The sequence below is a fragment of the Vigna angularis genome, chromosome 1, assembly GCF_016808095.1.
Source record: "Vigna angularis cultivar LongXiaoDou No.4 chromosome 1, ASM1680809v1, whole genome shotgun sequence".
NCBI lineage: Eukaryota > Viridiplantae > Streptophyta > Magnoliopsida > Fabales > Fabaceae > Vigna > Vigna angularis.
In genome coordinates, this window is record NC_068970.1 from 23,563,237 (window position 1) to 23,707,415 (window position 144,179).

The following is a 144,179-nucleotide window of genomic DNA, read 5'->3' on the forward strand; positions in this document are numbered from 1 at the left end:
AACATAAAGTTCCATCATGATTTTGTTCTTAAAAGACATCTCAAAAGGTTGAAGAGGAAAGTGCATTTAAATTGTCCTTGGTCTCTTATGAAAACCAAGAGGAAGGACCATTTTGATATTCAATTTCGGGAAGGATATTGACCTACACTCAAGAAAGATGAAAAAAATGAGTGATAAGTTAGGAAATAATTGTCACAAGTTACCCAAATAAGATCATCAAAATTGGGTTCTTATAATTGAGGACTTGAAAAGGTTCTCATAAAAAGAAATACCATTCTCTCTTAAATTAATATCTATCTAATTATATTACAAAGTACATCATTATGGAGAATGAATTAGGAAAAACCCTCTTAATTCTACATTATTACATTTAATTTCTATTATATGAATCTTTATTTTCTATATTTAATTAAAAGATGAAATCTATAAAGAAAGCTTAAAAGATTCCTTAAGATCATATCATTCTCGACTTCTAAGCAAGTGGAACTTATTAGAACAAACCCCTTAGTCGAGGGCCAAGGGAACGAGGGTTTTGTGTTTGGAACCTCGTTTTCATTCTTAGTGACAACGCTAGTATCTCAACCTCATGACCATTAATACAAAAAGATGTATTACTGACCACCAAAATCCATTGAAACCATAAAAGTCTATGATAATTAATTTTTTCTAATGGAATTCTGACAGACCGAAATTTGTCGGTAAAAGTACAATTGGTAACATTTGATGACAAAAATTGATATTTGTCGATAATGAGCAAAGGAAAAATTCATCAGTAATTATCGAAGAAAAAATCCGTCGATAAATACTACGATCTGTTCATCTTTTTCTTCTTTCCCCATTTCTCTTCTTCCACCAATTTTCATATTCATCATTCATACATCCTTTAGGAATTTCTTTAGCAAGGCTAACTCTGCCTCCAAGTTTTTTATTCTTCCCATGCCTTGCGCTAGTTCTAGGTCCTTAATCGTAAGGGAAAACTTGAACTTGTGATTGTCCTTCATAATCTCGACCAACTCAGAAGCTCATCCAACTCGGCAATGACAACAACTTGGCCAAGAAATTTGTTGTTGAAAACCCTCTCCACCTCTCTCCTAAAATCATGGAAAAAGATGTGGGTCTTGCTGACCTTCACACTTCAGGTTGGTGATGAATGTTAATGAGGATCGTTGATGGCGAGCTTGCGTTCTGAGAACAAGAGATCCTAGATGGGTCGATAGTTAGGTTGGGACTCGGCACGAGCCTGGGAGAGAAGTTTGGAGAAGTTAGAGACTTTGGTGGTGAGATGGATGTCGTAGGCTTCAATGCCAGGAGAGGATTGCTCAAACTTAGAGATGGCGTATTCATTCTCATAAAGGAAGATAATGCGCCCCTACTTGTTGAGTGCTGCCCAGAGGAGGGACTTGTAGGAGAGACCAGAGGCTTTGAATGTGAGGGCGTAACATAAAGATGAGGGCTTTTGAGAGGGTGGTGAGCTTTGCAGAGGACATAGGCTTGGTTGATAATTTCAAGAGTTTTTGTAATGTAAATAACGTCATTAAGATTAATCATCATATCCACTATATTGCTCATTTTGGAACTCAGACTTTTATCACAATTTTGTCTTAAAAAAACATTTCAAAATTAAAGAAAGAATATGTATTTAAATTGTTGCTTTATCTCAACTTCTAAGCATGCTAGATGATTAGACATACTGGAACAAACCTCTTAAACCGGGGTTAACAAAACGAAGCTTTCAATTTTTATGTAAAATAAAAAAATTTATGTTTAAAATCTCATTTTCATTTTTACAAACAATACTAATATTTTGATCTCATATCTAATAAAATAATATTGTTAGGTCACCCACCAATACTCTTATTTCAAATTCATTTAAATAATATCATTATAATTAATATCGTATCCAATATATTGTTCACTTTCATTAGAATTAATATCGTATCCAATTGTTAACTTTAAATTGAAAAAATCTTGTTCTTCATAGTAAACCTTTTTCAAATTAAACCCATTTTATATCTTCATAAATAAGACTGACCTGTTTCAATGTTTTTTCTTCCTCACCTTGTATTACTTCAAAAGTCTCGTTTTTAGGGTAAAATAGGTTGAAAGCCTACTAATATAACAAGCATGAGTAGTCTCTCATTACAAAAACAAAAGGACTAAATTTGTTTTACTTTCAACAAAGGAATTACTTTTCTTTTTCTTTCTCTCTTTGTTATGGCCTTTTTTTTTTTCACTTTGGTACGTACTTATGAGGTGGGGGTTGATGCAACCGGTTACACACAACTTAATATATTGTTGTGTTAGTGTTATTTTTCTTAACTTATTGCACTTGGCCTAGTGCAACAATGATTGTTTAGTATGATCAACCAACAAGCAATTAATACAATTCTTTGAGAGAGACCAGTTGTAAAAAGATTATTTTTTTTAAAAAAAGTTCAATATATTATTAGTTTTAATTGATTTTACGTAGCTTAATTTCCTTTTCCTCTGTATTTTACAACGTCAAATTCATTCCTAGTTAATCTCCACTCCATCTTTCTGTTCTTCCGCATAAATCAAGTTAGATGAAGGGCGTAGTTTCAGTTCCCATACAACCCTCAATCATCACCAATCACATCATTTTATTTTCTATACCAAATCAGATTCAATTTCAATTCTAACTTCTCAACTCTCTGCACCTAAATCTTGAAACCAAACAAGATTCTCATTGTATAAGACAACACACACCCAACCCAAAACCAAAACCAACACAAAACTTTCTTCCCTTCATCATAACCCATCTTCTCTTCTCTCTCTTGTTCGAGAGAGAGAGAGAGAGAGAGAGAGAGAGAGAGAGAGAGAGAGAGAGAGAGAGAGCACGTGCATAACATAACACAGCAATGGCAATGGCAATGACAAGCAAAGAGAGAGAGAAAAAACTCTTCTTTGTTGGATCACTAGTGAACTACGCTGCAGAACTGAAGCTGCTTCTCACAACCGTCCTTCTCCTTTGCGGCGTCGCCACTCTCCTTCAGTTCCTCCCTTCACGTTTCACCATCTCATCCTCCGATCTCCGCCTCTGCATCTCAAGGGTCTCCCTACAATCCCCACCACCCTCTACACCACTTTCTTCACCCCCACCACCACTTCCCACACCCCCTCCACCACCCTCTTCCACCGCTCTCCTTCCCAACGCCACCATTAAGCGTGTCTTCAACACTTATGGCTCCGCAGCCTACAACTTCATCACCATGGGAGGATACCGAGGAGGACTCAACACCTTCGCCATCGTTGGCCTTTCTTCCAAGCCACTTCATGTTTATGGAAAACCCACCTACGAGTGTGAGTGGATCCCTCTACAAAACACCACCTCTTCTCCAAAACCCATCTCCACGAAGGGCTTAAAGTACCTCCCTGACTGGGGCTATGGTCATGTCTACACCGTAGTGGTTGTTAACTGCACCTTCAATGGCACAACCATCAATGCCGCCAACACTGGTGGCAAGTTGGTGCTCCATGCTTCCACCTCGGGAGCTGGTGACACCAACTTCAATGTCACTGACACAATAGAGGTTCTGGAAGAAGCGCCAGGGAGTTTTAATGCTTCACTCTTTTTGTCAAAGCCTAAGTACGACTACTTCTACTGTGGCTCTTCTCTCTACGGGAACTTGAACCCTCAGAGGGTGAGGGAGTGGATTGCTTACCACGTGAAGTTTTTTGGGCCAAGGTCGCATTTTGTTATTCATGATGCTGGTGGGGTGCACGAGGACGTGCTGGAGGTGCTGAAGCCGTGGATGGAACTGGGTTATGTGACGGTGCAGGATATTAGGGACCAAGAGAGGTTTGATGGGTATTATCATAACCAGTTCATGGTGGTGAATGATTGCTTGCATAGGTACAAGTTCATGGCCAAGTGGATGTTCTTTTTCGATGTCGATGAGTACATTTATGTTCCACCTAAGAGTACTATCAAGACAGTCCTCGACTCGCTCTCAGAATACGATCAATTCACCATTGAACAGATGCCCATGAGCGGCAAGATTTGCCTCTCTCAGGATTACGGCAAAACTCACAGGTACACTTTTGCATGCCATCATTCACAATTTTCTTTCTTCCTTTTGCTTCAATTAACTTAAACACTTCAGTCTTGCTTGATAAACTTGTACGCAACACAGGAGAAGAAAAAAAAATGGTAAAATGAATTGAGTTGTCCCGTAAGTGAAAATTAACTTAACTTTTATAAAAGTTCAATCATTTAGTGAATCTTTGCGTATTTTTCATATAAAGTAGCTGGTTGCTTTGTTAAATCTATGTTCCTTTACTGATATGGCTCAAACAATTGGGAGACTGAATTGGGTGGATCAATAAGTTTTGCTAACTATGAATTTGACTTTTGCTGTTCACCTGAAGTCATCGATTTGATGTCATTGTCCTTTCTTCTTTTGTTTTGATTCTCGTAATCATAGAGGATATTGAGTGGTTGGACACTGTTTATTTGTTATGTGGATGGAGGATAGGAGTTGCATTATTGTGGCCTGGATGCGTTTGGAAACATTTGCCCATCCCTTTAGCATTGATTCTGTTCTCTTTAGTGTAACAGGACAGGTGGAATAGTGGGGCTTGTTTGAACCTTGTTCTAGAGTATGATTTCTGCTTTATATAGGATGTCGTCTAATTGAACTTATCAACACTGTTTATTACCAAAATGTGGCCTTAATCATGGTTGTGTAATATGTGGTGTTTGACATGGTGTGATATGAACTTAACAGGAAATGGGGTTTTGAGAAGCTTGTGTATAGAGATTCAATCACAGGCATTCGTAGAGATCGAAAATATGCAGTGCAACCACGCAACCTGTATGCAACAGGGGTGCACATGTCACAGGATCTATCAGGAAAAACAACACACAAAACTGAAGGTAGAATCATGTACTTCCACTATCATGGAACGATATCAGAAAGAAGAGAATCATGTAAAATACTGGTAAACACGACACAAGTCACAAATGAAAAGATCCCTTATGTGTTGGACACCACATTGAGGGACATTGCTGGGGTAATCAAGAAATTTGAGCACAAGATGATTGGATCAAGTTTGAACAAGACAAAGCAATGACATACTTCAAATCTTCCTTTCTTTTTCTCTTCGTGGGGCTCTCCTAAAGAAATATGTCATTTAACTTGTGTCAGGATAGAAGAAGATTCACCCATTTCTTTTTCTAATATCTGTATTATAAATATAATTTTTTTAATTATTTGGTACACGGGTATACGATCTTGTAAGATTATTCTGGGTCCTTCGTTTGGTTATTTGAGTTTTTTCTATATGCTGTATTTTGTAAAAATTAATGAATAAAGATGAATGATTTAATAATGCTGTCGGTGAGGGGACCAGAGCATCCCCCAACTTAGGCGCCATCATATGAAAGTGTGACCAATGTGTTGTGTTGCTTTCTCATACTGCATCTTTCCCTTTTATTCTTCATCATTATTTTGGACCTTGCTTCTTCTTCAATCCTTGTTCCTCAGTAAATTTTGTTCAAAGAATACCTTTTATTTCTGGGAAAATGGGAATTTTTATGATGTTGTTTTAAGGATGTCTAGTTCCAAATATAGGTTTGAGTTTAAGGACTACTGAAAAAGTTAAACACTATGTAATATTATTCTAGAATTTTAAATTAGAAGTAGTGTAATTTTTTATAGACTATATGGTGGTAACAAATTTTTTTACTTGTTACATATGATTGATGAAAGAAAGACAAAAAGGACGAGTAGGTGGATGTCAATGAGATGAGTTCTCTTAATTTATATAGACATCAAAGAAAGTGGTCCCAGGACATGCCGAATCATTAGTTTGAAAACTGGTTTTGTTTTACACGATCGTTGTTTTTACTATTTGATAACTAAAAGAAATGTACCAAGAGAATCTCTAATTATCTAATCGTGTACCAAGAGCATCTATCACTATAAACTATGGTTTTGGGGTTGATTAAATATATTTAAAGCTATAACTTGTTAAAATATTTCTTTTAAAAAAATAAATAGGTATAACAAACACTCATTTAATTATTTAAGTATATTATTTTGATCCTGTGTCAACAGCAGCTTCGTCACGCTAATAAGAAAAAATTTTGGTTTTATAATTATTTAAAAGAATAAAAAAAAAGTATTTAAACTGTTTTAAATGTTAATTTTTTTAAATTATAAAACTATTAAACATGATAAAATAGTATATTAATATATTAAACATATGATAACAACATATATAATATTGTTTTAGGTACGAGGTTAAGTAGAGCTGTCAAATAAGCCCCATGATAGGGCTTGGCCCTAGCCCATATGGGTTGGGGCCAAAAAAGCCCACAAGGTAAAAAAAGTCCTTTATTTAAAAAGCCCACAGGGCTAAATAGCTCCAAAGCCCTATGGGTCAGGGCCAGCCTATGGGCCTTCCTTTTTACAAAATTTTATGTACAAAATTTTATGAAGAGAAAAAATGCTGGAATCAACAGGAATCTAGAAAGCACTGCAATGAGTAAAATAAGATTGCAAGTTTGTGCAGAATACACATCACGAAGAAGAAATAAATCAGCATTAGAAAAATAGAAACACAAAACAATTCTGCTAACCCATCATATCAATTCAAACACAGCAGATAATAACCACCTAGCTGTGACAAATGTTCTTGAATAGCCAAAGAAAATTTTTAAATGCTGAATCATTAAGTTGCTGTAACTACAGGTTGAGTAAACGCAGTAAGAACTGAAAAATTACATAAAGAACTTCGCCAAAAACGTTCCTGATCCATTGCATTTTCAGAAACCAGAAAAATGCAGGTAAACTGACAACAGAGTTCAGAACATCACGATATTTTTCTTTAAAAGATCAGGAATACCATTTGTAGTTGACTGTAAAACAACATCAGTGAACTCAAATTTCATACACAAATATATCCAAAAATAAATAAAAAAGATCAAACATTTGATAAATAAAACCATCAGTATTAGCTTTAACTATGAAATCTAGTGTTGATTTTGGACAGAGTCTGCCTATGCATATTCACATGACTTGCCATGTTTTTAAAATAAGTAAAAAGATCAAACACAATAAGCTTTTCACTTACATCAGATATTCATACTAGTTAATCATCACAACATTTAGTAACTAGAAAAAAATATTCAGCTCACAAGTAGATTATCAATGGTCTAATGATATCATAAACATCAAATTGCAATTAAACAAAAAAAAAAATATAAACCTTGCATATTTCTTTCCAAACAAGTTCCAATCTTCAGTAACTCCGGGCCCTTTGTTATGAAAAGCCTGAATTACATAGCGCTTAATTACTTGGTGAAAAAGCATTCCCTTAATGAAATTTGACATTACAAATCATATTGAAATCTAAACGACTAGCATTCTACAAAAATGATAAACAATAATTAAAATAATTAATAATTAGAAAGTAAATTAAAGTTATGGTGTCACCGAGTCTACCTGTGATCACTTTCACTCCCCACAATGTTGAAGACTTTCAACATCTTCTAAAAGTTTAGACTCATCAATTCCCTCATGATCAAAAATATCTTCAACAATTTCATCTATCACAAGCAATTGAAATACAATCAAACAACTAGTTTAGAATCAATAATTTAATGTAAAGTAATTTTTAAAATAATAACATATACACTTACCACTAGGATTTTCAGAAAATCCATATAGCCAATTTTGAGTACAAATCAACATTTGCACATGCTCAGGAAGAATGGAGCTTCTATATTTCGAAAGTACACGTCCACCTTTACTAAAAGCTGACTTTGATGCCACTGTAGTAATAGGAATACTAAACACATCTCGAGCCATTATAGACAATATGGCAAACTTTTTCTCATTAGTCTTCCAATATTTGAGCACATCAAAATCTTCACTGTCTTCATCATCATCTATTGTTGGTTCATCTAAATAAACATCTATCTCGTTCTTTCCAATGATAGATTTTGACTCATTCTGATACATTTTAAAATCCTACAATGCATTACATATTAATTATCAAAACAAAACTAGAAAAATTGGAAAAAAAATTGAACACTAGATATAAAACGCTTACCGAAATAATCCTTGATCTCTTAAACTTTTTCCCTTCAGTATTGGACTGAGACATCAAGATGGATTCAGTAGGTGATTGAGAAAGAGAAACACTAGAGGTAGAAAAGTTCTTTACATATTCTTTAAATAACCTCTTGAACTTCTCTAACACTTTCTTTGTTTTCTCTGCATAGGTTAGAGGATCCAATTTTTTATAACAATATGTTATAAAATCAACCTTTAGTCGTGGATCAAGAATAGCTCCAAAAGCTAACCCAATACTATACTCCTTCCAATACTTTTGAAACTTTTCTTTCATATTACAAGCCATGTCCTTCAAGATGACATCTTCATTCACCAAATTTTCTTCAATGATGAGCTGAATTTTCCAAATTTGCATAAAATACAAGTTTGAAGTGGGATAAGATGAACCAAACATCATGTTTGTAATCTCATAAAATGGTTCTAAGAATTGACATATTTTCTCTCCCCTATCCCATTCCTCAGAAGATGGAAAATTTTTATAATTTCTATCAACCACTTTGAGAATTTCAAAAGCTTCCTTATATTTGATTGCACTTTCAAGCATTAAATAGGTTGAATTCCACCTTGTAGTCACATCTAATCTCAAACCCATGCTCATATTTTTGCCAGCATCACTAACACATTCTTTGAATTTGAGAGTTCTTCCATCTGATGATTTAACATACTTAATACTCTCTCTAATACTATGGAGTGCTTTGTCAATCACCTTTAAACCATCTTGAACTATCAAATTAAGAGTATGAGCACAACATCGTACATGGAAAAACTCACCATCACATAATAAATTTCTATGAACACAAAGATGGCTTTTCAGAATGTCTTGCAAATTAGTATTGGCAGAAGCATTGTCTAGGGTAATTGAGAAAATTTTCTTATCAATACCCCATTGCTTTAGGCAACCAAACACAACACTTTCTAGTTCAACACCTGTATGTGGTGGTTTCATTCGACAGAAGTTAAGAATCTTACTTGTCAATTTCCAGTTTTCATCAACAAAGTGTGCAGTTAGGCAAATATATCCCTCAGAAGTAATTGCAGTCCAAACATCAGAGGTTAAACAAATTCTATTAGGAATCCTAGACATGATTTGTTTAACTTTATCCTTTTGTTCAATGTATTCCTTTTCCACATTTGATACAGTAGTGTTCCTACATTTCATGTCAACATTAGTATTAATGTATTTTATCCACTCTCTGATCCCTTCATATTCAACAAAATTATAAGGAAGGCTATGTTTAATTATGGCTCTCGCAAGTAACTTCCGATGAATCTTTTGATTGATTTTTCGTGTCCCAAACTTTCCTTCTTGATTCAGATCCACACCTAAGTTTGCAATACTTCTACATACATGGACATGTCGACTTAAATGTGATGTTCCATAATTGTTTTTAGTAACTGGGTTTTTTCCAACTTTGTAGCTATTACCACAATACTTACATGCAGCCTTTTCAATGCCATCCTCATCTTTTCCTATTTTTGTGAAAAAATTCCAAACATTTGAAATTTCCTTTTTATTGGTGGTAGCACTCTCAGATGGAGCAGGAGTTTCAGATGCAAGATCATCAACCAAAATCAAAGGGTTACTCTTATGGTGGTCCATATTTAAAAGCTATTGCACACAACTGCATAGATAAATGAAGAAATATTTTTAATAGGTTTTGGGCAAGTTCATTTCATTGCATCTTCTTTTTAAGGGATAAATGAACTAAAAGAGACAAAAAAGAGGCATCAATTGGGTCCAAGACTCTTGAAGCAACTATTGAAAAGACCTTATGCATCAATGACGGGAAGAGGGAGTGTACCCTCTGATATAACAATTGATGGAGATATGTATAATGTGTATAATTTTTATAAAGCTATCTATCTATCTATATAACACTTTTCTAACTAACTACATTTCTTCCCATTTTGTCAAAACTATCTTAATCTCCCTTATCACACCCATCTTAATCACACTTACCATATATACATACAAAACATAAACGAAAGAAAAATCATATAAGCATGCCAGAAAAAAAAAACAGTTGTGGAATTGATGCTGTCATCTTATTTAAAGGTCAAGAAAATGTTCATATATTCACAAAATCCACGTCTAATGTAACAAAAATATCTCTCTTTCACTTTCTTTTACATTTATCTATTCATCTTTTACAGCTTTTATTACAAAATATATATAAATGAAATAATATATGAAAGAACTGAAAAATCTTATTTTTGTTACTTAGTACGGTAGTCAATGAATTTGGCAAGGCATTCAAAATGGGAAAAGGGATGTAAAAGGGAAAAGGCATCCTTTGATGTCCTAAGTTTAGCCTTATCATGACGTACACAATAATTAGTAATATTTATTCTTTTTCTCCTTTTCCAACATTTATTCCACCAGACAAACCTTTTCCAACATCAATCTTTATCTATTTTCACTCACAGCTTGTACTTGCCAATTCATGTATAAGAAAACAAAATAAAAATAATTACATCACAAATACCATTTAAATTGAAACTGAATGCAAATAATATGTTTTTCCTAGATAAAGATATGAAGAGTCACTGAAACTGAAGCCAAGGGTGAGAACTTTGTATTTAAAAAATTATCAACTAAAGAATGGCTGAGAAAAACTAGTGACATGCAAAGTTTAATCCATCATTCATTCTAATAAACAGACTTGTAATTAGTGTTCAGACAAGTAAAGAAATTTAGCATATTTAAAACGCATAAAACAGAATACATAAACATATATTCCACCCATTTACTTACCTTTAAATTGAAATCAGATATTGGAGAAGTACCAATGTCGTTTGATAAAGCTGATTTGAAGTCTTCAAACGTCCAGGTTGAGACTAAGGTGATCTGAGATACATGATAAATCATATCCATCAGAAAATATTTGATTAGCAAAAACCACTAAAGAATAATGCATTACTTTCCCTCAAAAGCTCGAGTAGTGAAAAATTCATTACATATAATGATTGAATCCATTACTTTCCCCCAAAAGGGGCGTGAGAAATGAATTTTGGCTACCAATCAAGTGGAAAACCAAAAATCGACAAAAATAAAATAGAAAAAAAAAGAAGATTTACCGGAAGTGAAATCTGGAGGCGGTGATGTTGCGGTGATGAGATTCGGCGAGGTCTCAGCGGAAGAGAGCGTATATGTTCCAGTGATGAGATTCGTGAAGTTTTGGATCTTACTTGGTAGGGTGAGAAGAAGAATGTCGAACTGTTTCAGTGAAAACTTTCAATGAGAACGATGAAAGAAAGAGTACTTTGATTGGAAAAGGGGGCTCAACCCACCCTGAAGACGTCCCAACCCATTTTAGTCAGGGCTTTTGGGGGCTGGGGCTTTCAGAAAGCCCCCTGTTAAGTGGGCCACTAAAATGGGGCTTAATTCTAAATAGGGCCAGGGCTGACCCATGGGTGGTGGACTAAAATGACACCTCTATGGTTAAGGTTTCTTACTCAAAACATTTCAAGTTGTTCTAAAGGTTGGATGAATTCTTTAGTGGTCTTTCATCATTATTCGCTCTTTCTCCTTCTTGTTGAAGTTGTGTGGATGAGACGTTCAAGTCAGTAATATAACCTACTGGTTAGCACAACAAATGGTACTTATAATGTGGATAATTATCCTAAAGTTATATTTGGGATATTTATTTATAATAGATGTGATGAACCTTTATCTTTTATTGACTTAACGATGACCCAATCATATCTTAATATGCATTAGATACTTAATGAGTCATTACCACTAATAATATGACCATACTATTAGGTCATACTGCGCACAACCTAGGCCTAGCGGGATGATTTGGAAGGACGGTCTGGGTTGACGGCCTGGGAGGACAGTCTGGAAGGATGGCTTTGGTGAACGACCTGGAAGGACGATTTGAGTAGATGACCTAGAAGGACAGTCTGAATGGACGACTTAAAAGGATGACCAGAATAGACAACTTACATGGTGCTTAATTTTAAGGTAAAAAGTATTGTACACATAGGGATAACAGACCATATGATACAAATAACAACTCACCATCAAAAGTTAATCATTTTTATATTAGTACAAAATATTTACTCATTTTATTAATGAAAAAAGTTCATCAGAAGATCTCTCTAATCAGTTTAGCTGCCAAAGAATAAAAATACCATAGTTTCATTTTTGCTGTGTATGTGAAGAGGTTGTTGATAGCTAATATGTTAGTATTTGTAGAAATGTTCTTTAAATTTTGAAATCCGTCTAGTTTTAAATATGTAAGTATTCTTAATCTAATTATTTTGTTTAATCCACAATAATATATTAATCGTTATACATTTATGTTATTTTGAGATACTTTAAAACTATATTGATGTAAAGCATTTATTTTAAACATTTTTATACTTAAAAAAGAAAGGTTGATGAAACCCAGTTTTTTAATAGTAACTTATTAGAGTTAGTAGTTATACCTTATTTTTATAAAAAAAATTGTAAATTGATCATTATTGATGAAGACAAACACGGTGACTTAAATCTTTAAATTAGTAAAATATCACATTTTCTATAGGAGAAACCCGAATTATTTGTCATTAAAAAAAATGAAAGTTGTGGCTTAATTATATTAAATAAACCAAATTTGATTCGATAAATAAACTTTCTTACTTTTTTCTTCTTAATTTTCTTTTTGATTTTTTGTCGTGTATAAATGTGAAGTAAAATATATGATTTATGTGTCGAGGTTTAATGCTCTAGGAAGAGTTTTTAGATGATTTTTTTTTTCGTGGACCGTGCATGATGACCGACACATGCTGGTCGTTTTGATGGTGTTAAATGTTTTATTTTCTTTTATGTTATAATAGTAGAGAGAAAAGTGCATGTAATTAACTAGATTTACTTTGAAGATGATCCTAAATTACTTTATCTCTGACATCACTCTCAAAATTTGAGATGAATTAGCCATTATACAAACTGAATCTATGTTGTAAGCTTTAGGCATGACAGAACTTGTTGAATCCAAAATTAATGAGTCCAAACGCAGGTTTTCCCACTCACCTACCTTAAGCTTCCCAAAACCTAACCTTCCGACTTACCCCATAAAGAAACTCATTTTTACTCAACATGCATTTCCAGTTATTTTCTTTTATTGTTGGCTGAATATATCTCTAATGGGTTGATCTCGTTTCCTCGTTTTCTTGTTTTTATTTTACCCGTTGATTTTTTTCTTACACTACCATGGGGTTGTGTATGCATGAATGGCAATGAGATAAGTGGAGACGGGTTTCATTGTTCTATACTTATCCTTAAAAAAAATAAAATTCTATTTTTATATTTATACTCAATGGATATAACATTTTTATTTCATGCTTATTCTTATTGAGTAATAGATATATTTATATTTTCTTTTTTACTGTGTTTCAATATCAATTAATCAATTCTCATAAAAAAAAATAAAAGATCATGAAAAAAAAATGATTTTATCAAATACTCAATATAATAAAGATGTATTCTCATTTCTTTAATATCAAATATCTAGAAAGAAATTATAATTGCATGCATTTAAATATAAAATACCAAATAATATTTCATAAGAACCAATAAAGTCGATAAAATTAAAAAAATATTTTCAAAAAGTTATAAAAAAGAAACAAGTTCTCTTCCATGTTTAAAAGTATTTTAAAAAGAAATCTAAAAAAAAGTTTAAACTAAAAATAATTAAAATTTAAGTCATTTTTTGAACTTAAATGTATATTGGATGGTGATAAAATTACACTTTCCTTTTGGTTTACCAAGATTTTAATCATTTCACATGTTTACTTTGATTAAGAATTCAAAAGAAAAGGATTAGTATTTTGTAATAGGTCCCTTTAACTAACCTAACTATGGGATCAATCCTATGAGTTTATTTCCTAGTTCTTATTGAAAGAAAATATTTGTGAGATCGATAAAGACAATGATATCAGAGAAAAGAAGTCATTCTTTTTAAGAGAATGAGAATACAAAATGGACCGACAAATTGAGACAAAAGAGCGATTACAATATTGGCAAATTCCTTCTCTACCCTCTTCTGCTCCTTCGATGAACTTAATTATTGCTAAAAGTTCACTTCAATAAATAAGATTGTCAAAGACTTTTCGATTCACTAGCACATTGCTTCTTCTACATTTTTCTGACCTCAAGTTGAAAAAATTGACTAGAACAATAAATATAAAGATTTTCTATTAAAACGGGACGAGTTTGTACAATACTCACATGAAGGTTTTATTTGCCATCATTTGTAACGATAGAAAGAAACTTCCATGTTGATTTTTGATCAAAATTCCAAATTCATTCAGTCTCCAGTTGGGAATATCTTCTGATAATGCCACTTGAAGACTATGAACATTCAAAGACATATTATTTTAAAACGGAAGGTAGCATTCAAGTAAAATTAGCGCAAACCTATTATTTAAAATTAACCCTTTTACTTGAAACTAAATAGTTTCGATTGCATGAAAATCTCAATGTTATAATGTTTTAGAGAAAATACTCTTTACTTAGGAGACATAACTTGTTTTTAATATTAAATATGATTTTGGTCTGTGTACTAATCATCAAACTTAGTTTTTATTTTTTACTCTAAGAATTGATTTATTAATTATCTAACTTTAAAGTAAGGGATCTTTTTATAAACTTTGTGATAATAGAAAAATATCACTAAATGCTCAATTTAAATATAAATAATAACTAAAATCAAATAGTATGTGAACTTAGTCGTTTTATTAACTATCATAGTAAAAAATGTCACCAGATGTTATTTAAACATGAAGGACTAAAATCGCATATTTTCAAAATCGAGATAACTGAATTCATCAATTTGAAAGATTAATGAGCACAAAAACAAGTTTAAAAAAAGTACGGGACCAAAACATACTTTTCCTTGTTTTTTAATTAAAATAACATATATTGGTTATTCAGCCCAAACATGAGCATGTGTGATTGCACATACTATTTTCCATGACATGCTTTTATCTAAAACCCTGTGAGCTCGTTTTTGCATCATATTGTTGTTTTGATGTGAATTTGAAGGATAACATGGATCAAAACGACATCGAAACACACTCATTTCAAGAGATTATATGCCTCAAGTGACATATTAGAATATACATTTCGCATGATGAGAAGATTTTCTGAAAATTTTCCATTGAAAATCACCCATCAATATTCCACGCACGCTAAACACTAGTGATAGAAGTGACAGAACCAACTTGAAATAGAGTGAGAAGTTTCGTTATTTTTGTTAGCAACACTTTCCGCAGTAGAGACTCCATCTTCATGCACTTTGAGCTTCTAAGAAGGCTGTAAAATCCTCTCTGGCTTTGCTTAAAGGAGGAGTAATGCAGGATGCTGGAGAGGCGGGCTTTGATGTAGAAGATGATGTTGAAAACCGAAAATGTTGAGGTTTTGTAGAAGATCCAGTCTTAGGAAGCCCTTTAAGGTCCTTCTCAAAGACAAAAGCTGAGGCAACTGGGGCATGCACATCACTAGCACTGCATTTGATCAACTCCAATGGCAGATCAAAGTACGAGGAATTCATGGGGTCTGCTTCAATCTCATGAAACAGCGCAGAAGAAGCCCAAGAACCACACTCAAACTTTTCCAAAGAAACCGTCCTAGATATTACAGCACCTTCCATCACTGATCCTTCTTTTCTCATTTTAACAGGTTTTCCTTTCCCAAAGCCAGGAAGATACAGGCAAAGAGCACTGCACTTAAACCCCTCCTCTTCATATGCTTCCATATCCTTCCCACTCACAAGAATATCTCTGGTGGTTTCAGTTTTGGAGAAGCTGTTCTGATGAACACATTCAACTGCAATTGGTGTAGCCCACCAGAGATCAAATTCATCTGATGGTGCACGAGCTCTTCCCTCGCCACATGACTTGCTCCTCCTCAAGTGCATTTCTTGTAATTGGTTATGCTGATGCATGAGTGTTCTACCTTGGCATGGTGATTCTATGATCCTTTGTTTCAGTTTCTTCTTCATCAGATTTGAAGGTGTTGAGTTGGTTGAATTTGGAAGACTAAGGCTCGGAAATCTTGGCTTTGGGGATTGTAAAGATAGACTGTGCAAATCAGTGGCTGCCAACGTTGTACTAACATCATAATATTCTTTGTGAGACCCTACATCCACCACAATTTTTTCTTTATGGGCCGTCTCAGTGTTTGAGGTTTTGGCTTTCATGATCTTTGTTACTGGGAAATCACCTTCAGCTATCAGTGCAACGTCTGCTTCATCTTAAATTCATGTACTTTTGGAAGCCACGCGTTTTGATATTAGGTACTTTTGTATCAGGATCAAGAACTGGGATTGTCATGGACTTGTGGAGTGGGAGAACGTAGCGGAATTCAGTATTTGAATATAAAAAAAATGCACAGGACGTGAAGAGTGTGCAACATGTCCATCCATGTCTTAGTCGTGATGATCATGTTCTCTCTCTAATCAACATTAATTACATATTTTATAAAAATATGTTGATAAAACATGAGTCAGACATCCCAGAAAATCAGAATCTTAACATGCTGGCCTCTCTCAAATAGAAAGAAAGAAACCATGGGTGAGTGATGCACACAAAAGAACCTAGGTCAACAACCACAGGGAATAATTAATATCAACGTGCATTTACTAAGTAGGATAAGTAAATTTGCTTTTCAATATAATTATGCTAACAAACAGTGAACATTGAGATTTACTTGCTCATTTCATTACAGTGTAACATTATACACTGAATTTGAGTGGAATAACAATTCCTACTGTAGGGAATTGTAAAACAAAATCAGAACTACTGAAATACCTATAATAATAGGGAAAGCCGAAACCAAATATAGTGCTCCATAACCCTGCAGGAGGAAGAACATTTTCAGTTGAAAGCGCCTAGAGTTAACCGTCAATAATAACAACAGTAATAGATATCTAAAAACAGGTTTATACTAAAAGAAAAGGAGCAAAAACTATCTTAGACATTATTATAAGAACTCCTTGGTTTGTTCCAAACTCGTAGCAAATAAATAACTCGTGTCACAGATCGAAAATATAAGGCATATGTTATTGGCTTCTCTGACCCAAGTTTGACTTTCAAACCCATTTGGGTGAATCACTAAACAACTAATATAATATAGAATTAGAGGAGACTTTGGTGTAAAACAAGAAGTGTAATCTAATCAGCCTACACAACTAAATATTTATACTAACTACATTATTACAAGAGAAATCAGTTAATGAATGAGTAATAAATTGCAGGCTCTTTAAATCTAACCAACCATATGTGATTTTAAATCATGTAATTCCAACACAAACAATGGCATGGTGCTCAAATCAGTTTGGGTCGGATTTGAATACAAATACATTGCTTGGGAATGGGTCCAATTTGCATGATTTCCTATCAAATTCAGACCAAGCCAAATTAACCAATAATGGATTAGGTCAGGTCAAGTTTATTGGTCGAAAAGGTATAAAAAAAAACTTCTTTTGAAATTGTAAATTATTATTAAATAAATAAATAAAAATTATAATTTAAAAAATAAACTGCCTTGTAATTGAGTTCGCAAATTTAGAATTAAAAACCTATTGCCCGAACCAAGGGATATCAGTGGGCTAGATTATACTTGAACAACAAACTTTGGATCAAGGTGTTTTTGGGTTGATTCAGGTCATGGGTTACCCGAACCGTAAACACCTTAAAAATAAATTGTTTTTATAGAAAAATTGTGGAGGTACACATTCATATAAGTTTAGATTACAATTTTTATCCAGTCTAACTAAATTTAAGTTGTCAACCAATCAGAAACCATACTAGGTATCACCTTTAAGATACTTATTACAAAGCATAACATGTTTACAAAACTTAGGTGCCTTATATAAGAAACAAAAATAACTAATTCATCAAAACCAACAAAAGTAGGTAAGCTAGGTAACTTAAATAATAATGTCAAAATTTAAATTTTATTTAAAAAATACCAATAAAATTAAAAATTTGAAGTTGTGGCAATATGTAATGACACTGCACACAATTCAAAATAAATATTTTTTCCACCGCTAAGTATTGTTAATAGGTCAATAAAATCATCACTTCCAAAAAAAACAATGAGTGTGCATCTCATTAATAAATTTCACAACAAATTAGGTATAAAAGAGAATTGATAATTAATACATACTAAAGTCAGTTCATGTTTTTAGTAATTAAGACCAAAATAAGGACTCGTTTGTTTCTTATATTTGTATTGGATGACAGTGAAGATACTCTATATTTTTTGGACATACACTGTTGACTATAAGTATATGGTTGCCCCAAATTCCTTAATTATAAATTATTATTATTATTATTATTATTATTATTATTGGCATCCTAATTCAAAGAGAAAGAAACATTGTTGCTTAACCAAACCAAACAAGAAAAATAAGAGAATCTCTAAGGCCGGTTAGAAACTGACCACTGCTGGAGGCACTTGTGTGTCATCGTCGACATTCACCTCTTCAATTTCAGCAGCAGCTGAATCCCAATCAAGGTTCAGTTTCTTTGCGGCCACTTCAGGATCAATTCCAGTATCAGTGGCTTTGGCATAGAGAGATTTGCCGCGCTTTTTCTTTGGTGCTTCATCCTTTACATTTTAAAAATAGAAATAATTGTAAAATTGATCAGCTTCAATGAAATAGTTCATCACAATCAGTAAATGCATATATCTGAAGGTTTGAATATAGTAAATTTTATCAGAGGAGATGAATACATGGTACTAAACAATTAATTCAGGAAAAAGTGACAAACTTAGAAGTTTCAATTAGGCATTACATAAGTGTATGACCTTTAAGTAATTCAACCTCAAAAATCAAATATATCAAACATATATAAGAGAAGCAGCAAGGTAGCCAGAAAGCATTTGTTTACTATATCAATAATTTATGAGAATTTCATGGCTATTAACATGTACTTGACATTCACCATTACACTAGGAACATAGCCCAAAAAAGATCACAGACACTCTCACCATTCCCTTGGCTGAGGATAGTGTAAGCATGCATTGATATTCAACACTTGGCCAGGAACAGAGTAAAATGAAATCACAAACACTCAACCTTTGCAAAGGATGGTTCAAGAATGCTTCGATATTCAACACTAGGACAGGAAAAGAGTAATATGAAGAAATCACGAACATGCTGACCCTTTGCAAAGGATAGTGCAAGCATACAGATTAAAACTTCATAAAGAATGGTCCAGCGAAACAAATTCTTGGCATGAAAATCTCCAGGGATAGATATGAAGATATTATCAACTTATGTCACGAGAAATATATAAAAAAATTGCTTAGCATATTTAGTGATGGAAGTGCTAAAATCTAGAATACACCTTTGGGAACTCACATTTTCAAAAGGGCAATTTTCACAGACAATTGAAGAAGAAAGTTACATGTCTAAAGTGTCATATGCATCTATAGGGAGCTTGATGTATGTTATGGTTTGCACCAAACCTGACACATCACATGTAGTGGGAGTTGTGAGTAAGTTTCTATCAAATCCCAAAAAGGAGCATTGGGAATATGTGAAGTGGATATTGAGATATCTGCATAGCACTTCAAAGATGCATTTTTCTTTTAGAAGAAGTAATCTCACTTTACAAGAGTTTTCTGATGTAGACTTAGGAGGAGATCTGGATGGTAGAAAAAGCACAACAATTTAACATTTTTAGGTTGGGTGGTACAACTATCAATTAGAAGTCTAAACTTCAAGGAAGAGTCTCCCTCTCAACCACTAAAGCTAAGTATGTAGCTATCTCAGAAGCAAAGATGATATGGTTGAAAAACCTTCTAAAAGAATTAGGAAAGAGCAAGATGGCTCTCCATGGTTCAATGACAATCAGTGTAATATATCTTGCTAAAAATCCAATTCTTCATTCTAGATGCTAGCACATTGAATTGAAGTATCATTTTATCAAAAACTTGATAAATGATGGAGACTTTTCTTTGTCGAACATTACAGATGTAGAGAATTCAGTTGATATATTGTCCAAGACGGTCACAACAAATAAGTTGAAGTTTTATATTGTCTCAACTAGCCTTCAAGAATAATTGATGATGAAGGCAACTACACTAGTGATAATGTAAATTAATCTCCAAGTGGAAGAATAGTTAGTATTATGGAGCTTGATTTAGTCCCACATCGTTTAGTATTGTGAGATGTTCTCTATTTTGCTATATAAGTAATCCTATGTAAAGCTTGAAACACACTAAAATAAAAATATTTCCTAGTACAGTCGTGGACATAGACATACACATTATATGTTGAACCATATTAAATTTTTGTGTCATTTATTTTTCTTTTCTTTTATCGTCTCGTTCCTAACAACTTCTTCTAAAACAGGTAGTTCTCTATCTGCATCTTCCAGAACCCGAAGTCACTACCATCTAGAACCTAGAGTCAAACCTCATCCAAAACCTAGAGTCAAACCTCACCTTATAAGCCGGTTTTAACATGGTATTAGAGTCATGGTTCAAAGCTTATCTTAGTGAGATTTTTTGTTTGGTTGGCCTATTGTGCCACCTGCTAAAAGGATATTTGTTTAGACAAACCTCCAAGTATGTACCCTCATTGACTCCACTTAGTTTGTAACTCTCAATTTCTAAATTCTTTATTTGCATCTTGAATTTCCCATTTCTTAGTACCTATGTGATTTGTGCATTACCAAGAAGGACTGACAAAATTTCCCTAAAACAACCAAGACTCCCAAGTAAGGTAAGTACTAAAATTGATATGAAGCAATATAGAACCAAAGGTTGTATATGAAGAGCCTTTTCCCATTATATTAGAGTTCAATCTATCTTAAAATCCAACAAATTCCACCTGTCAATAAAAATATATAAAAAAAAAACCATCAAACAAACAACACAAGGAATGGACACGTAAAGATCAAACTCTATGAAGTACAAACAAAAAGCAATCAAATATTCAAATTCAATCATATTCAAGACATGTGCAAGATGAAACAAATATTATCAAATGATCAAATTCAATCATACCTCTATATTAGGCCATGAAGCCAATTCCTCAGCAAGCATCTGGAGAGCAGCTCTATTCTTTGGAATCTTTCCTTCATTGACCTAGTAAATGCAAAGGCGTTATTTTTTTCCTGAAATCAGTTATTCGCTTAGATAATTACACAAGATATCATCGCAGAAAATAAATGCTGGTTACTCTCTCATCCTTAACATTTTGGGTTTAGAAACATATAACAGGCTGCTAAAAATTAGCAAAAGACATGAACAGTTAATGACTCTGGCAATACTTTATTTTATTACAAAATAGTAAAAGGTTGATAACCAATGTACATGACACTCAGCCCAGTTTGCATTAGAATATCCTATTCAAAAAGAATCCCATGACATGGGGTTCCTTTCAAATACTTTAAAATGTACAGCACTGCATCCCAGAGAACTTCACGGAGATGACATGAACGGACCAACTATAATTGTTGGCAGAAACGTCCAGACATGTCACCGTAATATAATTAATAATCCATGAAAACCACACACACGTACCACTCCACAAACCAGAAAATAACTAAAATGACCACATCAAATAAGAGCATTACCTAGGTCATGTGTTTGCAAGGGTTTATTCGTGTGTGTGCTTAAATGCTGAAAAGGTAAAGAAATAGGGGACAATTGAGGGAATATTTCTTTGGATAATTATAGTATTTACATTTATTAAATAAGGCTAGATATACAATATGATATAGTACCCTCCATCTATCCCATGTGTAGTACATTATACTTAATTCTAAAGAGGTTGGATCAGTTTTGAAAAGCCAGATATCAGTACCCTATAAAAAAACTAGATGTTCAGTCCAAACAAGATTTGAAGAATTTCTATAGCTTTAAGCATTTCAAGCACAGTTCTAAAAATCAAAATTATAGAAGAAAAACTCACTTCTTCCAAAGCCTCAACTAGATCCTCTCTTGCTGGGCCTTCAGAATATTCAATACCAAGTAATCTTCTTCTCTCAACTTCTCTGGGGTCCTCAATCATTACGGTTAATTTGACCTGGAAACAGGATAGAAAAAGACTCACAGGGTCTTCATAGGCAAAGACTGTCATAGGGAAACGCAATGGCATAGCAAGAAAAAATAGGGTATAAAAAGCAAAAGAAATAAGTTCATTTTTTAAATCTTTGGATAATTTCTGGCCTTTCCACCACCCACCAAAGAAACGCACATGCTTCATATTTCTGCTCCTCCATCACATCTGAAATCTAGAGACAGAAATGGTCGTACAACAATTTTAAATCACCACCTTTCACTTTTCAATATCCCTTTAAGAATGAAGCTTAAATAAAAAATTTGAGGATAAGGAAATCCTCAGTACCTGCCTTAACAAGCACTAAGTGTTATTTCCACTCCAACATTTTACACATGGCAATTATCTCTCTCCCTCTACACTACCAGTATCCCCTCTATCTCACAAGAATCGATATCTTATCATAAGACACCATGATTACCCTTATCATAAAACACAGTATTGATTAGTAAAGCAAAATGAAATTAATAAAAGAGAAGGTACCTCACCGAAGATCATGTCCCGGTTTTTCTTGAGAAGCTCCAAAACCTTGAGGTGAGCAGGAAGATACAATAAGAAACCGGACAGAAAACAAGTAAACGAACATACAAAATTTACGAAAAATAGAGATACCCTTTTGATTTGGGCAATGTATTGAAGGTCCTGAGGGGTTGGCTCTTCTTCGTTGTCGTCGTCGTCGTCATCGCGTTGCTGATCCTGAAGAGAAGAGACACGCAGGTCGGTGTCTTTGTTCCCAGCAGAGGGAACAAGAGAAAGGATTGGGCGGTGGCGGAGCCTGGTGAAGGGTACTCGATGGCAAAAAAGAAAGTGGGTGGTGTGGTGGTGGAAGGTGGGAAGGGAAGGAGGTGGTGGCAGTGTGAGTGACCATGCCATTATCCTATTATCATGTGTAGTGTTCTGTTGTGTTCTGTTGTTGTTCCCTTCGATTTTGTTTTTCTGGCTGTGGTGACGCTGCAGCAAATTCCTTTGAGATATACCTTGGATCAGACCGTAATTAAATATTACAACACTTTCTAAACTTTTACTTTTGATAATATGCTTGTAGTTTTATATGGGATAAATACTTATTTTGTGAAGGTTATAGCAATGAATATTTTTAATATTTAAATATTATATTTATGATAATCATTAACATTTTGATGGTAAGTGTTACTATTTCTTTCATAAACCTCACCATCTCTCTCACTCTAGCAGCTAATTCTTTAGGAACACACTTTCCTCCATAACACTCTTCACACTGAAGCTCAATATTAGATATCTAATTTCATTACAAATTAGGATATTTATTTATAACGCTTCATCACAATCGATATGTTATATTAACTCAACAAAAACCTAACTAAGAAAATAGTTATAAACAAAACCCTAACTATGAAAATAGTTTTTTACAAATTAAGTCTTTTTATCCTATTGTGGGAATGCAATTAGTAATTGTGAGGTGTAGGAAGCAATAGCCTTTAAGGCAATGTAGACGGTGTAAGAAAGAGTGTTGCTCTATCCACTACCAGTGCTCCTTATACTTCTCTAAATTTCTTTTAATTCCAAAATTACCTCTTTTTTACTTTTATGTCAAAATCTTAATTATTCTACACATTTTTCTTATTTTCACTCATAATTAGCTGCAGCTCCACCCCTCAATCTCACTTTCTCTCTTTCTCTCCATATCTATTTCTTTCCCGGCCATTCTCCATTACTCAATGCATATATCAAATGTAACCTCTCTCATACTTTTCTATTTTTTTTTTTTTTCTCTTTACCAAAAACTCATCTTATCCTTCCCTCATTTACTACCAACCAGAAGAAAACTCCTTGTCATTAATTTCCAAACACTTCACACACTTCTCTCTGTATCCTTGCTCATTCTCAAACCATCAACTCTTTTATCTTCATTAAATCACTCACCTTTTCCCAACAATTCTCAACACTATTTTTCTATCTTCCTTTCTCCTCACCAACAACGTTCAAAACAGCACTCACTCTCCTCTTATCGTTCAAAACAACACTCACTCTCCTCTTATCAAAAACCATCTTCCTTTTTAACTTGAAACCCCACAATTGTACTGTTACGATTTTTTTCTCTTCCTTTTACAAAAACTCATGGTACCGCACTCACTACTCTCTTCTCCCTTTTTCTATTTTCTTCTTTTCTCCTTTCTCTTCCTTTTTAATTTGTTACGTAATTATATCTAAATTAATTTTATTTTATTTAATCAAATAATTATTATTAATTTAATTACAGTTAATTAATTTTGTTTTCAAAAATCACAACAAAGAAGAATCATAGTAGAGGAGAAGAAAATAAGGAACAATTTGATCTATGTGAAAGTGGTGGAGTGTGGGGATGCATTGATACAATGGTGGGGACCATTAATGAAATTTAATGAAATAGTTGGATATTGGTGAAAGTAAAAATAGAAATTAAAAATTTACATAAGGGCAAAAAAAGAATAAGGAGATGCAGAGAGCACTGTGTGGTGGTGAAGGAAGCAACTCTCTATAAGAAAAGGTGGTAGGTTCGAAAAAACGATGGGTTAAATGAGAATGATCAGTCCATAAAAAATGGTGATTGTTTTGGCTATTTTTTCTCTCTCTCTCTAGATAGTTAGTTAGTTTTAAATATAAAAATCAAATACACATCATTTGTAATATTAGGGAAGAGAATAATAAGTTCAAATTTAGCTTGAAGTCTCCTTTCTCTTTCTTTGAACCCTTTTATTCATAAGAGAAATTTGTCCACAAATTTTAACTGTTTTATTCTTGCATAAAAGAAAACAAGTATTAGTTTTATATGAAATAAGAAGAAAGCTTGCTTCTATAAAAACAATATAGTAGTAATATATTAGTAGAATAAACATTTCATTATTTATGTTTATTTGTTCGTCCTCCCAAATCCAAATACAAATATAAAGAATCACTTAGCAACATATGTTTATTTGTTTAACTGAGTTCTATTTTAAAAAAAAATACTCAATCGAACCCTTTTTTATTTTAAAAAATACATAATGTACTCTTTTGCGTTAAACTAACATTGACATCGTTTGAAATATATTATTGTCAAAATCTTTTGGATTTGTCAAATGTTTGTCATCTTTAAAAATTATTTTGATTTTTGTACGTGACACCATTTAGAACAGAAAATGATCCAAATTTTGACAACTTTCTGACTAACATTAAGAACAATTTAATAGAATGAACCACATTGACTTTATTTAACAAATATTATAACTCAATTGAATAAAAAATAATAATAAAACTTAATTAAAAAAAAATATAAAAACTAAAGTGAATCATAAATTTAAAAATAGAAACTAAATTTCTAATTAAGCTTAATGAAAAACATATATTTCTTATTCTACAATGTAGAAAAGAAAATTAAAATATTTTTTATATTTTTCTTTTCACTTTTTCACCTTTTCAATTTAAAAAACAAAAACTCTTTTTTTTTTCTTTTCTTTTTATGTTATATAAGAATTTTAAAAAATAAACACAAACTTATTATTTATACTGATTTTTCACCTGTTAAATCTTTACAAAGAAAAAGATACTTATCTCTTGATCCACTTAAAATGAAATATTAGTTCAAAATAGAATATCTCTTATGCGTAAACTTTTACTTATTTTTTTTATCTAAAGAATATTTGGAATATAAGAAATTATACCTTGTTTTCTTTTCAAGAAGTCATGACATTTTAATTAATTTAACTATTCTTATTTTCTTAAAATATTTTTGTAATTTTTTTAGAAACACAAATTGAAATGTTATATTATATATATTTTTTATAACTAGTTTTTAGATGTGATTTATTTATAGTACATTTTTCTTTTGATAATTAAGTTTCACATCATTTATTCTAATTTAATTATTGATGAATTTAAAATTTGAAAAATGAAGAACAATTATTTAAATGAGAGATCTTTTTCAACAGTTATAATTAATTAAATCATATATTCATTTTTATTATATTAATGAAATTATACATACATGTATTATATTTCAAAAAATTATAGATCAAAATCTACTAGAGAAGTATATGGATGAGTGTGATGGGTTTGGGTATGGGAAGAATTTGCAACATGAGAAACGGTAAATGTCTTATGACAAGAATGTAGAGATTGAGAATGGCGCATTGACACAGTTGACATGGCCGTTATTTGGTTCGATTCTATAGTTAATGATTTCCATTCAAACATAATAATCCAAGCATTTTGTATCAACACATGGTAAACATAAACTAATGATTTATATGACTAGATGCACAATTAAATTTTCAAAAAAGAATTAAGAAATATATCTACGTCAAGGAATTATCCTTAAACATTCAACCATACATCTGTTGGGAAACAGCGGTACTTGTTCCCTCCTCTGTGAACCCCAAAATGGGCACTATGCGGAAGCGTAAAATGAAAGCGTAGAGAAAAATAACACCTGAAATTTTAACGTGGAAAATCCTCTCGGAAAAAACCACGGGACCTAGTCCAGAAAAATATCTCCACTATGAAAGTAGGATTACAGTGTTTCTCTCACTCTCTGAGGATCTCTCAATAAATATCTCACCCTCTCGGATGGTACACAAAACTCTCAGTTTTTCACACTCACAAAACAAACTCTCTCTGTTTTTCACTCACACCACCGTGGCTTCACTTCTCTCTCACTTCACCGAATTTTCTTCTTGGTGGATGTCTTACCTCTGCTACACACATTGGCTTCATTTTATAATAAATGAAGGAAGTAAACGTTAACAAAAATGAGTGGTTGTGCTGAAAGTCTGGAAAGTTGCGTGCATTATTTTTGGCATGGGAACAAGGCTCCTGCATTTCAGCTTATCATTGGGACCCATAATTTTGTTTTATTCCAACAAAACTCCCCCATAAAACAAAAATGGGTCTTCCTTCCCTTCTTGACTTAATTTGAAGGTACCAAGATACCAGCACCTTGGCAACAGTCTTCAACCTTCTTGGTTGGAACTGACTTAGTCATCATATCGGACCAATTCAAGTCTGTATGGATTTTCTCTATCTTCAATTTCTTCTCATCCAGCGCTTCTCGTATCCAATGATACCGCACGTCGATATGCTTCGAGCGTGAATGGAACATGGGGTTCTTGGTTAGATGAATGGTGCTTTGATTATCACAATTCACCACATAATCATCTTGATCATGTCCTAATTCACTTAGGAAATTCTTCATCCATAGCATCTCTTTAGAGGCTTCAGTCACCGCTACATACTCTGCTTCAGCAGTAGACAATGTCACACATTTTTGTAGTTTTGACTGCCAAGAAACAGCCCCCCCTGCAAAAGTAATCAGATAACCTGATGTTGACTTCCTTGAATCGACATCTCCAGCCATGTCTGAGTCTGAATATCCGATTAGCTTTAGATCTCCATTGCCAAAACACAAGCTTCTTTTGGCAGATCCTCTTAGATACCTTAGTATCCATTTAACAGCTTCCCAATGCTCTTTTCCTGGATTAGACAGGAATCTGCTCACAACTCCTACAGCATAGCCAATATCTGGCCTTGTACAAACCATTGCATACATAAGGCTACCCACAGCAGAAGAGTAGGGTACCTTGTTCATTTCTTCCTTTTCTTCTTCATTCTTTGGACATTGAGACTTGCTGAGTTTGAAATGTCCAGCAGTTGGAACACGAGCAGATTTGGCATTGTGCATGTTGAACCTTTTTAGAATCTTCTCGATGTAATCTTCTTGAGATACCCATAACATTCTTCTAGAACGATCTCTGGAGATTTTCATTCCAAGTATCTTCTTTACTGCACCCAGGTCTTTCATGGCAAAAGACTTGCTCAATGCTTTCTTGAGAGCAGCTATTTTAATTTTGTCCTTTCCTACAATCAACATATCATCAACATACAAGAGAAGTATGATGGACTCACCATTTTCATAATGCTTCACAAACACGCAATGGTCTGCGGAGGTCTTCTTGAAATTATGTTGGATCATGAAGGAATCAAATTTCTTGTACCATTGTCTTGGAGCTTGCTTCAGACCATAGAGACTTTTCTTCAGACGACACACCAAGTGTTCTTTGCCTGGTTCTTCAAAACCCTCTGGTTGCTTCATGTAAATTTCTTCTTCTAGGTCTCCATGTAAGAATGCTGTTTTGACGTCCAGTTGTTCAATCTCCAGGTCTAGTGTTGTTGCCAGACCAAGAATTGCTCTAATGGATGTCATCTTCACCACTGGTGAGAAAATTTCATCAAAGTCTATTCCTTTCTTCTGGTTGCATCCCTTCACGACAATTCGTGCTTTGTACCTTGGGCTTGGGTTGTTCTCTTCATTCTTGAGCTTGAACACCCATTTGTTCTGCAATGCTCTCCTTTCTTTTGGTAGTTCTACCAAATCATAAGTCTCATTTTCCTTTAAGGATTGCATCTCTTCTTCCATGGCTTGCAACCATTTGCCTTTGTCTTCCGTCTCCATTGCTTCTACAAAGCTTTGAGGTTCACCTTCATCAGTAAAATTAACATATTCATCTGAAAAATACCTTCTTGACGGTTGCTTCTGTCTTGTTGATCGTCTCAATTGGGGTTCTTGTTGCGGAGCATCCTCAATTGGTTGATCTTCTTCCGTCAGATTAGGTTGATCTGTTTCTTCAACGATTTCATCAAGTTGTAACTCTGGTTCGGCTTGATGAGTCTCTCCCCCTGAGTTGTTTATCACAATAGGGTTTTGATCACTTATCAGCTTAAGTGTTGGTTTCTCCACTTTCTTGATGTCTTGGATTGTCTGATCTTCAAAGAACACCACATCTCTGCTTCGAACAATCTTTCTGTTTGCAGGATCCCATAATCTGAAACCAAATTCATCTCTTGGAGAACCAAGGTATATGCACTCTTTCGCTTTAGCATCGAGCTTTGCTCTTTCATCTTTCGGAATGTGAACTGATGCCTTACATCCGAAGACTCTCAAGTTGCGATATGAGGCCTTTTTACCGGACCATACTTCTTCTGGTATCTTACCGTTTAATGGTCTGGACGGTGATAAGTTGATCAAATCAGCTGCTGTCACCACTGCCTCCCCCCAGAATGACTTGGGAAGTTTTGCGTGAGACAACATGCTCCTGACCTTCTCGGCAATCGTTCTATTGAATCTTTCAGCTACACCATTCATCTGAGGTGTCTTGGGAGGTACTTTCTCATGTTTGATCCCATGAGTCTTGCAATAGTGCTCGAATGGACCTCTATACTCTCCACCATTATCACTTCTCAGACATTTCAACTTTCTACCAGTTTCACGTTCAACTGATGCGTGAAACTCCTTGAAGATTCGTAGAACTTCATCTTTTCTCTTCAATGGATAGACCCACAATTTTCTGGAGTGGTCATCAATGAAGGTAACAAAATATTGAGCACCACCAAGGGACTTTTCAGATGTTGAACAAACATCTGAGTGTACAAGATCCAAAATATGCTCTTTTCTTCTTCCATTTTCAGATCTACGGAAGGACACTCTACGTTGCTTACCTGCTAGGCAGTCTTCACATAATTCAAGTGGTTGTCCTTTTATACTTTGGAGATGATCTTTTGCGAGGATCTCTAATCCCTTCTCGCTCATGTGGCCTAATCTTTTATGCCACAACTCCTTACTTTCTTCTTGAGCAACATTCGTCTCTCCTTTGTATATTTTTCCTTGCATGCAGTACAAGGAGCCTTCCTTCTTGCCTCGAGCAACAATCATGCTTCCTCGGCTAAGTTTCCATTTTTCATCTCCAAACTGGTTGTTCATTCCAGCATCATCTAGCTTGCCAACTGAGATAAGGTTTAGACGCATTTCTGGTACATGTCTTACCTCTTTCAGCACAAGTTTGTTTCCATTTTCTGTTGTCAAAGTCACTTCTCCTATGCCCACAATTTTGCTTGTGACATGATTTCCCATCTTCATTGTTCCAAAATCTCCTTTTTGATAGGATGAGAAGAATCCCTCATGAGGAGTAACATGGAAAGATGCTCCGGTATCTACTATCCAAGTGCAATCATCAAAAGCAATATTTAGATAGTTTACCTTAGTGATAAGGAACACATTCTCATCATTTGATACCACCGCTGTTGTAGTCTTTTCCTCCAACTTCTTTTTGGGATCTACCACATCAGGGTGTACAGTTCCATTCTTCTGATCTCTTTTCAGGAATCTACATTCTTGCTTCTTGTGACCATCTTTTCCACAATAGAAGCATGTCAGACCTTTGGAACGAGACTTGAATCTTCCTCGTGACTTTTCACGTTTTCCTTTGCTTCTGTTTTCACTCCTTCCTCTATTCTCAACAACATTGGCTTCTGAGTGACTACTCGATCCCCTTTCTTTCCTTCTGGATTCTTCATTCAGTAAACTGTCTGTGATGTTATCCAGACTGAGCTTTCCATCTGGTGCTGAGTTACTGAGAGTGACCACCAACGTGTCCCAACTCTCCGGTAGAGAACTAAGGAGTAAAAGAGCTTGTAACTCGTCATCAATCTTCATATCCGCCTTCATTAGTTGGTTCACAATACCTTTGAAGGTGTTGAGATGCTCGATCATATTCTGGTCGTCAGTGTACTCCAACTTTACGAGTCGTCTGACTAGGTGAGCTTTGTTCCTGGGAGTCTTCTTTTGAATCATTGATTCAAGCTTTGTCCATAACTCATACGCATTGGTATAAGTCGATACATGCTCAAAGAGACTTCTGTCGATGTATTTCCGAATCATAGCCACTGTTTTACGATTCAGAATCTCCCAGTCTTTTTCGGCCTTCCCTTCTGGAATTTCCGGATTTGTGATCGGTTCATACAAATCCTTGCAGTATAGATGGTCTTCCATCATCGGCTTCCAGTAGGAGTAATTATCCGCAGTTAACTTGAACATGTCTCCTTCCATCTTGAGTTTCACAGGACCGTGACTTTTCGAACCGGTAGCTCTGATACCACTGTTGGGAAACAGCGGTACTTGTTCCCTCCTCTGTGAACCCCAAAATGGGCACTATGCGGAAGCGTAAAATGAAAGCGTAGAGAAAAATAACACCTGAAATTTTAACGTGGAAAATCCTCTCGGAAAAAACCACGGGACCTAGTCCAGAAAAATATCTCCACTATGAAAGTAGGATTACAGTGTTTCTCTCACTCTCTGAGGATCTCTCAATAAATATCTCACCCTCTCGGATGGTACACAAAACTCTCAGTTTTTCACACTCACAAAACAGACTCTCTCTGTTTTTCACTCACACCACCGTGGCTTCACTTCTCTCTCACTTCACCGAATTTTCTTCTTGGTGGATGTCTTACCTCTGCTACACACATTGGCTTCATTTTATAATAAATGAAGGAAGTAAACGTTAACAAAAATGAGTGGTTGTGCTGAAAGTCTGGAAAGTTGCGTGCATTATTTTTGGCATGGGAACAAGGCTCCTGCATTTCAGCTTATCATTGGGACCCATAATTTTGTTTTATTCCAACAACATCACACAAATCAATAATACGTTATTATCTTGACTTTTTTGGCACATCACTTAGTAAAAAACTTTTCTTCGTCCATCAAATTATCTCAAATAATGGTTCCAGCGGAGAATGTCACATGTGAAAAGCGAAATTGCTTGATGAAGAATTGTAAATCTCAACTAAATCACCTTCGCAGACTACGAAACTCCAATTTCAAACATCTGTTGATTGCTCTTTTGACCATAACAAGATACAACATGTGAGACATCCCTGTTGAAAAATGTATAAGAGTACTTAAAATATAAAATAATATATAATTACAATTGGATAAATCCAAAACAAAATCACATTAATTAAACATTAGAATAAAAAATTATAAATTATCATCGTAAATATTTGACAATGTATCCAGAACATCGGATACAAATAGGAGTTGATTGCTTATCAGTGTCCACACCACCTTTTGGGTTGCTTGCTCCATGATGTCCGCCGTACCATCTCTCTCGCAATACAGGTTCTCCACATGCACCCACTAAAATAACTAAATTTATATTTCACTAAAATGATAAAAATTCATATTTCAATAAAATTGAACTCGCGACAGGTTTCAACTACCAATACGCTACACCATTCAAGTTTATGATATTATTGGTGCAAAAATTCCATTTATTCATAAATCCAAGTGACTCTACTAAATAAGTGAATCTGTGATCCACTGACCCATTATGCTATCAGGTCAATCATCCAAGGCTTTAAAACATTACTAATTCCGGCCTTTTGCCACACTTCATATTAGAATCAAGTCCAGTTATAAGACAACCAGTAAAACCTATGTGCAACGAAATGAAATTTACAAAAATAGTTCAAACTTCAAACTAACAGGAAGAAGAGAGAACTTTAGAAGCATTTAATAGTGGCTCCAATAGCCACTGCAAAAGACGGGACTGAATATTAATTTTTTTTCACACGCGACGAACTCAGATTTCAGCAAGCACAACCTTTCCAGAAGGTAAATCGGCGCATATATATAGTACCTTCGAATTACTGAATACTAATACCCCAATAAATGATCAATGGCATGCAAACTATAACACAAATTAATTTTAAGCGCAAGCACAATAACTGATCAAACATAGAAGGGTTTGCCAACGAACCATTGGGTACTGGCCTATTTTTCTTTTCCTTTTTTTCTCACTTTTGCCCCTTCACTCCCCTCCCCTTTTCTCCCCGTGCTTCTACACAGACTACCCTGTCATGACCCACGATCCCCCACCTCCCTCTCCTCAGATAAAAAAATTAAAAATAAGCTGAACCATTAATCGGAGTGCTAGTCTATCCTTGCATAATCTTTTCTTGAGCGGGAAGTCGGAGGCATGCTTGATACCTGAGGATCCATTCTGCGCCCTACAATATATACCAGTCAAGTTAAATTGATATGCATCATAATGGTTTTCTTTTTTATTTTTTTTTTGTAAATTAATAGTTAATTTTGATAAAAACCAGAAAACAAAAGTGGTGGTGGATGAAGATCATCACACGAGCTTCCGTGTTACCACGAGTTTCATTTTATTTATAGCAGTATCACATTACGTTCACATTTTTATTCATTGTTGATTCTCACAATAACCATTCGATGCTCACCAAGAAAAAAAGTAATAAAGTTTATCCACTAATCAGGATATAGGTACCACAAAAAAAAAAAAAAAAACTCAAGTATTTGAGTGATCCCTTGTGTCCGGAGTAATGTCATTTAGTAGTTATGTCTGGATGAAAGATTTTTAGAAGGAAATTCATATTTATAGAGAATTTGATATACTTCATGACAAAATATGTCAATTGGATAAAGAATTTTTAAAAGAAATTAATAATCCTAATAACATGAAAAAGAGAGAAAAATGGTAAAATTAGGCAAAGATTACATACCCCATGTCATACTGTTGGTGAATGAGTTACTCCTCGGAGAACGAGGACCCACACTGCCGAAACCAGAAGGAGCCTGAATTTTAATTTGATTCCAATCAGCACCCTGGGGAGGTCTACCATGTGTATATCTTTGAACAGATTGGTGTCCAAAACGGCTTGGAGAATTATGTAAAATATGAGGCATGAGATGAAACTGCTTAGACAGAGAGGGTACATATGCTGCTTGAAGATCATGCGTTGGAAGGCTACCCATCTCGACGTTAGTAAAAGATTGATTTGGTCCATTTAGTCTGAAGGACAAGTTAATGAGTGGAAAGGGATCAATAATACTAAAACAAGGATATTCAAATTATAAAGGAACAAAAATATTCCACGGATTTTGATTCCTCATTAAGTTAAACAAAGAAAAAGTACATAAATTGCACTACTGTCAACGTTCCCACAATTTTACAGCCATAAGAGTTCACCAACATAATTTTTTGCTCAAAATCACATTTACATTCTTTGTTATGCTGATAAAGGCAAATAGATTCCCCCCTATTTTAAAAGCAAGGCATATGGAGTTACATCAGCCAATCTTAATCTAATGAGAAAATGAATCAACCCAAGCTGCAGCTAAGGAAGGCACAAATATAAAAGCACTTCAACCATGGAAAACGTAAAGCAAAATGATAACAAATTAACAGAAAACAAACCACCTTTGCATGGTCATTGGAGTATTAGAGCTGGACACATGGTTGAACCTTCCAAATCCAGCCCATGTTTCAGTAGATCCAAGATTCATACTTCTGCCAAACTCATTTGCCAAAGAGCTTTCATCTGAACCATCCTCTTGAAGAAGTAATTCATCACTGGAATGAAATTAAATTTAGTGATGAGAACATAAATATCATCAAATATCCGGTTACTAATTAACTTCAGCGAATGACTACTAGAGTGAATCCCATAACTATCAAAGCATCATCGTGCATCTTATCCCATATATGGTAAAAAGAGTAATTTTCCATTTGACTCTATCCACTCTGATGTTTAGAGACATGTTTTAGAATCTATTTTGGAGCAAAATGATTTATTATTTTTATTGATGATTGTACTTGAGCCATGGAGAGACGTTATGAAAAGTAAATGAGGTCTTCAATTTTTTGTTAAATTTTTCCATCTTGTCCAAAATCAATTTGGATACCGGTTCATGACCACAACTTTGGTCTAAACCAACCATGCAATGTTCGATGTAGACTTCAAGCATCTCCTTCATAATGTTTACAACATAATATTTAGGTTTGGGAATATATTTCAGTATATTATAGGTAATTTAGTATTATGTTTACATTGAGCAAACTTTTTACAAGTTTAGGAATCCAATTTACATGGCCTTGGATACCACTTTAAACGAGACAAAAGAGATCACGTAATTAGAGGAATAATAAGGTGAAAACAGTGTCAAAAGGCACAACAAATGTAGGTATAGATGGCCCATTGCATTATCACAAATCATTAGATATTCTGTATCCACTAAATAATAGATTTTATTGCCTAGAAAAATCAATACACTAAATGTAAATATTCTATCACGATTTTCAAAACATCTATCATGGTGAAAGGTTGTGAAGTTATAGTTCAATTTTTCTTGCCCCTCCCCTAATCCAGATTCCTCTTTATTGTGTCTCCACTACCATTAACTATTCACATAGCGCCTTTGTTAAATGCTCCTTGCTGACCCTCTACTCTTTAATTTTTTGCATGTTGTAAAAAAAATATTCAACTCGTCGGCATGATAGTTATATGTAGAAAAAAAAATGTTGCATGAGATACACAAGAATAATCCAAGATATTAATTTTAATTAAAAAATTAATGAATGACAATTAAGCTGTTTGGGAGCCAATAATGTACCTGTAATTAGGGTCCCAATCGCCAGGATCAGGCAATGAAATGCCTGTCTCAGCATTGTCATGAACCAATTCTGTTTGTGAGTTCAAATTAGCACCGGGCTTAATCAAACACGAAATGTTGTGGTTCGCAGATAACCCTCCACTTCCTCGCTGTTTCCGGTTTACAGGAATACAAGTTGACTGTAGATATGATGGTGAATTGCCGAGAGGTTGTGTTGTTCCCTCAGTATGGCTTGTGCTGTCAGGATATGGACTTTGCCAATGTGAAGAAAACGTTGTTTCTTGAGCTTGAGGACTTCCAGAATGTCCCCAATTTTTTCTTCTATTAAACTGGCTAACTGCAGCTGTCTTGCCTAAAGGTGATCCGTGAGAAGTTCCTCTTGCAGGAGATGTTGGTCCAAAGTGTCCTGGAGAAACAACTGAAACCTGACTGTAGGAACTAGGTGGAGTAAATTGAGACGGGCTCGCACCAAGGGGCAGGGGAGCAAAATTTCCAGCTGATGGACTTATGCCCAAGCCATTCCCAGGCTGGTATTTAACTCTTCTCCTAGCATCGGGACTATTCCCAAGCATTGACATACCTCCCTGATTGTGCATGTTCATACCAGATGGACCAATAGGTGAATAGTAAGCAAACATGTTAGTGCTTTCTCCATAACTTCCGTAGCTGCTTCCAAGCCCAATACTATCATTATAGCTCCCATGGCTTCCTACACTCCCATAACTATTAGCGGGCTGATGTTGAACCATCTGAAAATGTGGACTGCTATAGAGTGAAGCTCTGCTTTTGCCCTGAACCTGTCGGAACAAAATGTACTCAGCTAGGACGAATTTGATATAATTATTTCAGAATAGAATATCACAAGCTATATCAGAATGGAAAGAAGGATAGATTTCAAATTACAAATTTCAGATTTGAAGGATGGGCATTGTTCAGAAAGGTGAGTTTAGTATTAGGAACTGGAAAATTATTAAGGAGATAATTGTGGGTTGAATAACTTACTCAGGAAAATATATATGTTGATACATTAAGAAACATAATAGTTGGTGGATTTTAAACATAAAGATTGTCTTACAAAGTGTATTTAAACAACCCTACAAAACCAACTTGCAAGATGAAGTTTCCACCCACTATAGTTTGGTCATGCTTCTATTCAATGTGTGATCTCCAACACACCTTTTCATGTCAAGGATAGACTAGATAATGAGTGGTCAGATAACAGGTAGCACAATAGACCCAACAAGATAATGAGTGGTAGGATAACTCTAATACCATCTTAAAAAGTAAATTTAGGCTTAACTCTATCCCACAAAATTGGCTTGTCTCTCTAGTTGATGTAGGATCTTCAACAAAATGAAATATACTTTTGTTATGAATACCTCTATATTCTTATCTGATATTATGGCCACAATATGCCCATCAGGATTCTTAATCCTATAATACTTCGAAGGTCAAGTCAGTCACTCAATAACCCTCAATAAAATGAATACTAACAAGTAGGAAGAAGTTTAAGATTTACATTTCCAACAAGATTATCATCAGATGTATGTATGTATGATGTGCATTTTCATTTAGGAAATATAACAATTAATTCTACCCTAGAAAGCTGCTGCCTGATAGTAAATATTAGGGAGAATTTATTGATTATTGAGTCAACAATTTCCATGAACTCGTCACGAGGAACTTTAATTTTATTATGTTCAACAATTTCCATGAAGTCTTTGTAATGCAATCAGGCTTAGTATGCTATCAAATATTGGTTTTGAGGGTTTTGGTTTGGTCCCCGTGAATTTTGTTATTTCATCATTTATTGTTATTATTTTTTAATACTATTTTCATGTGATGGCAAATGATAGATGTATCTTGGAATGTCAGCTTAGCTTAGCTCAGATATCAAGATACACAGTGATACTTCCCATGAGCTATTTTTTTTAAGAAAAAAAAAATCCTAAAAGTTGGCAAAGGCATACAACAAACTATGCCCCTTCAAGTACACGTCAACAATCCATACCTCTTTGCAAATTAAATTCAGTCCTTGCTTTAATAAGACTTGTTGGATTAAGCACACAGCGCTAGACCAAAAATTACAATAAGGATGCAACCTTCTCAACTTAAGCACATCAGTGTCACACTTGTCGTTCCTCAATTTGTTATTAGATCTACTGACAATAATTATAAGTGAAAATATAAAGTAGTTAAGAAAAATTAATACAATGAATATATATAATTTTGGTGTAAGTTCAATGGAAATTTCCAATAAAAATTGAGGTGTTATAAACTAACAGCACAAGATCATACAGTGAAAACAAGAAAAATAATTTATGGACTTGTTATAATCAAGTTTATGTTATATTTTAATTAATTACATCACCATTGATTAAAATAATGTTATACTTGAAATGATTAATATAAAAGAAAGAAGATATTTATTCAAATTGATTAATCTGAAATACATCAACGTCTAGATATAGAGAATTCTAACCCTAAAGTAATAACTACAAAAAGTCTATAACCTTCTAACAGCTTCTAACAACTTCTAGTAGAACATTTAATATCTTACTAAAAACACTCCCCCTCAACCTGATGAATGGATATCTATCATTCCAACTTGCATGCTAGATCAAGAAACCACTTAGTGGGAAGACCTTTTGTTAACATATCTGCTAATTGATTCTCACAGATTTCTAATTTTGCACACCACTTGAGATGTCAAGTTCTCAAAAACAAGGGAGCGTGTTAGAGATACCACAATCTGCAAGTTTAACCTTTTGGGAGGAGCTTCCTCTTCCATTTTCCTTCTACTACATAGAAACCTTCCATAGGAAGCCCTATATCAAAGATAAAGCAATTTGCTTCCATTTCATGTCCCCCATGTTTGGTTGTGTATGTTTTGTTCATGATTTGCTTCCAAGATCGGATAAACTTTATACCCGTGTTGTTAAATGTGCCTTCTTGGCTTATTCTCGACATCATAAAGGGTATCTTGTTACTATCATGAAACCAAGAAGTATTGCATATTAGCTACTGTTACCTTTGAACAAACTCATTTTTTCTCTTCGTTTGTCCAAGATATTCCTTCCATCCAGCAGGTCCTCCTATACAATTTGTTGAGATTGGTGTTCCTTGTGTTCCTCAATCCAAATTATGTTCAAACTCCTCTTGTACCATCGTCACCTCCTCTTATTAACTGCCGACACAGGATCCAAATGACTAGTCCAATTCTCCAAGGTCTTCATCAAATTCTTCTCAATTGTTACTCAAACACCATAACTCCTAGTAATCAAGGTTATCCAACTCATGAGTTTACATAAACTCGACTCGTAGACTTGTAAGAGTTTACTTCCCATGAAAAAAAGTATAAATAACATATTAATTCAAATATTACGATAAAATAATTAAGCAAAATAGTTAAAGAAAATAAGTTTATACAAATAAGTTTAATCCAAAAAGTACTCTAAATATCAAACCACTTCAGGAGCACTTTTACATTTGATTCATTCCGAGACATACTTTAAATTGATTCCTAATTTTAGTTCTGAACTACAACATTAAAGAAACATATTATACAATTATTAAATAACTAAAAATAATCCCTAATTCTTAATTAAAAATGAAATTAAAAATCCTAATTAATTAAAAAACCTAATTTCATATATATATATATATATATATATATATATATATATATATAATATTACCTTTCCTAAAAGTTGTAGCACACCACCAAACAATAAAAATTCGATAATCCCTTCCTCCAAAACGGTGCGATGCACCAGTTGACCAACAAAAAGACCCACCTTTTTGGAATAAAGAAGAGGACCCACAACACTTAGTTAGCGAAGACTGAAATGGAGACAACCTCGACAACATGAACGACAACCAAACAGCTATGCAACGAGCAAACAATGGCATAGTGAGCGAGCGGTGGCGCCACAAGTGGTGAGCAAGCAGTGGAGCCACAAGTGGTGAGCGACACAATGAGGACACAATCATGCAATGAAACCCCAATCTATTCACGACGAGTTTTTTTTCAATTTCGCACACCAAATTACTATGGTTGTTGTCGTTTTAGGTTTAGTTGAATATAGTGAAAACTATATATGAGATTAATCTCCCTTGTGTTGAATATACACATAGGGTCCTCTATTTATAATAGAAGAAATATGGGCTAAGCCAAAAATACAAATAAGAAATGATAACAAACTAACTAAAGATAAAAGATAATATAAAATAAAAATAATATAAAATAAACTCAATTTGAAATATATGATCTGTCTTCAAGACTGTGCGGCAAAAAGATATGCAATCACATGTCGACGAACAACTATGAAACTTCAACTAGCACCATGAAACTTCAAGTAGAATGACTTTGACAAAAGAGGACAATGACAAACTGCAAGGACTGGATTGCCATCAAGTAGGTATGGTGCAGTGGTTGAAAGCGACAAAATTGCAAAAATTGTCATCTCTGACTAGTGGGGCCTGCAGTGGCTGGAAACATACTCCCCCTCATGGCAAACGGTGGAAATGACGGCGCGTCGATGACAAATCGTGAAAGTGGAAGATCATAATAGTCTCCTTTATTCATCAAAGGACTCAAAAACAAATCTAAAAAGGGTTGGTGAAATTGTTGACTAAGATTTTGAATCTTGCCAGAAATAGACTCCCTGAGCAACCTTCAACCCATGAATTTGGTGTTGAAATTCCTTGGTGTTAACCACCAACTGTCCTTGGAGACTTGTAAATAAATGACACCCAATAGGAGCATCACAGCTGCTACAACATACAAAGCTAAACACACATCATTGAAGGAGACTAAGGTGATTAGAGCGAGCTAGTTACCATCAACAAAGAGCTAGAACAAATCAAACAAAAATAATCAAGGAACAATGCTGAAGAGTCACTTTTTTTTTTCTTTTAATAATTGTGGCACATAAGAAAAGAGAAGAAAGAACGTGGTGATGGCAGAAACCAAAACACCACTAGGAACCGAGCTTTGTAAAGATGACAGATTCGAGGGACAAAGATTGGGACTTATGATGACATTAAAATGCAAAAGACAAGTCCAAAGGTTCTCCTAAATGGTGATACTTAGTACCGTATCACAAGAAGTACAAGCTAAACAAACTAGACTCGAGCCCAAGAAGAAAGCAACCAACAATGATCAAGGATTGAAGCAAGAAGTGACGTAGTGACGTCAAGAGCGGTCTGCTGAACATCACTGTTGAGAACAAAAAAATGGCTTTCCAGAGTCATCTATCAACTTATCCCTTGCTTGCAAAGGTTCACTTTCTTGTGAACAATTTTTATCCGAACAAGAAGAAAAGGACTTTAGATCCAAGCCCTAGGTTTGAGTTATAGCCACCGAAACCATTGGTGGTGCAGAAAGTCCTTCAGAAGAGGCACGAACAACAACACGGCTTGCTTGGCCTATGTGATGAAGTGGAAATGCAAGGTGCGAAGGCTGGAATGTGTACTGGCACGCCTAGAGGAGAATCTGGGGTCGAGTTGGATCATCATCGACCTGAGGCAGAAGCTTGCAGCGAATCTAGTGAGAAGGAAAGAAAACGAAGATGCTACTATGGAGGGAGAAAAGGAGGTCCAACGCGAAACAACGTGATTCAAGAAGGCGGCGCTTGACAAACACGCGTCCGAGCGCAGCTGGAAAAAGGCGTCACGTTGAGAGGAATGTGGTCCTGACACCAGCGAGGATGGTCGTCGTTTGAGGAGGCGATCTAGATCTGCTGGTCGCCGAACTAAACTGTGCTGATGAAACGGTAGCCCAGCGAGGAACGGCGGCGGCCGCCAAGGACGGGCAGCGGCAGACGGCAACGGACGGCGGCACCGGACAGATCATATGAGACAGAAGAAAGTTGTTGTCAAAAATACTGAAGAAGGGCCAGGTCAAGCACTACAAGCCTGATCTTGAGGCTGAGAAAGACAGGATTACTCATTGAGGTATTTCAAAAAAGATTAGATTTTTTATGCCGCCGGTGGCAGTGGCCACCGACCACTGGCAACAACAAAGACAAAGTAGGAAGAGACTCTGACAAATTGCTCTGATACCAGGTTGAATATAGTGAAAATTATATATGAGATTAATCTTCCTTGTGTTGAATATACACATAGGGTCCTCTATTTATAATAGAAGAAATATGGGCTAAGCCCAAAATACAAATAAAAAATAATAACAAACTAACTAAAGATAAAAGATAAATATAAAATAAAGATGATATATCTAACAGGTTTAAAAAATTTCTCCTTTGAACTTGCCAACTCGATTACAAACTCTCGAGTTTGGGCAAGTTGAACGAGTTTGCTTCCAATTTTACCAAGTTTACACCAAAAGTAAGTTTGCGTCTGAGTTAACTCGGATGCTAACGAGTTAACTTGCGAGTTTGATAACCATGCTAGTTATGATGATTCAAATTCACCCATTGCCCTCCAAAACGGTACTTGTTTTAACCATAATCCACATCGAATTTATAATTTTCATAACTATCACAGGTTGTCTCCTTTCTATTGTTCTTTTCTATCATTTGTATCTTCTATTATCACTCCCAAAAATGTGAATGAAGCATTTGATTATTCTAGATAGTGACAAGCCATGATTATAGAGACAGTTGGATCTCAATGGGTTCATGCCATGTGTTGGCCCCAATGGTGAAGTCGATCAGTCAAAGCATGCTTAATTGTCAAAGGATGCACTTAGATCTATGGCCTTGATTATAGTGATACTTTTTCTCCTATGACCAAAATGACATTGCTGGTCTTTTCTTTGACATGGAAATTATTCATCATTGGGCACTTCAACAACTGGTCATTAAAAACTCTTTTCTCCACTAAGATCTAGAAGAGGAAATCTACATGGAGAAATTTTTTGGGTTTGTGGCTTTATGGAGTCTGGTTTGGTTTGTGAGTTCTGCTGCTCTCTCTATGGTCTCAAACAATCACTATGTGTAAGCACATCATTCAGTGTATGTTGATATAATCATTCTAGGGAATGATGTTGCTTGAATATCTCAACTAAAGCAGCATTTGTGTAAGCATTTTTCAAACCAAAGGTTTTGGAAGCCTCAACTACTTCTTGTGTATTGAAGTAGCTCATTCAAAAGGTATTGTAATATGTCAAAGGAAATATGCTCTTCATATCCTAAAAGAGATAGGTATGATTGATTGTAGGCCACTGGAAAGTCCTATGGACTAGATCAAAAGTTAATGATAGAACCAGGTGAATCTTTCTTTGATTCAAAAACATAATTGGAAAACTTATTTATCTTACTATTACTAGACTTGACCTGATTTAGCAATTTGTGTTAATCAGTTCATGCAAGCTTCTTGTATTTACTATTGGAATGTTGTCATTCGTATCCTAAGTTACCTCAAAAAGGTTGTAGGACAAGGCTGTTTTAAGAAGACAGAAAATATCCAAATCTTTGCAATTGTAATGCTGACTGGATCTCCTATTGACGACACCCCACAACATGATATTGTGCTTTCCTTGGAGGAAACACTATTTCTTGAAGAAGTAAGAAAAAAAATGTAGTTACTCAATCAACCATTGAAGTTGAAAATAGGACAATGACGTCTCTTATTTGTGAACTTGTATGGGTGAAACAATTTCCTTAAGAACTTAACTTATGCGAGATTTAGCAAATTAAATTTAATTGTGATAACTAGGCTACTCTGCACCTTGCTTCCAGTCCAATGTTTCAAAAGAGGATTAAACACATAAAAATTGACTGTCACTTTATTTGAAAAAAGTTGTTGTTCAAGGAAAGTTGTACTGAGTTGGTTGGATCCAATGATCAACTTGCAATATGCTAACAAAATCCTTAAGGGGGCCTTGAGTTGAATCATTTGTTCCAAGCTTGATACATTCAATTTATATGCTCCAGCTTCAAGGAGAGTGTTATAATAGGTATTAAATATAAGACAGAAATATTTGTATTGGAAAATTGTCATATGTTGTACTTATCTTTGTACTTAAGAATCTAGGTTGATATTTGCTCTTCCCTACACTCATTGTATCAGAACTCTATCAAAATAAATGAGAACATGAGAGTGTTCAAGATCTCAAACTCTCTCAAATATAGCCTCTTTTATTTCTCAACTAACAACCTAAATCTTCTAGAACTCTATTTTGGTATTTAAATTTAAAATAAAAGTGCACCCCACTGTCAACAGTTAAATGTATCCAACTATACATGAGAACATAAAGACAGCAATGTTTAGCGAAGTAGCATGCTCACATTAGGTGATAGACCGGCAGCAAACCAGTGTCCTCCTCCTGGATGGTTATCCACCTTGATATTCTGAACTACTGGCTGTAAAGTAACCATAAATAAGACGAATTTTAAATGATGAAGATTTTGGAATTTATGTAATGATCTGATCAGATAACTAACTACAACATACAACAGCAACATCCAAATAAAAGACTGATTAAATGATGGGAGTATACCAATAAATAACATGAGAACTATTCAACATAGTAAAACTAGGCATAGGATTATTCTCCTTTGTGTCCAAAACACAGATAGGGTAATATATTTAAATGAAGAATTATACAAGTATATATGGCAACTAAACATAAATATGGTAAATAAAAGATATTGTTAAAAACAATATCAATAGTATCTACCAATACCAAACAATATCAAAAGTCTATGCTTCCCTTATTAACATAAAACGTAATATATCTAGCAAGAACAAAACTAAATGAATGAACTATGCAAAACATTAATTAAATACCATTTGAAAGAAAATAGGTGTTAAGATAGAGAAGAATAGCATATGCATAGTATGTCTTTAACAAATTGGATATTTTCAAAGAATATGGATACAATTTTCCTCCAAACTATATTTACATGACAAAATTGAGCCTAGACACATTAATACACGATTCTAACATGAGATACCAACGTTATTCAACTGCAGATTGGGCACTGGGCAGGATCACTGACAGACCACAAAACCACAGCAGGAATTACTCTCACAATTACTACACTTGGCGGTCTTTGCAGATTTAGTGGTTCGTTAATTCATGCAATCTCCTCATGTTGTTCATTGAAATGACGTGATTCCTATTTCAAGATACCTCAAAAAAGCTACATACAGGACACCGACTGCTGTATGAAAATAAAGTACCAAAAATTTTGGGTATTGCAATGCTGACAAGGTAGGAATCCCCTCTAGACAGGTGTTCAACCACTAGATATTGAGTATTCATTGAAGGTAATATTATTTCTTGTAAGAGCAAGAAACAGACTGTAGCCATTAATTCTAGTTCTGAAGCATAATATAGGGAAATTACTTGAAAAACTCTTTCCCAAGTCATCCTTTTGTGCCGATACCATAGGGCTAGGCAAGTGATCTTTGCAATGGATCTAGAATAAGCACTCATTCAGTGTAGACCTTATTCAACCCCACAAAACATGCTTGTGGAGTGAGGATTTCCCCTCACCATCTTTTCAGACTCTATCTCTATTCAGCATAAGACTTGAATTTTTCCCAATAGTGATAGAGATATGATTCCACTATTGTCATTCTAATATCTTCTTTTTTTGTCACAGGAAAAACAAAGAAACGATTTGGATAAAAGAAGAGAAATAGATTCTATACAATGAATTGGAGTTTTATATACATGGAGCTTAGTCAACATAAACAAGAACAGGTCCAGCTCTGGCATATTCCCCAAATGGAACAATCCTAGAACTAGCTGTGAAGCTTTTATTTTTTGAATTAGAGGATGGTGTATGGACTTTAGTTTCAATTGAAGCTTCATGAAACTGGAGAACACAGGACGCCGGAAAGCTACCTGTAGTAGGGTCAGTGAAAAGAGACGGCTTGTTTGATTCAATAGTAAAGATAGCTGACAGTCTACTCCTTGTAATATATCCCATTCCACTGGAGAAGGATATAATGGATTCCACTGGAGAATATAATGGATTCCACTGGAGAAGGATATAATGGGGACGGAAAAGATACTCAGAGAAGTAGAGCAAAAGCAGTAAAATGCTGTTATCACTCCAAAGCAACAAGTTCTTCTTGAACATCACTCTACGTGTGGCCACCCCACTTATACCAGCCAAGGGAAGCCTGTTCTGCCCTGATAAATTTGGAAATTTGACTAAAATAGTCCATTTCAAGATATTTCAATGCTTGTAGCCAGTTCAAAATAATTGAAATCAAGACACGGTTTGCTGGATGACATGAAGATGGACTATGGGAACTCACTAAGATCTACAGGAATCCTATTTTCACAATTTCAATTTTCAAACTGCATATATCACTACAAGAATGCATATCCTAATCGACAGCCATTGCAGTGCATCCTTAATTCTCAAATTTAGGATAGAATTCTTTCTTATTATTTCTTATGAGGTTGTTAACCTCTATTTGTATACATAAGTCAGCAGCATATTTTAGGAAATATGGGCTGCTAATTCTACTGGACAAATCCCTAACGGGATCAATCAAACATAAATAGCCTATTAACGGCAGCACCCAGCAGTTACAGAAATACAACACTTTTAAATAAAAGACTTCCTAAAATACACTATGCCAATTAATACCACTCCAATCACGGTTTTGACACTCCCCCTCAAGCTGGTGAATAGGTATTTTCCATTCCCAGCTTGGAGACAATTCCTTCAAAGTTAATGCAATTCAGTCCCTTGGTGAGTATGTCTGCAAGTTGGTTCTGAGTAGATACATATGGTGTGCAAATCATGCCACTGTCTAGCTTTTCCTTTATAAAGTGTCTATCAACTTCAATATGTTTGGTTCTATCATGCTGCACCGGGTTATGGGCTATGCTAATTGCAGATTTATTGTCACAATATAGCCTCATAGGTTCATCCCACTTTATCTTCAAGTCTTCCAATATAATCTTCAGCCATAAAAGTTCACATATTCCGTGGGCCATTGCTCGAAATTCGGCTTCAGCACTTGATCTAGCCACTACACTCTGTTTTATACTCTTCCAAGTCACCAAGTTTCCACCAAGGAAGGTGCAGTATCCTGTGGTTGATCTCCTATCTACCACTGACCCAGCATAGTCTGCATCCGTATATGCTTCAAGGCTTACACTCTTGTTCCGTTTGAACAAAATCCCTCTTCCAGCGGTCCCTTTCAAGTACTGGACAATTCTAAGCGCAGCTTGTAGATGTGCTTCCTTTGGTTGGTGCATAAACTGGCTGACCAGACTTACAGCAAACGCAATGTTTGGTCTAGTGTGCGATAAGTAAATAAGTCTGCCCACAAGCAATATCATCCTCCATACTTCCCAATTTTATATTTGGATCAACTGGAGTACTTGCTGGTCTACAGCCTGTCTTCCCTGTTTCTCTAAGCAAGTCTGTAATATATTTTTGTTGAGATATGAAGATTCCTTTCTTAGAATGAGCCACTTCAATTCCCAAAAAGTATTTAAGCCTTCCTAGTGTCTTGATTTCGAATTCCTTGGCAAGACATTCGCTTAACACTTGTTGTTCCCTTTTGTCGTCCCCACTCACTATAATATCATCTACATACACTAATAGAATTGTTACTCCCCCTGAAGCTGAATGTTTGATAAATAATGTGTGATCCCCTTGGCTCTGTTTGTAGCCTAGACCTGTCATTACTTTGGTAAATCTTCCAAACCATGCTCTTGGAGATTGTTTCAGCCCATATAGAGCCTTTCTTAATTTGCAAACAGTTCCAGCAGCAACCTGTTCCTTGTAACCAGGGGGCAACTCCATGTATATTTCTTCTTCAAGGTCTCCATGTAAAAATGCATTCTTCACATCAAATTGTTGCAGATCCCAATCATTATTTGTTGCTAGTGATAATAATACTCTGATCGTGTTCATCTTAGCAACTGGGGCAAATGTCTCCAAGTAATCAACTCCATAGGTTTGAGTGAAGCCTTTGGCCACCAACCTTGCCTTGTACCGTTCAATTGTCCCATCAGCCCTATACTTTATTGCATATACCCACTTACATCCCACTGGTTTTTTTCCAGGAGGTAGGGTGACAAGTTCCCAGGTCCTATTCTTGTTTAACGCCTCCATTTCCACATCCATGGCATTTTTCCATTTCCTGTCAGACAATGCTTCAGATACAGAGGAAGGTGTGTGTGTGGAGTTGAGGTTAGTGAGAAAGGTTTTATGGGTAGGTGAGAATTTTCCAAAGGATACGAAATTTGATAGTGGGTAAAGTGGCTGTTGGGTGCAAGTTCTAGTTCCCTTTCTAAGGGCAATGGGTAGATCAAGGGTTTGGTCCACCTGTGCTTCTAGATTTTCAGAAACAAATTCATTAGAATTATCAAAATTTATAGGATTTGAAGGTGTTACCTCATGTAGTGATGGTGGTTTGGATTCTTGGACATTGCTAGATTCCAGAATGGCCTTTTCTCTCCTTGAGTATACCTTTCCAAATTTGCCACCATCAGGTGCAGATCTCACGGGTTCAGCAACAATGCTGCCATTTGTCCCAGTTTCAGGCCCAAACGTCACGTTTGGGAACATGAGAGTCTCATCTTCCTCTCTAACATTCTCCCCCTGAAGATGAGGCTGTTTGAAATAGCTCTCTTGTTCATTGAAGGTGACATCTCTGGACACATAGAATCGTTTTGAACCGGGTTGAAAACATTTGTACCCTTTTTGAGTGGTAGAGTATCCTAAGAAAACACATTTGACAGCTCTAGGATCCAATTTCCCCCTTTCATTACTATGAACATGTACAAAGGATACACACCCAAATATTCTAGGTTGGAGTTTATTTGTAGGGTCAAGGTGTGGGTAGAATGAGGATAGAACTTCCATGGGACTTTTTGAGTTTAAAACCCTAGTAGGTAGTCTATTGATTAGATAAGTGGCGGTAAGAAGGGCTTCCCCCCAAAATCTTTTAGGAACATGATTTTGAAAAAGTAAAGCTCTAGTTTGATCTAAAAGGTGACCATTTTTCCTTTCTACAATCCCATTCTGTTGAGGTGTGTTCACACATGAGGACTCATGGATTATCCCTTCCTTTTGGCAAAAAGAGTTTAGTACAAGATTAAAGTAGTCCTTGGCATTATCAGACCTCATTCTTTTGATACTGACCCCAAATTGATTTTTAATCATAGAGACAAACTGGACAAACACAGAACTAACTTCAGATTTTTGTTTCAATAAAAAAACCCAAGTCACCCGGGTACAATCATCAATGAATGTTAAAAACCATTTAGCACCGGAAATATTAGGAACATAAGCAGGACCCCATACATCAGTATGAACAAGAGAAAATGGGAAAGGACTCATCTTATTGCTCATGGGAAACGGTACACGTTTATGTTTTGCTAACTCACACACCTCACAATGAAGACTCTCCACACTTAAATTTTTAAACAAAGAAGGAAAGAGTACTTTCACAACTCGAAATGACGGATGTCCTAAACGGCAATGATAAAGTTGAACCTTCTCTTTATTGGTCATGGTGGATTTAGAGATGAGACTCTTGGTAGGCAGATTAGGATCCTCCATGTAGTATAGGCCATTCCATTCTCTAGCATGTCCAATCGTCCTCCCCGAGTTCTTGTCCTGCAATATACAAGTGTTGCTATAAAAAACAACATTACATGCAAGATCTTTAGTGAGTTTTTGTATAGAAATAAGGTTGGTGGATAATTTAGGGACATGAAGGACATTTTTTAAGGTTATGGATGGGCTTATTTGGACTTCTCCTTGTCCGGCTGCAGTTATGAGGGTTCCATCTGTTGTGGAAATTTTCTTGTTACTAGGACATGGGGAATATGTGGAGAAGTATTTAGGTAGTGGGGTCATATGGTCAGTGGCTCCAGAGTCTAATATCCAGTAATGTGTAAATGGTGTATCTGAAACATTAAGTCCAAACTGTAATGGAACCTTACCAGAATATGTCAAGGAGCACGTACCTGTAGGCTTCTCCAATTTACTGAGGATGGATCTTACCCGTTCTATCTCTTCATGATTCAACTGGACAGATTCTGCACCTTGTCCATTAGCAATATATGCTTGCCCTCCTCCTTTTTTCTGTGGGCCTCCCTTCCATCCCCATTCTCTGCCTGAGGTTTTCCCATCTTCTCCTTTCGGCCCCCATTCTTTGCTTGAGGTCCTCCCATCTTTCATCCCCCATTCTCGGCTTGGGGGCTTTCCATGTAATTTCCAGCACTTTTTCTTTGTGTGGCGTGGCTTGTTACAATGGGTACACCAAATCTCCTCATGTCTCTTCTCCATACTAGGACCCCAGTTTTTCTTCTGGTTGGCAACCATACTTGTTCCTCCTTCAGAGCTTTCGGTGGTTGAGGTTTCCAGCATCAGCCCTCTTCTGCTTTCTTCACTCCGAATAATGGCTACCACTTCATTTAGCCCTGGGACTTTCTCCTTTCCCAAGATTTGAATTCGGACCTGGTCATATTCAGGATTTAAACCCACCAAAAAGTCATAGACCATATCTTGTTCAATAAACTCTTTTAGAATTGTTGAGTCTTCTGAACACTTTGCTTTTATAACCCGATAGTGATCCAATTCCATCCATGGGGACTTAAGTTGATTGGCATATTCCGTTACAGATTTACCTCCCTGTTTGGCAGCCACGGTTTTCACCTTTACATCATAAATTTGAGCAGCATCCTTGGCCTTAGAGTAAGTTTGTTCTACTGCCTCCCAGATTTCCCTTGCTGATTTTAGAAACATGCAGGTATCACTGATTTTTGGAAACATTGAATTCCACAGCCACACCATGATCATGGAGTCTTCTTCATCCCATGACTTGAATTTGGGATCCATCTCATCCGGTGCATTACCAGTCAGGTGACTGATCTTCCCTTTCCCTTTCAGTATGGTCCTAATAATTTGAGACCATTTGAGGTAGTTTTTTCCATCTAACCTATAAGCGGAATGGATATTTTGCAGTTCTCCAGCCGTCTGGATTATGTCCCCAGTTTCCAGGTTCACCACTTCAGCCATGACTAGGTGCACTCACGATAAGCAATGAAGGCTTGACGGTGGCACAGCAATAAAGGCTGGTGCAGTTTTAGGTTAAAGGTCAAGCAGCAATAAAGGCTGCAATTTAGAATAAATAACACGGTCAGAGACTCCCAAGAATCGGGAGCTCTGATACCATCTCAAATTTAGGATAGAATTCTTTCTTATTATTTCTTATGAGGTTGTTAACCTCTATTTGTATACATAAGTCAGCAGCATATTTTAGGAAATATGGGCTGCTAATTCTACTGGACAAATCCCTAACATTACGGGATCAATCAAACATAAATAGCTTATTAACGGCAGCACCCAGCAGTTACAGAAATACAGCACATTTAAATAAAAGACTTCCTAAAATACACTATGCCAATTAATACCACTCCAATCACGGTTTTGACATTAATAAATCAAAACCATTTCAGTTATCTTAGTTTAGTCATCTAGATACATTTGGCACAAAATTCATCAGTTAAACAACTAAAACAGGGGTAGGCTTGAAACAAAGTATTCAGAGAATGATTTAAAGGATAGTCAGTACTAATAAACATTATGTTATGTTTCTTTATTCAAGAAACCAGATCTATAACACTCTCTTCACCACAATACTCAAACAGCCAAAGTGAATGTATATGTATACGTAGTATTAACTCTGTAAAGTATGGAAAAATACAAGTATGCATCCCCAAGGGAGCCTTCCTCCCTCCACTGGACAATGTTCCAGTCTAACAATTCACAAATCCAAAAACTACCCTCTACCAGACCCCCCTTGCCTTCTTATAAAGGCCACCCACTTCCAACTACCCAACAACAATTAATTCCTAAAATTCTTTTCTCTGTCCTGCCCCTATTACCCATTAAAACCTATCTTATTATATCCTATCATTACACCCTGATGCAAAACAACCTTGTCCTCAAGGTTGGTACAGTAATGCTTGTTCCCCTGGCTCATCTTCATCATAGGAAGGGAACTCACTGGCTGCTGCCCTCCAATTCAAGTCTGGAGGCTTGGGTGGTGGTCTATATGAAAGAGTTGTTGCCTCCTTTAAGAGTTTCTTCTTTTCCAGAATTCCCATGGACCATATGATTGTTCTATACTGCCTTCTGACCTGGTGACCACTTACATGGGCCTGGATTTTAACTATTTTCTGATGAATGATCAAGAATTCTTTTCTCTTCTTCCAACCCCAAAACCTTTTTTGTATTTTTATAGCAGCAACACTGGCTAAGCCCTCTCTTTGCCCAGATTTGTTCATTCTAGAAGCTAAAAAGGAAAGAACTTGTTGATATGACCATCCAATTTCTTCATCATCATCATGTTGAGCTAATTGTTTCCTCTGAATATTAAATTGCAGCCCTGCAAAGAAATATCTCAGCCATTGGTCTTCTGGTGTTTTATATGTTTGTGACAACCATATCTTTTCCCCACTCAAAACAGCTGCATCTTTTACTTTATTTCCAACCATAATAGTCACCCTGTTTCCACCATATTCTGCTTTCTTTCCTCTGTCTTCACCCTTCTTCACTGTTGTGACATACACATCACAACCTCCCCCACTATCTCCCCTAGAAACAGCAGCTTTTGCCACTTCCTAGGCAGCAACGCTAACAACTTTCCCAGCAGCAGCTTCTATGACTTCTGCAGTTTGGGCTAACTTCTCAAAAACAGAACCTCTATCTCTTTCTCCGAACCTCCTTATCAACGCCTTTGTCAACTCTTTCCAAGAAGGGTTCTTGATCTTATTTTTCCAGACCCCGAGCCAATAGATTGCGCCGGCCCCTATGCTAGTGTATGCCAATCTTAATTTTTCCCTTGCTGCCACGTTTTGGATATCAAAAACTTTCTCTGCTCTGGATATCCATCCCTCTGGATCAATCCCCTCAAAAGTAGGCAATTCTACCTGCTTCCTCCACTTCCGCTGCCCTTTGCCCCTATCTTCATCCAGCTCTTCCTTTGAACCATCTTTCTTTCCTTTCATGATAGCTTTGTCACTTACTCCCAATACTTGCGCCACCGAAATTTCAAACTCCTAGATGTACTCGTCGAGGCTCCCCTTCTGTCGCACCGCCGCCAGCTTCTCAAGAACGGTGCCCCGATTTATTCCGCCAAACCTCCGTGTCAGAGCATCGGTGAACGTCTTCAAGTCGGGTGCCTGGTTTTCTTCCACTAGAAGCGAAACCAATAGCCCACGCCTTCCTTCATACATATATATACAAGCTTCATCTTCTCCTTCTCCGTCATGTTCTGGAGATCGAGGAATTTTTCGGCCTTTGCGATCCAGCCCATGGGATCCGTTCCTTCGAACGTTGGTAGTTCAACGCGCTTCATCCAACTATGTTGCACTTCTCCTCTGTCGTCTTCCTCTTCATCCTCCGAACTCTCTGGTGGTCATTGCTCGCGTTCGGCGTTGACAGAATTGCGACTTCCTTTGGAGCTCCGATCCTGGTTCCTAGAGCATCGTCCGTGAGCGCGGTTAAACATCTGGAGCTCGTCAGTCATCGCTCGCATCTTTGCCTTCAGTTCTTTCACCGTCAACTCAATCGCCGTCAATCGTCTCTCCATTTTTCTTCTTCACACGCACTCCGTTTGCTCCTCCAATACAGATCCGGCAGGTCGGACCAAACTGTTAGGTTTCTTTATTCAAGAAACCATATCTATAACACTCTCCTCACCACAATACTCAAAAAGCCAAAGTGAATGTATATGTATACGTAGTATTAACTCTGTAAAGTATGGAAAAATACAAGTATGCATCCCCAAGGGAGCCTTCCTCCCTCCACTGGACAATGTTCCAGTCTAACAATTCACAAATCCAAAAACTACCCTCTACCAGACCCCCCTTGCCTTCTTATAAAGGCCACCCACTTCTAACTACCCAACAACAATTAATTCCTAAATTCTTTTCTCTGTCCTGCCCCTATTACCCATTAAAACCTATCTTATTATATCCTATCACATTAAACCTAAACATAAAAATATAGGTGCTTAAAATGGAGATTTACTTACCATTTGAGGAGTCTCAGGGGGAGGCTTGTAAGGATGTGTAAAAGGTTCCCCAGTTACAAAAGGGTGTTTTGAAGCCTGTAAGAAATCAAACAAGCATTTTAAGTAATTACAACTTAAATTTTGCATTAGCCCCAGACAAATATAATTTCAAAGAGGGGTTAATGTAGAAAATAAGACTTTCAATTATTACCTGAACAGGTGACCAGCGCTTTGAAGGATCCAATTCAACAAGCCCTTTCAAAAAATCAATAAGAGCCAGTCGTATTTGACTTTCTATTACAAGTTGAGTATATACAGCATTCATTAGTTCAATCAAGCCGAGTAAGGGAACTAAAACATGCACAGATCGTAGAAAAGAAATAAGTTGATGCCTTCTTTGGAACCTAACCTTTGACAATATCTTCTTTAGCTAGATTTTTTCGGTAGGGATAGTTTGTAACAATTGCCTCTAGATTCATATGATTAAAATACTCTTTTCCAATTGCCGGCTTCTTCAATTCTCTCTGAACAAGAACCAGAAACATGATGGTTGATAGTCATGTAATATTCAAAAAAGGAATCAAAAAGAGAAAACAAAAATTGAAGAGATGCCGATTTGTTCATTTTGGACAAAGAGCCAACAGCAGAAACAGTAACGTACAAGACTTACAGCTTCATATTCTTCCACTGTCAATACTTGATAAAGACTTCTTCCATTTTTGGAACTCTCACTGCTCTCTATGTTCTGGAGACTCCCAACACACTTAAAGAATTTACTTGAGTTTTTAGCATCCCTAAGTACATAATCAGGTGGTTGTCCTCTACAATATATTTGCAACATGATAATATTAATCAGAAATAGTGAAAGAAAATAAAAGAAACCAACTAATGTGCAGACACAAACTAAATCTAATATGATTATTTCATATTCAAAATCTAAAAGCTATTCTTCATTTGTTCAGAAGTGAGACAGAAGAATGTAAGGTGTTAAAAGATTTCTAGGGTGGAGAAAGCGAGAAAAACTTATTGATGATCCAATTCATCAGTTCAAAACAGTCTTGCAGTGACTAATTCGGGACTTATTTTCAGCACAGAAACAATGGTCTGAAACTCACCTCAGACCAGGCAGTTCAACTGGTGGACTGAAAAACCAGTCAAACCAACTAATCCAAGCAACATAATGCGTATGTGCACAAGAGAATACACAAATAACTAGTCAGAAACAATGTAAATAAGGAATATCATACATAGTTTAATTTTATTAATTATGGTAAATAAAAATCCTTGTATTTAGGAACCATGGCTGGAATTCCCCTTCTAATGGTTCTAATGAAAAGCTAAGTCAACTGACAAGTTGGATAATAACAACTGTTATATTTGGGCCTCAAATATTAAGTTTTGGCTTACCTGGTAGGATTACAGCGCTCACCTAACTGCCAAAGTTGACAGTGGCTGCAGTAGAGCACTCTTATACCCAAGGAAATCATGTCCATCTCTGCAATATCACCAAATCCACTGTTCAGCCACTATGAATAAGCTCTTTTCATGCCCGTATCACTTGTTATTCAGGGCTGGAATGTCGCCTTATTTGCAATCACTCCTAACCCACCTTAATTGCAACATATTTGTGCCACCTTCATTGCAACCTTTAGCACCTTCATTTCAGTGTCCAGGAGTGTGTTTAGTCCCATGACAAGATTTTGTTTCTTTTTCACTAAACATAGCTTATATTGGTTCTCAAATCCGCCAGGGCATGGCCAATATTTTCAGACTTTTCTCTATATTGAAAAAATTGGATGTTTCAAACTATCTCACTTTGGCTTTACCATATAGGTTAGTGATTTTAGGAATTGTCATCATCTCACTACTTCTACCGATTCTGTGGCAGCAGATGATTGTGCAACCTGGGAGAAGACTGACACTTCACCCTCTATCAAACAAACATTTCAGTCCCCATGGCATGTTTGAAAGGGTTTTGCAGTAAGGCAAATGCTTTGCACACTAATGATACTTATCGGATATATGGAGTGTGCTATGACATGAAGACTTTTGTACCCCTCAGCAATTTCATGGCCTTAAGTCTGCATATCTTGAGAGTGTTCATGCAGCAGCCTTACATGATTTTAATGAGTTATAACCTCCCACTACCCCTATTCCAGCTGAGGTCAAGAAAGAACTGGAGAACCATATCACTTTCTTGAAAGTTCTTGTACTTTACGGTCTGCCACCAGAGTATATTGCTACACATGACCAAATTCTTGGGTCACTCAAGGTCCCTGCAAGGACATTCACTTTCTGGCCTTTTTTCAGATTCCACCACAGGTTAGTACGAAGTTTCCTACAACTATGATGGGGGATGAATCCAAATGCTCTCAAATAGGGACATTTCACACCATGATTTCGTAAGTGTAAGCATTGTCTTTCTCATGGTCATACCAAGCTTCATGGTAACCTCGCTCAAGATGAAAATATGGTCCACACACTTGTAACAAAAACCCCAAAGCCTATAGACTATACTTGAGACACTATCGCTACTAATTATTTCATGCAATGGTTTAAGAACTGCCAAACCCTTGGCATTACCATTTTACTTGGGTGCAGATACCAATAAATCTATTATGGGCACTTCTCAATCTCCTTCGCTAGGTTAGAGAGCTTGACTTTGGTACATCTAACCATTCATCTAGTATTTGTACTTGTTAAGAGTAAATTTTAAGCCTAACTAAACCTTAAAAATGATAACATACCACCTAGCCATGGTCAAACACTTTTAAGGAGAGTTGAAGTCATTTGGAAAAAATGGGCCTAAACTCCTTCTCTTGGGTCATCTTGGGCCATCATGGAGATTCTAGAGTATGAATAATTTTTGGGCCTGGTATTTTAGGCCAAGTAGTCTAGGATTTATTTGGACTTTGTATTATGGGCCAAGTAGTGTAGATTTTATTTTGGACCTTGTATTTTGAGCCAAGTAGTGTAGGGTTTTTAGACCACTTGGGTCAACAAAGGTCAAGGTCCAACGTTGACCCAAAGTGGATGTCCATGAGCTTAGGTTGACCATGTGGTCAAAGTTTTAACCTAGCTTGGTGGACAAGGGTGTGTGGGGTGTCCCATGTGAGAGTGGTCATGTGTCGTGCTCACATTAGAGAGGTTTTTTCATAGTTAGTTGTTACATGTCACTCTAGGAATGGAGAGGATTCTCCATAGGTAGTGGCCACATGTCCTCCTCCTATTAGAGAGGATTTTTGCCTTTGTCTCCAAGTTAGGTCAAGGTAGTGTTTTTAGGGTTTTGCTTCTACATTTTGGAGATACCCTTAGCCTATAAATAGAGGTTTCTCCCCATCTTCTATTCACCTTTGAATTTGAGTAATGTTATGTTGCCATTTTTGTGCTATGCTACTCATCTTAGGTCACCCAAGGCTAGAGAATCCCAAGTGGTCTCCTCTAACCACCTTCCTCAAGAGTTGGCCTAATCTCGCTTAGAGTAACATCAAAGAACACCCCTTCTACTACACAACACCATGGTCGAGAGCCTCACCTCATTTTCCCACAAGCTTCCGAACCATATCTCCATTCCTATCATCACCACATATCTTCTAGTTTTGGCCCAACCTAGCTAGGAGGAGTGCTACCACAAAACTAGCTTGTAAGGTGAGATTTGCACCCAAATATATTGTAAATTGATCATATCTCTAGTCGATGTGGGACTCCTAACAATACTTTTTTTTCTCCCATTCTACATTTAGTTGTATACCCATTATTACTTCTATCAATAGTCCTCAAACACAATTGCAAGGCATTGACACCAACATCCCCTTTCTTCTCTCACCATCCATGAGTTCTATGCATACAAAATTGTCCTTTTAACTTCTTGGCTATCATCTTACCCAATCCTACCACTTCGACATTATGTTCACTAAAGATTTGTTTACCTTGAAGGAACATATGATCGACATTAAATCCAAGTCTCATGACCTATCTTATATCTCTATATAGTCACAAGGTTCTCCAACACTATTTCTCCATTGACAATACTAGCTCAATTGTGACATCCTAGTTTGGTGAAGCTTTAGAAGTTGATTCCAAGTCTCTCTAATTGTCTAATCTACACTAGAATCATAACGTATTGTCATATTTCTTGAATTAAATATTTCGTCAAATTTTTCAATGATTATTTTATTTTGTTCGTGATTATGGGTAATTGTTGACAAAATTATGTTAGAACTCTTGCACACAGGATAGAAGAGTCTATTTGTTTAAGATAAATTCATAACAATGAGCCTAGGCTTGCCTGTTTTTAGATAAGACTATTCAATTACAATACTAAGAAGCCTATGGGCTCAACTAAGGCCCAATCAAATTAAGAAGCCTATACTACAGCAAATGAGCTCAAATTAAAAGAGAAGTAACACTCCTTGTTAATTCTACTAGGATTAAATATGTTTTTCATCCTCAAACTATTCTAAAAAGTTGTATTACATCCCCTGCACTCTATGAAAGTTATGTAAGAAATTCTTCCCAACAATCGGCACATGGAGTGGAGTGTTTTTCATGTGACACAAAGTTCCACAATGGACTAAAACATAACCTCCACGTGTCGTTTATAAAGTGCAAGACAAAATAGGTACATAGTCTAATTTAGGGACAAATGCAACTTTTTATAATCGTTTGAGGACGAAAACATATTTAACCCAATTCTACTATTCTCTTTTAATTGAAAACAAGTCCAAAATGTTTTCCTTCATTGAGAAGCTCCATCATAAAATAAAATTGTAGTATATCATCCCTATATGCTGTTTTAGCAATGGTAATTCATGAGAATATTTATCTAATCGGTTTCAATAAAATATGGAGTAGAAGGGCATTCTTCATCAAAGACCTAGGAAATCTTTAGAATTTCAAGGTAAAAGAGTTGCTCAATCCAAAGATTCTTTTTTTAAATCCAAGGAAAGATTATTATAGTAATATCTCATAAGATATATGCTCTTGACATCCTAAAAGAAACTGGTATATTTCACCCACTTATATACCATAATTTGATCATATCTTTAGTTGATATTCAACACATTCATCACACCGAGACCTAAACACCTTGAGCATAAAATGAGATAATTGTGGACAGTTCAATAATAGCAAGTAGCACAATAGGCCTAACATCTTAGAAAGTTGACTTTAAATTTAACTTAATCTTACAAAACCAACTTGTAAAGTGAAGTTTGCACTCACTTATATACTTTTGTTGCAAGCCATACAAGCCCAAGGCCATAGAGAACATATTTTTATTCTCGAGTTCCTTGTTCACCTCACATCTACATATGGTGGAAGAAGCCTTTTAAAATCATGTAAGGCAACATGAAGCTGCCAAGAGACACCAAACACTCATAATGTTGCGGAGCAAGAAGTGTTAAGAGATATTAGCACATGCCATATAGACATTTTGTGTCCTTAGTATAAAGGGCACATGCCTCAATCCAAATTGATGCACATGTCCCATAGGGACGGAAAATAGTAGAGTGAGGTGTGAATAGTGGATTTAATAACACTACAAAGTTGAGCATCAATCTTTATACATTGTTCACGATTTTTTGTAGGAACAAATTCAACCAGGGTAGTGAGATGGGATTTGTAGCCTGACCCACTTAATCATAACCAGATTTCAGAAGCCCAAGTGGAATAGTTACAGATGTCCATCTTCTTGATACTAAAAATATGGTTAGAAAAGATAGGAGAATTTGTTCTAGAGGCTGAGGTGGTGTGTTAGAAGGAATGTTATTTTCAAAAAGCAAGAAAAAATAATAAAATAACCTAAGGAGAGTGAAAAGCATATCAAACCATCAAAAAAGAATGGGGGGCTCATGTCAACAGTGGACACATGATCCCAACCCTGTTTTCGCTGGAGAAAAGGAAGATCACCGAAAACTTTGTCAAGAAACTCACCAATGATGACACTAGAACAGTGAAAGCAAACTTCGGAGGAAGGTTCATAAAAGAAAACTCCTTTAGAGATAGTGGGTCTACCAAGTCAACATGGTTTTGAAAAAAGCATAGATATCATGTTAAAGTCTAGGCACGAGAGAAATATTGAGCTGAAACTGTGTTTCAGAGACAATATGAACGAGTGCTTTATTCATATTGAGAAAAAAGAATTAATACAATAAATAGAGGAGATTTGATATATACAATCTAAATATTCTTGATTATACTAGATCAGTTCCTTATTTCTATAATAATAAGAGGAAACTTTATACCCTGGAAAAGTGAGACACATGTTGTAGCAAGATCAAATGTTGAAACGAGATACGGGGTCATGGATTTAATAACATGTGAAGACCTAGTTCAAATTGCTTCTTCGCGAACACAAATTCAAACAATCGACAAAATGAACCTCATTTGTGATAACCAGTGGCTTTGCATATTGCATCTAATCCGATCTTCTATGAGAAGACCAAACATGTGGAGGCTAGCTACCAAACATGACTCTGGCAACTTTACTACAAGTTCGCCAAATCTAGTGATTAGTTAATAGATGTCTTCACTGAGTCTTTTAAGGTGCTCATGAATTGGTTAGGTTGGTATCATGCTAGGTTCATATTTATAACCTGGATTTAGGTATAATTAATGAAATAAGCCTATATAAACCAACAACTGTTGTGTATTAAAATACAGTTTCAGCAAAATATCTTTGTTTTTTCTCACATTTTAACAAATCCTATTATGCATTGGAATCCACCAAAATTTCTTCAGAATAAGTTTTTCAAATTTGTTATTAAGAATTGGATCTGCCCTAACGACCTGCACCAGTTTCTCCCCAGGCAGTGCTATGTCTTTGTTGTGTTCTAGCGTCTTTGTTAAAGAATGCTACAATTTTGAAGTGAACTTCATCTCAAGTCAACATTTAAAGGAATGGTTATTTATTCAGCCCTGGTGTTTAACCCATTGATGTTTTACAAGTGTTTCTTTGTTAAACAGATTACATGTCATGATTTTAGAGGAAGGAAAACATACGCTTAGTTGGAGGATAAATGGTAACAAATTATGAAGTTACTAAAAGCTCAATCATAAGTTTTTTAATCAACTGTTATAACTGCATTTTACCCTTGAAAGTGCCCCCTTGTTATACAATTTGTATAGCTATTTAATTAAAATGCTCCCTTGAGAGAAAGTGGCATACCCAAGTATTTCAATCATCCGTTTCAAAAGATCAAATTCTGAAGCTCCAGGGAATAATGGTAATCCAAGAAACAATTCCGCCACTATGCATCCAAAGGACCACATATCAATAGCTGTTGTGTATCTGATAAGAGTTAAGGACAAAACTGAAGCTAGAAGTGCAACAAAATAAGCTGAAAAATTAAAGAAAGAGAAATTTCTGAAGAGTATACAATAAAATGTGAGACACCCCAAAGATCTTTAGTGTCCTTAAGTATATTTGAAAGCATGAGGATGGTGAAAACCACGTTCAAATTAGTATAACAAACATGTCATAAAATGTTTACAAGATTGATGTATTAAAAGAAGTACTAAAGAAAGACAACGCATCACAGAATCATCCATTGCCTCACATCCCAAAAAATTAAAGGAAAATATGAAACAGATTTATGGATAGTAGTTCCAGTGGATCTGTAATTTAAAACTTTCTTCATTAATTTTCCCCAAATAAGCCATACAAGTAAAATAAACAAGTAACAAGTAAATGTAGAAGCCATAAGCTTTTTAAAAACAAAGCCATAAGGCAACTCAAACTATAGCTCCACCTGCTGCAGCACATTTTTACATTAAAAGCAATTAAGAATACCAGGCTATTTGTTCAAGTATTGCAATGTAGAAAGATGATGAAGTAATAGAAAGGAAAATCAATAAAACAACAAAAAGAGAAACCCCAAAAGTAAAAAGGCTTGAAAAGAAAGGCATCAACTACTGATTCCATCAGTTAGGATACTGATATCCAAGAAGAACCTCAGGAGATCTATAATATCGACTCTGCAACAAAAAGAGGACAAGGGTAGGTACCAGAACAAATATAATTACAATAGGAATCATAAAGTCCTACTTTCTACAGTAAATATAAACCTGAATGTAAGAGTAAACAGTGCGGTTTTCCATGCATGCTGATCCAAAGTCAATAATTTTTATTTCTGCTGGCTTCACAGTGCTACATATGAAACATAAATACATAAAAATATCACAATAAAATAGCTGCAGCATACACAGAAAATCTAAGGAAAGGATTTATTCCTATGAACTGACAGACTCGCCTTAGAGAATAAAGAGAAGAGTTATAACCAATGACTACAAAAGTAACCCTCAGATTGTGATTAAAAGCATGCTGATTTATATGATAAATTTAGTTCTTTAAAACTCAACTGGTAATTTTTTAAACGATAGTTATAACTCTTCATTTTACTCCCTCAAACAAATCTGTCCTTTTATAGGTGTTAAATCCTTAACAAAATAGCTGCAGCATACAGTTGTTTATGAGCACCTTGATGCAAGAAACCAACCTCGTACATAAAAGAATGTTTTCTGGCTTCAGATCACAATGAATAACTCCAGCCTCTTTTAGCAGAGCAAGTCCGCATAAAATCTTAAAACAAATTTAAGAAAATTGATTATGAAATATCAAAACTGGAAAAAGGACCAAGTAAGAAAGGCCATACATCAAATTGTAGTACCTGCTTAGAGAATAGCTGAACAATACCAAGGGACAATCCCCTAAAATGATTCATCTTGATAAGCTCATACCTGTACACTACACAATGTCAACACTAAAATATACGGGAGAAAAAGAAAATCTAGGATAGCCATGCAAAACCAATAAAATATGAATTGTGAAGTAGAATGTGAACACCCTTCAAGCTTTGAATTCACTCCTGACTCTCAATGATTATAAACTCTGAAAGAAAAACAGAGGTCTGGAACTCACAAGTTTGTGTCCAACAATTCAAAGCAAATGCACAAATGTCGTTGATGTACAAAATAATCATATATACGAACAATGTGATGCTTATCCTCATGATCATACTTCTTATTTAACTGCATGAAAAAAAAAAGAGCATACATGAGTAACAAAACTGTTGATAATAACGAGCACCTTGATAATAACAAGTCACATCAGGAGGTTACCGTTGATAAGATAGTTACTTCAACCAGTGCTTGTTGATAGTATGCAGGTTGGTTTTTAATGATCTTCACCGCAACAAAACTGTTGGTATCTGAATCCCAGCATTTAGCCACTTGTCCAAATGTCCCATGGCCAAGGAGATCTTTGACAATATAGCTGTACCACATCAAAATGCAAAGTTTATAAAGACATCCCGAGGTTGCAAGAAGACTAAGGTGGCATCATCCGAAAATCAACATTTAGCTTTCGATATTTAAAAAGAATTATATATAATGACAACATAAAAACAAAGGATATATGGACAACAAACCTTTTATTTTTGTCTAAATGGTTCAAGACAAAATTCACTGTCAAAATAAGATCTGAGTTTACATTATCATAGCCATCATTAAGCACTCCCACTGACGGGCTGGTCAAAAATCTTTTTGGATTTAGATCTTCAGAATATTTAAACTGTGGATTGCATATTTTGTATGTTTGAACTATTTCCTTGGTCAATCTAGCCACCAACTGTAAATTTGAAGGTGAGCATCAGTTCAATATTTTAGGTATCATAAGCTCCAGCAGCCAGATATAAACGACAAGAAAATAATGTATAAAATTTCCATCTTATATAAAATTATGCTACTGCAATATATGTAATTAGAAATGAATAAGAGAGAAAAGCAATAGCCTATAAAACAATTCCCAGACAACAATAGATAGGTACATCTATAGGGGAGAATTATATAGGCAGACGGGTGAGTATTGTATAAGAGCATTTACTCAATTGTCTGTTGGCTAGTTAGTTGTTTGCAAATGGTTAAGTCTGTTACACGGCTGTACTATAGGTAGTTAGCTAGCTGTCACCATGATAACTGTACCTATAAATACCTCAATGTAAGACTTTGATCATTAAGCAATAACATCTGATATTTTCTTCTTCATAATTATCTCTATCCATTAGCCCGATACCAAGAGTCTCAAAAGGTAGACTTTTTAAACCTACCTTAACTCTACCAAACTAACTTGTAAGATGAGGTTTTCCAACTCATATACTATAACTTCACCATATCTCTACTCGATGTGGGATCTCCAAGAAAAAGCTTGAAGGTCCACAATGGAAAAAACTACTAGTGTGCTTCCCTCCTCTTCTTCCCCTATCACCTTCAGACTCTTGATTATGAGAAATTAGATGACAATAACTCCCCCCTCTACCACGAACATGCTAAAGCTATCATCAAGACACATTGTCCTTAACATTTCATTGTTTGTTTATGAGCTCCACTTTGATTCTGAACTGAATCAGACTGAGATGCAGGGAAAGTCAATCCTCAATACACCGTCTACAATCAGTAAGATCAAATGCTTCTATATTGGCTACAATCATCTTCCTTGAGTTCCTAGCAATGCACATACATATCATGTTCGGGACAAGATCCATGACTAAATCCATAAGCAGACTCATGCTAAAACTCATCAAATGTGAACTGAGTCACACTAGAAAGTCCTTGACAACATATCCATATCTAAATTTCTTCTTTGAATTAAAGCTTAAGTCAATTCTCTCACTCCAGTTGGAGGTCTAGTTTCACCTCAATAACACTGTATTTATTGTCAACAGTTTCAACAAACCCTATAATTATTTGTATTATTGTAATCAGTTTATATAAAATGGACTACTCCGTTACACAATTTTAGCATCTCTTTCATCTATCTTTCTCTCTTTCCCATCATGGTATCAAAGCAGTACCATCCTTCATAACCTATTTTGTTAACATCTTGCAGCTAGGTACCCCAAAACAAAAACAAAAAGTGGAACAATCAGTCACCTCTTCCGTTTTCTATGAGTGTCACTTTTCCACAATGTCTTAACTTGTATTCCACTCTGATTCATGGTTATCATTCATCATCGCCAACTTCATCATTCACCAATCTTATGTTTGGCAACTTTATCTAATGTTTGGCAACTTTTAGATGCACTAGCCTCATTGATATCCTAGATGCACTAATCTGGCGTCATCTTCACCTTATATGTACTGACCTTATCTCTAATCCCAAAAGCCATTATCGAACCTAGTTTCAAGTTTAAAAATTTGTGGGCCTCCAATAATATTAGTTAAAATCTTTCAAATTTGATTTTGAGAAGGACGGACCTGCTTTGATTGTCATGAATTTTCTCTCAAGTTGATGACCATTCCAATTATCTAGCTAAGCTATCTTTCTCTCCAGTATCATTGAGTTGCTATTCCAACTATTATCTTTAGTGTACTTCAAATTTTATGTTTTCTTAATTTTTACTTGGAAGAAAGTGAGCTATTTTCTTTTAACAAGCTAAATCTTAGTAATCTTCAACTTGAGGGGAGTGTTACAAACGAAAAATATCCAAGGGTACTATACTAGAATATTCTTAGTATCTTAGATGATCTCTGAGAATTTATTCTTGTTTTATATTTTAACTTATTTACTTATTTAATTAGGATAGGATCTTTATAATAATAACTATAGGAAGAAATCGCAATTTGGGTTTCAACAATCCTTTCATAAGAATGCCATTTGCCATGATGTCAGAATAAATGTCATACAAATAAGGTCTCCATTCACATTCACTTTTATAAAATGTCTACTAATTTCTACATGCTTCATCCAGTCATAGAACTGCATTCTAGAAAATATTAATAACATTTGTGTTTTGACAGTAGAACTTCATGGAGAGAGCTTCATGGAGAGAGCCAGAGGAAGGTGTAACGTAACTATTCAAGAATTCTTTTAAAACATAGAATTCCACAAACTCCTTTTATCATTGCTCTATATTTTATCCATTATACTACTACATAACATTCTTTTTTACTTCTCCGAGTACAGTAGCTAGATGTTAAGTTCCTGTCAATAATAGATCCAATCCACATTGTAAGCATTTCCATGCCTTTCGGGCAGTTTTCCTAACAAATAGTCCTCTGCCCAAAGCACATTTTAAATACCTCAATCCTGAAAATTGCATTAACTTGTTCTCTATGTGCTAAGTGAATGAAATGGGTAACTAAATTTCCAAGACTATGCCTGGTCAGGTTTGAGGTAAATGAATCAATTATCCCACTAATATTTACCATGTTGTGTCTATTCACTTCGAAGTTTTCTACTAGGATCTAGGAATTATAGTCGGTTTGCAACTCATCATCAAGTTTTTTTTGAAAATCTAGAATATATAATAAGAGGGGGACAACCCTCACCTCACAGACTAGTTTTAAGGGGTTGGATTACATCCAACTGCATCGTCTAAAAGTCTTCCATCACCATTCTAGCACAAGATGTTTCAACTAGGTTGTTTATTTTAAAAACTTTGTTATTACATAATCAACATGGCATCACCCAATTATAGCAACATGTGCCGCCATTTTCAAACACAAGATCTTAATAAACTTCATGAGTTATTGTAGATAAAGCTAGCACAAGCTATGAGTGATATAGTGATATTGTCATTTCACAAAGGAAGTATGCAATAGATATTTTCAAGAAAACAAATCTGGTCATGCTAAGCTTCTTGACACACCTATGAATCTCAATTACAAACATCTCTACCAGATTAGGGTCCCCTTTCAGATCCAAAAGGGTAGAAAAGATTGGTTGGCTAGCAGATTTGACACACTGCCATCCAACTAGATATTTCCATTGCAAATGGTATAGTGATTCAATTTCTTAACTCTCATCGTGAATGACACTGAGATGTTGTCATTCATAATCTGAAATACGTCAAATGAGCTCCAGGAAAAGGTCCTCTGCATGAAGACAAAGATCACACTCACATGGTGGGATATTTGGATACAAATTGGACAGATTCTCCCAGTTCTAGAAGATTCGCCTCAAGATATTGCTTCTTATTGGTGGTAACTTAATTTCCTAGAAAATTAAAAAGCAAGTCCAGTGCAGAAGGGAAGTATTGAGCCAAGGCTTCAATGACTTGTAATTTGACTTATACAGTTGCTCAAAGAATGAAGTCTGGGGGTTGTTGCTTAGATGAAACTCATTGGTGATTATCAAGTTGCCTTGCACATTGCTTCAAACCAATAACATTGAGGTAGATTACCACTTCCTCAAGGCGAATTTCTTGTTGGGTGACATCATCACTAGTTCTGTTAATTGTAACAATCAATTTGCAAATGTCTTCACTAAATCTTTAAGGAATCCTCAAAGTGATTATATTTGAAACAAGCTTGGTGCACATGATTTTTATGCTTCAACATGAGGGGAAGTGTTTCATATTACAGATATCCTTAACTGTGGTAATAGGGAAATTATAGGATTTACACAGTTATGCCAATTAGGCAATTATTTCCTCCATCATTATTACCCACGCTGTACAATAATACATTAGCTGTTTACATAGACACATACATTTAGTTAAGTCATTTTTTTTCTTCTTGACAGCCCTTATGAAGGCCATGTTTTACATTAAATAGAATGCAATCACTCAATCTTATCAGAAATCAACTTCCAAGCTAAATGGAACTATAGGCTCCAACCAAATGCACTACCAATAGTAGAATAAGTTCTACTTTGTCATACAAATTTTCTATGTTAAAAGCCTTAAACCAATGCAAATAGAGATTTATCCTCCATATACCAAACCACTAAAGATAGTCCACAGATATTATTCCAAGGTTATATGATAGGCATCAATCAAACAGGTGTATTCAATGAAGAATCAGTAGCAAAAGGAGTTAGGAAGAGATGATGAGCAGATTCTGAACATGCACCATACATAAAATAACATAACATGCATATTAGACAAAAGTAACCACAGACCTGGAACATATATCAGTAGCTCAATTCAACAAAAGTCATCAATTGGAAAAGGAATTTGCATAAAAACAGTCTAAATGAGACAAGGAATCAAAACATTTAATCCAAAACTGAAGACAAATGAATATAATAAAAAAGATCCAGTTCCTAGTACCATTAAGGAATTTTGCTGTCATTTACAAAAAAATAATACGATAGTTCAAGAAAAATATAATTTCAACACGATCAAAATTGCGGGTAGCATAGTTACTTAAGGAGCTAAGAACCTCTATGGTATGCCATGGATCCAATACAAATGGATAGCATGGTATGCCATCATTCAATCTAAAACCCCCTTCTTCCCTTTCATGTTTTCAACTGTTGCTGCGATCAACAGTGGTGAATACTAAGAGGGCGACAATCTACACGGAACAAAACAAAAGTATACCTATAGAATGCACAAAGTCCACCATACCCAGAAATCATACTTAACATACCGACAATGTGGACTAACTACAACTAGCGAGTATGTCAATCGAGGTTTTGTTTCACTTGACTATTTTCAAAGTCTCCGCCTCCGGCATCCCTAAATCCCAACACCCCATACTACTTTTCAGTCCAAAACTCTCACTGCACAGTTCTGATCACAAAAACACACAAATAAGTTCAACCCATACTCGTTTTCAGACAAAACCATAAAAAAGAACACAAGAAACTCACGGGCTTCCTCACAACCACGCGAGACGGTTGCGGCTTCTCAGCAGCAGCAGCAGCAGAAGCTTCTTCTCCAGGCTTTGGCACACAAGGGACGAACGCAGAACCGCGGGGACGCCACTCCGAGACCAAGTCCGTGGACGGAGCCTTGTCCGCACGTGCGACCCCATCCATGACCCACACAGAAAGTTAATAGAAAAAGAGAAATAGAGGAGCCAAATTCAAGTCAGAGAAAGATTGAGTTTCCCCAATTTCACTTCCATTGTATCCCTTCCCTTCTTCTCATTACCCTCTCTCCACTGCGCAAGTGCTTGCTACCCTCCAATCCAACGGATTTCAATCCCATCACGGGCCCAACCTCCAGAACCGTCCTACAATCACATCGAACCCGAGATCCATCGATTGCCGGGTTTTCCTTTCTGCTTGGAATTGAATCCGATTGCGGCAAAGGGCAATAAATCAAAAGGGGAAATTTATTCAGAGAAGGGAGAAAACAGATCGATCGAAGTGGGGTTTTGTTTCGTTGACAGGGGATTGGGTTATAATTTAGCTTCGTATTTCACGAAGAGAGAGAAAGAAAGAGAAAGAAAGAAACAGAGCGATGCAATGGAATGAGCGTTTCGTTGGTCTCCGAGAGAGGCAGGGCGGGCAGGACACAACACGCCGTCTTGGTTCGGTCGAAGCAGTGATGAGGAATTATTTGGTGTTGCTTCTTTCTTTCTTTCTTTCTTCTTCTTTTTTATTTTTTTTTTAACAAAAATCCTCTTTTTAATGTTTGTTTGATCACTGCGACACAATCAATCACACTACTTGGTCATCCAACACTGCCTTCCTTTGCTTTTTAACCTTTTAATTATTGTAAATTAATAATTAATAACTATGCCTATAGGATTTTCCCGATATTTTCTACTAACTGTTAGGATTTAAATGTTAATTTTTTTTTAATTATAAAATTTAAATAAAAGGTATGGTCAGAAAAAATATTAAGTTTACAAATTTTAAAATATTGGAGTATGCAATGAATAAATTAAGTAATATTGACAATGTAAAGTTTGTGTGTATAGTTATTTAATTATGAATTTTTTGTATTATAAAATTGTTAATTCCATAGTAATTGTTTTAAAAAGTATTTTAACTATATTTTAACCCGTTGACTGCATAAAAATACATCACACACTGTATAATTATAAATATTAGTGAAAATATAGACTTACGTCTCCACCTTTACTTTATATATATTAGTGAAAAAATAAAATAAAAATTATTAAAATAGAAAATGTTATTATATTAAAATATATTTTTTTAAAAGATAATTAAAAAATTTAAAAACTAAAATAATTTATATCGATAAAGATAAAATGACACCAAAATGTCTACATTAAAAAGTTCTTACAAAGAGTTAATAAAAAGAATAGTCTTTACAAGTAAAAATAAATGTGTTGAACATGAATTTTTTCTATTCTTATATTATGATATCAGAAAATTTCTAAATAATTACCTATTTTAATTAACAAAAGTATGTTTAGAAACCAAGACAAATTTAGAGACTAGTTTTTGTTATAACCAAAACTTTAATAGTTAATATAATAATTCATGATAAAAATTATTTAGTTACTAATTTAAAAATTAATTATAACTTTTTATGTATAATAGAAATTATTTTAAGTATTAATAATTTTTAATTTATAAATTGATATCAAGTTTGTCAGTATAATAACTAATTATGTTCAACTACTAAAATTGATTATTATTTAAAATATTTTTAATAGTGTATAAATAAAAAATAATTCAAATAATTATTAATAAAATAACAAATGTTATTAAAATTACAAAAAAAAATATTCTCAAAAAATAATTATAAAAGATAGCTATAAAATTTAAATGATAAAATAACTAAAACAAATTAGTTTATATTTGAAAACACCAAAACATTATAGGGATGAATATCGTTTTTAAAATTCTTATGGTAAAAGATTTATAATTTAAATAAGATGTTTAGAAGATGGTTTTTATGAGATGCGTAAATGGAAAACGTTTTAAAGAGCAAAGCAATAAAACATAAATTTTATATTGGTTCACACAACTTGAGCCACCTCAAGTTCTCCCTTAATAACTCTTAAAAGGTTCCACTAATCTTCAAGAAGATTACACAAGTTTTACCTCTCCATGTTTACAACGAGTATTCTTACTACTCCTAGTTTACCTAGTCAACTCGACTAGTCTGAGTTTAATCAGTCATGGTATATAAGTATTATAACCACTTCTAGTCTCAACCCTAAACAACACGTCTAGACGGTTTAACTCAACTAAGCTAAACACCAAATGTTTTAATTCTCTTCAAAATGTACAACATAGTAAGTGTTAAGAGCAAATACAAATTGATAACTCTCAAAGAGAATAATACAAAGAAATATGAGATTTTGCTAAGGTTCTTTTCTAGAAAAATATTTAGCTTCAAATTATATGATCAGAGTAAGCTTGTTTGAGAGTTTGCGATTTCATAAATTGATTCTTCTTATCTTTTCTTCAAACTTTCGTCTATTTATATCTTTTCTTGAAAGATGACCGTTAGACAAAGAGATTGACTTCATGTAAAGCAAATAACCTTTAAGTGAGAAGTCAAACTTAAGTCTATTTTACAGAGGTACAATGCTTTGTCATAGCCTTTAGAAAAATGTAGCTTGTATGATGTGTCAAAGCATAAGTCTTCAAGGGAAACATTCCGAGAATGTTCTTCATATCTCTTAATGTCTTTTTCTTGGGTGTAGTTATTCTAATAAATTTTTTCTACTTTTTTGACATACACAAATATCAAGAACAAGGTATACAAGTATCAAAACACTTTATGTACATCCATTAAATATTTTGAACGTTGATAAGTGTTAGTTCGTATTTCGTGTTCAAAACATTTTATCATTTGTCATTTCATTAATAAATGCATCATTTGGTAAAGCATTCAACATATATGATCATTAGATGGTGTAAAACATTATATGCTTTAGCAAACACTTTTTGAGATATGTAGCGTTTAGCAGTCTTCTGGTAGACAATATATTTCATAAGATGCTTGTTTCAACTTAACACTATTTTTTAATAAAACATATTTTAAATTTTAATGTTCTTCTATTCATAAGACACTTACTTGTAAGACGCTATTTGCATAGACGTTTAGATGTTATTTTAAAAATGTTGTTTGTTACCCACACGTCTTATTAGATGATTCATTAAGAAATATGTTTTCTTTTATTAGATGATGCTTATAAAGCTTTATCCATCAAACAATATAGTCTAGAAAATATTTTTATCATATTGATTTCGCCTATAAAGTTGTAGCTACTTTATGTCTTACATTGTAGTGCTTATGCACATGTCTCAGTTGCTTATTACAAAAGTGACTGCCTTCATCATTGTTGTAGCCTACAAAAAAAATGTTATTTTTAAGGAAGTTAATCATTATTCTTGAGTCATCTTGTTGAATTACAATTGTTTCCACCCATTTGAACACATAATCTACAACCACTAGAATATACTCTTTTGAATTACACTTAGGTAAAGGGTTAACGAAATCTATGCACCAATAGTCGAATAGTTCAACTTCAATTATGTTTTTGTAGAGGCATCTCATACCTCCTTGAGATGTTAGTGGATCTTTGGAAATTGTCTTAACTTCTACAATAATCAAAAGCATCTTTAAACAATGAAAGCCAAAAGAAATCAGCTTGAAGGACCTTTGCAGCAGTCCTTTCTCCACTGAAACGACCTCTACATGGTGAGTTGTGGCAATGCCATAAGGTATCTTGATGACTGCATATTTATGCCCTCATTTAGCCTTTAATATTAGATTCTTAATTGGTTTTTGTACTTTAATAGAATATTTTAATTATAATTTGTTATAATTGGGTTTGTTGAGCATGAGATACAAAAACATGATAAAAATAGTTTTTTAGTTGCATAAATGTTCTTTGGATATTTTGAGGTGTGCTACGAATAAAGTTTGACCCATTAGTTGTCTTAAACCCTAGGTCCTAATGCGGGTTGACTTGTTGAGTGATTAAGGGATTGGTGCTTAGCTAGAAAACATAGGCTTTCTCACCTAAGGGATTAGGGTTTAAGTGTTTAAGAGGGTTGACATTAGTATTTAATGTAGATGAGATGATTTTGTGTGTTCAAGAGAGTGAAGTCGGTGAAATCTACCCCTAGCATTGCCATTCCATACGATTTCTACCCTTTTTTTCACTCCCAAGTGTCTCCAATTACCAAAGTCCACCCTTCTTCATAAATCTTTATTTACTTGCATATAGTTGTAAATTCATGAACTACTCGTTAGTCTAGATGAGTTAATAATCGTACAATTAACTAGTATTACATGAGACTCTTAGGAAAATGATATTTGGTCATACCATGGTTTTATTACTTGAATGATTTTGTATGCTTGCCAATAAGTTAACAATCATACAACATGGATGAACAACTTTTCAGCACAAGTTTTATGCGGAAACAGTGTTGAAACTCAATGCAACAGTAACCAATAAAACAGTAAAATGAAAATAGAAAAACAATGAGTTAGCTCTTTTTATAACTAATTATAGATTTGTACAATGATCAATCTGGTTTAAACAAATATTTCTTGACTCAAAACATCGGCAACAGTGCCAAAAACTTGTTCGCGATGGAATTGCAACACCCGAAATATACCAACAAGTATAATGAGTTGTTGTAGTAAACAAGTGTCGTATCCATATTGATTTGACATAAATAACAGTGTTTTGACTAGCTTGATCTGTTGTAAAACCGTTTTGTGTAGAAAGTGTGAGTGTGAGAGTTGATAGTGTTGTAAAACCAACTTAGAATTCAGTTTAAGTGATCAAAAGAGTAATTTTTGTGATTAAACTGTGTTGAAGCTTGACTTCATAGATTTCTTCTCTCTTGTATCATATCCATCTCCAAATATGAAGCCTCAGATGACCAAGTCCTTGGAGTACTCTTCATGGTACTCTAGGTCCATTCCTAGCACCTAAAGACTAATATGTTGTTGTCTTGTATGAAACCTGTCATTTATCGTGTATGACTAACTTGCATTACGATTAAAACTTTATCCCAATTACACACCCCATATTTATTCCTAACATCCAGAAGCATACAGGAAAACTGATTGGATCACTACTTAAGACTAGATTTCACTCAATTTTAAGCCAATTAGAGAGTATAAACTTCATCAAACAATAAACATAAACCAATTAACCTCTTTAAATCAAATGAAAATATTCATAAATGAAAAGTTTTACCGAATACAAAAAAGTTTAAATCTTTTATATCATGCCTCAAGACAAGGGAGATTTAGCTCCTCGTGAATGATGAAGAAGTGCAAAAAAAGAGAAAAAAAACATCTTCTAATTCTCTAAAGATACGTCTTCGAATTACAGAGGATATATGTGAGAAGACTCACAATAGTATCTCCCTAAAATCACTCTAAAAAAAGTTTAAAATCACTCTACTTTGATTAAAAGTACATTATGTTATTAAATATTTGAAAAAATATAGAAAAAAATATTTATTCAAAAAAGTTTTCAAAATCAGTTCATCCATCTTAGTTTAACAAAATCAACCTTATTATTCTAATACTTTTGTCTAAATCTAAGCCTTAATATGTATTGAGTCTTTTAAAATACGATAATTTCAAAACTTGAAATGAAGAATTATATGACTTGATATAACAGTACATTTTGAAATGGGTAGAAAGATAGTTATTTTTAAGTATCATGTCATGCTTTGGAGTAAGAGGTTTTCTTTACGTAGTAAACTAAGGCATAATTCCAGTCGCTTGACAATTGTTTAAAAATATAAATTTTACTTACTCTTGTTCTTCTTTACGTACTCTCTTGTGTTTAGGAATGTAAAGTATACTTATCTTTTTTGCTTCTGTCATCTCTTTTTTTCTTTAAGTTCACTAGTAGTTAAAGACTCTTTAATAATTGCATAGTTTGGATTCAACTATTTTTTTTTTCACTTCGTAATTTGATTTGTTTTGTTCCAATTGTATATATACATACATCTAAGTATGGGTATACGAGAGGGATAATACTTCCCCCAAATAATTGTCTCGTTTCTATTTAAGTTTTATATTATTTTACGAAAACAATAAAATATTCATATAATTCATACATAATATAAAATATATTGTCTTTGAAAAATATTACTTTGTATATCTTTATATGTCACAAAATTTAATTTATTATAACTAAAACAAAATTATTCAAAAACTTAAAATAAAACATATTAAAAATATTCTTAATAATAAAATCATATATGGGTAAACATACATTAATAATTATTTTATTACTTTTGATTGTAAAAGAGCAACTAAAATAATTTTTATTTACCTCCCTTTCAGCTTGTGTTTAGACCAAATAAAGGATTTGTGGAATAAAAATGAATGAATTTGAAGAAAAATACAGGTAAAAAGCAAAGTTGTTTGGATTACATAATATTATTGAATGATTTCATTGTTGTACATGATAAAAAAAGTTAAAATTAAATTAAATATAAAATACATTTTAAAAAAATTAAATATATATTTTTTAATGTGAACTCAAGTTAAAATACATTAAAATAAATTATGAAAAAAATGAAATAAACTAATTTTATTTTACATAATATTTTAGTATTAATTATTTAATTGTTCTAATTGATTAAAATTATTATATAACTGAATGAGGTGAAAGACTGACACTTTCTTCGCAAATCTTTGTGGTGAAAATTAAAAAAAAATAAAAGAAAATTGCATTGGTGTTATGTGGCATTAAAAATATTTCCACGTTGTCTTTCATCTCTGGAAATCTTAACACTATGTTAATTTTAAGGTATATTACTGTTAACGTTAGTTTATGAAGATGGATTTAGAGTTTATTTCATGTTCGTTTTGAAACAATCACGAGCCATTAAAAGGGATGATTTGCGGGATCAAGTATTTTTATAGGTCTTATGAGTGAATTTGAGATAATTTATAATCATATGTCCGTTTAGCCCTTGCATTTATGATAATGTAAATACATTCTATTACCACTGTAATGTATTTCATCTTCAACCAAAGGAAATAAAAATAATAATTAATAATAGTAGTAATAATAATAATATTTTTTTCTCTTTTTATTATAATAATAACAATAATAATAATAATAATAATAATTTTTATTTTAATTTACTATATTACTATTTTTTATATTTTAAAAATTAATTTTTTTCTCTTTATAAATATTTTTATAATTATATATAACATTAATAATTATCATTTATGAGTATTTTGATTATTTTCAATTTTTACCTATTAAACAGATAAAAAAGTATTTTCTTTTTAAAAAAAATGCGAGAAAATATTATAATAGCACAATTAACTTGAGTAAATGAAGTAAAAAACAGTTATAATTTACTTATATTTAATTAAAAAGATTGTGTATTCTCTATAACTTATATTAAATATAAAAAAATCTATGAATAAAAAGAGCAAACTTCAATTAAATGATATATATAGTAAATACGGATTTACTTTATTTAAAAATATGATAAAATGAAAATGTTTCCGGCTTCTTCATATAATGTAAAATATGGTAAAAATCATAAAGAAAGGTGTACAGGAAAAGAAAAGGGCAAAGAGTGAGAATAGTAGTTTGTACATGGCCATGGATTGAAGAAGAAAGGGAAATTTGAATTTGTAGATGACATGATGAAAGAGAGAAAACAATATTCCCCTCCCACATGTCTCCCATTTCTGACCATCCTAGGACCACAAAATCTCATTACATGCACTAAAGCCAAAACAAGTCACCCACAAATCAACTCCAAAACTTTTGGCAAATCCAAAGGGGGAAGAAAAGAAGCAAGTCATGCACATGCTGCATTAAATGCATATGCATATGGACTAAACCTTGCAATACATTTTTTTTTAAAATCAAGATAATAAAAAACATTGCAATACATTTTTTTTATTATGTGCTATTGGAAAGAAATAACTAAAATAATACAATAGGTAATTTGTGTATAATTTCAGTGAAAATAAAAGTAAATAAATACTTTTTAGCCTTACTGTGTTAAAGATGCAGGGAGAATAATTTTACATTACCTAAAGTGCGTTACAAAATACAGATTGTACAATATGTATTCAAAAAAATACAAACATACATAATTACAGTAAACACAAATTTATCACTCTAAACTTTAATTTTAATATTTCTTAAATTATTTTTAAACCAATTCTAACTATATATTATTAAAATAAATTATTAATGTTGGTTTAAAAATTATTTTAAAAATATTAACTAATAAAAATGTCAGTTTTAATAAAAATATCAATATAATATTTATATAAAAATTAAATTTAGTCTCAATTTAAAAAAAATCCATTTTAAACAAAATTGAGAATAAATTAAAAAAATAATAAATATAAAAATTGAATTAAAAAATTGATAAATTAAATTAAAAAAATAAAAAATATTTAAGAAGTAAAAAATATAGAAAAAAAAAACGGACCGTCACAAGACATACCCTATTCAATACACTATTATGATATCATTAACTATTTAAATGGCTTATAAAAAATTACTTAATTGAAAAAATTAACAAAAAATATAACTTAATTAAAAAAAATAGAACCACGTTGAAAAACCTAACAAAAACATGACTAAAATAGTATTTAAGTTTAATATTTTTAAATTAATGACATAAAATAAATAAATAATTTAAAATTTTGTTTACATATTGTCAATCAAATATGTTATAGTAAGGAATGACAACATATCGGAATGAGCACAAATAGAGTCTACCTGTTATCTGACCAAAAAAAAAATTCACATGTTACCTACTTTTTTATTCGTTGTATACCTGCAATTATTTTAAAATCAAAATCTACAAATATCCACAAATATTTAAAAAATATATTTTATAATTTTTTTAAAATAAAATATAAATAAAATATATATAAATATAATATAATATAAATTAAAATTAAAATTAACTTAATAATATAAATTAAATTATTGTGAATAATAGATATTCACGTGTATGATTAAGTATCGACCATATATTGAAATATCACTATCTATAACTAATAAATATTTATAAATACTAATGATCTGTCACATATTTTATTCACGTATATTTATTCATAGAGATATTTTGATCAACTAATTAAAGTGTTAAGTGCGATTTTAATTGACAGTAATTAATAAGGTTTAATTATTTTTCACCTTTAAGTTAACATTGGTATTTTATTTGAACTTTTTTTGAAAAAATATTTTTAAATAAAATAATAATTTATTATCCATTTTTATTTGTTTAGGTAAATTTACTTAAAAAAATAAATAAGAGCTCCTTTTCAATTCTCATTAATAACTCCTGCAAATTTAGACCGATGGTTGTTTGTTTAGGTAAACCCCAACTGCTTATTTCGAATGACTTAATTTATCATATTTAAAGAATTGTGGGCATAAATTATGAATATTGGCCACTTACCCAATTTTTTTGTGATTTTATTATTTCTAATTTTGTGCAGTGATTTCAGGAGCTTCGAATTTCACTATGTTCTAAAACCTTGTTTTTTCAGATGTGTTTTAGTTGGTGGTTTATTTATGGTTGAATTTTACTTTGACTAATGTTTGGTTGTTTGTGTGTGTACAATATGCTTTGCGCCAGCATGTTGCCGTCCACGCTATCATAATTTAACACATACTACTATTAGGCTTGTTAAAATAGACTTATTCAAACAAGTTATTCTAAATATTTCGCAAAAAATATTGGATTAGATTCGATACAAAATTATGTCTTAGATTGAATCAAACTATTTTTGGCTGATATATTATCATGTGAGTTAAATTAATTTATATTTAATTGATTATTTAAGTTCGAAAATATCTGTTTTATAAAATAATAATTATATTTTTTAAAATAAAAAAATAGTATTATTATTTTTAAATATATATTATGATTTATATTTGTTTATATATAAAATAATTATACTCAAAATTAAAATTAAAGTACTTAAATTTTTTAAAAAATATATATATATATATACAAAAATTTTATTTATTTTTTGTTTAATATTTTTAACGTGAACTAGAATAACCTAGTGATAGAATAAGTCAAGAAATTACAGAACAATTTAAAAAATGAATGGAGCTGATGTTATATAAAAAAAATTGAGTGTTAGGTTGGACTGAACCGTTTGAAAACTATAGCTACCAGTTTCTCTAAAAGAAAAAAAAAATGAATGTATTAGTTATGATTTAAGGATAATAACTTGTTTTAAATAATCTATCAAGCCACAACATTATCATTTTCAAGTAGCAATTAAGATTTTCTTTTTTCAATTTTATATAATATTTGAGATATCATTATCTTAAAATAATGACAATGAATCACACTATCAATTAATATTTTCATTTAGTTTGTGATATGTATGCAAAGCATAAAGGATTGAACATCATTCACAAGAATCAGTGTCACTAATTGAATGTCTTAACTTTGTTTTGGATCAAACGCCCAACCAAACCTCTGTTCTAGATATCATTATATGTTTGGCTTTTACTCTTAACATATTGTGATACTTTGTTACCATACATGGACCTCATAAATGCTTTTTGAATAAAATTTAATGCAATTGTTGAAGATTAATTTACATTAGTGTTCTCACCGAAATGTGAACTTAGACAACATAGGCCTAGACGAATATATTGTGAAAAACATTTTGACATGTAATGAATAACTATCGAGTTAAGAGAGAAGTGATTTAAATTAATTCATTGAATAAGATAATTATTTTATGTGTTTATTTGATTTAATGATATTAAGGTTTATATTTTTTTCAAATGAAATACATAATTTAAATAAACCACACAAAGAAAAAAAATATAATTAAAATTGTAATAAGAAAAAAGGTATTTTAAAGATATTAGTAAACTTTGTAAATATTGAACAAAAGCAATAATTAAGAAAAAAAAACAAGGTTTATTAAATAAAATGAAGATGAAGATAGAACGATGTGCATTGCTTAAAAAATTATGATTTTTTTAATAATTTAAAATAAGAGGAGTATAAACGTGAACAAAGATGAATGCAAAATAGATATTTACATATTTATTTCCATCTTCATTTCTAATTTAAAAATTTAATATTATTCATATAATATAGATATTTTTCATCAAAAGTAAATTTATTTGTCATTTTTATTTGGAAGTTTCTCTCTCGAAGAATAAGGTTTATGTTCAAGAACAGGGAACATTACTTAAACAACTGATAATTACTTAAAAGAGTAAGGATTTAAGAACAATTTTAACTCAAAAGTTAACCATATGCTAATATAATTTCTTATTCGAGCAACATCACATGATTTGAATGAGAAAACTTCAATAATAATAATTTTATGGTATTTAATTATAAGTCACTCTAATGACATTTTTAGAACTTAAGCCTTTATTTAGTTTAAGTATTCAATGTCAATAAAAAAAATATTATGATTGAATTGTGATAATGTATTGATTAAGATTCTTGTTATACATTTATGACATGATTTCAAATGAGGCCACAAATTTGGAATAGTATTTAGGTCATTAATTTGAACGTATGTAATAAGTATATACACATGTGTAAAGATGTTCCAACTTTACTAAATATTTAAACCATGTAAGTTAAGTGAGAAATTAAGGGAGAATTTATAGCACATACAAAACACATGCATATGTTTAAATATTAGATTCCTTAAACTTACCTTAGTCTATATAAAGTTGAGATTTATATACTAAGGTGTTTATAACGATTCAGGTGCTAGTTTTCGAAACGATAACAAAAATTACTTATTAAATATCTTTTTTGTTATATAGATCCATATGTTAATTTATAATTAAAAAATATTAAGAGCTTTAGTAATTTATATTCATATGCATATTAGTTTATATATGATTTGAATAGTAAATGTTATTATCTTTATTTGGGTATTATCCTCTTCTTTTGTGCTATTAGGAAACAGTTGGGGTTATATATGGTAGTTAAGTAAATGGTGTTGCAGGTTTAGGAGCTGTACCGAACCATTGGTTTTATATTTATAATATATATATTTAAGTATATGTAAATTTATTTTTAGTGAAAAGAGAGATAAATGCGGTGGGACTTGGCATAGATGACCAAACAGTAAGTACATAGTTCAAGAAAACAAACCTCAGCTATCAAAAGCAAGTGTCATTATTCCAACCAACGATAATAATTGAAGCCCCAAAACCTTCTCCACTTGTCACGCTTTCAAATTTCAAAACATTAATTTACTGTATTTTTTAAACAAATTCATTATTGCTTTTTGATTTATTTTAATTCAATCTTAATTTTCGGCTTTCTAACTTTGTTCTAGCTGTTTACGTTTTATTAGATATTTTCTTAACTTAGTTTTAAGCGTTTCTATTTTCTTCAGTCTAGCTTTCTCTTTATTTAGAAAAGAAACTCACCAAAAGTGATTGAAAATAAAAATCATGAAACTTGCATTAAGATTTAAATAAAATTTTTATACTAAATGTGATTCAAAAGAATTATTTTATATTCCTATTTTAATAAGATTATATTAATGATTTATTTTATCATAATAAATAAAATAAAAAATATTAAAAAGTTGATAAGTTATGTTGAAGACATAATATAACTAACAAAAAAATTATTTATATTATTAACATTACGTACACAGACATAATTTATGTCATGGAAAACTTTCTTTATGACAAAATTTTAACAATTGTCTAAGTGGTAGTTTTTTATTGGTACATTTAAAATATTTTTTTAAAAAATATATAAAATGAACTAATAAATTTTTGACATGTAATTATTGTGAAAATGTTGTTAACTTTTAGTTGTTAAAATATGATCGTATGTTATATGCTCGTTATCATGCGATGATGAAGATTTTATCTCTCTCGAGATTTACGGTTTTTGAATAGTTATAATGTTGATCTTTTATTTTTTCTTTCTCTTTTTACGTGTTTCTTCGAATCTATTAAATTAAAACTACCATAACCCTAACCAATTCTCTTATATAACATAAATAAAATCATATTATTCATTGCGTAAATCATTTATACATATATATATATATATATATATGTAATATGAAACTTTCCTTTACATACACAAATTAGAAACTTTCACGTAAATTAAAAAATAGCAATTAAATTTATTTTATGTAACATAAATTGGATACTATATAATAAATAATATACTTACTTATCTTATTTTTTATACAATAAATAAAATTATATAAAATAATATGTGTCAACTAATATTAACATATATTATATATATATATATATATATAACATAATTATAAAAAGAAATCAGAGGATAGGAACATAAAACAAATCAATGAGTGGGGTCCACCAATAATTGGTGCAAAAGAATCAGATTTAAAATGCAAAATCAAAGAGTACGCGGGATTTTCGTTTGTCATTCATTGCCCCCACTCAAATTAGATTCCATTTTTTAACAATCAATTAACAAATCTATTTCTTTATTTATTTTAATTTCTATTCTTTTTTAAATGGATAAAGTTAATTTTCCAAATTTTAAAAATAAAGAATTTGGGTTCGTCACGGTAGGTAGAAAACTGAAACTAAATATGAAATTTTACTATGAAAAAGACACATTCGCATATTTTCAGGAAACTCAAACTATTGATTTGATATGTACAAAGTAAAACTAAAATTGATTTGAGAGGCTCAGAAAAAAAAAAACACTACAATTTATGTTTACTGAAATGCATTTGTTAATATACTGGTTTGACTCGGATGAGTCAAATTCCATGGAATTTCTAAATACCAAAACAAATATGAATGTAAAAAACAAAATTACATCGGTATTGATATACTTGAAAAGACACTAATTTATGTTGAATAAATTAAATTAATATTTTTTATTTTCACAAATTTCCCTGTTTATTAGATTATAGAGTAATCTGCTTAGAATATTTTATTTTATATTTAAAGTAACATGATCAAAATTAGAATTATGGGATCGGTTGATACTGTTGTGAACACTAAAAATATAATCTATATATATTAAACTCTAAAAAAATCAATGATATAATATGAGAGATTTGTAAGATGAAATAAAAAAGATTGAATGTTTTGTACTAAATTAAATTGTTCCTAATACACCATTAATACAGCATTAGACATTTAATTAGGCAGCTGTTGGAGGTAACCATGGCTGGCTGACTTGTTAATTCTTTCTTCCTTGCATTTGCCGTTCTTTCTCTCTCTACAATGCCTTTGACCTTTTGCCATATCGCACCCTCTCTCTCACCAACACGCTTCTTCCTCTGCAGCCACGACCACCGTCACGATTGCACCTTCGCCACGTTACCCTTTTCTCCTGACACCCTTTTCCACCCAACTCAAGAAAAACACCGCCACTCACCTCTCAATTTCCACCACCTTCACTTATCTCTTCACATTTCCCACATCTCTAGACACTTCTCGTGATTCCCGTTTTTCTGGGTACCTTTTTTTACAACGCTTTTTATTCTGTTTCAAACTCGTGCGGTCCTTTTCGTTTGGGTTCTTGTTCTCTGACAATTCTGTTCCGGGAAATGTCAGACATACGTAAAATGTGATCAAGAGATTTGAACCGTGTTTTCGTCACGTTGTAAGGACTAATCTCTTATTTGTGAGTCAACTTCACGAGTTTTTGGGAATTGCGTTGTCGGGTTTCATGTTTTCTTTTTCTCGGTGGTTTTTGGATCATGGGTTTTTGAGGTTTGTCACCTTCTGATCCCTTTTTCAATACCAACCCCTTACACTTGAGTTTCTTGAAGTTTGGAATTTCCCAAGATCTAAATGACTTGAAAGTGTTATCTTTCAAGGACCACTGTGATGGAACCGGGAACCCCATTAGAGAGTTCTTCCAATTTTGACTCTTTAATGTTTAATTCATCATCACACAGAAGTACCGGGTCCATTCAGTCCAGGAGTTCTGGTGTTAACAACTCCACCAGGGAAGTGAGTTTTGGCCACTTAGGATCCAAGCCAGCGAGATATGGGTCAACGGGTGCTGATTCCGAGTTTCTCAGTATGTCTCAGAAGGAAATACGTGATGAGGATGCAAGGTTGGTCTATGTTGATGATCCTGAGAAGACAAATGAAAAGCTTGAATTTGCAGGGAATTCGATTCTTACTGGAAAGTACTCCATCCTCACCTTTCTCCCAAGGAATTTGTTTGAACAGTTTCATAGAGTTGCTTATATTTACTTCCTTGCAATTGCCATTCTTAATCAGCTCCCTCAGTTAGCTGTTTTTGGAAGGGGTGTTTCCATTATGCCATTGGCCATTGTGCTTCTGGTTACTGCTGTGAAGGATGCATTTGAGGACTGGAGGAGGCACAAGTCTGACAAAATTGAGAACAACAGGTTCGGATTGGTTTTGGTTAATGATCAGTTTGTGGAGAAGAAGTGGAAGCACATTAGAGTTGGGGAAGTTATTAAAATTAGAGCAAATGAAACCATTCCTTCTGATGTTGTGCTGCTCTCGACTAGTGACCCCACTGGGGTTGCGTATGTGCAGACTCTTAATCTGGATGGAGAGTCTAATTTGAAGACTAGGTATGCAAAGCAAGAGACTCAATCTAAGTTGCCAGAAAAGGAGAAGTTAAATCTGTTGATTAAGTGTGAGAAACCCAATAGGAATATATATGGGTTTCAGGGTAATATTGAAGTTGATGGAAAAAGGTTGTCTCTTGGATCCTCTAACATTGTTCTTAGAGGCTGTGAGCTCAAGAATACCAATTGGGCATTGGGAGTTGCCGTGTATTGCGGCCCTGAGACCAAAGCGATGCTCAACAGCTCAGGAGCTCCATCCAAAAGGAGTCTTCTTGAGACTCGCATGAACTCTGAGATCATTATGCTTTCTTTCTTTCTTATAGCTTTATGTGCAGTGACCTCAGTTTGTGCTGCTGTTTGGTTAAAGCGCCACAAGGATGAGTTGAATCTCTCACCTTATTATAGGAAGCTGGATTTTTCAAAGGGGGAAGAGGACAACTATAAATATTATGGATGGGGACCGGAAATTGTTTTCACTTTCCTCATGTCAGTCATAGTGTACCAGGTTATGATTCCCATATCCTTGTACATTTCGATGGAGCTTGTCCGTGTTGGTCAGGCATACTTCATGATCGGAGATTCGAGAATGTATGATAAGGCAACAGAGTCAAGATTTCAGTGCAGAGCTTTGAATATTAACGAAGATTTAGGCCAAATTAAATATGTCTTTTCTGATAAAACTGGCACACTGACTGAGAACAAGATGGAGTTTAAATGCGCAAGCATCTTGGGGTTTGATTACAGTTCAACGGCTGCCAATCTTGAGAATGAGCAAGTTGAATACTCTGTTCAAGGTGCATTTCCATTTTCAAATGTTTGTCTGTTCAAGTACAATATTACATTAGTGCATTTATTTTCCTTTAAATAATTTGTAGGATATTTTATGTCATTTTTACTGCAGCGGATGGGACGGTCTTTAAGCCAAAGATGATGGTGAAAGTTAATCAAGAGCTTTTGCAATTATCAAAGAGTGGATTTACAAATGAAGAGGGGAAACAGATTTATGATTTCTTTCTAGCATTGGCAGCCTGCAATACCATTGTGCCTCTTGTTGTTGACACATCCGATCCTATGGTCAAGCTGATAGATTACCAAGGGGAATCACCGGATGAGCAGGCATTGACTTATGCTGCCGCTGCGTATGGTTTTATGCTAATTGAACGAACCTCAGGTCACATAGTGCTTGATATTCGAGGAGAAAGGAAAAAGTAAATTTAATTGCCTTTTCTTTTATAATAATTACCATCTGCTTCTTTTTCTTCTGCAGACAAACATACTTTACATTGACAATCTGAAATAATTTGGAGTTAATGGTTTAGTATTAATGTTGTTTCTGCACACAGAAAGATATTCTGAAACCTTTATATCGTTGGAGTCTCTTATGTCTGTCACTATATCATCTAAATAGTTGTCTTCTTTCATGTCTTCTTAGTGTTCCTTCTTCCCTGGATATGTAGTGATTTAGTGTACAATGTTTTCCTTAGTTAGGTTCCATACCTATCTACTTTTAATGAATATTTCTTTTATTGGTCATGCAGGTTCAATGTCTTAGGTTTGCATGAATTTGATAGTGATCGAAAAAGGATGTCAGTTATACTGGGGTACAGTGACAATTGTGTGAAACTTTTTGTTAAAGGGGCAGATACATCCATGCTTAGATTGATTGACAAATCATTGAACACAGACATACTACAAGCAACCGAAACCCATCTTCGTTCTTATTCCTCTGTGGGTTTGAGGACACTTGTTGTTGGGATCCGGGACTTAGATGCTTCAGAATTTGAGCAATGGCACACTGCCTTTGAGGTAGCAAGTACTGCTTTGATGGGTAGGGCAGCTTTGCTTCGCAAGGTCGCTATCAATATAGAGAAGAATCTCTGCATATTGGGTGCAACTGCCATTGAAGATAAACTGCAGCAAGGTGTGCCAGAATCTATTGAGTCTCTAAGGACTGCAGGTATTAAAGTATGGGTCTTGACTGGGGACAAACAGGAAACTGCCATATCTATTGGATACTCCTCTAAGCTCCTAACGAGCAGCATGATTCAAATTATAATTAATACCAACAATAGAGAATCATGTAGAAGACGTTTACAAGATGCCCTTGTCATGTCTAGGCAAAACATGACTGTGCCTAGGGTTACTCACAATTCAGGAGGAAGTTCAGGATCTGTTTTAACTCTAGCCTTGATTATTGATGGTACCAGCCTTGTTTATATTCTTGACAGCGAGCTTGAAGATGAAGTAAGTGCCATTAATTTGTAATGTATTTAGAATGTATTCCTTGCTTATAAGTGCTGACTTAGCTCAATGCTTTTGACTCCAGTTCTTTCAACTTGCAATTAGATGTTCTGTTGTTCTCTGTTGTCGAGTGGCTCCACTACAGAAAGCTGGGATTGTTGCCCTTGTGAAGAAGAGGACAGATGACATGACTCTAGCCATTGGAGATGGTATGAAATCTTCCATATACTTGTTTCAAATTGTCATTTCCCTTCAAAAGAAAGAAAATGAAATAGGATAACCAAGAAAAAGAAAAGGCATATATTGAAATGGAGACTAAATTTGCTTGGGGTGTTTTTCTTGTTTATGTAAAACGATGTGAATTTGTTGTAGGTGCTAATGATGTATCGATGATCCAAATGGCTGATATTGGAGTTGGAATCAGTGGACAGGAAGGTCGGCAAGCTGTAATGGCTTCAGATTTTGCAATGGGGCAGTTTAGGTTTTTAGTTCCTCTCTTGTTGGTACATGGACATTGGAATTACCAACGACTGGGTTACATGATAATATACAACTTTTACAGAAATGCTATCTTTGTTCTTGTCTTATTTTGGTAAGTTAAAATACAGAAAATGAATATAATTAATTACTTGATTTCATCAAATTACTTTATATTTGTGTATGCCACCAGTCACTTCCATTTTTTTTTCTCTCTATAAAATGAATTAGTATTTTGGGATCTTAATTTTGCTGTGTCTATTTTCCAGGTATGTGCTCTTTACTGCCTTCACATTGACAACAGCTATAAATGAATGGAGCAGCATGCTATACTCAATAATCTACACTGCATTGCCAACTATTGTTGTTGGTATTCTCGACAAGGATCTTAGTAAAAGGACTCTCCTAAAGAATCCTCAGCTTTATGGGGCCGGGCTGAGAAATGAGGCCTACAACAAAAAGCTGTTTTGGTTGACAATGGCCGATACTTTGTGGCAAAGCATTGCTGTCTTCTTTGCTCCCCTTATTGCATATTGGGGAACCACTGTAGACGTAGCAAGCATAGGTGACCTTTGGACTCTTGCAGTAGTTATTTTGGTTAATTTGCATCTGGCCATGGATGTCATCAGGTGGAATTGGATTACTCATGCAGCCATTTGGGGCTCTATTGTTGCAACTTTCATATCTGTCATGGTTATTGATGCTATACCAGCCTTTCCTGGTTACTGGTATGTGCTATCTTTTCCTGATCTCTCCCTTTGAATTTTTATACAAATAAATCTATGCAGTGACATCATATTATCATAACATGCATGGAAAGGATAGACAGATTTACTAATGTCAGATGTTCAATAAAATGTGTTTATTCTGCTGTATACATTATTAGTTTTTTTTTTTTTTTTCATTTGTGGTGTCACTTGCTTTTCTTTGGTCTTTCTGTACTGGATCTCCATTTTTCATGACTTATAGTCCATCTTAGAACCAAACCATTGTATGACTGCAGAGTGGAATGAAAAATGGAAACAAAAACATGTTTGCCTCTAGAGGAGAAGAAGTTTTCCTCAACGTAATTTCACTTTTACCTTAGTAAGAACATATTTAAGTAGTGTTTGGGAATTGGGTTGGGTTATATTTCTGGTTAGATGTAAGGTATTGTGGAAAATAGCTTAAAAAACTAAAATGACAATTATTTTGGAACTGAAACAGAAAGACTATTATTTTAGAATTCAGGGAGTTTGTTTTAAGATGCAACACAGATTGCCATTAATTAAATTTATTAAAAATCCCAAAATTTTGTGAGTCTGACTTCTTATTTAATGAGTGTCATTTATGATTTTCTAGTTTTATAGTATTTGAGAATGTGTTTTTAGCTGTTCATGTTACCTTGGGGACAACACAAAGTTTTCCTCTGGATGAATTCTTTGTTGCCCTTCAACCATATGATCCAGAAGCCTTTGCAACATCATTTCTATATATACAATCTGACATTTAGGTGTGTTCAAAAACTTCTGCAGGGCTATCTTTGATGTTGGAGGCACTGCATTGTTCTGGTTATGTTTGGTTGGAATTGTAATAGCCGCATTACTTCCCAGATTAGTTGTAAAATACGTTCACCAGTATTATTTTCCCAGTGATATTCAGATTTCAAGAGAAACTGAGAAGTTTGGGAATCCAAGAGACAATGGAGGAAGACAGATAGAAATGCTTCCTGTTTCAGATGGTCCAGTAAGATAGCACATGTTAGCTTGTTCCCTTTACACGATATCTTTTCTTTTGCAAAGTTACATATTCTTTAGGCTAAGTCACAGTGTTGCAGTTGGTTGCCAGATTTCATTGTTTCTATCCGAAGGATGGAGTTTTTGTTCACTTCAGAAGCTTCTTTTGTTGCTATTATTGTGTTGATATATTAGCTTGTTGTAAATTAAAAATATTATAGCAGATAAAGTACAAAGGTTGATTACATGTGATAGTTTAAATTTATACATCAAGAGTTTTATTCATTTCTTGCTTGATGATGTTTGTTTTTGCTTGGTTCAATTTTTATGCAAGGCTTCATGTTTTCTTAAATTATTATACAAGTTCATCTTTTATAAATTTCTAAAATGCACAACTTTACAGTCTGAATTACCCTTTTATGAAAAAAGGGTAACTTTATTTTTTATGTGAAAAAAAAAAGATTATCTAGAACTTGAGCTTCTAATCAAGAAATACTTTGTATGCTTTTTATTTTAGTTAAATGTAGTAACATTTTCATATATTAAAACGAAGTTATACAAAATTATTATGAATTTAATTTTTTGAAAAATATAATTTTATTTAATTTTTCTAATACTACAAGTTTATTCAAAAATATCATTGATCCTTGAAAAAGATGCATCATTTTATTTTATGCAAGTATAATGATACTGATCATGTTTTTATGTTTGTTGAGAAGGACTAGTTTGACATTTGGTCTTGTACCTAAAAGATAAAAGGGAAAAAACAAGAAAGACCACCAAAGTCACAAGTAGGTCCAAATCTATGGTTACACCAAAAATGGGGCAAAGGGTTGTTCTAAAGAAACAGAAAGAAGCACTTGTCTTTTCTACCTTTTGTGGGGACCTTATTAGTTATTTAGGTGACCTTTTCAAACAGACTTTTTCCAGTTTTCTTATGAGTTAAACAATCTTCATTGTCCAGATAAAGTAAGTGGAATTGTATCAAACTTTCATTCATTTATTATTCATAGTTATCCCAACTCTTTTATATTTTTAATAAAATGACACTTTTGCTCCATTTGTATTGTAATGAGAGAAAATATGTCTTGACATCACTGTATTTGTATTTTAATAAGAGAAAAATATGTATTGATATCATACTTGTTTTACATTCTTATAACAACTTTAAAAAATAACAAAATATATTAAATTAAGTTATTTAATTAAAATATAAATTAAATTATTGAATATAAAATTAATAAAATGAGATGCTGGTGAGAGTGAAAATTCATCAGGGTTCTTTTAATAAAATGAATTTTATCTTTTCTATTTTATTTAAAAATAACACACTCGCCAAAATCTAAAGAAAAGTTTGAAATTTATAACTTTAAAAATTACAAATTTTTTTAATGATAATTTAATGGTTTAATTATTATATACATTGAAAGTCATTTAAAAAGACCTCAACAACGAAATAATTTCCAAATAATTAAATCATTTGACTTCTTATTCGAAAAATATATATTATTATTTATAAATTAAGAATTAAATTTTTAATTTTCATAATTTTCCTTTTAAATTTTAGTGAATATATTATTTTTAAATAAAACAAAAGAGGTACGGTGTCCTACATTAAAATATAAAGAAAATAAATGTTCTTTATTAACAATATTCAAGAATAAAACATGACTGATTTTGTTTTACTAAAACCACATGGGAAAAGTTTATTTATTTTTAAAATAGAATGATTAAAAGAACGAGTGCACTAATATAAGATTACTTTGTAGTAAATTATATAAATTTATTTATTTTATTATGTTAAATAGTGTGGAATACAAGATTGAATTCGTTTATATCATGTTTGAGTTATTTTATTTTAGTGTAACAACTTAATTGATTTTGATTTTCAAATCAAAATAAAAGTTAATTTACTTTAGAATAAAAACTTTTTTATTGAAAATATTGTAAAATAAGTATAATAAGTATTTCTCTCAACCTTTTATTAAACTTGAATATGAAAGAAAGAAATCATACGTAATGAGTTTCCATTTTTTTAAACCTTCTTTAGGGAAACACATCTATGAAATTTATGATAAATTAGGTTTAATATGTTAAGTATTTTTAATAATATTTATGATTAAATTAGATTTTTAATAATATTATTTAGTCATAAATAATATTTATGACTAAACTAAATTAATAATAAAACTCCAGTGATAAATATTGTTCATTAGCTCAATTTTTTTTAACAGAGTTAAACTTTACCACCAAGACTATTATTATGGGTATGTATTATAATATCAAATTAAAATCATTTTACTTAGTCTTTCTATTTTTGTGTGATTAGCTTCAATTCAAATTGGTTAAATATACGACTTTTAGAAATATACGTGTGGTCCTCAATGTTACACATTCATTTCTTTTATTTTTCTGACGACCTAATTATAGGTGTAAAACTATATAATGTAATCATTTCAATACTAATATTTAACGGTCAAATAACCAGATAAATATATATATATATATATATATATATATATATATATATATATATATATATATATAATATTAAATTATGCCATTTAATCACAAATGACTTTCACTAACACATAAATATTTTTTAGATTTTATTTTTGAATAAACATGCATTGAATTAAATGTTGAAGTCTTGTATATATCATGTAATTTTATAGTATAATTCTTGACATGAATTTATTTGGTCTAAAATTTTCATAATAAGATTAATTTTTTTTACTTTTTAAGTCACAACATTATTTCATATCGATAGTTCAAATCAAAATTTTCCTCCAACTTTCACTACATAAATTTCATGAGTTTGTGGATTAGTAGAGTTATAATGAGTTTACTCTTTGGATCCTTATTTAATGCATACATTAAATTATACCAAATGACACTTCTTCTTAGAAATTACCACATTTATACAATTCCAACAATTTCAATATCATTCATTCTCATGTTCCATTATATATAAACATTAAAATCATATTCCATCTTAATTAACATCATAACCACCATTAAAACCTCAAACTTCCAATTATAATATCTCAATCAGGCAACATAAACTTGCTCAATGAATCATCTTTTCGCTTAGCAAAACACTCTTAGAGGTATACTCGCCCAACGAAGTGTTGGTTCACCCAACAACTCAAGTCTTATAATCGTTTTCGCCTAGCAACCATTCTACTTACTTAACACAACTAGGGCACTACGAGCTTGTTGTATCAAGCTTGCCCAACGAGCTCTAACTTATCCAATGAGTGGAATAATTTAGAGCTATGTAACTTTGTTTAGCTCGAGCATATCAGTCAATTTGGCCCTTCTAAGTATCCCTTCATGTTTCTTAGTTCATAAAAGTATGATTACAAGTTCAAAATGCCTTAGATGGACTAATTTGATCAATATGTTGCATCATTACCTCACAATATACAAACACAACCAAAATTACAAACCAACTCAACCAAAAACACAATTTCATGCATATCATAAATTTAAATCTCAATTAACCAAAATCACATACCAATAAAGCATAAATTGCTTAAAAACACTATCATATTCCCTTACATATAGCAAAAAAAACCTTTGATTAAAAGAGAATTTTAAAGCTCTATTCCTTACATAATGTTTTAACTACCTACACAAATAAAACTAAGCATATCACTACCATCACAACTAGACATAAATTTATTTTGAACTGTTTTGAGACATATACCAAACTAGAGTCACATGCACTAAAAAAAATGCTAAAATGGAAAAAAAGTGAGCTTATCCTGATTTCAATTTTGTTTGACAAATATGTAAAATTATCTATTATGACTCTAGTGGTGATTTCTGATTGTCGAATTAATGACCGGTGAAATCAGAAAACTTAGGTTGTGTTCCTTTGAAGGGATTTTACTGTTTACGGAGATTGGCGAGGATGGATTTGCAAAAGTAGGTTTGTTCTCTTCGCATGATTTGCGCCGATTTGCAACGACGAAAGAGCGAGGATTTGCGAATAAACAATGTTGAATTCATCTCGCCAAAACTGTGACGATTTACGCTGATTTAGGGGACAAAGACTTTTATGCCCCTGATAACTTGAAGTATGAACATTGTTCTTCCATACATCTTTCGAAATATATTAACGGGGTTATTTTGTCGCAGGTAGAAGCTGTGTCATTTACTTGAAGAGGAAGAGAGTTGGAGGAGCAAGAAGGTTGTTGTTGATGATGAGGAAGTCGATGAAGATGATAAATGAAGGAAGGAGCAGTGGTTGAAGAAGTAATGGAAGAAGCCAGGTATTCGGTTCGAAGAAGAGGGTATCCGGTTAAGAGTGTTGTTGAGTCGCACGTAATTGGTTACAACGTTGGCGTAACCAGTTACACATTGTAGAAGACGGAGGCGTAAGGCGTATTCGGTTACACATGCCGTAACCGGTTAACTCTGTGTTTGCTTTGAAGTATGCACTGTTCAGAGAGATAGAAAAGTGATATCTCCCGTTACGATTTTTAAAATTTTTAAAATGACCTCTAATAAGAGAAACACATTTTACCAACTTTCTTATCCTGCAATGCAAACTCAACTTTGCTTTTATTTTATTTTCATTAATATTGGTTTGTTTACAGTAAAAAAAGAGTACTTACTGTCTTGAACATTTCTTAGGCGATCACACATGCATCATTAGCAAAAGAAAGAATTTTTTTTGAAGCACAAAGAGTACAATCCAATCCAACTAACAACATCATTTTACATATGCTCTTAAAATGAATATTGTAGGCAATGTTTTTACATTATTAGCAGCTGCTGCAGTGAGACGTTGCTCAGTTTTTGTGTGGAGTAAGGAGATTAAGTAAGAGAGTCTGTGCTTCAAGGAGTCCTACCCTCAGTCCATTCAAGTATATTGCACCCATCACATCTTCAAACTCTTCTGATCTCTTGAACCCTTCAACCCCAGCTTCGTACAGCCTCTCTATTTCTTCACCTCTTCCTCTCAAAACACCACCAATCTCTTCATATTTTCCCACACCATCACGCTTCTCTTCTCTCTTCTCAACTACCTCTTCCTCTCTTCATATTTACTACATTAATTTTCTCTTTATAAACATTTTCACAAATAAATATATCATTAATAAATAACATTTTATATTACTTTTATAACTAGGGACATTTTGGTAATCTTTAATTTCTACCAATTAAACTAATTTTTAAAATCCATCACATCAATCAAATCCTACACTAATTCTCACAAACTTTACTTCCAAATCCACTCTCAATTACTCACAAATCCACTCAAAAAAACAACTAAAAAATTACCCTCAAATCCACTCAAATCCATTCAAATCATCTCCCCCAAATCATCTCCCCCAAATACACCCAAAAGAACACACCCTTAGAGAAAAGATAGTAAAAAGTTTTAAATTTTTTATTTTAGAAAAATAATGTTTTTTTATAAAATAAAATTTGATTAATTGAAATTTTATTTATAATTTTAGTTTTTGCTAATAAAATAATTAGGTGTTATTTACAAATCACTTGTAAAAAAATTAAAATAATTACAATTTAACGTAATATCATTATTTATGATCCAACTATAGTGTTTTTTTTTAATGAAATTGATCTTAAATTATTACAAATGATTGTATGTTCAAATTAATTCTCATTAACAGTGAATTATACTTATAGCTCTTAAGTTTCATAAAATTTTACAAATTCTTTACTTATTTTTTCAACAACTTTTTTCATAGAGAGACACCATATACATTTTAAAAATAGTTAAGAATGGTTACAATACTCAACTTATCATAGTTTTTAAACACTTAAATGAATATGAATGTACAGGTAGAATAAAAAAAACTGGAGAGTTTCCCAATCACACGAGACGTTATAGGGAGGTTGAATGAAGAGAGATTAACTTTTCTTGACGATTTTTTTAAATTGGATTTTGATGATAATTAAAGTCTCAGCTTAACGTGAAAAAGATCTTATGACATTCAAGTTACTAAAAATGTGACATTGTTAAAATTTACATAAAGATAATCTCTTACATGAAACCACATGTAAAAATAAAAGTGTAATATAAATTTAATTTGGTTTGATATCTCAAACACAAATATTATTATTTAGCATACAAGATAAACCTTCTAAAAAATTTTCTAGATAAAATTATAAACAGTGACCTGCAACTAATTAAATCTTCTATAGACTCTAATCAGAAAATTATGATGACAACTCTCAATACAACCCTTATCTTTTTTGTATAAAACTTTTATATTTCTATTTTTATATTATTCGAAGTAGAATTTTTGTAAAACTTTTATATCTTGCACCGACATATTTTCCTACACCAAAAGTCTTGCATATAATGAGATTTACAATAAAATTTCAAGATGGTTCTCCAAAACAAATACCAAACATATCCTACAACAAATTTATTTGAAAGTGATTTGTATGGATTCATCCAAAACACTTTTTAAGTCAAATTTTTATATTACTTTCATATTTATATAACTCAATGTAAAATTTTAGGGAATTTTCATTGGAGAACCAAAATGTTGAGAAATGGGTATATTTCAGACCTTCCCATATGCCTATATTGTTGAACCAAAATGCCATTCTTTTTCATCTGCTTCCTCATTTTAATATCACCATCGATACGACTGCGAAACTCATTTTCTCTTGTTTTACGTTTTCTTTAAACATACAGTTAGTCGGACGTAATCAATTAAGAATAAATCATGCTTTTATGAAAAACATGTGAAAGTAGTTAATTTTAAAGTTGTTCCTTTGTTGAGGAAAATTTTGCAGTAAACATAATAATTGAAAAAAAGAAGTTTATATGAGTCTTGTAATTGTCCAAGTAAAACAGCGAAGGAATGATAGTTATTAGTGCCTTTAGGTGTGAAAACAATTTGTAAAAGTAGTCAAACTTCAATGAATGAAGTGTAATTTACTAAAGATACTATTAATGAAAACAAGTCACAATAACTCTAATTAAGAAATAGAAAAGAGAAGTTTTCTTAAATATTATATAAAAATATGTTAAAATTATTAAAAATATACACTTTTGCGCATGAATAAGAAAAAAAAAAATCAATTTTCGTTCTGTGGGCAGGTTAGGATATGTCTTTAAAAAACTACTCTATGGCGGCATAAGGCATAAGCATAGGCTAGAATCTTAAAAGGGTTAATTCCAATATCCATTGAGTACTTATTTTGGCAAGTAAAACAGATTGGTTCCTATGGTTGTAGATTATGTTGTTCCATCATAAGACACTTTTTGGGTCCTAAGGGAATGGGTTTCATAGGAGGGAGGCATGTCCCAAGTTAGAGATTCTGCAATAAAGCTTTTTGGAGCAGATATTCATACTACACATACTCCCATTAAGCCAACCACACCCTTCCCAGATTTACACTCATTGACTCGGATTCAGCCTCTGCTTCAACCCATCATCGTCATGGTCATGCCATTCAACCCTTCTTCTCTACTCTTTCATTTTCCATCTCCTCATTCTTCTCACGTGCTGCTCTTTTCTTGTGAAAAATTTCAGTAAGGTTCATGCTAAAGTTTGCATTTTTAAACTCACAAAAAGCCTGGAGCTTTATTTGCCTTACTGAAATGGGTATATGAAAGCTGTACCTGATTTATTTTTTGTTTGTTTAAGTGGTAGAAAACTTTTTTTCTTCCACCTAGATGTATTCTGCATATGCGAGCTTAGATTTGCATAATGAGTATTTGGATGTGGTCCGCATGTCCATTACCCCCAAAATATTGTGAGCCCGATTTCTGAAGATTTTTTGCTTTCTTAATTTCTTTTTTAAAAAGAAGGTATTTAGTGAGATTAGTGGATTGCATTGTTTTTAAAGGGTAGGGGGAAACCAAGAAAGACACTGAAGAAAATTTCTGAAAGGGATGGATGGTGAATAATATTCCTGAGACTTTGGTCTTTAATTGAATCTACTAATACTGTGGGATCTCTGAATCTGACTCCGGAATAAGACTTTTGTTGATTTTATAAAAGTGGTGAATGAAGTTGAAATTTTGTTAAAAGGGAGCAACAAAGTAAATTAAAGAAAATCAGGTTGTAGTTTTCTGGTGCTAAGTAAATGTAAGTGGTGGAATTTGATTTGAATTTTGTATTGGATTCAATTCTAACTTGGACTTCATGATTAACAAGTAATTAACATGATACTGTTTAAATGAGGCCAAAGGTTGTGTTATAACAACTGTAGCAATGAAAATTCTTATTCTCGTGTTGTTTTAGAAGTTGAAGGTTGATGGCATTTTGAAATACCTATATCCCATTTTCATCTACTGTTTATGGCATTGCAGGAGCTTAACCATGAAATAAATACTGAGATGTTGTATTATTTTCTGTATTGGAATGAATATTTTGTGCCAGCCCTTACATTCTGTAACAGAGTTAGTAGTAGTACTTTGGTCTTAACTCTTAATGCAAGTTGCTTGTTTCATGTATTCCTAATTGACACAAAATGTTCCTCCATTGCAGAATGGACTTGAAGAATCAGTTAATGATGAAGTGGATGTTCCTTTGAAAGAAGAAGTTTCTAGCAAACAGATTGATCCTCAAGAAGATGGTAATGATACTCCAAGAGACATATGTAAAAATCCTACACTGAAACTGGTGGGAAAAGTAGTTCATAGGACTAATGAGCACAGGAATGCTAAAAGAAATATTGATCAGGAAAAGGTTTTCAAGAAGCCAGACAAGGTCCTGCAATGTCCTCGCTGCAATAGTTTGGAAACAAAGTTTTGCTACTTCAACAATTACAATGTTAACCAACCTAGACATTTCTGTAAAAATTGCCAAAGGTATTGGACAGCTGGAGGGGCGATTAGAAATGTTCCTGTTGGGGCTGGTAAGCGTAAGAATAAGCACTCAGCTCTGCAGTATTATCAGAAACCTGTGACTCCTGATGGTGAATCTGCGATCCAGACACATTCCAGTGGTTCTAGTGATGATATGATTCTCTCATCTAATGAACTTTCTGTGACTTCAAGACCTATCAGAGAAAGGGAGGAAAATCCTCTTAGTGAATCCGTAGAAACTGTGTTGAGTCTCAATGGCCAAAGAAAATTTGATGTGGACTTTTCCACTGTCAAAGATGATGGTGAGGACCCTTCCAGCTCCTCTATGAGATCTAATGAAATGGAGCAGGTTGGTTTGGCACAACACTTTAATGGTTTAATTCCCTTACATTCATTTCATTATCATCCTGTCCCTTCATGGTCTTATCAATGGAATCCATGTTGGAATGTCAAGGAGTTTAGGTCCAGTAGTACTAGTTACACAGGTTCTCCAACCATGATGGCAGTTTCTGGCTTCTCCATACCAACAGTAATGCCACCTGCAGCACCTTATTCGTATTCAGGTTTCATGTCAAACTTAGCTGGCCAAGAGGAAGAGTCTTCATTGATTGGATCTGCATTTAGTGGCATCTCATTGTCTTCATCTTCTGTCAGCAATAGTACTAGTTCTGGTAATACATCCCCAGCCTTGGGAAAACATTCCAGAGATGGAAGCACACCGAAGGAAGGTGCAATGAAACAGAACCTTTGGGTGCCTAAGACTGTTAGAATTAACGGTCCAGAAGAGGCTGCAAACAGTTCAATATGGACAACTTTGGGAACAAAATCTGAACAGAACAAAATCATTATAAAAGGAAGTGTCTTTAAATCATTTGAGTCTAAGACAAGTGCTGATGATAATCAAATTCGAAGGACAAACCCTGCTGCTTTCTCACGCTCTGAATCTTTTCAGGAAAGCATGTGAAGTGATGTATTTTTGTTCTAGTTGTGTGTTGTGATCAGCTCAACCATGTCAATTTGGCATTTCTTGTTAGATGAGGCATAGAAGGTTTCTAAAAAATCCTTTTCTCTACCTGGGATGGTTTCATGTATTGATGTTCAAGAAGACAGCCATGACAATAACCTTAAAGTTTAAGCTATGTGTTCAGCAGCAGTAATTAGTCAATAAGAATCTGTCTCAAGCTTGTGTCACCATTTGCTTCATGGCAAAATAAGAGTCATGAACATGAAACCTGACTGAGGTATGATATTTAGGCTTCAAAATAGATGCAATCAAGACATTAGTCCTGTGAATTGATTCTTCATCTTTTTATCATTGTCTAGTCAATATTCAGTTAGAAAATTTTGGTGTCATTGACGTCTGTGTACTGTTTTTCACACTTTTGAGGAATTTATTTTACTGTTTCTTTCCTATTTCCAACAGATTAGCCCTGTATTCTAACTTGAGAGTTATATTATATATATATATATATATATATATAAGCACACATGCACACATTTAGATAAAGTCAAAATCATGCAATTCATGGAAATCTCAATTGCACAAGGTAAACACTGACAGTGGCTTCAAGACATCAATGCATATTTAATAGCACAATACTTTTAATTTTTCACTTTACTTCTTATTTTTGGTTTTTGTAAGAAGTTTATTTGTGTATGTTTCCTAATTTTGTATGCGTTGGTCAATGATATAGCTATTGTCATCACCTTTATCATATCTTAGTTATTGTTTGTGATGAGATGACTATGATAAAGCATGATATGCTGCAAAAACATTTTGGTTATTTTATTTTTGCCTGGCATTGCAATGGATTTGTCCACACAATAATGTATGCTTAGTGAATAGTTGCTGAACCATGCGTTTTAGTAAAAGACATTGCTTACATAATGCAAAATTACAACTTTTCTCTTTCTCTGGTTTCTTTCGACATCTGCTTTAATAACTTCATTTTTTAATCATTCGACATTTACTTTCTTAATCTAAATTAATGTTTGGTTCAAGGTATTATTGCCGAAATATAAGTTTCTCAGAAATCAAATAGTAACTTTATATTTTTACCTAAAACTTTAATTAATTGTTGCGTTAGCAAAACTAGTACTAGTTTGTAGCGTAAATTAAAACCAACAACCTTCCATAAGTAAATTATTTCAACCTTAATCTTTCCTTCAATCCGACACATCAAGACGTCAACAATAATTGTCATATTCAATATCATTCTACATTAAAAGTTATATGATCGAATCATATAAAATATAATACAAAGCAGCAAAATGAATTAACATAATGATATATCCTAAAGTAAGAAGAAATCTTAGGAATTGCACTACGATTAATCACTTGTATTGTGAGGATCAACCTTAATTTCAATATCTCTTAAAAATTTAATCATGAATCAAATTGTATCCCTAATATTATTAGTTTATTGAATGATGGAAGTTTTTTTTTGTCTTTCTAGGTATAACGACGATGTTTGACTTTGTTGACAAAGAGATAATTTATTTATTTATTTATCCGCCTCTAACTTGTTTTACGAGTGGATTAACTGATGAGTTTGAAGAGATTAAAATAAGTTAAAAACATAAAAATACAACTAATGGTCATATTATCCCAAATCATAAAATAAAACAACACATTACTCAAACAAAAATAAATTTTTTGATATAGTTTTTTTAATAAAATGAATTAGGTAAAACTTAATTGAGTTAATACTATTTAATATCTTGAAATTGACTTTTTTTTCAAAACTCATTATAAATTTAAAATTCTTTTTATTTATAGCATATATATAATTTTATATTAATCTAAAATTATTTTATGTTCCATTTAAATTATGTAATATATATTCTACAAAATATACTATGAATATGTTGATAATCTTATTTGTAACATTTCATTTAAAATGTATAAACTACTAAATAAAACATCATATGTTCTAATGGTGCACAACAAATAGATAAGCAAAACATATAAAATATTGTTACAATTATCCAAGTAATAATTATATCAACAAAATTATGTACTAAACTTCCTAATTATTGAGTCTCATAAAAGAGTAAAGCTACTATACAAAACATTTATACATATACATAGTACTAAAATCCAGCATATCACTAAACTACAGCATCGAACTCCAACAAAGGCAAATAACATCTTTGCTCACACCAACACGTGATCATTGCAAAAGAAAAGAGAAAACACACATAAAAATGAAGTAGGGTAAGCTACTCTACAAAAAAATTAGCATAGCTCAAAATAACATATCAAGTTTTAATTCAACCTTCACGACATTCTATCAAACACATAATCATACAAACAATTGACTCTAGATTCAAGTATTCGGATACGATGTTTTGACATAAACTTCAATGAAGACTTGCACCCATAGTAGTATTTATACTCTGCAGAGTTATAAACAAGGGTAACTCGACCTACTACTCATGAGGTTAATCTTTCACTTCTAAGACTCAAAAGTCTAGGGTAAAGACCTTATACTATTCTCTCCATCATCCTATTTATATCTAAATAAGTTGAATGATTGGTAGAATATTAGAATATTCCCTTTCAAAAATCTTCATGTCAAGCATTCATAACAATGATCTCAAACACAGAACCTTTCACTAAGATTTGTCTCACATTACATATCATTCATACTCATTATCACATTTATATCATTCAATGAGCATCAATAAACATCAAATCATGTATAGTGTAACTCAAAATTAAACAACATAACTTAGAGAAACCAAGAAAAAAAAATTGTAGACAACAGGCGCCCAACGCCAAGTCTGGCACCCAACAATCCAAACTTATAGTGGAAAGTGGCACTCAGTGCCACAAACCATCGCGTAGTGCCCATAACTTAGAGAGTTCTCGGGTTTTATGTCGTTCAACGACCCAATTGGGCGTTCAACGCCCTGGAGCCCAGTGGCTCTCAAGCTTGGTAGCGCTCAATGCCACACAAGGTCGCTTAGCACTATACCAGATGATAACAACTATAAATCTTGATCCTAATGCACTCAAGACTTATCCAAATGACCAAATCGATATTCTTAGCACTATAACTAATTAGAAAACATGTTTATACTTCAAGTTTAATACAAACTTTCTCATTTGGACAAGAATTCAATTCATTAGATAAAGCTAACTACCCAAAAACACTAACATCATATTTCACATAATGCAGACCGGGTTTTAGCAAACTCCGGGGCTAACCTAGTCCTAATTTACACAAAAATAAGCTTTAAACACTAAACTGACTTTAATGACTATTTCTCTAACATCTCACCTCTCAAACCCCCAAATTGTAACCCAAAACCAACTATCCTATGAACATATTATTAAACCAAGATCCAACAACCAAACTAGTTAATCAACATAACAATTCCAACATCCATTCATCAAAACTCAAATGAAATTCAATGACTTGTCTACAAACAAAAATTCATCAAATTCAACTTAACAAACCAAATTTCATCAAACAACTCAACATACCAAATGTCATCCAACAATTTTGTTACTCAAATTAATTGTCATAACATCATACAAACATCAATTCGTACCTGTCTATTTGTTAAAAGCATCAATAAAACTAGCTTTCCTTACCTGTTTGATGATCAGATGGCTCTAAAGGCTCTAAAATCTCTCCCACAACTCCAAGAACTCTATTTGCTCCTACAAACCACAATAACTTGATCAACGCATACCTTTAATATCACTGATCAACAAAGAGTTTTAGAGAAAACTCAAACCTTAAATTAGAGAGGAAACATAGATACATGCAAAACGCCTAAATCAAGAAAAAGAGTAAAAATCAACTCTTTAATAAAAATTGATCAATTAGAAATGAAAATCTCACCTTAAGGGTTTTTCAAACAGTATTTGATTTTCAGACATATGAATAGAGGAGTTAGATATTTTAGAGGACAGGTTGAGAAATCTTTGAAAGAAAAAGTTTTAGAGAGATAAAACTTTTTATATAATGAAACTTCTTAATAAAAAATTTTATTTATAATTTTGTATTTTTAAATTAAAATAATGGAATATCATTATTTAAAACATTTTAATACATCTAATATTTAATTTTTTAGAGTCTTACCTTATTATCGATATTTAATTTCAACAAAATTTAACAAAAATTATTATATTGAAGTGAAATATAATTTACGCTTAAATTTACGAAATCCAAATTTTATGGATAACACAATATTTAGTAAAAGTTACATAATATAATTTAATTTTTCTTCTAATCTATTTATTTATCAATTTATCTATATCCATATATAAATGGAATTTTTCTATTTTTTATGTACATATTCTTTTTTTCTAATTTTACCTTTTAAAAAACCATTATTTTAAACTAAAATAATTATTTTTTCATTTTTTCCTAAAATCATTAATTTAAAATTAATTATTTTTTAAAATTACTATTTATTTAAATTCAGATATTTTCTTAATAAAATTAATTATCTAAAAAAGACAACATAGTCATGCGTGTCCACTGTTTTTATTTAACTAATATATATATATATATATATATATATATATATATATATATATATATATATATATATATATATATATATATATATATATATATATATATATATATATATATATATATATATATATATATATATATATATATATATATATATAAGTAAAGTAATAATAAAATCCAAAAAAGAAACAAAAAACCTAATGAAACTGAAATTATCTAACTTCGGCGAGAAAGTCCAGTATTAAAATCACGTAATAGAAAAAGAAACATTGATGCTAACGTTCTTTTATTCCTGATCGTCTTCTTCGTATCAGTTATAATAATAATAATAATAATAATAATAATAATAATAATAATAATAATAATAATAATAATAATAATAATAATAATATTTATGTAGTTATCAATTAATACAACTAAAAAAAATTGAATTTACCTTTTTGAGTAATTAGTGATGGGTACAAAACAATTATTTAAAGATGAATTTAATATTTACGATGTTGTGTAATTTATTCCATATTGCATGTAATGACCGAAAAGAGTAAAAAGGAAATTTATTAAATATATTTTGTTACCAGATTTATTATTTGATATTATAGGCAAAACTCTTACATGTGTTGAAATGAACATAAAATCAAACCAGTCCTCTGCACATCAAAATGTAGAGCAACCCAGAAAGAAGCAAAGGAAGAGAAACATGAGCAGCTCTGCACAGTGAAATAGATTCTTGCATTTCCTCTTCCACAATAGTTTCTAATTTCATAAACCTTGAATGTCTTCGATAATGAGAGTTTAAAATGGTTGGTGCAACTTCACCAAAACATGCCAATGATTTTGGCTTTCTCATTATCATTAGAAAACAATGGTTGTACAAAATAAGATAGTCAAATGATATTCAAGAGACAACGATTGAATATGCTTTTCAATTACCAATATTCAAATATATTTATAGGTTACACTGTTAACTCCACAGAATCTAAATATAGCTTTTACACTAAAAAAAAGGGACATTGTTAAGGTTCAACCACAAAGGAACTAACTTCCACATAATCTATTTTTTTCCTATGATAACTAGATATTTGGTCGCATTTCTGAAAATAAGATTCTTTCTCAAAAAGGATTCCTTAATTAGTGTGCTGTTTTAAGGAAAAAATAAATAAAATATGGTAAAAAAAGCTGCCACGAAACTTTACTTAAAGGATGAAAATAAAAGATAAAAAAAGGCTTGAAATTCAAATTAATTTTAGAAAATGAAATTATAAATTTCGTCAATAAATTTATTTAATTCAATTGTTTACTTTAGAACTTGGTTTCATACTCAAAAGTATGAAAATATTAAAAAAAAAATAGTATTGTAGAAACGTTAAAAGACTAGTATTGTAAAGAATATGTGCCTATAACGTTAAAAGACTAGTATTGTAGATTTTTTTTTTACTTTGTTTGTTTTTTTTATTTAACTTTTTTCATTTTTTTTATTTTTCTCAAATAAATTAAATATCTAATTTTAATTAATTTTTAGAAATAAACGATTAAAATTCAAAATATCCTCACTTTCAAAATTGTAATTAAGATATACTAAGGGTTTATTTTAAAACTGTTAAAAACATAGTAAAAATCACTAATGTAAGAAAAAAACAACTCAAAGAATGAATTAGTTTGACTTTTTTTCTCAACTAATAAGAAACAAGAGAGAAAAAAAAGAGAGAATCAAAATAAGAAAAAAAAAGTAAAAGTAAAAATTAGACCTAAAATAATAAATATTAATGAAAAAATATTAATCATGAAAAGTTTATTTAGAATTTAATTTTATATATTTTTATTTTATAATTTAGACATATGAATTGGATTTATTTTTGAAAAAATTAATTTTTTAAAATTTATATTTGAAATAACTTATTTAAGTTTATATTTTATAAAGATTATATTAATTTGAACTAATATTCTAATGTGTAATTTTATTTTAAAATTATTTTATTTTATATTTTAAAAACTTATTTTTAAATAGTTTTATTTAAAATTTATATATATATATATATATATATATATATATATATATATATATATATATATATATATATATATATATATATATATATATATATTGGCAAATATTTTTCCATCAAATAAAAAGATGTTTGTTTTTAGACGGACGGTAGAAGATATCAGTACGGTACACGACACGACCGTTGCCTGTGTTACCTTTTCGTCTTTCGCTATTCTTGGTCTGTTGCTTCTGTTTCCCCTTCCACAGTTAACTTCATCCTCTCTCTCTGAATCTGCACTGGAAGCTTCTCGCAACGATGAACGCACAAATCATTGGTTTGTTTTCTTCTTCCAATTTCTTTCTCTTACGCCCCTTTCCTTTGTTTCAGCAACCCAACATAATCTTTTTAAACCTTTTGTTTTTGTTTATGTCCGTAACACTCAATTAGTTAACCTTTGACAAGTTTAAAAGGCGTACTCACTAAAATAACCAAAAAGAAGTTACTTTTACTTCCATTAATGGGTACCAACTGACATTGTTGTTATTTTGTGCAATATTGAAGACCCCTTGCAGGGAGATTTTCCTGAAGTGATAGAAGAGTATTTGGAACATGGGTGTATGAAATGTATTGCTTTCAATCGTCGTGGTACACTTCTTGCCGGTAATTCTCTCACTCTCCCTTTTAACATTTTTTTTTCAGTTATTTTAATAGTTTTACTTTCAATTTTGTGTCATCATTCTTTGTCCTGAGACATATTCTTCACCCACCATACTCTGTGAACACCAGTTTTTGAAATCTTTTTGATACAATAATTTTGAAAATTTGAAAAAGGAAAACACAATTAAATACAACCTAGGTCTGTCCGTTTTGATTTGCTGATCTTTCTGGCAAATGATGATTCTTGGTGACATGAAGTATGATTGCTTTACCAATTTATAATCGCTCGTGTACTGGAACAACGTGGTATGATATGGATGACGTGGTTTGGTTTGTTTATGGTTTTTAGAATGTGTTGATTATTGTATATATGTATGTGTTAGGTTGCTGTGCTAAGTTGGTATGTGCTTTAAGCAGTGTGTGATTTGGTTGAGTGGGGGGAATAGTCGTTTTTTATTTCATTGAAACCAGTATATTGAGTGATATAATCACATGAGTTGAATTAGTCCTTGTGAATGTACTAAAATGGCTTGCATATTTGTTATTGAAACTTATCCTGTGTAAAGCCAAATGTTTGGCCTTGTTGGTTGATGGAAAACATAGATAATGCAAAGTTACCTTGTGCAAACAGTCAATCCTTTGACAACAAGGCAGACGAGGTTCAGGATGGAGTTGTTGTAAACTTGAAGATATGTCATGTGTGAGTTGATGATTTATGGATTATGTTGACAGTTATCATATGTATCCGGTCATTATGGTCTATGAAGGAAGATATCTTGTTTTTGGTAGTGCTAATTATTTGAAGAATTTTGGTCTGTGGGCATGCAGAATGTTGTTTTGACTAATCTATATAGATATGCTGAGTGCGTGGGGAGATTGTCTCAGCAGTATTGGCCCCCAATGGGGTCTAGTGGAACCATGGAAGGTTGCACAATAAGATCATCGCCACATTCACACTGAGTATCACTTTCGGATCTATGCTGTAGTTTCTTGTTTTGATGCATAAACTCATAGCATGTCTATTTTTATTTTGAATGTTTTGTATATAAATTTAATAAAAAAGATTAGTTTTATGAATTATTAATTGGAGCTGTTATACACTATCAGGTTTCTGACTCTTGCTTTTACTAACTAAATCAGTTGGGTGCAATGACGGAAGTTGTGTTATCTGGGATTTTGAAACGCGGGGCATTGCTAAAGAGCTCCGAGATAATGATTGTTCATCTCCAATAACCAGTGTCTGTTGGTCAAAGTGTGGTAACCGGATTCTTATATCTGCTGCTGATAAGTCACTTTTACTGTGGGATGTTATGAGTGGTAAGAGAATAACAAGAATAGTTTTACAACAAACGCCTCTGCATGCTCGTCTTCATCCGGGTTCCTCTAAACCTTCTCTTTGCCTGGCATGCCCTCTCTCATGTGCTCCTATGATTGTTGACTTGAACACAGGAAATACAACTTCTCTTAAGGTTTCTGTTTTGGAGGTATCTAATAATGGAGCAACCCCTGCCTCACGTAATAAGTGTGCTGATGGAATTACCTCCTTCTCACCAACTGCTGCGTGTTTTAGTAAGAACGGAAACCTGGTTTATGTGGGAAACTCAAAGGGGGAAATTCTTATAATTAACCATATAGATAATGAGGTGCGTGCCATGGTTCCTATTCCTGGTGGTTCTGTAGTGAAGAACATTGTGTTCAGCAGGAATGGAAAATATCTTTTAACAAACTCAAATGATCGAATAATCAGGATCTTTGAAAATCTTCTACCTCTGAAAGATGAAGTTAGAGCACTTGATGATCTGAATGAGAACCGCAATGATCTAGAAGGTGTTGAGAAGTTGAAGGCTGTAGGGTCAAAATGTTTAACTTTGTTCCGGGAGCTTCAAGATTTAATCACGAAGGTTCACTGGAAAGCACCTTGCTTCAGTGGGGATGGTGAGTGGGTTGTTGGTGGTTCTGCCAGTAAAGGAGAGCACAAGATTTACATATGGGATAGAGTTGGCCGTCTAGTCAAAATCCTTGAAGGACCTAAGGAAGCCATTATTGATTTAGCATGGCATCCTGTACGTCCTATTGTTGTATCTGTTTCTTTGAACGGCATAGTTTATATCTGGGCTAAAGATTACACAGAGAACTGGAGTGCCTTTGCTCCCGATTTTAAGGAGCTTGAGGAAAATGAGGAGTATGTGGAGCGAGAAGATGAATTTGATTTGATTCCTGAGACTGGGAAGGTAAGGTAGTGTTAGATAGTCATGCTGGTTTTCTTTTTATTTCCCTGTTAAATTTTAGTCTTAAGTTCACATTCTTTCAGGTAAAAGAATCGGATGTTAATGAAGACGACGAAGTTGACATTGTAACCGTGGAGAAAGATCCCGGTTTCAGTGACTCTGATATGTCTGAAGAAGAGTTATGTTTCCTGCCAGCAACTCCCACTTGTGATGTTCCTGAACAAATGGACAAGTTCATAGAAAGTTCTTCTAAGTTGGTGGACAGCAATAACTCAGGATCCCCACTTTCGGAAGAGGCTGGACCAAATGAACATACCACAAATCATAACTCAAGTCCACTTGAAGGTAATGTCAAGCCTTACACTATACGCTAGAAGCTAAGTATTTGGATTCTTAAGAAATCTTGTTTTTCAAAAGAAATGAACTATTGAACCCCGAATATATGTAACTCATGCAGCAAAATTATTGCAAGGAACCTTTTAGTTTTGGTTTCTTCCTTGTGTTTCAAACAAATTTACTGAAGTTCACCTGTCCACTATACGTAGGGCATAATTGGTTTTCAATGTAAATTATAAAATTGTTTGGTTTTCAATTGCATTTTAGACCGAGTTGTCTCAAATTTGCATTGCAAGTTAGTTTGAAATGGACTAAAATGAATAGTTACTTTTGCAAAGTGAAGTAATTCAACCTTAAGTGTACGAACTTTTAGTTCAAACATTTACATAGACTCTGATTGTCTGTTACTAAAGAAGGTTATGTTGTGTGTGCAATTGTTACATAGTCTTTAAAATTGCTTTGCAGATGATGCTTGGGGAACACGAGCTAAAAGAAAGCGGAAACCTTCAGAGAAGGTGTTGGAGTTGCAGGCTGAAAAATTAAAGAAACCCTCAAAATCTAGCAAAGCATCAAAATTCAAAACTAAACCTGTGGTTGATGAGGATGGTAGTAATGGTTTTTATGGTGATGAGTTTTCTGATGAATAATAGCCTATTGCAAATTCTCATGCCTGTAAAAGCATATTTTACTATAATTTCTTGTCTTTTACTTTTGATATGAAAAATTATGCCTGGACACCTGTTGTTACTGCTGAACATCTAGAGAGAGATAGAAGTGTATATATGGTATGGAGACAAGTGAAACTTGATATGTTCGTTGGATTAGATGCATCTGAAGGTTAAAATTAAAACCTTATAAAAGCAGCATTTTGAATCCTAATGAACTGAGCCTTTCTCAAGTTCTGCAGGATGTAAAACTTTTCTTTTTCTTTTTTATTTTTTATAAAAGAATGGTAAGTTAGCCAGTTTATGAGTTTATTAGGAGATAAAAACTAAAATGATCATGTGTAAATTAGTATTGTTCTTTATTTCATGTAATTTGTCAGGAGTGATTTTTTTAATTAAAATTCATAATAAATATTTTTTAAGTATATATTTTATCTCAATTAAAATTAACTAGTAAAAACATGTGTACATGGGCATGTATATCCACTCTTTTGTTTTATTATAATGAAAAACAAATCATTTTTATCATAATTATTTTAAAAAATAAGATATAAAACATAATTTTTATAATTTTATTATATGGAGATAATTAGATTTTAAAAAAAATAACTATAAAATTTAGAGAGTAAAATAATAAAATGATTTATAATATGAATAAAGGTAAAATTGATAATAAAATGTGTATACTATAAATACATTTATGAGATGGTTACAACAATTAATCCTACTTTTTAATAAGTATAGATAATTTATGTTTGTAATTATTATAAATAATTTTTATCGTTATATAGAATTGTTTTAAATAATAATTTTGACTCAAAATGAATAAAATTTATTTTAGAAATAAGATGAAAATGATAGGTTAGAAGACACTCCAAGCAACTAAAATTAAGATAAAGACAATCATAAAGACAAATGAAGAGAGTGAGTTTTGATGATTGAGAAATAAATGAAAAATATTTTTATAGAATATAAAAATATGACCACTTTTAAATGTTAATTTTTTTATATATGTTTAATTTATTATGAAGTATATTAATGAAATATTGATATTTTTTAGGTTTAAGCTTTAATTCCTTTATATTTTTTGTATATGTCTCTACTACTTTTTTTTATCTATTTAATATTTATATTTAATACTTATAATATTTATACTTTTTTAATTGAGTCTATGTAATTTATTTTTTGAACTCATTGGACGACACATGATATTTTGTCTCGTGATCTTGTTTGTTTGTTTCATAGATGTTAAAAGATGTGAATATTTTTAATTAATATAACATGATATTATAGTCAATGCACAACAAGTAATTTTTTGGTGATAATGATGACATACTCTTGATCATTGTGAACAGTGACATGAAAATCAACAACATCTTACATTTTTAATTAATGCAATAAAAACAACTAATCAATATTTAATTGTAATATCATATTATATTAATCACAAATTTATATTTCGTAACATATAGAGACCATCATAACAGGATAAACTAATAATGACATCCTTCATTTAACGAAAAATTAAATTACATAGACTTTCTCAATAAATATAAAATTTTTTGAGTATTCAAATATACTAAAATAATTTTATAGGAATTTAATTGAAAAATTCTATTTTATGAGGTGTGGATAAATTATACTTTAAATTGTGAATATTGATGGTAATATAACTATTATTTAAAATATTTTATCTATAAATATTTTTAAAATAAAATTTAAATCAATTAAATTATTACTAAAATAAATTAATTTAGTTATTTTTATGAATTAACTATTTACCTTTTACATGTAAGAGTAGATGAACCCCATTCTTGAGAGACGGTCATAACCCAAGAAGACTTGAATTACGTTCTTGAGACAGTATTCTGTGGTGGTAACTCATTTTCTTTCTTTCATTAATTTGTATTCAGTGGCAATAAGTGATGATGAAGTTTTGCTTTGTATATCTGATTTAACCATTTGGATGATACTGTAAGATTAAGGGTTGTCATGATTACCTAGGGCGCTTTCTCACGCTTGCTCGTCATTAGTTTGATAAAAATTGTTGCGAGATTCATAGTGTTGCTTTGCTATTATGCATGGAAGCCGTGATATTTTCTGTTACAGATTTTCTCTCATGTAAGCGAGTAAGAAAATTATGCAGTTATCTTTTTCTTTTGTGTGTATAATGCATGGGTAATGTTAACTACTTGGTTGAATTTTATGGAGTGTTGTTGGAAAGAAAAGAGTCTCCTTTAACCTGAGATTTGTTGACCCTTTCCATGCAATTCAAATTCTTTGAGTAGATTGAGTGTGAAATTGTGAATGATATAAGATGTCCGTCGTTGTGAATCAAGACTTTAGTCTGATTTGGGTGGTAGTTTAATTAAGCGCACCCAATATGTTTGAGAAAATGCAAACTACAGTTCTTTATATGTGATGATTAGTTTTAAAGTCTTGTAGCTTATAGGTATACGCGCTGTTGTTAGTTCTATGTGATTTTCAGGTCTTTGCCACCCCTAACGAATGTATATATGTATGTGGTTTAGTTTAATTTTGATGTTGAGCTTTGCTGAGTGTGATTGTTGTCTTTTTTCTCTCTTATGCTGTCTCCTGCTCTTATTTCAGGTAGCATGCCTGTGAATCCACTGCAGGTCCTGTTTCAAAACTTTGAGCAAGTCTCAAATTTTGTTCAACATCATCTCTCTAATTTCGTAGGTCCTCATCTTCAGTCATCAGGGCTCCCTGGTAGTGGTTTTCCCTTGTCTGTCTCTTCCTCCACTAAAGCTCCACTTGCAAAAACTACATCATCTGTACAACTTGGTGATACTGCTGTCAAGGTATCGATATCATCAACGTGACTGTGGTTTTGTTATTGGCTCTTTGTGGTTTTTTGAATTGAATATGCAGTTGTCTCTAGGTTCTAGTTGAATTTGAATACCTTTTACTTTCTTTTTTTAAAATGTTTTATTTAATTCATGCTTTGATTTGCTACGATAAAGTTTATAATTGAGGCTTTTAAGAAACACCCATTTTTTCCCTAAAAATATATTCTTTTTGGTTGGGTGGGGGGAATTACTATGTTGTTGGTATATATATGTAAACATGGTAATTATTTGTAGCCTTGTTAGATCGTTAATTGAGTTGAATGCTCTATTTATCAAGGTTTCATATGTTTAGCGGATATCTTTATGCATATGAAATTTTGTGAATTGCTTTACTTTTAATCATCAATTTGTTCCTATAGGTAAAGTCTACAACCCAAGGGCCTAAAGAAGAGCTTGGAAGGGCTACTTGGACTTTACTTCACACTCTAGCAGCTCAGGTTTTGTCACCGCAATTTGTACTGATACTATTAATATTAATCCCTCCATTGCTTTTAATTATCTAAATATGTTATGTATTATGCCCCGAATTGTTGTTCCCTGTTGCATAATAAGTATTGAATTATTTTATGCGAGGAGTCATATGTACCAGTTATTGCAGACCATTTTCTCCTACTTTTTATTGCTTTACATATGGGATGCTATTTTAGCAGAGTTTCACATGGTTAATATTCTCCATTTAAAAGTTTTACTAGGTTCCATTTCTCTTATTATCATGGTGTTCGACCTGCCATTCTAAAATTTCAACTTCGTTATCTTCAACCTTTTGTTTCTATGCACTCTGAAAGTCTGTTTCATCTGTGTTGCTACTTTTGAACTTCTGAACACTTCTTCAAATGCTGTTACTTTCATCTACAAACAAATTCAGTGTTTTCTATTAACGGTTTCATAACCAAGTTGAATCACACAGCACAACATTAGGTTTCATGGTTTAACATTTTTGGTATGCGAGGATGTCAAAAAAGAAAAAGATAATCAATATTTTCTTATTCATGTGGTACGCAGGTTTAGTTTTGTTGTCTTATCAACTTAACTGAAACAACAAAATGAATAACTTTGATGTTTTCCATTGAACGACCTTGTTATCTTTTCAGTATCCAGATAAGCCTACAAGACAGCAAAAGAAGGATGTAAAAGAATTGGTATTTCCCTTGCTTCCTTTGTTTGTAGATATAAATGTAAAATTTCATCCAGAAGTTAGTAGTTAGGACATGATGTGGCCCTATCTGAGTCTTTGTTGTAATTTTTATACGAAATCCTTGCATCAAATTTATCTTGTGGTATTGTGTTACAAAAACCATAGTGTCTGATTTATTATGTCAATATGACAGTATATTATCCTGACAATAAGTGTGTGGGAGGAATGTTTGTGTGTTTTTTACCTATCATTAAAGTAACTTGGAGTCTTGGTCTAAACTTATGATCCAACACGCATAATAACCAGGGATTGACCTTAAGGCAAACAATGTACTTTGTCAAAAATTCCGTTTGTATGGTAGTAGGGAAATTTAGTTATGCTATTAGACTGTAAAATCTTGTAACAGGATGCAATTATTACACAGGTACAAATCTTATCTCGAATGTATCCATGCAGGGAATGTGCAGATCATTTTAAAGAAATTCTTAGGTATATCAATCCTCACTCTTTATCCTACAATTAATCACACGTGATTATTATTTTAATTTTTCTCTCTCCCCCTTTTACTCATTTAAATTTTTTATTTCCTATTTAGATAATTTTACTTTTATAACTTCCTTTTATTGTGGATACGGATGGACAAAGTAATGAATTTAGTTAAAATTGTAAATTCATGATGGATGGATGTCAAAAAATCTACCAGAGTTTGAGCATTGGCATTTAGCCAAGGGTTTTCGTAAGTATAATGCCATTTTTGCCTCTAAATGATGAATGCAGACTTCTGTCTGTGTTTTACCTTTTAAACTGAACTACATAGCCCACAAAGTAATTCCTATTTCATCCTTACTTTTCTATTTTTTTTTTCCGAAAGAGTTATTTAGTCATTACATTGTGTTTTCTAACAAGGTCCTTTTTGCAGCAATACTAAGTATATAAGATTACTTTCATTTAACATACGCAAATCCATGCCGTATTTAATGCAAAAGGACAACCCCTAATACTCATTCATCTGAAATTTGCACATGTTGTCTCTATTTGCATCACTATTGAGTGTTTTTTTTTTTTTAACTATAATACTATCTGTGACTTCGATTTGACCTGACAACATAAAGGTCAAACTTTTCTACTACTATGCTTTGCCCTTAATCATCTCCAATACTCCAACTAAGCTCTTATGGATCTTTATATCCTGTATGAAAGATTCATGTTAATGAACTATTTGATCTGCTCGAATTTTCACATGTTGCTTAATTGCATCAGCATGATATTCTTCCAAAAGTTCTATTTTAGTTAACCTTTTACTTAAGTGCTTATTCACATGTTTGGCAGAGCAAATCCTGTACAGACTGGGTCACATACTGAATTTTCTCAGTGGTTGTGTCATGTTCACAATGTTGTTAATAGAAGGTGAGTTCTGCTCGTTATGGTTTATAAGATGTAATTATTGCCACCGTATCATTTAACAAATGGTTCAAACCATCTTTTTCGTATAGATTTTGTCAGTGTATGCCTCTATTAGTATGTTAATGGGTATGTCCTGTTAAAACTTTCGGTCTAATTTTCTGCTGTGTTGGCAAATATGCTTTAAAAGTTGGAAGTCTAGAGTTAAGAAATTATTTAAATTTTTATTCCTTTAAAATTTATGTAGTACAGTTTGCTATTTAATTAAGAGACCTTGCTATGTTGATACCTGAAAAGAAAGAATCCTTTTATGTGTAGATTAAAAAACTAATAGCTTAGTCAAAATTTTGACTTCATTTTCATATCCTGCTGAAGTTGTTTCATCCTTGCTGCACCTTGTAAGTAGAATTCAATTTTGAGTTGGTAAAAATAGATTTGTGCATTGTCCATGCATTAAGCCTAAAAGGGTTGTGTTTAACTATAGCAAAGCTAAGGTCATGATCGGATAAACTTTTCTGTAGACATATATAGGAAAGAAAATAAGATAAATAGACATAAACTTTGTACAAGTTAAAATTGGTTTATGTGTAAGTTAAATTAGCTTTTGAAGAAGTTGAATGAAATACGCTTCTCATCTAAATTAATTTATACATAAATTAAAAATTAACTTTTAAGTGTCTTGTGATGAAATTTATGCAAACAGGACTACCAGGAGTAAATGCCAACATTTTTTATTTGCATGACACTTTGTGTTCTTTTTGGCAGCCTTGGCAAACCAGTATTCCCCTGTGAACGAGTTGATGCAAGGTGGGGCAAACTAGAATGCGAACAGAAAGCCTGTGAAATTATTGGAAGTACATCCTTTTTTGGGAAGATATAATATCTATTTAAAAATGATAACTTATATACGGTATGTACTAAATTTGGCCTTTTGAGAGCATGTTTGTCAACGAATATTTTTCTATACGGTATTTATAGGTTGATTTTTCATAATCCAAGAGTCTGATTTTTTTCATATTTAAAAAGTCTCTCATAACTAAGCTCAATTTAATTTGATAACAGCAATTTTAACATGAATTGATTTTTTTTAATGTGCACTGTATGTGACTTGACTTGAATTACCAATTATGAATTTAATTGAACTACGGCGACAATTTAAATACATTGCTGGTTTTTTTTTATTAAAAAAAATTACAGGATAAGTTATCTTTACAGAAAATAAAATATTTTTTGATAAAATACGACGTTTAGGTAAAAAATTCTAAAATATTTAAATTCTAGAAATTTATGAGAAAGATTTTGAAAATTTTTATACTAACATGTTATTAACTAATGTGATCAGATGATATCATTACGTTAACATTAAAACTTCTAAAATCTTCCATTAACTCTAATCCGTTAATCATCACTGTTAACATTTGAATCTTGTTCTACTTAAAGCGTATGTTACAACAATAATTTTCGACGATTGTATACCAAATACAAGTCATACTAATATGAGTTGACATTGCCAAACACGGATTAGGACACACTTGTATTTTAGAATTTCTTTTTTATTATTAGTTGTATTCGAATGTAGTGGTGAAACTCGAAGAAGATTGTCACAGGACGCAAATTTTACCCGTGGAGGGTTGTATAAGTGTGAAAGTGTTCTTCAAAGAGTGTAAAAGAAACAATACACATCACGTTGGCTGTGTTCCCTCCTTTTTTCTTCGATATTATATACATAGTTTCAATTCATTTATATAAAATTTTATACGATTATAGTTAACACTTGGTTTTGCATTCGTACAGAACATGAAATACGAAGAATCTTAGATTGCATTCGCTCTTTATTCAAATGATTTTTGTTATAGTTTATTATTCATGTACAAGTGCGAGAAAGCATACATTGATTGGAACATGTTTTAAGTTCAAATCAAGAGGTAAACCTGTAAGATAAATAATATCCCAATGCAGCAATGACCAGAACTGCAGCACCAATATTTGTTGCTATTTTTTTCTCTTCCTCATTCAATGCTACTTTTGAAAAAGCATGGGAGACACCTCCAACCCTTTCCACTGCATTCTCTTCACTCTTCCCTTTTTTCTCCTTTTTCTTCTGAACTTTTGGAGCACTTGTTTCTGCTTCCTTGGCCACAAAATTTTCTTTCTCTTTAAAATCAGCTTGCTCCTTAACTTTCGCGTGTCTTGACTCATAAGCTTCCTCTTTAGCTTCATTCTTTGAGTTCCTTTCCTTCTTAGCAGCATCAACACTTGTTTCTTCTATCCTCTTTTCCTCCAATTGCTCTTTAACTGTTGGCTTTCTGGAAATATTTGTTATTGCAGGTGTTGGCTCACCTTCCTCATGACCCTTTGGAGGTTGCTCATCTCTTTTGATTTTCTGCTCCATTGTTGCTGTTGATTTAGGTTCAATTTCCTCCTGACCCTTTTGAATTTTTTCAGCTGTTTTTACTTTGGTTAGCATTGCTGGTGTTGCTCTTGGTTCAAATTCCTCTTGACCCTGCTGGTACCTTTCAGCTGTTTTGACTTTGGTTAGCGTTGTTGTTGTTGGTCTTGGTCCAAATTCCTCTTGACCCTTTTCAGGCTTTTTATCTGTTTCCATTTTGGTTGTCACAGCTGGTGTTGATTTTGGCTCATCCTCCTCTTGACCCTTTTGTGGCTTTTCATCTCTTTGCATTGTGGATGACCTTGGTGATGCTGGTTCCAACTCCTTTTCACTCATTCGAGGCTCAGCAATGGAACCAACTCTTTCTACAGCTTCCACTTGACCCTTTTGGTCCCTAATTGGTTCTGAAGGGGTTTGAGATGGTGTGTCCTCCCTTTTTTGTGCCCCAAAGTCAAGGCTTGGTGGTGAAGCACTTTTCTTGTCTTCAACTGGTTCTTCTTCCACTTTAGTTGTAGTCGTAGGTTGTGGTGGAGTAGCATCCTGAACTTTTTCATCAGGCTTTGATTCAGCCACTGCACCTTTGTCTTGGGATGTTCCCACTTCTTGTTGTTTAGGTGCAGCTTGTGATGCGGTCGTGGACTTCTTTGGTATTGTAAGGATGAGAACAGGAGCTTCATACTTACCCTGAAGTGCCTCTGCATCACAATAATCAGGAATGGGATATGATTGGTCAATTCGTTGCCATATTGTCCCTCGAACTTGTCTTTCTCCAGATATCCTCACCGTTCGTGAAGGGGCCACATAAGTTATCTTTACACTTTCCCTTGGAAAACCTGTAAAGTTAGGTGAAAAAAATAGTTACACTCAAGACAGAAGAAAACAAACTGAAAAACTAAACTAAACTCGATTTGTCTGTTTAAGATAAAGCTTCTTTTGGCTTCGACTCGGGTAAAGTTGATTTAAATGACTATTCTGAAACTATTAAACGTGAACTGTATCGTATTAATTGAATATTTGTGATTATTAACGTTACAAATTTAAAATAGAGATGTGCATGCCGTGTGTTTGGATAAGATGAATTCCTAGGAATTATATGAAAATTCAGAAGTGATTAAACAATTATAACGTACATACTCTCAGAAAAATATAAACTAGGCAACTGTGTTATCATTTGTGATATATCACTTTAAAACATTCCTCATTCTTAAGTAAATCTACATGCAGAAGAGTAAACTCAATCTATATCATAGAAGTACATTGCTCATATATATATATATATATATATATATATATATATATATATATATATATATATATAAGTTGAAAGAAAAGCATGGATTAAGAGAAAAGTAAATGAGCAGACCAGGAAGATAAACATGTAGAAGATAAGCTTCTGGGAGTTCTTTAGTCTCTGATTGAGGCTGCAAAGTCTCGTACTCGCGTCGAACAGAAAGTTGTGGACGGAAAGATGTTGTTCTCTGCCTGGAAGCCATAGCTGCACAATGTTATAGGCTAAAAAGTCTTTTTACTGAAATTCTGTCACAAAATGCTTTGAATGGGATATGTTATTGTTTAAATTTTCGTTGTATATGCATGTTTATATAGAAGGTGTGTGTGGATAGTGTTTTCTTGTCAAAGAAACAATTCCTTGTTTGTACGTATGCATGTGTTTGGTTTGTTGACGTAAATGGGTTGGGTATTGCCTTGGGCTTTGCTGAACTTGAATAATATAAAAGGTATAACTTCTTTATGTAATTGTTCTTTGTTTTGCCCTCACACTTTACTTTACCATGCTACGTACTTGCAACATTATTCACGAGTCATTGTAATGTGAAATAGAGGCTTAGGCAAATCACAATCTTTATTTCATTTTATAGTGCTTGCCACTTTTTTCTTTTCAATAGGTTTTGATGGCGATGGATTGACTTTAGTTTTTGGTGTCAATACCTTACACATCTATCCCATACACATCTACATAAATAATCAATTAATATTAAGTGATTTTTTTAATTACATTATATAATAACAATATTGTATAAAACATTAATTAATTTAATTTTTTCATGTCATACAAAAGAAATTGTAATTTTCAATGGATAAAATCTGTCTAATAATACAAATTTATCAATAATTTAATTTTATCGATGAATTATTAATATTTCAAAATTTGTCAATAAAATAGTCATTAACAAATAAGAAAATCTGTCTATAATTATATTTTTAATTACTTACGAATTTGATTAGTTAATAAATATCGTAACTAAGTGCTATTCTTTCTCACCATTTTCTTCTTCATTATTGAATTTAAATAATTCTTTTACCATCTAAAAACTATTGAAAGACAATATAGAAATATTAAATGTTTTACTTTTGTTGTAATTATTTCTTATTTAGTTAATGTTAGATATAATAAAATATTTATGAATCATTTTTATTTTAATAAAAATGTTTAATTAACTTTGACATCTTCAAAACTAAAATATTTTGATGTGCATGTTTGAATATTTTTTTAAATTTTCATTATCATTAAAATAACTTTTTGTTACTTAATTATTTTTGAACAAAACAAGTCTAATTATATCAAATAATTTTTTCGTAGAGTGAAGCAATTAGTCTAAAATAAATATTAAATTTTTACCAAACAATTTTTAATTTTAAAAAAAAAAATTAAAGCTAAAAACTTAAAATAAAATCATCAAACAACTTCTAGTTTTACTTTTAAAATTCTTATTTTAAACTTTAACCTTAATTTAACTTGTAAGTGAACACAAGTAGCAAAGGTGTACTTAAACATAAGCTCCAGTGCAAAGTCTTTATATTTAGGTAAAGCAAGAACTAGAAAAGTCTTGGCACATGAACAGAAAGCTAGAATTAGGAGGCCACTGCATGGTTTCTCTATGAATGTGAGAGATATGGGAACAGAACAGCTTTCATTCAAAACACTGCATGATATTAAGAAAAATAGATATATAGAAGGCAAATAAATATACTTAGAACATTCTAATTATCAGCATGAGGAGACTAATGAGTAAAGACTAATTTATATCCTATTTATCACCAAACTCAGAATTGATAAGCAGCTTAGGATGTAGCCAGACAAAATGCATTTCAAATTCAGATTCTGCTCATTAAGTATACTTTTCTTTCCACTAGACAACTCTAACCCACAAAGAAGGGAATGCTGTCTTGATTGTGAAGATCCTGGAGCTCATACCTAACTGAGAATTTAAGCCATCCCCTTTCTTCCAGAATCTTGAGACAAGGTTGCATCACAAGGCCTATCACTACAGCAATGAGGCTTATAAGCAGTATTTTGTTGGTGGATAAAGCCAGCACAACAAAAATCAAAATTGTGGGAGGAATGCAGATAGCAACTGCTACAGCTATTCCCCCAGGAATTTTGTAAGGTCTAGATGCGTTTGGATGCTTGATCCTCAACAATATGAATGCTACAAACTCCAAAATCATCCCAAAACAGTACAAGAAATTTTCAGCAGCCACAATCTCTTGAAAACTCAGCCATGAGAGTAAAATAACACCAGATGCAGAAAACAGTATTCCTATTATAGGAGTTCCATAACGAGACCTCTTGCCAAAGAACTCTGGTAACATGCCCCTCTCAGCCATTCCTAGAAGCTGGAAAGAGTCACTACTCATTTCAGCAACAAACATTCCCATGTTTGACATTGCAGCAGCAGCCTGAAGCCACCACCTCAACCACACTCCTCCAACAATCTCAGCAATATCTGAGAAGTACCCATCAGTCCATAACTCCCTGTTGAGAGGAACAACACCAGTGCCAATCAAAAGAGGGAAGAAATAGCTCAGAACTACAAGGATCAAAGCATAAAATAGAGCCCTGGGAAGAGTTCTCCTTGGATTTTCCACTTCTCCTGCAAGAGTACTAATAGAGTCCCAATAATTGAGATTCCAAAACAAAGTATTCAAATATAGATTCCAATCAGTATCATCAAGGTTTGCCACACACCACCTTGAAGGTTTCAAGTCTGGAATTGACAAGAATCCCATGACCACAAAAGGAAGGAGTGAGAAAACACCTAAAAAAACAGCAACAGTTCCCACAATGGTTAAACCCCTATAGTTCACGCAAGTGAGAACCACAGTTAAGGCCCAAGTTGAAATAGTTCTGGGAACCCCACCCCCCAATGCAGGGATTCCAGATTTCAAATAGTCAAGAAATAGCACTGGGTACAGAGCATTGTCAATCACCCCACTAAGCCATTTCATCCAACCTTGCTGAAAACCCCAAAAGGGACCCAGGGCAGAAGAGACCCAAACCACATAACCACTGTTCTCAGGAAACATTGTACCCATCTCTGCAGTAATTAGAGCCTCAGGAACACTCCACATGACTGCAAAAACCAAGAACCCCAAAAGGGCTAATAGAGGACCTGCTGCATGCACAGTGTCCTCAACCCCAAAGGGTCCCCCAGAAACCTCATAGAAGATGAGAAATACTAGAGGAAGAACAGAGACTTTCCTTGTGTGATTTTCCCTTGAGGAAGATAACTCCTCAATACGCGCATACTCACCACCATTGAACCACCCCATTAAACTCGAAGGTGTCATAAACTTTGAAGGCAATCAAATAAAAAACCAGATAAGACAATAGCTTTGAGAAATTTACCAGCAAAGTTTCCATTCACAAAATCGGAAAGTGAAAGGAAAACTTGAATCAGTTGGTCATTTTGTATTGCTACATAGTAGAGAGAGCAGAAGAGAGAGCAAAAGAGAGAGCAAAAGAGATAATACCAAGCAATAAATGAGAGGCAGAAGATGAGATTAAAGAGGAAAAGACGAAAGAATCTAAATCCATAGACGGTGCAAACTGTAATGATGACGTAGTTGTCGTTGGGGAATTTGGAATCCAACGATTAAGCTAGATAAACGTACCAAGTAAAACAACGTAGAATATAAAGGTTGTGTTCATGACAATGCATGCGGAAACGGACGAAATGAAAGTCCTACCATTCTTTCATTCTTCGTGTTGCACCATCACACGGTTCATCTTTTACTTTATCATTTTTTTATTTCTGTCTGCCACTTCATCTTCCTTAATTAAACAGAGAAAGTATTATTTTTATTTTTATCTTATTTTCTTTTGAAGTTCATTAAAAAATTAATCTTACTTTTTCTTGTGAAATTAGTATCATCCTCAATTTGTCAACTGTCATCCTTCTCTTTTTAGTGATCTCTTCAAAAGACTTTTCTTTAGAGAAACCTAATAAAATATTCTTATGTTCCATGCTTAAATTTCAAAAATTCAATTTTTTTATTAATCCCTTATAGTATCTTTCAAAGGAAGAGATATTAGTTTATATGAATAAACTTAACTACATTAGATTACATGGTTAATGTACTATCTCTCTTGATAATTATAATGTATTAGTAGATGTGGATAACTAATGAGTTAGTCGTTTTCGTATTTATTTGTTTGGAATACAATGTTAAAAAATGTGGTTGAATACGTTTTTTTATTAAAGAGTTTGTTGTCTATGAAATGATACTAGAGCTTTTTAGTTTGAACATTTGAGTGTGAAAAAAAATTTATAGAGCTTGAGTGTTTGCAAAAGAGAGAGTGAGATGACCAATCCTACAAACAACGTGTCTTTGTTCAAATTGTCTTTAATGATCAATTATGACAATTTGAGTCTACAAATGAAGATCATTCTTGGTTCTCAAAACAAATGGAAGGTGATGAAAAATGGTCATGAAGAGCCAATAAATACCACAAATTGGTCAAATGCTCGGTTCAATACGTTAAAAGTACCATGAGTGAAGGACAATGAAACCTTATACATATTCTATCGAGCTATTGACGAGTTTGACTTTGAGAAGATTGTAAGTGCAAAATCTTCAAAAGAAGCATGAGACAATCTGGAGAAAACTTATAAGGGGCATGACCGAAGCGAGTGAGGCTTTAAACACTCAGGGACAAGTTAGAAAGGATGAGGATGAAGGAGACAAAAGGAGTTTTAAAGTATAATACTCGAGTAGAAACCTTTGTGAAGTAACTTAGTTAAAATCGAGAGACATTGCTTGCTAGTCGAGTTATGGAGAAGATCTTGAGGTTGTTAACAATCAACTTTGAGAAAGTGGTGTGAGCAATGGAGGATTCTAAGGACCTGTCAACGTTCTCAGTTGAAGAGTTTGTCGGGTCTCTTGAAACACACACAAATAGCGAAAGAAGAAGTGGGAGTCACTTAATCAACTACTCTAAATGAACGAATAGACTTAGAATATTCAAAGGAGAGGACGACTGAGAAGATAGAGGAAGCAATTCTAATTAATATATATTTATTAATTATAAAAAAAACTTTTTTGTAAATTTTATTAGAATTAATCTAATATCTCACATTTTAGCTAGACTTCATGTCTCTTCTGTCGTGTTTGGAATATTATCACAATGTACTATGTTTTGCTTTATTAAATGCTATAAGTTTTCTTCTCTAAATAAAATTAATAATAAGATTATAGTCAATAACTGTATTAAATTATATATAATATATTTTATTTAATAATATAATAACAAGTATGATATAAAATATTGATTTAAATATAATAAAATTATAACATATTAGACTATCTTGTAAAATATATAATTTTATATGTGAACATAAATGAATTGTTTCTAAAAGTTAATTAAAGTCTTGTAGTGGAACCAAACTCACCTTAACCCTGACCCTAACCCACTTGAAAGAGAGCTTTAAAGGTTGGGTTCTTTTTTGCCCCTACTTAATGGAGCCTCCTAAAAGGAATTTTTTTTTTCAAAGGTGGATTTGGGTTGGTCCATGTGTCATAAGTCAAGTTGATAACTCTAAATATATGGTTCATTGGATGCTTTGATTCATGTTAAATAATGTTGATGAGATATATAAGAATAAGTTACTTCTAGAAAGGAGTACTAGTTGACAATGTTTAAATGAAGTAAAGTTTAAGATATGTAAAATGTCAAGATTTAACTTTTTATCTAACAAAAATCTAAAAATAGAAGTGTTGAAAATAATCTAAGTGTGAATCTAAATCTTATATTGAATATATATATATATATATAATAAATTAAATACCATATATAATTTTTTTTTCATAAACTTAATATCTCAGAGGTTTTTGGTTAAAAGGATTATAAATTTCTTATGTAAATTATCACATTTATATAATCTCTTTAATAAATCTCTTAAAAAAAGTAAAAATTAAGATGTTGAAGAAGATTTTAGAGTTGAAGAAGATTTTAGAGAAAGTTGAACAGTCAAAAGGAAACTCAAATCAGTGAATTCGATTTTAAAAGGTAATAGAGAAATTATATAAAAAAAAACTAATTAGAAGACCGAAAATATTGATTGGTGGAGGGTTTTAAGAAGAATGCATCTAAATTTATATTTTGCATAACGAAAAAACGTTGATAAAAGAGTTCGCCTATAACTAAAACTGCTATTTGAAGTTTATAATTTATAAAAAAAAATTCTATTATGTTTTGTTGCTCACTCTGAGCAAAGACAATATCTGATCTAATAATCTAGGACACTTAAATATGTAACATTTTCATGTTTGAAAATTCGATGCAATCTCATGGTTGATGACTTTTGTTTAATTTGTTTCAAATGTTTATATTGAAAAAAATAAGTTTGGCCCAAATTTTAAGACGTTTATTTTGAACTAATTACTTGAATATACTACACTTTTGTTATTTGATATTTAAGTTACTGACTCTGAACGACTTAGTTACATATATAGAATATCTTTTGCTTGCTGTTGTAGTAATTTATTTTGAACTACTTATTTGATATATAAAATATCTTTGATTTGATGTTTGTGTTAAAAATCAGTATTCATGACAAAAATTCAATTCTGATTAAAATATACAATTAAGAATTATCAGAAGATAATTCTTAAATTTTATCTCAAAATAAGTGGATATATTTTTTACTTTATCATTTATCAAATAGCACACAATAATCAGTTACTGCATGATTTATGATGTCTCTATTTGAATGCTAAGCAAATTGTTCGGGCCTGTTAAACATTAAACGGATTGGGCTGGGCTGGCCCATCTGAGAAACCCTTCTAAAACATAACACTAATCCTTCTCCTCTTTGCCTAGCGTCCCTCCACAGCTGCAGCCACACAGCTACACACAACAGTCTCCTGCGTTTCAACGGAAGACCAGGTTTTTACTTGTTCATATCTGTGTTCCACTCTCTTTTCAATTTCTTTTGGTTTCGAAAGATGTGAGTGAGTGTGGGAGATTCGTAGTTGTGTATACCACCTACAAGAGTTTATCAGATTACATTTTCAAGGGACGTGCAGTGTTGAAATATCAAAAATTGGAAGAGAACTAAAACCTACTGGAAAACAATTTCTATTTGCGACTTGTCTAGGTTCGAGGATGTGGAAACCTAAACGATTTTACTAGCTGAATGTATATGACGATTTGTGTGAAAAAAATGATAATGGTTCATGGTTAATAGAATCCTCTAGGTTTAGATAACCAATAATTTGGTATGCTCATTTGGTATCACTGTAACATGGTTTGCATATGAAGAGTATCAAATGTGAATCATTTTAGTTATGATGGCATAGTATGTTGATTGCAGTTTGGAGCTGATTTTCCATGTTTATATGATATTTTGTTGACCCTGTTTTTCTTTTATATCTTTGTTATTTGAAGGTAAGCAATGGTTAAGCATAACAACGTCATCCCAAGTGGACACTTTCGGAAACATTGGCAAAACTATGTGAAGACTTGGTTTAATCAACCAGCGAGGAAGACCAGAAGACGATTAGGTTATTTTTACCTAATTTCTTACTTGCTCTTCTGAACACTGTTGTCCTAATTGATCAGTTTGGCTTAATACTTATTATTCAATAAACAATAATTAATTTGAGTTTATAATGATTGCTGTGTTTGTCTTTTAATTTTGATATGCGGGTGACGCAATTTTTCAGCTCGGCAGAAGAAGGCTGTCAAAATTTTCCCCAGGCCAACTGCCGGACCTCTCAGGCCCGTAGTTCATGGTCAGACTTTGAAATACAACATGAAAGTCAGAGCTGGGAGAGGATTTTCTCTTGAGGAATTGAAGGTAAAATGCATTGTTCTTCCTCCATCCTCCCAAAAGCACCTTTTTATGAGTAATCTATGACTTGCAATAGATCCTTGATTGGTGGGGTGGTGTTAATGTTATCAAATACTGATTGGCTGTTTGAGCTGTCTTTATGCAAAGGTAACCGATAGGAGCCCTATGCATTATTTCTTTTGTCCCTTCTTTTTATGGAGAAGGTCTACACTGTATCCCACTGAACATGCTAATTGATAGTCAGCAAGTATGAAATTTTAATTTCTTTGAAAATTCTTCTTTATCCCTGTTTCCATTCAAGTTTATATGATTCATGCTGAAAGAACAAAAAGAAAATGGAAGCATGTAATTACGCTAAAACTGTGTAGAACATTAGAAATTCTTCTTCTTTTCTTTCTTTCTGACAGAATAATATTCGTTTATATATCTTAGAGTGCTGGAATTCCAAAAAAACTTGCTCCAACTATTGGTATTGCTGTTGATCATCGTCGCAAGAACCGTTCTTTGGAGAGTCTGCAGGCCAATGTGCAGAGACTCAAAACATACAAGGCCAAGTTGGTTGTGTTCCCAAGACGAGCACGAAAGGTCAAGGTAATACTAAAAATTATTTGATTAATTTGGTAATTATGTGAACTTTTTATTTGTTTTTATGGTCATCATCATTCCCATAGAAGTTGGAAACTTACCAAAAGTTTGGGATTCTTACGGCCCTTATATTTTGCAGACTGGTGATTCTAGTGCTGAGGAACTAGCAAATGCTACCCAAGTTCAGGGTCCATTCTTGCCCATTGTAAGGGAGAAGCCTACTGTTGACCTTGTTAAGGTAACAGATGAAATGAAGTCATTCAAAGCTTACTATAAGCTTCGTCTTGAACGCACCAACCAACGTCACCATGGTGCCCGTTTAAAGAAAGCTGCTGAAGCAGAGAAGGAAGACAAAAAATAGGGTCCTTGAGAAGCCAGTTTGTTATTCGTATTATAGTTTTGAGAAATTTTTGTTTGAGATTCTGCACGCTTGGCTTGGGAAGATCGTTAGTCTTAAAAACGTCAGTCTGTTTTTTCTGGTGAACTCAAGTTTGTTAATCGAATTAACACTCTGGTTTGTTATGATTATTTATTTGATTTTGTCTTCAGTAAGTTGTCTTTCTCGTTTCTTCAGCATGTTACAATTATTCCTGATCTATTGTGTATGGCATAGTGTTTGGGCCCTCTAAATTAACCCTTTATAAGTTTGAATTTCATCATGGTTTTATTTTTTGGTCATGGTAATAGAATTCTATTTAAATTATTGTGACAGAAGCTATTACAGTTAAATTGTAACAGAGCAACAACTCCTAACTGATTAGAATTACACAATCCAATTTCTAACTATGCATGTACACACAATTATACGTAAGAATCGTATTTAAAGGTTACAATCTTCAAACTTCGTCACCGTTCCAATTATTCTTCACCATTGGACCTGTAGGTCCTTCCTCTCCGAGCACCTCATTTGGCAAACTCCTCAAAATCTTTTCTAGTGCAGATTTTAGATTCTTAGGCAAGAATTTCTCAATCTTCTTCAGCTCAACATCTATATTATAATCAATTTTAGGACCCCATTCCCTGAAATAGTTAAGCCAAGGAGGCTCTATAACTGCAGAACCTAAATATTCAGCAGAAACTAATTCAAATGCCCCCATATCCATAACATTGTTACCTTTATCAGTGTCATTCCTTAAGCCTATGTTATCTTCCCCTTGCAGATTAAGGCCAGCATATGGGTATGATGCATGGCCATGCAAGGAAGAGTAGACTAGTGGTTTGTTGCCGCCACTTTGGAACTCAATCTGAGAGGAATCAACCCATATGCCTTTGCTGTGTTGTGAGAAATAGACCTGCCATAGTTCACCACTAAAGTTGCTTACCCGTAGTGTCACATGCTCCCAGTCCCCAACATGTTCACCTATTTTCCCCAATTGAAAAGAAATTAGTTTAACTTTTGCTCTTGAAGGGCCATTGAATGGGTAGAAGACCCATATTGCAATATCAGTGAAGGTTCCTCCAAGCATTGGTTTCACATGTACATAACTTTTGGCACTTTGCAAGTTTCCTTTCTTGACCCTCTCTTTGTTGGTTGCATCAGCAGGAAGGTCCAGCCAATAGGCGCCATCATTGTTCTGATCCTGAGGCAGGTTTGTGCCGTTTGGTGCTATTGGGACAGGATTTGACTCTTGCCCTTTCTTATATAGTAGTGCTCCATTGGAGAAAAACCAATCCACAGAAGATGGCAAGTATTCTTCACTGGGATGCAAGCACATAGTTGGAGAGTAAACTTTGAGTAATGCATTGATTTGCTGTAGATTAGGCATGTATTTTGGGATAGTTTTGGTGTTTTTCAAACAAGCAATAGATGGAGGGTTGGCACTCCCATTTTGAACAACAAAGGTGCCTACTCTAACACTAGGAGCTTGAATTCCCCTATTGCTTGGTCTAACATCGTAAATACTGAAGCTGCCTGATTCCCAAATCAATGAATTTGTTTCACATTGGTCAGTGAGGTCTGACCTGACACACCTGATTTTGTCAAGGGAAGGCTTATCTGGTGTGGTGGTGACAACATGGCCTACAGCTTTATACCCATCAGGTGGTGTTGGAAGCCAAACATAGACAGGAGCATCTTGGTTAATCTTCATAGATGCACTATTCCATACAAGTGTGAAATCAACTGGTTGTTTTAGAGTGGGGTTCCTTGTATTTGCGCACACATCTTTTGCCACAAGAACCCATCCAAAAAGTGGCCTGTTGTTGGGTTGGCTGTAGCAACCCAACATAAAGAAACCTTGAGGTATTGATGGTTCAAACACGGTGAAACCTTGATTGTCAGGTCCACCGCCATGTGTGCTCCAAACTTTGTTGAATGTTGATATTTGAGACACCTGTAGTCCACCCAGGTCAATTATTTCAGTGGAAAAATCACCACCTACATGTTACAATTTGCCACTTGCAACGATCAGCATGCATTTAGTAGACTATATATCCAATAAGGAGAGAATATGTTATGTTATGACCAATCAGTGAATCACATTATGAATACCTGGAGGCCAAGAAGAATTTGCAACTGGTACAGGAAGCTTGAATGTCGTATCAATGGGAAGAGATTGTTTTTTCTTGAAGAATTTCCCTGCACAACAATTATCCATTGTCTAGTTTCTGACAGAAGAATGAGTGTGAATATATGGAGAATATAGCTACTATATGATATATCTTGCGATTTTACGAAGTGGTGTTGGTATATTCCTTCGAGGATAATTTTGAAGGTAGCGAGGTCATCATATATATGTAAACAAAATACTATGGTAGTCCTAAGATGTGTCGTACAAGGAAGATAATAGTGCTACATAGACAACCGTCTAAACTTTGTTCAACGTCACTTACACACCAAGTTGTTCATTAAACAAGTGACTTGCTTCTATTGTTTACCTTTATATCCCTTTTCGTAAGGGCAATGACTATTTCCAGATGTGAATGATGTGATCATTTATGACGCGAGGAACTTGTGCAAAATAGAGTACTGTGTTTGTCATGGATGATGTATAAGTGTATAGTTATGTAATCATTTTTTTTTTCATTTTTGGTCCATTCAGAAGCTTGTAAGGCTTTAACAAATTCTACATTGATGTTTAGAAAAACATTATTTTCCTCTACAAAGGAAATGTTTTACTCAAACCTGGAAGAACACAAAAATGATCTCAACAACTCATTGGTCTAGAAGTTGTTCACCAAGAAATTTAATTTGTGTAAACACCTTAGAAACTTTGTTTGAAAAATATTTGGCAGATTCAATTTCTTTCATTTTATGGCTTTAATTCTCTTATCAAGTTCAAAACCTGCATTCTTTTTGTTCTTTTACTTCTTGAATGTCCTCCTATTACTTATCACATGAATCTTCTGTAGTTTTAAGAATCAAAATCTTGATATCATCATGTAGTGTTGCTTGAATGTTAACAAGTTTTGCCTTCTTTTTCCACTTGATGATTATGACTTCTCATTTGAGCTATAGGTCTTCTAATGGAGTTGGATTGTTTCCATCTGTCACCATATCTTACAAACTTTAACCTTAATATGACTCCTTATTTTTTGTAGTTCACAAATGGTAGTTTTCACCTCCAAAAATATAGGAGATGAAAGTAAACAATTGAAGTTGGAAATCATTTTTGTGTTTGAAGGGATTTTGCTAGATTTCCTTGCTGTTTTTTTACACTCTATTTTTCGTTTTCTCTCCCTCACAAACCCTTAAAGATCAGTGGAGTTCTTGATATATTAATTTTGCACTCATTCTACACACTTTATAATTTTACGAACAAGAGCTTGAATAGAAAAACTTCAACAAATTATCACAACTAAAAGTAAACATCAGGAGACCTACAACAAGCCTTTCTTTTAATTCAAACAAACTTTAACTACAATTACAAACAAAATACATAACCACAGAAGCATTAAGTTACAGCTGAAAAATCTCAATTCCCAACAATCTTCCATATTTTTGAATTAAAAATATAGAATAAACTAATCAAAGTCTCCCAGGTGCAAGTTTTAAGGTTGTAAAATGTGGGATTGGTTGCTGTTTCCCCGTGATTCTTGATGTCATGAAAAATTGTTGATGAATGCGGTTGCATTGTGGTCGTGAAGACACTGGAAAATTTAATGTTGCAGACCGTTTTCTAAAACATTGACAAGTGCCATCTTCACGACCTTGAGTTACATCATAGTAGTGCTTCTTTTTCTCATACTTGTGGGCTGGAATCTGATGTGACACTGAAGTTCTCCTTTCCATGCTCGCAGCTTTTGCCAATGCCTTTTGATAGGCTGTGATACTATATTTGGGGTTGTACAAAATCTTGGTGATGAAATAGTACATTGCAACCACAAAAGCAGCTAAAACCATGGCAATTACTATCACTACATTCAACAAAGCCTTATAATTAATCGCCATAGATGTGGAAAACAATTAATGGATGTTTGAATGAAGACCGAGTCTATAATAAAGAAACTAAAACCAGCTTACTCTTGTTTTACGACGGTGAATACAACAAACCCTTTTTATAAATATATGTTTAATCTCTTTGTCCTCCACGTTCTGATGTAAATTTTTGTGTTTTTTTTTCTTTAATCTGTTCATGAAAAGTAATTTAGGAATTGTTAGGTAGTTAAGCTATGCTAAAGATGAATACTAATTAATTCTATATAATATTTGGCGCTATTACCAAGTAATATGAAGTTGGCGCTATTAAGTTGTAACGATGATTATGGCTTCTGTGATGACGATGCACTCTGGTTATCTTACAGTCATTTCGAATCAAATTAAGTGGGTTTCTTTTCCATATTCCTTTCTTGCGTTATATTCAAAATCAAAACACTTATTTTTCCTTTCATTTCTTACACCACATAAAAAATGTTTCTTTTAGTAAGGATAAGGTAATTACGCGAAATTAGTTTTAACCTAAAAAAAGAACAAACTTTTACTATATAATGACTCAATAATTCTTACAAAAGTTTAAGCCTAAATGATTAAATTAAAAAAAAAAACTAATTCAGGGTGGGCTAGCTCGTTTATAGCTCCCAAGTCGACCCATCTCGATTTGAACAATTCTCTTTCAGTCTTTATTTAACTTGGGTCATCTCATCATTTGTCTTGAGTCAATATGTTTCACAATCAACATGGGACAACTCGTCTCAAACCTTAGTTCGGCCTGACTCTACTTAGGTCAAGGTTGGCTCATTTCTAGGTCAAACCGTTTAGACTTTTGTCTCGAGCTGAACCATCTCGACAATCTCTTGAGCTAGAACATCTCAACCTTCAACCTCAGACTGTTTGTCTCGAATTTCAATTCAAACTGACTTGTCTCGACCTTCGACCTAGGATAATTCATCTCGAATTTTTGCTCGGGTTGGCCTGCATCAAACTTCGGCTTGATCCAACCTATCTCGACCTTCGTTTCAAACCAACTTGTATCAACAATCAACCCATCTTATGCAGTCTTGGGTCGACTTGACTTGACAACAGGACCGATTCGTCCCATCTCAACCTTTGGCTCTGGTCGGTCCATCTCAACCTTAGCTCTAGCTGACCCGTCTTTGACTTCAACCCAACACGACCCGTGTAGACCTTTGGCTTGGAGAGTCCGTCTTAACAATCAGTTAAACTTGGATCATCTCTACCTTCAACTTGAGACTGGGTGTTTTGACTTTCTGCTGGAGCTAATCCATCTCAACATTCAACCTAGGTTGACTTGTCTGAGAATTTTGCCCAGTTTGGTTTGTCATGAACTTCAGTGCATGCCAGCCTATCTCAACCTTTGGCTTGGACCGACCCGTCTTGACAATCAGTTAAAGTCGACTTGTCTCAATGTTCGACCCATGTTGACCCATCTTGGACTTTCTAAGTGAGCCTATCTTTGCCTTTGACTCGGGCCTACCCATCTTGACCTTTGGACCAGGCTAGCTCGTCCCGACCTTCAGTCTAGGCTAGCTTGACCTTCGACTTAAGTCAGCCCGTCATGATATTTGATCCAGGTTGGCCCGTCTCAATATTTGGCCAAGGACGACTAGTTTCAACCTTCGACCTTCGACTTTGATTGAAAAGTCTTGACTTTCGACTCAGGTCAACCTTTGACCTTTGACCCATCTCAGCAATTGGCCCGACATTGTCCATCTCGACTTTCGGCCAGAGTCGACCCATCTAAACCTTCCATTTGAGTTGTCTGTCTTGAAATTTTGCTCGAGTCTTCATGTCTAAGACTTTGGCCTAGGCTGACCGGTCTCGACTTTCGACCCAAACTGGTCAATCTCAAACTTCGGTCCGGTTTGACCCATCTTGATAGTCAACCAAAGCTAACCCATATGAGCCTTCTACCCGATTCAACTCATCTCAAACTTTTGTCCAGGCAAGTCCATCTTAGACTTTCGCCTAGGTCGGCCTGTCTTAGACTTCGGTCAGGCTCGACCAATTCAACCTTGGATCAATGTTGGCCCTTTTTCGCCTTCTGTGTTGGTCAACCCATCTCGACCTTTGGGGGTTGGCCCATCTCGATCTTCTCCCAAGCTGACCCGTCTCGACATTTGGCTTATGATGACTTGTCTTGACTTGTGACCTTGATCGACACGTATCGACTTTTAATCCGGGCTGACTCATGTCTATCTTTGGCTTGGGTCAGGTAGTCTTAACCTTCAACTCGAACGGAATAATTTCAACCATTGGCTTGAGCTGGCTAGTCTCGGCCTTTGGCCGCGGTTAACCCATCTCAAAAATTTATCTGTCTTGACCTTCAGACGACTTGGTCTTTGATTTATACTTAATATTAATTTTAAATGTCAATTAAAGTCTTTTAGTGGGATCAAACTCACCTTAGTTTTCATCTGAGGTTTTAGAAAATGAATCTTAATTTTGAGACTTTTATTTGAATTTTTCCTAAGAGAGAAGTTTAATAAAAGATGAGCTAGGACTATCTCATATATCATTGACCAAATTAGAAGAAGCTTCAACCCTCACAAAATATTAATCACGGTTAAAACCATTTATAAAAACATCTCTGATATAAATCAAATACGTAACATTCACAAAAAAAAAATATGATGAATCTATTTTCGAAAGTTTTAAAAACCTCTATAAATTAATTTGTAAAAGGTAAAATGTAACATCCCAAAAATTCAGTAAACACCATATAGTAGAATTAATTACATTTAATGATAAACGATCAGTCTTAATTAACGAAAGCAAAGGTTCAGGCCGAACGGCCTTACGAGAAGTTAATTACAAAACCGCGCTCGACCTAAGCATACCCAACCAACGGTTTACAAAGCAAAGATACATACTGAACGGTCAAATAATATAAAGGTCGTCCTAAAATCAGTACAATGAAATATCTAATCTAAACATATAACCGAACGTCTACTGTTCGGACTTCACTTCAACTTTCACCAGGTTTGCATCCTCCAAATTTTCTTCTTCTAGCGTTTCCTCAAGTAACGCCTCCCCATATGCTCACATCCACACGGATGATCATCGCATAGACAGGACGGACGTACAATGACGATCGACAACGCAAGGAAAAATACACAGGGTAAGCTTATTGAATTTAATTCAAGTAAAATACACATTTCATAAACATAACAATCAGATCGATACTTCTCAACATATAATTTAACTCATTCAATTACTCAATCAATTCCTGATACTAGACTGACCGTCCGGACTGTATGAATCTTGTGTAGCTACTACGTTTCGTGCACCCGGGTGATGTAATAACTGAAATTCTCCTCAGCTGCCACCCGAGGTTAGTCCGTTCCGTCCAAAGTAACCCTAAGGACTAGGACCTCCTGTCGTTCCCACACATAACGTACCCCCTCTACGTGAGGACGAGTACTCACGGAACATCAGGATGAAACGTCGGCCAAGCTTTGTCCACATTCATACATTACTAAAATCTCAACTTTCATCCAAGAGTCGTTCCTCCCTGGAACGCTCGTTCAAAATCAACAACCGTTTATTCATCACATATACTGTTCATCATTTATAATCTTTCACTTTATTTTTGTTTTTGGTCTTCCAGTACAAGTACATAAAATCACTAACGTTCAGCCTCTTTATAACGAGGACAAACGTGAGGAACGAGACCTAAGAATTTCCCCCATTCCAAAACAAAGTAGGACCGACTACAAGATAGATGGACGACCTATATTAACATGGGTGTTCAACATGGTCGGTCGACACAGATGGATGACCTGTATTACAAGGTGACTCGACATCGTCGGTCGACACAGATGGATGATCTGTATTATCGTGGGTGATCAACATGGTCGGTCGACACAGATGAACGACCTGTATTAACAAGGGTGCTCGACATGGTCGGTCGACACGGATGGATGATCTGTATTATCATGGGTGATCAACATGGTCGGTCGACACAGATGAACGACCTGTATTAACAAGGGTGCTCGACATGGTCGGTCGACACGGATGAATGATCTGTATTATCATGGGTGATCAACATGGTCGGTCGACACAGATGAACGACCTGTATTAACAAGGGTGCTCGACATGGTCGGTCGACACAGATAGACGACCTGTAGTTCGATTCGTGGAATATCAAGGTTGGTCAACTTGTCGGAAGGACCAGTTGGTAAAGTTTACATACAAGAATTCCAATGCTAGTAAATGACTGAGCACGGTAGAGAACACTATTGAAGTTAGACCAACACTATTTTTCATCAAGGGATTTTTCAAGAAAGGAGTAAGAGCGCTTGGTGTAAGACCGAACACTACTCAATACGATTGCTAGGTATAAGATCGACACTGCTTATTATGAGCTCTAAGTAGAAGACTGACACAGCTCATCCTCAACCAGAATTTTTCCCAAATGAAAGTATTCCAATTCAAAGAAGTTTACTAGAACACCAAACGGTCAAGAACCGTTTAATGTCGAACGTACGTTATCATAGGGGAGTTTATATTCAAAGTTTCACGTACATTCACTCATTTCTCAGCATATATATATATTTCATATTTTCAAATACTCATATCATAATACATTTCATATTCACCATGTATCAACTCATACTTATGATCATATATTAAAATCAAATATCACAGATCATGCTTCACGCAACTCTCAGAACATTCATACAGCACAAACAAAAGTATACGAATTAAATTTAATAAGCTTCCCTTACTTGGATCAGTAGTGAACGTCCTAAGAGTGTGATTTTGACACGTCCAACTATGGCTTCCTACCTTCAACGTTTTCCTTAAGTTCTCCAACTAAATCTAACCAAAAGAAAACGTAGAAGAATTTAATTTCTACCCTTGCATGCAGCCGAATCTTGGTTTGCATGTTAGCCAGAACGAACGGTTAAGAAGCAGAATACTTACCAGTACCAGAACGTTGAAATGATCGGTTCAAAACGAAGCTTAAGACACCGGGAACGGTTCTACGGTTTCTGAAACGTGATCGGAGAAGAGGGTGGTGAGTTATAGTAGAGAGAAGGACAAGGTTTCTGGAGAGAAGATGGAGAAAATGAAAGGTTGAGTTCTGAGGAAGAAGAAAAGTGCATGCAGGGAGTGACGCGGACTTCAGAAAAATCATTTTTGTTTAAAAACCAACGTCCGTTCTCTAGCTGACACTTGTCTTCCACTACAAATTTCAGAACATTCCCTTTGTAACACTTGGCAGAAGTTGCAGAGTTAAGGTAGTGGGTTTTTAATGAATCAGAGAAGGTTTTCAATGCATTAATTATAATTTAATAGATGGAGACTGATTTAATTTTCCAAGGTCTTACATAAAAAGTCCACAAATTAAAATAATAACCACATAATAGCTTTTTCTGTAATGTAATAAGCTAAAACAGGATAACAGTAACCTATTTGATCTATAGACTACAGTTAATAACCGTAGTCTAAATGTCTTTTGTTTTTTTACTACAGGGTGATATATTGCAGTTCATTAACCAGTCTAATGTCAAAAGCACCTGTAGTAAAAAAACTTCGCTCCATAGTGAAATTTAGCTAATGTTGAGAAGAAAAAAATATATGTTAATAAATTAAAAAAATTAAATATTGATTTAAATTAATAACTTAAGTATATTTATGATAAACCTAATTATTAATTTAATTTCAAATAATATATATATATATATATACAATAACTTGTTTGTAATAACTAAATGATATAAGATATATTTTTTTCTGCATTAAATATTTTTAAATTGAATAAATATATTATGTTTAGATTTAATGTTATTTGGAAAAATTTATTGAAATGGTGAATAATATAATATATATAAAAATTTGATTTGAAACTTTTATTTTAAAAAAAGTTTCGCGTTCCTATCTCTATATGAATATTCTATAATTATAAATTTGATCATTTTAAGGTAAATATTAATATTTTAAATAGTAGGTGTTTTATCATGTAATTTTTACTTAAGAAGCATATTATGAAATGTAATTTAAAAAAATGTAATATTATTTATAATCATCAATTTAAAATAGGGTTAAATATGTTTTTAGTGTCTATAATATTCAGCGATTTTAGTTCTAGTCCCTATTTCAAAGTAAGGTACATTTTAGTCCTCTTCCTTAAGGAAATTTTGATTTTAGTTCTTCAAAACTAACACCGTTAAAAACCAACTGATGTGACTAACACTAGACTGACACAATTTTTTTTTTGCACTGAGTTACTGTTTCTCATATTTTCTCCCTCTCTCTCCCTGGTCTCTTCCTTCCATCTTCCACCCAACCTCCCCACCGATCACCGCTAGCCGGTTACTATGAATAACTCAATATAATAAACAAACAACTGTACATTACAAAGATTTTTAGAAAATCAAAATAGTGAACTTTGGGATCATTTAACTTAACTTAAACGAACATATATACTGAGTGGATGAGACTGCTTTTAGGTCCCTGTATGTTGAGAAAAATCTCAACAAATAAATTATGAGATGTAGATAATTAGCAATAAGTAAACCTGTATCTAGTAATGAAGGTTAGTAACAAGCTATGGGAGTATCTTGTATGGGCATGTTTAATGTATTTCTATGCTTACATTCTGTTGTCTAACCGGAGCCTTTGGTCATTAAATTGATAAACAATATTGAATCTTACTAATGCCCTTGTTCTCTTCTCTTTCCTGAAAAGAAAATGCAATTTCTATGGACTGACACATTTTAGTATTCTATTTTTCTTGTTGTCTCAGACGGTGTCTGTAGGGAGGCGTAAATTCAGTGCAAATTTTCAACTTGTCTTCCGACTAATCAAGGGACTGATATTCCTCACTTTTGTTTCGATTGTAGTCATTTTGATTGCCCTTCCGCATATGACAGTGCAGGACATTTTTGTTTGCATTCTTGCTTTCATGCCAACTGGTTGGGGAATGCTGCAGGTGAATTCTCTTTCCACTGCTAACCTACTAAATGAAAATTCCTGTGGAACTACCAGCCCTACCAGGAGGGTTTAAGACCTTCACATCCCGGATCACATTATCTATATTTGGAAACTTTCTGAACGTGGGCCTAAGATAACTTTTTTTTACATGAACTCATTCGATTTTGAAAGTGATAGATGAAGAATTAAGGAAATATTGGTGTATGCTTCAGTTGCATTATATATGTTGCCTTCAACTTGTTTGTGGTTTTTATTTTTCTGTGGCTGTTGTTTTATTTTGCAGATTGCTCAAGCATTAAAACCTTTAGTACGGCGGGCTGGGTTTTGGGGATCAGTGAAAACTCTTGCTCGAGGTGATGAGATTGTGATGGGTTTGCTTTTGTTCACTCCTCTCGCTTTTTTTTGGCTTACCCATATGATATTGAACGCTGCTATCCTAGAGGTGATTCGATTGGGACTCCGTTTTGAACTTGGGGTTTTCATTGTTAGAGGTTAGGAAATGAGTGAGTGTGATTTTGATGTTATCTTAGTTAAATGGAAAAACGGATTCGGGTTAGTGTTGGTAGTCTGTGTAAGTGAACTTGGAGTTTTGGTAATTAGGGGTGAATTTAGAGTTCGATGGGAGGTGATATCGGTGGAGAGGTTGGGTGGAAGATGGAAGGAAGAGACGAGGGGAAGGAGAAAATGTGAGAAACACGGACTTAGCACAAAAAAAAATTGTGTCAGTTTATCGTTAATCACATCAGTTGATTTTTAACAGTGTTAGTTTTGAAAAACTAAAATCAAAGTTTCCTTAAGGAGAAGGACTAAAATGTATCTTAAAAGGACCTAAAACCAATGATTAAAAACATATTTAACCCTTTAAAATATTCATATACATGAGGTTGATCTAGTTATAATTCCAACTTAATTATAAAATAAGGTTAAAAAGAATTTGCATTGTTATTGTTACGATTATTATATTACAACAAACTTTTCTATCTTGTGAACTATGAATTGGCCCCTTAGTCCAAATTATTTGAGTAAAATTAAGATAAATAAGTTTAGCCTACTTTATTTCATAATGGAAAAACTATAATTTTTTAATTTTGTTTCTTTAATATAAAAATTAAAACCTAATTTTAAACTATTGAAATAACATAACAAAATGTAATAATATTATAGTATACATCTTAATTCTATCATCCTATTTTCTTTAAATTGTGTTAATTTATTGTTAAATTGCACTAAAATGTTTTCTTTTTAATTTTTTTTTATAATGGATGGATTGGTGAACGAATGAATAAGACTGGTGATGAATTCATCGGGCTCGTTCGCGGCGTGTAAGAAAATTCGCAATTATTCTAAGTCAACTCGAGCCCGTAGTTATTCAGGCTCAAACCCTTATAGCATTTACACTGTGCTGTACTAAGAAAATGAAAGGGGAATGTTTCAGCGTGGAGCTGAACCATTTTGAAAGCCAACAATTTGTGTAATATCTATATCTATGATGTGATGCGCACTGAACCCAACGGAAGCAACCTCCGGCGCAGGGTGCTCAACCGCCGGCGAGGGCGTGGCATGAGCGCGGCAAACGGGGCAACTGGAGCGGGAGGAGAGCCACGGATCAATGCAGGCGACGTGGAAAGAGTGCAAGCACTCCGGCAGCGTCCTCAACTCTTCACCGTCTTCGAACTCTCCCAAGCACACGGCGCACATGTCATCTTCGTCGTCGTCGCCCTCCGCCGGCACCTCATCATGGCTTTTCTTCTCCTTTCGGTAGGTGTGGATCGGAATGAGGTGTGGTGAGACCGAAATGTTACCTCTGCGTGGTTGTTGTTGTGGATTGTGGTTGATGACACGAACACGATGATGAGTGCGACAAAGGATTATGAGATGGAAAACTGTGATGAAGAAACTGGCTGTGCCAATGGCGATTAGTATGCTTCCCACTTTGCCGTTCAACACAGATTCACCACCATCCATTGATCACTGTCACACGTCAATATGCCTCCATCCTTTAAATTCAACCTTAATATATATATATATATATATATATATATATATATATATATATATATATATATATATATATATTTATATGACCTTCTTCCAAAAATATTTCCATGAGAGAGAAAAAAATGTAAAAAATATAAAGAAATTAGTTTCTCCACTAATAATAATTGTGTTGATAAATTATTATTATCAACACGTTGACAGAGAGTATAAGTGGTTTAGTATATTGTTATTATTAATTATCTTAGATTGTTTTCATGTATAATTTATTTATGTTTGGGGCATTGTAATTTATTATAATAGGTTTACTGTGGTTTCTCATAAATTTGTATTCTTCTATTTTTATTTTTATTTTTAATAATATTTTTATTTGATAATAGATTTTAAGATATTAACATGGATGTCAAAAATTCATAATAACATCCAACTGAGTTTAAATTATCTTTTAATTTCTTTTTGTATTTTACGTTGGATATTAATAATACACTGATATTTTAAAAATCTTTTAATATATTTTAAAACATTAAAATAAATATACATCAGTAAAGTTTGAAGGCACCGCAGAAAAACAACACATAAAAATTCAATAGAGAATCCAGATCGTGTCCAACATGAGTTTATTTGAGTTTCCCCATGAATAAATGTTTGCTTATAAGCTAATTTGTCTTAACTTTTTTTTTAATTAAGTGTAAACTGATTTTAATTTATGCAGATTTCTTTTTTATTTTTTCTGTGAAATGTCCATGGAAAAGCTTCTCTGACTAGAGAATAAATATTAAAAATAAAAGCCGGCCTAAGGAATGACAATGGCTTAGTTAAAGTTCTAAAAATCCTTTTGTTTTATGAATGGTAACGGTGAACACAAGGAATTCTTCTTGTTTCGTGTTTCTTTGTTTTTAAGTTGAAGTAAATGTTTTACATTGTTTTTACTTTCTTCATCATATTATATATTTTTTTTTCATCATAAATAATACTATATATAAATATATTATTTATCATAGTGCATTTACTTATTCTATTTCTTATGAAAAACAATTATCACATAAGAGAAAAAAAGATTGAATAAATAGAACACGACGACTTCTTTCTGTATTTTAAAAATAATAATACGAATTTTAACATATATCTTGTGAAAATAATGATATAAGTTCTACCTAATTAATCCACTTTCATATCTTGTTACTTAATTTTTCAAATAAACCAATAAAAAAATATTATTGACTATATTTTATAAATGGATTTAGATTTCTTGATAATAACAATTTTTTTTATGGAATTATCAACAAATATTCTTGAAATAAATTATCGTCGATAAGGTTATATGTTTATTTGTTGGTCGAGTTAGTGATGGATATCATTAATATAAGTTATCAATAGATATCCTTAATATAAATTACCAATGAATAAATTTATCGATAAATTATTACATGAAATCACAATTACATTTCAGATCCTCACAATTCACTTTCATCCCAAAATGACTAAGAGCAAACACGAATCAACAAAAACCTAACCTATAGTGACCTTGTCCTAGCCTTGTCGTGATGCGATTGTTGTCCACTATGACCCTGTTGTGAAGTTTGTGGCATGAGCGAGGTGTTTTCTTGTTCGTGGGTTAAGGAGGCTTGTTGTTGTCGCGTTTGTAGGCACTTCAATAGTCAAGGGGCCCTATCACACTAACCATCGAGGTAAGCCGTGACTTCATTGTTGTGTTCGAGCTTTACTTCGAGTCTACCTCTCTTTGCTTTTGTTCGTCTGTGTTGTTGCTTTGGTTTGTAGGGTTTGTTCAATTGATTGAGAGTTAGGGTTCCACTGAATATGTATTCTTTATATGAATGTAATAATGTTTTACAAATGTTGCAAAAATCAACTTCTAAATAAAACTTTGATGATGTGTAGTTTATGAGTATATGTTTGGTTTAAGATTAAAATTGGTTTAGACGAAATTGGTTTGAGTGTTCTTTTTAGAAAGTCGCAAACTTAAGAAATTTTGTGATACACTTGGAAGCTCCCGGGGTTGAATTGTAGGGCATTGTTTTGGATAGAGAAGACATAGTTGGGTAATATGAAGGGCTAATATAAACAAAAAGAAAACGTAGCATGTTGGGACATCGCGTGAAGAAACTTTGGTTACAGAAATATTTGAATAATAAAAACTATGCAATATGATTATTGTTTCCTTATGTTTTATGCATATTTATAATTGGAAATTGGTAATGCAACTTGGTATGTGGAAGTGTGAGGATCTTGGGCAAAAGATTGTGAGCATAATCATCCATGGTTAGAGAGAATGTTAATGGATCATGCTAAATGCTTAAATTTAAGCATGTTTTGGACAATAATTTTTGAATCTAAAGAAAATACCCATGTTGGTCGCCACTTGGATCACGCTAAATGCTTAACTTTTAGAGTGTTGTCCAACTACCTGGGGCTGAGTGCCACATTTGTAGGGCTAAGAGTCACCAACCCATGCACAGGTAGCATTGAGTGACAGAAAATGTGAGAGAACTTGTGCTGAGTGGTGGAAAATAGCATTGAGCGGTGGTTTGACAGAGAGATCCTTTTGTGTTTTAACTGATGAAGCTCAACAGTGCTGATATGGCGTTGAGTGGTGACATTGTTGACATATCAAAATGGGGTTTTTAAACATGTTTATCACGAGGCTTGAGGCATTCTTCTTCCTCCCATAATTACTCTCCACCTAGGGCGACTAAGAAAGGCCTTTGAAAGTTGTTTGGGGTGCTAGGAAGCTCTTTCACTCCTCCTTGGGTTTTCAATCTTCATTCATGGTGTTTTTCCCTTCTTAGGATTGATGAGGGAGAGAAGCTATCAATTAGAGATGTTGAGGCGAATGGGAGGCATGATTGAAGCTTGGAGCAACTACAAAGAACCTTGGTAAAGAGTGTGCATCCCTCTTTGGTTTCAATTTCTTTCTTATCTCTTTAATTTATAGAACCCTAAGTTTTCCACCATGGAAGACTATTTTTATTTGTTGATATTAGATGTAATAAATTGAATCTTGTGTATTCTATGATGTTAGTACATATGTTTTTCCATTTCGAAGTTAGTATTTGAATTCTATGCTTAATGTTTGTTGTGACTTGATCACTCATGGATTGGTTTGTGATTCTTGATGTATTGGGAAATATGACTTGAACCTAAATTGAATACCTAATGGAACTTGTATCTAGGGATAAAACATGATTCTTTAGTAATCTTAAAACTCTTGAACTTAATGCATGGTTGCTTGTTGAAGATTCAAGGAATTGGAACTTCAAGAGTGATCACAGGCTCAAAAGCTCTAGGGATAGGATTTAAGTATAATTGTGAGTTCATTTTGACATGAATATGGAATTGAGATGTTTGTGAATGCATGAGAATGAAATGGATGAACTCTAGTCTTAACAAATATTAAATAATTTGTTATATTTTCTTGCATACCAACTATTTTACGAAAATACCAAAAAGAGTTTATTGTGTTTTTTTGAACTTTGTTGTCTAATTGAGTTATTGAGTACAACATTTGTCGAGTGGTGCACAAGTCTCTTGGAAGATAATGATATTTATCACTTTCTATGTTGTGACCGATGAATTTACCGTTGGTTTTGCTGCCAACAAAAGCCCCTACAAAAATTGGCACTCCAAAATACGTAAAATTTAAAAGGAATAAATCCTTGATTACAAGAGAGAAGTCTTTTGAGATATCTAATGAAAAAAAAAGTAAAAGCATTAGTAGTGTAAAAGTGACTTTTAATAGGACTCACCAATTGACCAAAGAAAATGTCATATTCATGCAAGAAAAATTTCAAATGATACAATGTTGTAGTATCTTCTCTACAAAAAAAACAAGTATATCATCAACATAGAGAGTATGAGAAGGAAGTTGTATCCCTTGAGAACCAACCAAGAAAGCATAAGCTTCTTAAAAATAAGCTTTGAAATTCCCCTACTCAAAACATCCTCGGCAAAACAGAAAAGCAAAAGAGAGAAATGATCCCCTTGTCTAGCCCCTCTACCATAAGTGTAATAACCAACCAAACCACCATTAACCTCCATAGAAATATACGCATATTGCAAGATATGAAGAATTCACATAAAAAAGCCTTCATGAAAACCAAAACAAGGCAACACTTGAATTAAGAAATTCCAATTGATGATATCAAAAGCCTTGGTAATATCAATCTTGATAGCTACATTACCATCTTTGACCATTTTAGATAGAATATTACTAGCTTCAGAAGTAATACAAATACAATCTTTAACACTCATTCCTTTAATGGAACCATTTTGATTAGGGGAAATAATCTTACTAACAAGCAACGAAAGTCTATTAGCTAAAATTTTTGTAATGATTTTAAAACGAAAATTAGTCACTACTATTGGACAAAAGTCAATTATTATGCCTGTCAACTACCTTCAAATTCATAGCAGGGAGAATCCAACCCTGGCAAAAGAATTGTTGGACGACTTTACTAACATCAACACCAACAATGTCCCAAAAAAAATGATAAAAACATCTACCAAAGCCATCTAGACTAGGAGCACTATCAGAATTAAGAGAAAAACTAAATTCTTCACCTCATGAAGATCAGAACATTTAATCAAAATTTTATTCTCATCATCATTAACTAAAGAAGGAACATAAGAAGCAACAAAAAAAGCAAGATTAGTAGGAGCAACATATAAATTAGTATAAAAAGACAAAATAGAATCTTCAATCACTTTTGGATTAGAAATGACTTGATCATCATGATACAACTTAAAAATACCTTCTGCATTATGCCTCTTGCAAACCACAACATAAAAAAATATAGTATTCTTATCTCTTTCTTTAAGCCAATTCATTTTAGCATTTTTCCTTCTAATAAATATCTTGATAATCCAAAACAATTTATATAATCTTTTATCTTGACCTCGTGAATTAGCAAAGCATCCAAATGAAATGGAGAAGCATTCAAAATTTGTTGTTGAATATTAGAAAGGAAGTCTTGATTATCCACCACTAACTTATGTCTGTTTCCAAAAACATTTTTATTCTAATCGTTCAAGGCAACTTTAAGATGTTGTAATTTTTTTTGCAAAATCAACATAGAACAACTAAAAGTAGGAACATTTCAAGAGCTATTGATAGTGGAATGACAATTCATATGAAACATCCATATCT

The 144,179-nt window shown here is 33.3% G+C and overlaps 13 protein-coding genes and 1 long non-coding RNA gene across 21 annotated transcripts; 6 read left to right on the forward strand and 8 right to left on the reverse strand.

Annotated features, from left to right (window-relative positions):
- The first annotated feature begins 2,633 nt into the window (after positions 1 to 2,633).
- Positions 2,634 to 5,441, forward strand: LOC108333229 (galactan beta-1,4-galactosyltransferase GALS3). The gene is made up of 2 exons (XM_017568619.2): positions 2,634 to 4,054; positions 4,749 to 5,441. The coding sequence occupies exons 1-2, from the start codon at positions 2,880 to 2,882 to the stop codon at positions 5,092 to 5,094; spliced, it is 1,521 nt and encodes a 506-aa protein (XP_017424108.1). The 5' UTR covers positions 2,634 to 2,879; the 3' UTR covers positions 5,095 to 5,441.
- Positions 5,442 to 7,138: 1,697 nt separating this feature from the next.
- Positions 7,139 to 7,968, reverse strand: LOC128195050 (uncharacterized). The gene is made up of 3 exons (XR_008246616.1): positions 7,667 to 7,968; positions 7,470 to 7,573; positions 7,139 to 7,298 (listed from the first exon to the last, which is right to left on the reverse strand). It is a non-coding gene; the product is annotated as an uncharacterized LOC128195050 (long non-coding RNA).
- Positions 7,969 to 15,001: 7,033 nt separating this feature from the next.
- On the reverse strand, positions 15,002 to 16,599 carry LOC108339966 (uncharacterized). Its single transcript, XM_017577200.2, has one exon. The coding sequence runs from the start codon at positions 16,286 to 16,288 to the stop codon at positions 15,377 to 15,379; it is 912 nt and encodes a 303-aa protein (XP_017432689.1). The 5' UTR covers positions 16,289 to 16,599; the 3' UTR covers positions 15,002 to 15,376.
- Positions 16,600 to 16,739: 140 nt separating this feature from the next.
- On the reverse strand, positions 16,740 to 23,123 carry LOC108339975 (ycf3-interacting protein 1, chloroplastic). The gene is made up of 6 exons (XM_017577211.2): positions 22,781 to 23,123; positions 22,652 to 22,696; positions 22,022 to 22,135; positions 21,112 to 21,192; positions 18,535 to 18,702; positions 16,740 to 16,944 (listed from the first exon to the last, which is right to left on the reverse strand). The coding sequence occupies exons 1-6, from the start codon at positions 23,039 to 23,041 to the stop codon at positions 16,855 to 16,857; spliced, it is 759 nt and encodes a 252-aa protein (XP_017432700.1). The 5' UTR covers positions 23,042 to 23,123; the 3' UTR covers positions 16,740 to 16,854.
- A 9,388-nt stretch (positions 23,124 to 32,511) lies between these two features.
- LOC108339956 (dual specificity protein kinase YAK1 homolog) lies at positions 32,512 to 68,724 on the reverse strand. 2 transcript variants are annotated; one of them, XM_017577188.2, is made up of 18 exons: positions 67,987 to 68,723; positions 62,819 to 63,018; positions 62,511 to 62,664; positions 62,311 to 62,420; positions 62,060 to 62,129; positions 61,889 to 61,971; positions 61,458 to 61,539; positions 61,327 to 61,367; positions 60,559 to 60,681; positions 54,061 to 54,211; positions 53,800 to 53,914; positions 53,602 to 53,684; positions 53,412 to 53,486; positions 43,667 to 43,741; positions 35,415 to 36,211; positions 34,222 to 34,374; positions 33,524 to 33,813; positions 32,512 to 33,004 (listed from the first exon to the last, which is right to left on the reverse strand). In XM_017577188.2, exons 1-18 carry the CDS (start codon positions 68,152 to 68,154, stop codon positions 32,928 to 32,930), a joined length of 2,847 nt encoding a protein of 948 aa, XP_017432677.1. In that variant the 5' UTR covers positions 68,155 to 68,723; the 3' UTR covers positions 32,512 to 32,927. The 2 variants fall into 2 exon arrangements, with proteins under 2 accessions (XP_017432677.1, XP_052728017.1); XM_052872057.1 differs by having other exon boundaries at positions 32,668 to 33,004; positions 54,052 to 54,211; positions 67,987 to 68,724.
- Positions 68,725 to 82,189: 13,465 nt separating this feature from the next.
- On the forward strand, positions 82,190 to 88,314 carry LOC108320954 (phospholipid-transporting ATPase 1). The gene is made up of 7 exons (XM_017552562.2): positions 82,190 to 84,390; positions 84,498 to 84,804; positions 85,135 to 85,840; positions 85,923 to 86,046; positions 86,210 to 86,429; positions 86,584 to 87,042; positions 87,829 to 88,314. The coding sequence occupies exons 1-7, from the start codon at positions 82,875 to 82,877 to the stop codon at positions 88,046 to 88,048; spliced, it is 3,552 nt and encodes a 1,183-aa protein (XP_017408051.1). The 5' UTR covers positions 82,190 to 82,874; the 3' UTR covers positions 88,049 to 88,314.
- Positions 88,315 to 95,162: 6,848 nt separating this feature from the next.
- On the forward strand, positions 95,163 to 98,257 carry LOC108333868 (cyclic dof factor 3). Its single transcript, XM_017569337.2, has 2 exons — positions 95,163 to 95,468; positions 96,519 to 98,257. Exons 1-2 carry the CDS (start codon positions 95,325 to 95,327, stop codon positions 97,800 to 97,802), a joined length of 1,428 nt encoding a protein of 475 aa, XP_017424826.1. The 5' UTR covers positions 95,163 to 95,324; the 3' UTR covers positions 97,803 to 98,257.
- A 6,200-nt stretch (positions 98,258 to 104,457) lies between these two features.
- LOC108319599 (protein RBL) lies at positions 104,458 to 108,366 on the forward strand. 3 transcript variants are annotated; one of them, XM_017550898.2, is made up of 6 exons: positions 104,634 to 104,655; positions 104,883 to 104,981; positions 105,610 to 105,678; positions 106,119 to 107,209; positions 107,290 to 107,551; positions 108,008 to 108,366. In XM_017550898.2, the coding sequence occupies exons 3-6, from the start codon at positions 105,675 to 105,677 to the stop codon at positions 108,187 to 108,189; spliced, it is 1,539 nt and encodes a 512-aa protein (XP_017406387.1). In that variant the 5' UTR covers positions 104,634 to 104,655; positions 104,883 to 104,981; positions 105,610 to 105,674; the 3' UTR covers positions 108,190 to 108,366. The 3 variants fall into 3 exon arrangements, with proteins under 3 accessions (XP_017406312.1, XP_017406387.1, XP_052728018.1); XM_017550823.2 differs by lacking the exon at positions 105,610 to 105,678 and having other exon boundaries at positions 104,458 to 104,655; XM_052872058.1 differs by lacking the exons at positions 104,634 to 104,655; positions 105,610 to 105,678 and having other exon boundaries at positions 106,086 to 107,209.
- Positions 108,367 to 109,996: 1,630 nt separating this feature from the next.
- LOC108335342 (FAD-linked sulfhydryl oxidase ERV1) lies at positions 109,997 to 114,628 on the forward strand. Of its 5 annotated transcripts, none has more exons than XM_017571375.2 (7): positions 109,997 to 110,083; positions 110,818 to 111,029; positions 111,437 to 111,514; positions 112,169 to 112,216; positions 112,637 to 112,701; positions 113,542 to 113,619; positions 114,379 to 114,628. In XM_017571375.2, exons 2-7 carry the CDS (start codon positions 110,823 to 110,825, stop codon positions 114,491 to 114,493), a joined length of 591 nt encoding a protein of 196 aa, XP_017426864.1. In that variant the 5' UTR covers positions 109,997 to 110,083; positions 110,818 to 110,822; the 3' UTR covers positions 114,494 to 114,628. The 5 variants fall into 5 exon arrangements, with proteins under 5 accessions (XP_017426864.1, XP_052728021.1, XP_052728019.1 ...); XM_052872061.1 differs by lacking the exon at positions 109,997 to 110,083 and adding an exon at positions 110,112 to 110,150; XM_052872059.1 differs by lacking the exon at positions 109,997 to 110,083 and adding an exon at positions 110,157 to 110,328.
- An 816-nt stretch (positions 114,629 to 115,444) lies between these two features.
- Positions 115,445 to 117,591, reverse strand: LOC108334325 (inactive protein RESTRICTED TEV MOVEMENT 2). Its single transcript, XM_017570103.2, has 2 exons — positions 117,366 to 117,591; positions 115,445 to 116,835 (listed from the first exon to the last, which is right to left on the reverse strand). Exons 1-2 carry the CDS (start codon positions 117,493 to 117,495, stop codon positions 115,532 to 115,534), a joined length of 1,434 nt encoding a protein of 477 aa, XP_017425592.1. The 5' UTR covers positions 117,496 to 117,591; the 3' UTR covers positions 115,445 to 115,531.
- Positions 117,592 to 118,934: 1,343 nt separating this feature from the next.
- LOC108332721 (probable polyamine transporter At1g31830) lies at positions 118,935 to 120,926 on the reverse strand. The gene has a single exon (XM_017568036.2). It carries the CDS (start codon positions 120,590 to 120,592, stop codon positions 119,162 to 119,164), a length of 1,431 nt encoding a protein of 476 aa, XP_017423525.1. The 5' UTR covers positions 120,593 to 120,926; the 3' UTR covers positions 118,935 to 119,161.
- A 3,141-nt stretch (positions 120,927 to 124,067) lies between these two features.
- Positions 124,068 to 126,230, forward strand: LOC108323760 (60S ribosomal protein L13-1). Its single transcript, XM_017556486.2, has 5 exons — positions 124,068 to 124,190; positions 124,692 to 124,807; positions 124,970 to 125,103; positions 125,530 to 125,688; positions 125,822 to 126,230. The coding sequence occupies exons 2-5, from the start codon at positions 124,699 to 124,701 to the stop codon at positions 126,041 to 126,043; spliced, it is 624 nt and encodes a 207-aa protein (XP_017411975.1). The 5' UTR covers positions 124,068 to 124,190; positions 124,692 to 124,698; the 3' UTR covers positions 126,044 to 126,230.
- Positions 126,231 to 126,436: 206 nt separating this feature from the next.
- On the reverse strand, positions 126,437 to 128,814 carry LOC108323759 (hypothetical protein At1g04090). Its single transcript, XM_017556485.2, has 2 exons — positions 128,174 to 128,814; positions 126,437 to 128,059 (listed from the first exon to the last, which is right to left on the reverse strand). Exons 1-2 carry the CDS (start codon positions 128,277 to 128,279, stop codon positions 126,519 to 126,521), a joined length of 1,647 nt encoding a protein of 548 aa, XP_017411974.1. The 5' UTR covers positions 128,280 to 128,814; the 3' UTR covers positions 126,437 to 126,518.
- A 9,637-nt stretch (positions 128,815 to 138,451) lies between these two features.
- On the reverse strand, positions 138,452 to 138,985 carry LOC128197940 (probable E3 ubiquitin-protein ligase ATL45). Its single transcript, XM_052880865.1, has one exon. The coding sequence runs from the start codon at positions 138,983 to 138,985 to the stop codon at positions 138,452 to 138,454; it is 534 nt and encodes a 177-aa protein (XP_052736825.1).
- Positions 138,986 to 144,179: the final 5,194 nt, after the last annotated feature.

Coding starts and splice junctions, on each gene's coding strand:
- LOC108334325 (XM_017570103.2), bottom strand. CDS start 117,495: ATGGCTTCCAGGCAGAGAACAACATCTTTCCGTCCACAACTTTCTGTT. Junction 116,836..117,365: donor TCTACATGTTTATCTTCCTG/GTCTGCTCATTT, acceptor CTAACTTTACAG/GTTTTCCAAGGGAAAGTGTA.
- LOC108333868 (XM_017569337.2), top strand. CDS start 95,325: ATGTCCCAAGTTAGAGATTCTGCAATAAAGCTTTTTGGAGCAGATATT. Junction 95,469..96,518: donor TTCAACCCATCATCGTCATG/GTCATGCCATTC, acceptor CCTCCATTGCAG/AATGGACTTGAAGAATCAGT.
- LOC108320954 (XM_017552562.2), top strand. CDS start 82,875: ATGGAACCGGGAACCCCATTAGAGAGTTCTTCCAATTTTGACTCTTTA. Junction 84,805..85,134: donor ATTCGAGGAGAAAGGAAAAA/GTAAATTTAATT, acceptor TTGGTCATGCAG/GTTCAATGTCTTAGGTTTGC. Junction 87,043..87,828: donor CCAGCCTTTCCTGGTTACTG/GTATGTGCTATC, acceptor AAACTTCTGCAG/GGCTATCTTTGATGTTGGAG.
- LOC128197940 (XM_052880865.1), bottom strand. CDS start 138,985: ATGGATGGTGGTGAATCTGTGTTGAACGGCAAAGTGGGAAGCATACTA.
- LOC108323760 (XM_017556486.2), top strand. CDS start 124,699: ATGGTTAAGCATAACAACGTCATCCCAAGTGGACACTTTCGGAAACAT. Junction 124,808..124,969: donor GAAGACCAGAAGACGATTAG/GTTATTTTTACC, acceptor GCAATTTTTCAG/CTCGGCAGAAGAAGGCTGTC. Junction 125,689..125,821: donor GACGAGCACGAAAGGTCAAG/GTAATACTAAAA, acceptor TATATTTTGCAG/ACTGGTGATTCTAGTGCTGA.
- LOC108332721 (XM_017568036.2), bottom strand. CDS start 120,592: ATGACACCTTCGAGTTTAATGGGGTGGTTCAATGGTGGTGAGTATGCG.
- LOC108335342 (XM_052872059.1), top strand. CDS start 110,289: ATGGAAGCCGTGATATTTTCTGTTACAGATTTTCTCTCAT. Junction 111,030..111,436: donor TTGGTGATACTGCTGTCAAG/GTATCGATATCA, acceptor TTGTTCCTATAG/GTAAAGTCTACAACCCAAGG. Junction 112,702..113,541: donor CATTTTAAAGAAATTCTTAG/GTATATCAATCC, acceptor CATGTTTGGCAG/AGCAAATCCTGTACAGACTG.
- LOC108339966 (XM_017577200.2), bottom strand. CDS start 16,288: ATGAAAGCCAAAACCTCAAACACTGAGACGGCCCATAAAGAAAAAATT.
- LOC108319599 (XM_017550823.2), top strand. Junction 107,210..107,289: donor TGATTCCTGAGACTGGGAAG/GTAAGGTAGTGT, acceptor ACATTCTTTCAG/GTAAAAGAATCGGATGTTAA. Junction 107,552..108,007: donor TAACTCAAGTCCACTTGAAG/GTAATGTCAAGC, acceptor ATTGCTTTGCAG/ATGATGCTTGGGGAACACGA.
- LOC108323759 (XM_017556485.2), bottom strand. CDS start 128,279: ATGGATAATTGTTGTGCAGGGAAATTCTTCAAGAAAAAACAATCTCTT. Junction 128,060..128,173: donor AAATTCTTCTTGGCCTCCAG/GTATTCATAATG, acceptor TGTAACATGTAG/GTGGTGATTTTTCCACTGAA.
- LOC108339975 (XM_017577211.2), bottom strand. CDS start 23,041: ATGGCATGGTCACTCACACTGCCACCACCTCCTTCCCTTCCCACCTTC. Junction 22,697..22,780: donor ACATTGCCCAAATCAAAAGG/GTATCTCTATTT, acceptor GCTCACCTCAAG/GTTTTGGAGCTTCTCAAGAA. Junction 18,703..21,111: donor CTTCATGGCCTAATATAGAG/GTATGATTGAAT, acceptor TAAAATGTAAAG/GATGAAGCACCAAAGAAAAA.
- LOC108333229 (XM_017568619.2), top strand. CDS start 2,880: ATGGCAATGGCAATGACAAGCAAAGAGAGAGAGAAAAAACTCTTCTTT. Junction 4,055..4,748: donor GATTACGGCAAAACTCACAG/GTACACTTTTGC, acceptor TGAACTTAACAG/GAAATGGGGTTTTGAGAAGC.
- LOC108339956 (XM_052872057.1), bottom strand. CDS start 68,154: ATGGATGGGGTCGCACGTGCGGACAAGGCTCCGTCCACGGACTTGGTC. Junction 54,212..60,558: donor CGGATGATTGAAATACTTGG/GTATGCCACTTT, acceptor AATATATTGTAG/AGGACAACCACCTGATTATG. Junction 43,742..53,411: donor CCCCTGAGACTCCTCAAATG/GTAAGTAAATCT, acceptor GTTACTTTACAG/CCAGTAGTTCAGAATATCAA.